General features: G+C 44.4%; 2 protein-coding genes across 5 annotated transcripts; one reads left to right on the top strand and one right to left on the bottom strand.

Annotated features, from left to right (window-relative positions):
* Window positions 1-16,734: 16,734 nt before the first annotated feature.
* FOXR1 (forkhead box R1) lies at window positions 16,735-61,902 on the bottom strand. The gene is made up of 6 exons (XM_073601290.1): window positions 61,817-61,902; window positions 29,786-29,875; window positions 28,525-28,727; window positions 26,086-26,294; window positions 17,861-18,093; window positions 16,735-17,139 (listed from the first exon to the last, which is right to left on the bottom strand). Exons 2-6 carry the CDS (start codon window positions 29,859-29,861, stop codon window positions 17,111-17,113), a joined length of 750 nt encoding a protein of 249 aa, XP_073457391.1. The 5' UTR covers window positions 29,862-29,875; window positions 61,817-61,902; the 3' UTR covers window positions 16,735-17,110.
* A 632-nt stretch (window positions 61,903-62,534) lies between these two features.
* Window positions 62,535-104,573, top strand: HMBS (hydroxymethylbilane synthase). Of its 4 annotated transcripts, none has more exons than XM_073602521.1 (14): window positions 62,535-62,787; window positions 82,764-82,817; window positions 82,931-83,003; window positions 83,801-83,850; window positions 83,989-84,044; window positions 86,014-86,091; window positions 86,181-86,258; window positions 89,628-89,703; window positions 91,287-91,400; window positions 94,370-94,408; window positions 94,522-94,641; window positions 99,321-99,374; window positions 99,509-99,595; window positions 102,211-104,573. In XM_073602521.1, the coding sequence occupies exons 3-14, from the start codon at window positions 82,964-82,966 to the stop codon at window positions 102,382-102,384; spliced, it is 966 nt and encodes a 321-aa protein (XP_073458622.1). In that variant the 5' UTR covers window positions 62,535-62,787; window positions 82,764-82,817; window positions 82,931-82,963; the 3' UTR covers window positions 102,385-104,573. The 4 variants fall into 4 exon arrangements, with proteins under 4 accessions (XP_073458622.1, XP_073458621.1, XP_073458619.1 ...); XM_073602520.1 differs by lacking the exon at window positions 62,535-62,787 and adding an exon at window positions 72,225-72,449; XM_073602518.1 differs by lacking the exon at window positions 62,535-62,787 and adding an exon at window positions 74,913-75,051.
* Window positions 104,574-144,179: the final 39,606 nt, after the last annotated feature.

The raw sequence follows: 144,179 nt of genomic DNA on the forward strand, positions 1-144,179 counted from the left end.
GCCAGGACCTTTGTAAACACCCGAGGTGCAGTAGCTAGACCGAAAGGTAGAGCTACAAACTGAAAATGACGTTTTTCCACTTCAAAACGCAGATATTTCTGATGAGCGGGGAAAATAGGCACATGCAGTTATGCATCCTTGATGTCTATTGGTGCCAGTTGTTCTCCTCCTTGTAGGATGGAGACTACCGATCTGATTGATTCCATGCGAAAAGTTCAAATTTTTAGTAACTGGTTTAGATCTTTGAGATCTAGAATGGGTCTGACATCCCCATTTGGCTTTGGCACAGTGAAAAGGTTTGAACAAAACTCCAACCCCTGCTCTTCCATGGGAACCACCATGATTACTTTTTGCGACAAAAGTCGCTCCAACGCTTGAAAGAGAGAGACTTCTTTTTCTCTGGGTCTTTGGGAACATTTGATCTGAGGAAACGAGGAGATGGGAATTCTCGGAACTCTAGTTTGTAACCTAGAGTTATTGTGGAGACTACCCATCTGTCCTGAAAATCCTCCTGTCAGACCCTTGAGAACTGTAGCAGTCTTCCCCCCACTTGAACGAGCGGGGGCGCCCCTTCATAAAGAGGCTTTAGCATTCTGTCTCGTAGATTTCCTCCCCCAGGACTTATTTTGTCCCTGGGGTTGATTCTGAGTTTTACCTCTTGAACCTGACAGTGGAGGCCGTCACGACTGCCTGGAGGCTGATGCCCCTGGCACTGGAGAAAGAGCCCGTTTAAATGAGGGACGTTTGCTCCTTTTCTTAACTGGCAAAAGAGTACTTTTCCCACTTGAGATTTTTTGGATATAATTGTCCAAATCATCCTCAAACAGCCTTATACCACGGAAGGGGAAACCAGCCAGGAGCTTTTTGCATGACGCTTTGGCTGACCAATTTTTCAACCATAAGAATCTACGCATATGCACCAACCCAAGCATAAGGCGAGAGGTCTGAAGGATAGAATCTCTGATTGCGTCAATGGCAAAACACAAAGCCGCTGGCAGCTCGGCACCTGTTTCAAGTAATCTCTCAAGGATTGACATAGCCCAATTGCCACCACTGCAAGTTGAGCTGCTGAACCTGCCTAGGAAAAAATGTTTTTTAACAGGAATTCCAATTTTATCAGTTGGATCCCTAAGCATTTGAGTGTTGTCAACAGGACAAGTCAAACTTTTATTTACAGAGGATATAGCAGCGTCAATTGCTGGTATACCCCACATCTTTGTAAATTTTTCCTCCATAGGATAAAGTGTTGAAAACTTTTTAGGAGGGAAAAATTATTTGGGTAGTCCCACTCAGAATAAATAAGCTTTTCCAGCAATGAATGAACAGGAAAAGCTTGAGGAGGATTCAGTGAACCCAAAGAAGAAGTGGGCCTTTCAACCGACTCAGTTACGGGTAACTTAAATGTGGAGCGGACCATTTCAGTAAGAGAATGCACCAGCAATTTCTCAGCCTGTGAAACTGAAGAGGGTCCTTCCCCACTTGATTCCTCAGAAGAGGAGTCATCAGTCTCATCTCGGTCCTCTGAGGGGGATTCGTCTCCCCTTTCCCAGAGTTCCTCTGTTTGAGGGTCCTGGGTGGTAGACAGGGACCTAATGCGTTTTCTTCCACTTTGTGAAGATGCGATTAAGGCCACTAATCTTTCCTCTAATCCACTTATGGCTGAGGAAAAAACCTTTTGAGTAATATATACAAGGGTTGAAGTGCCGGAAGCAGTTGCAGCCCCTGACCCCGACGGCTCACTCTGGTCAGCCTCCCTAGGTCTTTCAGGGGAAGATGGCGTTGCAGAGGGGGGGTCCTCAGAGCCTGAGGGAGATCCCCTTGAGCCCCTATTTTTCGGGGTATTTGTACCTCCCCTTCTGCCCATAGTGCTAAGCACAAATGCAGGGGTACTACCAGAAATGCACCCACTGCTGAGCAAAATAGTTCAGCAACTGCCGCTGCTATAAAGGCTCAGTCTGATGCTAAGTAAACGTGCCTGGGAATGCCCATAGGTGTGCACAGCCTATTGCATTAGGGTGTGCACCCCAAAGCTCAAGCACAAACTAACGATCACTCACAATGTTCATTCAGAAAGTGAAGGGGCCGGTAAATTACATATTTACTGGCCCCTTCCCCCACTCATCCTAAAACATCCCCTTAGCAACAGCCGGTGGGAGAGGAGAGAAGGGAAGCTGGCAGCGCTGTGGGGGGAAGGTGGGGGGCAGGGCAGTAGGGGGAATTCTGTGCTGCACAGGGTGACTAGGGGGTGCCTGGGCACACCTGGCACACCCTGTGCGCACACCTATGGGAATGCCTGTGTCACCCACACTCATATGCCATCAATCTGCTCTGTGTCCCTCTTTTAGCTGTGTGCACCTGCATAAAGTGCACCTTTATATCTATGCATGGCCCGTATTTGTGGGTGTTGAACCACGCCGACGCTGCGATGATGCTCCGCCCCCCTCCTCCGACCACCCCTTCCGCCCCCCTCATCTTTTTTCAAAAAAAGACTGCTTTCCCGCACGTGAGGGGGCTCCAATCCGACCTGATTGCACGTGGAGGGGGGGGGCTGGGGTGGAGGAGAGAGGAGGGCAGGTGGATGGAGAGCCGCCATAATGGCAGCGGGAGTGGTGCGGCATACCGCCGACTGACCCATGGCCTCTAGCCTGGAAGGAAAGCTGTGGGGGGACATTCCTCAAAAGAAAAAAACCCCTTCCCACATCCTACTTGGAGCTTGGGCACGGAGGAAGAGTGCAGCTTGTGACACAGCAAGACTGAAAGCATGGAACAGGTACATGCTCTTGCCAGCCCCCAGTGGCAACTTTAGGCATAGCAACATTTACTTAAAGTGGAGTTCCACCCCAAAAAAAAAAAAAAATAGTAATGTGCTTAAAAAAAAAAAAAAAAAATTTGGAGAAAATTTTTTTTTTTTTACTCACCTCTAAATGCCTGTTGCTAGGGGGTCCCTCGTAGTCTGCCTCCTTCAGTGCCTGGGCTCCTGACATCACTTCCCTCGGTGCAGGAAGGGAGATCGCCTCTCCACCCTCCCTCTTGTCAATCGTCTGGGACACGTGACCGGTCCCAGATGATTGCGAGGCCAGTGACGGCGCACGGCGCGGCTCGCGCATGCGCAGTGGGTGCCCGGCTGTGAAGCCACGTAACCAACACGTTAGACACTGGCAAAAAAACTGAGGTACTCCCAGTGAGGCGAGGGGTTATATAGGGAGCTAAACTTCCTGTCTAGGGTGTGCCAGTGTCCATCATCTAGAGGTGCCTATATAACCCCATTTAGTAAATACTATAGCTCTGTGTCCCGTGATGTACGAAAAAGAAAAAAGAATTGTTACTCTACATAAAGATGGCCTAGGCTATAAGAAGATTGCTAAGACCCTGAAACTGAGCTGCAGTACGGTGGCCAAGACCATACAGCGGTTTAAAAGGACAGGTTCCACTCAGAAGAGGCCTCACCATGGTCGATCAAAGAAGTTGAGTGCACGTGCTCAGCGTCATATCCAGAGGTTGTCTTTGGGAAATAGACATATGAGTGCTGCCAGCATTGCTGCAGAGATTGAAGGGGAGGGGTGTCAGCCTGTCAGTGCTGAGACCATACGCCGCACACTGCATCAAATTGGTCTGCATGGCTATCATCCCAGAAGGAAGCCTCTTCTAAAGATGATGCACAAGAAAGCCCGCAAACAGTTTGCTGAAGACAAGCAGACTAAGGACATGGATTACTGGAACCATGTCCTGTGGTCTGATGAGACCAAGATAAACTTATTTGGTTCAGATGGTGTTAAGCGTGTGTGGCAGCAACCAGGTGAGGAGTACAAAGACAAATGTGCCTTGCCTACAGTCAAGCATGGTGGTGGGAGTGTCATGGTCTGAGCCTGCATGAGTGCTGCCGACACTGGGGAGCTACAGTTCATTGAAGGAACCATGAATGCCAACATGTACTGTAACATACTGATGCAGAGCAACATTCAAAAAAGTGAAAAGGTTGAAACATGAAAAAGCGTAAATGCTTAAAACCATGAAAATGTGCAACCTGAAAAAGTGAAAATAGCAACCTGCAAAGAAAGGGAAAATTAAAAATTGCAAAAAGTGAAAATGCCGAAATGTGTAAAAAAGCGCATGTAAAAATGTGAAAATTTTAAAGTGAGAATGTCAAAACATGCCAAAAAATTCAAATTGCACAACGTGCAAAAAAGGGAATTTGCTGAATGTGTAAGAAAGAGAAACTAAAAGTGAAAAAAAGTGAAAATGCCAAAATGTTCAAAAAAGTGAAATTGCATAAAAGTAAAAAGAAAATTAAAAAAAAAAGTGTATAAAAGAGAAAATTTGAAAAAAATAAAAAAAAATAAAATGCATAAGTGTGCAAAAAAGTCTAGGAGTTTCTGCAGACTCCATTGGCCCAGGCTTCTCAGTGGGTCGGATGCAGTGATCGAGTCATGCAGGAAACCTTGAGCAATCACCATTGTTGTCCCCCTGATACATTTTTGGTCACCAATCCTCAGGATTCACATCCTTGAGTTGGAGAGAGTACAAAGAAGGATAAAGTGAATAAGGGGGCTGGAGGACCTTAGGTATGGAGAAACTACTACAAAAATGAAACTTAGACCCCATACACACTATTAGACTTTCTGCAGATTTTTGTCTTCAGATTTACTAAAACCATATAAAATGAGGTCAAACCTTAAGAGTTTCAATTTGTATGCAATCAGGCAGGCCCTTGCACTACATGGTTTTGGTAAATCTGAAGACAAAAATTTGCAGAAAATCTAATAGTGTGTATGGGGCCTTACTCTTCCTGGAGAAGAGCCTCTTAAGAACAAGTATGACCACAATATACAAATCTGTAAATGGTGACTATCATCATCGGGATAGAGTATTTTATTCTAAGGTCTCTAAACTAAAGGAACACACGACCACACAATGTAGTTGGATGAGAAGTGATTCAATCTTGGAATGTGCAGTGTTCTTTGCCTAGTGGTAAGGATGCAGAACTTCTTTCTACAGTTAGTGGGGTCAGTAGGGAGTGTAGATAAAAAAAACAAAAAGAAAAAAAAAAAAAAACACTTTTAGATGTGTTTCTTAGCAAACACAATTATTGGAAGGCACACAATGTTTTTAATGTTGGGATCTGGTTATACCGAAGCCACCTGGACTCTGCTGGGGGTCGTCTTGGAATGCCAGTAGAGCAAGATTACCCAGTAGGGTGTGTATAGCAGAAGAGTGCATATCAAGATTCTTCATCTGGAAGAGGATTTACACATACCCCCTGCTGGTGGGGTATGGGAATAAGAGAAGATTAAAGTGCCGAATTGCCTTGCTTCCAACCAAAACATCAAAGGGCCAGCTGTTGCTGGAATGTTGACCTGGGACAAGACATTTGCCCGCAGTACAACAAGGCCATCTGCTGGATGTCATCGAGGACAGCAACAGTGCATGGGGCAAAAAAAACAAACTGTACAGGGGCGAGTAGAGAGTGTATGTGTGTGTGTGTGTTAGACTTGTGTATGTAGTATAGAAGACCAGGCTACACCATGGTCTGCCTCTTTATTCAAGATACCGACTAATGCAAGGTATCATCTCTGCTCTTTCATTGCTATACATCTTCTGTAATCCTTTTAGATTTTTATGTTAGCATTTTACTTTCTTGGAAATAAGAGCTTTATGTCTGAGCATTGTGTCTATTAACCGCTTCAGCCCCGGAACATTTTACCCCCTTCCTGACCAGAACACTTTTTGCGATTCGGCACTGCGTTGCTTTAACTGACAATTGCGCAGTTGTGCGACGTTGCACCCAAACAAAATTGACGTCCTTTTTTCCCCACAAATAGAGCTTTCTTTTGGTGGTATTTGATTAACTCTGCAGTTTTTATTTTTTGCGCTATAAACAAAAAAAAGAGAGACAATTTTGACAAAAAATGCATTATTTTTTACTTTTTGCTATAATAAATATCCCCCGAAAATATATAAAAAAAAACTACTTTTTTCCTCAGTTTAGGCCGATATGTATTCTTCTACATATTTTTGGTAAAAAAAAAAGAAAAATCGCAATAAGCGTATATTGATTGGTTTGCGCAAAAGTTATAGCTACAAAATAGGGGATAGTTTTATGGCATTTTTATTATTATTTTTTTTTTTTTTACTAGTAATGGCGGCGATCTGCGACATTATGGCGGACACATTGGACAATTATAACACATTTTTGGGACCATTGGCATTAATACAGCTATCAATGCTATAAAAATGCATTGATTACTGTAAAAATGTCACTGGCAGGGAAGGGGTTAACACTAGGGGGCGATCAAGGGGTTAATGTGTTCCCTATTACATGTTCTAACTGAAGGGGGAGGGGACTGTGCAGGGGAGATGACAGATTGCTGTTCATACTCTGTATGAACAGACAATCTGTCTGTTCTCCCCTCAGAGAACCAAAAACTGTGTGTTAACACACAAAGATCACGGTTCTCCGTGTGACAGCGATGATCGCGGGAGCCCGGCGGTGATCGTGACCGCCGGGCATTCGCATCAGCGAGCGGGTGCAAGCGGGGGGCACGCGCGCGCGCCTCCTAGTGGCCACAGGGCGAAGCGACATTACATAAACGTAAATATATTTTATTGGGATTTCATGTGATAGACCAACACAAAGTGGCACATAATTGTGAAGTGGAAGGAAAATGATAAATAGTTTTCAAACTTTTTTACAAATAAAAATATCTGAAAAGTGTGTATTCAGCCCCTTTACTTTGATACCCCTAACTAAAATCTAGTGCCTTCAGAAGTCCACCTGTGTGTAATTTAATATCAGGATAAATACAGCTGTTCTGTGAACCCCTCAGAGGTTTGTTAGAGAGCCTTAGTGAACAAACAGCATCATGAAAGCCAAGGAACACATCAGACAGGTCACGGATAAAGTTGTGGAGAAGTTTAAAGGGTTAGGTTGTAAAAAAAAAATATCCCAAGCTTTGAACATCTCATGGAGCACTGTTCAATCCATCATCAGAAAATGGAAAGAGTATGGCACAACTGGAAACCTACCAAAACATGGTCATCCACCTAAACTGACAGGCCGGGCAAGGAAAACATTAATCAGAGGAGCAGCCAAGAGGCCCATGGTAACTCTGGAAGAGCTGCAGAGATCCACAGCTCAGGTGGGAGCTATTAGTCGTGCACTCCACAAATTTTACCTTTATGAAAGAGTGGCAAGAAGAAAGTCATTGTTGAAAAATAGCCATAAGAAGTCCCGTTTGCAGTTTGCGAGAAGCCATGTGGGGGACACAGCAAACATGTGGAAGAAGGTGCTCTGGTCAGATGAAACCAAATTTGAACTTTTTGGTCTAAAAGCAAAAATGCTACGTGTGGCGGGAAACGAACTGCATGCCACTATGAACACACCATCCCCACCATGAAACATGGTGGTGGCAGCATCATGCTGTGGAGATGCTTTTCTTCAGCAGGGATAGGGAAGCTGGTCAGAGAAGATGGAAGATGGATGAAGCCAAATACAGGGCAATCTTATTAGAAGAAAACCTGTTCAAGTCTGCAAAAGACAAGACTGGGACAGAGGTTCACCTTCCAGCAGGACAACAATCCTAAAACATACAGCCAGAGCTACAATGGAATGGTTTAGATCAAAGCATATTCATATGTTAGAATGGCCCAGTCAAAGTCCAGACTTAAATCCAATTGATAATCTGTGGCAAGACTTGAAAATTACTGTTAGCAGATGCTCTCCATGCAATCTGATAGAGCTTGAGCTATTTTGCAAAGAAGAATGGGCAAAACTTTCACTCTAGATGTGCAAAGCTGGTAGAGACATACTCAAAAAGACTTGCAGCTTTAATTGCAGCAAAAGGTGGTTCTATAAAGTATTTACTCGGGGGCTGAATACAAATGCACGCCACACTTTTCACATATTTATTTGTAAAAAAAAATAAAAATTGAAAACCATTTATCATTTTCCTTCTACTTCACAATTATGTGCCACTTTGTGTTGGTCTATCACTAAAATCCCAATAAAATACATTTACGTTTTTGGTTGTAACATGACAAAATGTGGAAAATTTCAGGGGATATGAATACTTTTTCAAGGCACTGTACATATTATTCTTAATATCACATTATCAGCAGAGCTCTAACAGAATAAACCCTTTATATGAGCAGACAAGATAGTATATATTTATAATTTAACGTGGGAGAAATAGGGGGCGTGTTTAAGATGGCCACCTGAGCGGCTGCTTAATCCAGAGCTCTGCTGGCAAGTACTGATTTTCCCTCTTCTCGGGCATAATTATCACCTGTGGATGGAGGATTACACCCGGATGAGACGCCGTTCCTCCCGGGCTACGTGTGGAAGGTTTTCACAGTTTCCGCAGATTGAGGAGACTAAATCTCCTTCTCCCACTGCTCGTGTGGAGCCTCGTGCAGCGCAGAAATCCAACATGATGTTGCAGACGGAGTCCCCAGAGCTGGCTGCCTCTCCTTATCCGAGCTTTGTGGCTGACATGTCAGCTATTGCTCTGTGCCAATCCACGCTCACTACAAATCATGAAGTGGTGCAGCTCGAAATGGGGGTCATGCGGCAGGACGTGGACAAACTCCAGTCCCGTGTCACCAAACCAGAGCACAGAGTAGGCCTCACGGAGGACACGACTGCGGAGCACTCCCCGGCTCTCCGCACCCTACAGACCAAGCGCAAAGCGTTGGAATATAAGGCGGATGATGCAGAAAACCGCAACAGAAGAAACAATCTCCTCAATTTCCGGGGTAGGGATGAGGTGTTTTGAGCTGCCTGGCTACAGAAGGAAGTTTCCTACCAAAATAACAAACTGCTCATATTTCCAGATTACTCCATCGAAACTCAGAAGCTCAGGAAATTCTTCGATCAGATGAAGGCAGCGTTGCGGGCCCGCAACATAAAGTATAGTGTCATGTTCCCTGCATGCCTACGGGTGTTCAAGATGGAGAATCGGAAAGATTCTTCACATCCCCGCAGGAAGCATTGGCTTGGATTGACACCCTGCCTCCTCATTGCTGACCATCTGGAGAAAGAGGTCCCATACTCGTTTGCATTTCTTTATTTAGAATCTAAGATCTATGATCGAGTTGTATTACTGGGCTACCCCCCTTTTTTTTTCTTTTGTCCCCTACGTTTCTTGTTTCCTGTTGCCTAACCACAGAACGCCATTGCTATGTGGTGGCCAATGGAGCCTACATGTTCAAGTTTTTGTGCCTCTGCAACGCAGGAGACTTTTCTTGGTACACAGAGGACCCATATTGTTGCCCCCTGTGGGGAGGATGGCTACTGGCACTTTATGGTAATATACAGTCCGGTCCAAAAATATTGGGACATCAACACAATTCTAATCTTTTGGCTCTATACACCACCACAATGGATTTGAAATGAAACGAACAAGATGTGCTTTAACTGCAGACTTTCAGCTTTAATTTGAGGGTATTTACATCCAAATCAGGTGAACGGTGTAGGAATTACATTGTATATGTCCCACTTTTTAAGGGACCAAAAGTAATGGGGCAGATTAACAATCATCCATCAAACTTTCACTTTTTAATACTTGGTTGCAAATCCAATGCAATCAATTACAACCTGAAGTCTGGAACGCATAGACATCATCACACACTGGGATTCATCGCTGGTGATGCTCTGCCAGGTCTCTACTGCAACTGTCTTCAGTTCCTGCTTGTTCTTGGGGCATTTTCCCTTCAGTTTTGTCTTCAGCAAGCGAAATGCATGCTCAATCGGATTCAGGTCAGGTGATTTACTTGGCCATTGCATAACATTCCACTTCTTTCCCTTAAAAAACTCTTTGGTTGCTTTCGCAGTATGCTTCGGGTCATTGTCCATCTGCACTGTGAAGCACCGTCCAATGAGTTCTGAAGCATTTTGCTGAATATGAGCAGATAATATTGCCCGAAACACTTCAGAATTCATCCTGCTGCTTTTGTCAGCAGTCACATCATCAATAAATACAAGAGAACCAGTTCCATTGGCAGCCATACATGCCCACGCCATGACACTACCACCACCATGCTTCACTGATGAGGTGGTATGCTTTGGATCATGAGCAGTTCCTTTCCTTCTCCATACTCTTCTCTTCCCATCACTCTTGTACAAGTTGATCAGGTCTCATCTGTCCATAGGATGTTGCTCCAGAACTGTGAAGGCTTTTTTAGATGTTGTTTGGCAAACTCTGATCTGGCCTTCCTGTTTTTGAGGCTCACCAATGGTTTACATCTTGTGGTGAACCCTCTGTATTCACTCTGGTGAAGTCTTCTCTTGATTGTTGACTTTGACACGCATACACCTACCTCCTGCAGAGTGTTATTGATCTGGCCAACTGTTGTGAAGGGTGTTTTCTTTACCAGGAAAAGAATTCTGCAGTCATCCACCACAGTTGTTTTCCGTGGTCTTCCGGGTCTTTTGGTGTTGCTGAGCTCACTGGTGCGTTCTTTCATTTTAAGTATGTTCCAAACAGTTGATTTGGCCACACCTAATGTTTTTGCTATCTCTCTGATGGGTTTGTTTTGTTTTTTCAGCCTAATGATGGCTTGCTTCACTGATAGTGACAGCTCTTTGGATCTCATATTGAGAGTTGACAAACCCCGGATAGATATCGGGCCTGGCAGGAACCTTGAGACAGCTTTCCCTTTTGAGGTCGGAAAATACTAAAAAGGCCCTGTTTCACTCCCAACAAAAAGTTTTTGAATATGGGGCCAAGAATGGGAGTCTGCTGGCCTGTATGGCCAAAAGCCAAAATCTAACAACGCATATTGCTAGTATAAGGGAGGCAGGTGGAAACTTCAGTGGCCCCGGATCTTATTAATAAGGGATTTAGGCAGTTTTTTAGAGACTTAGTCAGTTCTTCTTCAAAAATATGTCAGTTCCTCAAAAATATGCAACCCTGGACCTGTATATCTTTTTAGATTCCACTGCGTTTCCGACACTGGATGAGGCGGTCAGAGAACGCTTAGATGCAGATATTACCTTGGAAGAAGTCCAAATGGCAATTGCTAGGCTACAGGCGGGTAAGACACCAGACTCCGATGGGCTTCTCACCAAATATTACACCAACTTTGCAGAAGTTGTGGCTCCCAAGCTTACTACTCTTTTTTATGACTTATCTTCCCTGGACACACGCCCTGAGTCTATGGAGGAGGCGGTTATTGTACTCATTCCCAAGCCTGGTAAAGACCCTCAAAATTGTACCTCCTATAGGCCAATATTGCCATTAAACGTTGATGCTAAAATCCTTGCGAATCGTCTTTCTACCGTTATTGAAGACCTGATCCATGTTGATCAGACGGGGTTCGTGTCGGGCAAGGGAACAGACATTCAATTTAAGACGTCTTTTCTGCAACCTCTCCATTCCCCATGACAATCAGAGTACTAGGAGTGGTCACCTCACTTGATGCGGAAAAGGCATTTGACTCCGTGGAGTGGGTCTATCTCTGGGAGGTCTTAAGAAGATATGGTTTTGGCCTTAGAGTGGATGTAAACCCGAAATTTTTTTTTTTTTTTTAATGTCATAATGTAGAGTATAAGATTTCCTATCATTTGAGCCCAGTCTTGCCATGGAGAGTTAATCTAGCTCTGAGCAATCCTCTTTTATTGTTCAGTGAGATAAATCTTGAAAAACAGAGAAAAACGTTGTCAAATCCTCCCCCTTGCTGTGAGTGACAGGCGATTTACATATCTCGTGCACTAGCCTAAGACATGCATTATTTTTTAATTCCCACCCTTACTCCTTTCTTCAGCAGTTCTGCAAGGATTGGCTGTTCCACACCTCAGCATGATTTGGCATGCTGAAGTCATGTGGTTACTTTCCTGTCTTTTCACTGGATGTTAGAGATCATAGCAGAAGTTCAGTGTAAGAAATACACAGGAGAAATGCATATTGACAAGGGGAGTGTAGAGGTGGACGGGGAGTCTACGGACATCACAACTCCACCCACCGAGCTCCAGACAACAGACCCACCCACAGAATATGATGTCTCATAAAAGACAGAGGGGAGACATTTGGCAGGTAAAGATACATGCAGGAGGCATGTATATCCTTATAGATAACCCCTATGGCAGTAGTTTAGAAAGGATGACATTGGGTTTACATCCACTTTAACTATATTGGCTGGTTACAGAGGCTCTACAGGGCATGGATCCACACCAATGACTGGTTGTCCGAGACATTTTCTCTTCACGTGGGTACAAGCCAGGGATGCCCACTGTCACCCTCCTTGTTTGCTTTGGCCTTGGAACCCCTGGCCAATTTAATCTGGGAATCCTCTGAAGTCAGGGGCCTGCAAGTGGGACACCTGGAAGAAAAACGGTTCTTATCACAGACGATGCTCTGCTCTACCTGAACGATGCGGGCCTGTCGCTCTCGGAAGCCCTGAAAATTTTTGATGCATGCAGCTCTTTTTTGGCATACAGATTAACTGGTCCAAATCTATCTGGTTTTCTATTGATGACAGACCAATGGATCTGGTTCATTCCTTTCCATTACAATGGGTTGAGGAATTCAGGTACTTGGGTGTACAGGTGACCAGACGCAACTCAAAATTCTTTGAGTGCAACTTTTAGCTTCATTAAAAACACCACTGAACCTGCTGGGTCAAATAAACCTGGTTAAAATGATGCTTCTCCCACGCTTCAATGATATATTTTGCAATTGCCGGGTCTGGGTTCCCGTCTCCTTCTTTAGGGAAATAGATAGCTGTTTAATTTCCTTTATCTGGAATGGAGCCTCCCCCCGCATAGCTATAGCTACCTTGTCTCTCCCTTCAAGGTTGGGGGGGCTTAGCTTTACCCAATTTCCGGGTTTTTTCGGGGCGATGGTTTTGGTATCTGCATACTGGTGGCTCCGGGGATCTAGAGCTAACGCAGCCACTTGTTTGGAGGCAGCTTTTCTGGGATCCTTAATCTCCGGAACCTAATTTACTGGGGACCTACACGCACTACATTGAGAGTTCAGAAGGCCGCTACCTGGAGTTTTTCCACCTCAGACCAATTGTCCCCTGCCCACCCCTTGTGGGGTAACCCCGAACTCCATTATTTTCATACAATACAGGATCCCCCCCATCTCTGGGCGCAGTAAGGGTTTAAAACTATTGGTAATGTTATGCCCACAGGTACTTTATTAAGCTTCTCCCAAATGTCTCAGAGGTTCAGTTTGCAGGGCTGGATGTTGTTTCGGTTGTTACTTCCAGCTAAATCATGCTGTTGGGGCTCAGTTCCCTTGGTCTCCCACTATTGAGGAAATGCTGTCTCTGGGAGATCTGGATAAGCCACTATCGTCCCTTTACGGTGCTCTCCTCTCTACCGCCCTACCCAGAATGGGAAAATTATGGGACTACTGGAAGGGGGAAATCCCTCTCTGGACAGGGAAGATAGCTTGGAACAGGGCCCAAAACGTGTAATTTCCTCTAGCGATAAGTTGATTCAAGTTAAAATTTCTCCACCGAGTATACTATACTCCTGAGAAATTGCACAGACTGTCCCCTGAGAAGGACCCCATCTGTCCTCACTGTAAACTCCACCCGGGGTCCTACATACATATGTTCAGGGAATGCCCAGTGATTGTCTTCTACTGGCAGGCTGTATTTGCCGAAATCAATCTTAGATTGCAACTCACCCTGGTACCTACTCCGTCCTTAGCATTACTGGGAATCCCATGTGACGACTAATGCTCCCATCACTCTAAGCTTCTCATAGCATATCTCCTGTACTATGCAAAGAAAGAAATTCTACTTAATTGGGCATCTCCGGCCACACCGGAGGGGTCTGCCTGGGAAGCTCTGGTTGATGCAGCCCTACCCCTGTACAAAATGGCCTACTCCAATAGGGGTTGTCACTGGAAATTTGAGAAAGTATGGTCCTCTAGGACCTTGCCTTGGTATCTTCCCAATGATGTATCTTCTTTGGATGATGGTCACAATATGTTCTCTTAACTAGGAAGTACTATTGATAGCGATATACTTTGCATTACTTTTTCTTTTTACATTATTTTTTTCTTCTCGGTTTGTTATGAACATTGTGATGTTTTGCAAAAATAAAAGGACATCTGACTTGCCATACATGTGTACGTTCTAACTAATATCTTTTAGATAATGTGCAATTGTAAAACGACTTTGTATATTGATTTGTACCCTGCATCGGTTAATAAAAGCACGCGTTTTTGTTTTTTTGTTTTTTTTTTAAACGAAGTGGGAGAAATCCAACCCCTCCCATTTATTACAATATAAAGGGATATTAAAAAATGTTAGAATGTTGTTAGCGACAAACACACACTGAACTTTATGTGCCAGCATTTTTATTCAACCTTACTAACTGTTAATCATGAGTTAAGAACTCCACTCAGACTCGGGCGCCAGAGGATAGATTATGCCTGTACATCCCACTATCCTCTAGTGATTTGGGCACCTCAAATTCACCTCTGCCCAGACTATAGACAAAGTATTTACATATTCTTCAAGTTAACGTCAATCCAAAAACATTTTTTTCCTTAGTTTTTGAGAGGCAAGGATTAAAACCTATCACGGGGCCCCCTTAGAAAGCTTTACCCTCACTTCATATCCTCTTATTTGTGCTTTTGATTTTTTTGGGGAGTGGTCATGTGATCAGCACTACCAAGACAGAGGGTTAGGGGTCATGCCACCTCAGTCAGAAGTGAATGAAAACTCCTTCTACAAGCTTTAACCAGCCACTGATAGAAGTCACAAGACTGCTATATTGTCAGAGAAGGGTATTTTCCAGCCGCATCCGCCATGGTCCTGTGCGCGTGCTCGGTGGATTTGCACTCCGGCGCGCGCGGTCCGATGGAGCAGCGCACGCGTGTGCCCGATAGCACACGGATCCGTGCAGTGACCCGTGCACGCCTGTTGTGACGCTCTGGCAGGGCTATTTAAATGGCTCCAGCGCCCAGACGGGTTGCTGGTTTGTCGTCAGCTCCTGTTGGTTCCTGCTTCCTGTTTAAACTTACCCGATTTCCTGTTATGACCCGGACTGTTCCCACCATGCTGCCTCTCTCCTGGATTGACCCTCGGCCTGTTTAACGGATTTTGCCTTGCCTGCCTCCAGTGTTTGACCCTCGGTCTGTTTAACAGACTTGTCCTGCCTGCCTCCAGTGTTTGACCCTCGGCCTGTTTAACGGACTTGTCCTGCCTGCCACCAGTGTTTGACCCTTGGCCTGCTTAAACGGACTTGCCTTGCCTGTCACCAGTGTTTGACCCTCTGCTTGTTTACAGATTTGCTTACTCCACCCAACATCGGGTCTTCAGCCAGTCCCAAGACTCCTGCACCCCCAGATCCGGCTCTGCAGTCTTCCTCCAGGAACTCTATACCTGCTGGTGGCCCATGCTCCTTAGTGCCACCCATTCCCCGTTATCTCCAGGGGACGGGGTGCGCGTAGTTGCAAGGGCGGACCGCTCTCGGCAAGTACTCTCCTGACATATATACTGCTGAGAAAAGGTATTTAGCAGTTTATATATACTAAAATAATTGTATTTCCATGTTCTGTGTGCTGTGGAAGACCAGATATAGTAAATACAGCATCCTAGGTTGAGTAACACTTTAAGCATACACCCGTGCAAGGGCCATGTTTGCACAGGTGTTCCATTCATCCCGTACAGTCAGGCCCTTTCATGTCAATTGGGATGCACATTATGAAAGACTTACCTTAAAACAAAGCCACCCAGAGGCTTACTGTCACCGCTGACAGGGCTTCAATCCACACCTGGTCTTCCTTCCACGTTTACAGCACTGGCCATTTGAATGACTGAGGCAAGATGAGGTCACTCCTGCACATGCACAGGGGAGCCATGATCGTGGCGCATCGCTCTAAATGACTGGCATATCAGATCGCAGTGCACACGCGCCGGTGAGGTCACCGGCTGCAGAAATAGATATCTTCTACCTCAACGGTGCACATTCAGGAGATATTCCTTACACCTACAGGTAAGCCCCATTATAAGCTTACTGGTAGGTACAAGTCAGCAAGTGGTGTTTTACTGCCGCTTTAGAAGTTCCATAAGTGATTTAGATTCATATATTTTAATGAAGAAATGCAAACATTTTCTTCTTTTTTCTTATTTTAAACTTTATTTCTGCATCTTAAATAATGGTAAATACAGTGTTCATGGAAAGTCACCTATACATAGGCCATCGATAGGACAGGGAATCCTTGGTTTTTAGCCCCCCATATTTACCATAATGGCAGAAGCTCTAGTCTAGGGAAACTTGGTCTTCATGCACTAAGATGTGCATCATAAATAAGACAAAGTGAAATTGAAATATTAGAGATAGTGCTTTCCATTGTGTGTGTATATATATATATATATTTATATATTATATATATATATATAGGCACAAAATGAAAAATGAAAAATGAAGTGTTTTTTTTTTTTTTTTAAATTCTTAAATCTAACTCTAGGAATAATATGACTTTAAATAGTTTGTTTGGGCCAAGCTGGCCCATTTGATTAATAAAATAAAAAAAAAAAAAAAATTGTTCAATCTAATAGCTGCCAGCACTGCATCAACCAGTGGCGGCATGGGCGCCACCCCCCCATCCGTGTGTCCGGACCCCTAATCTACATGCGGGGCGTCAGATGCATGGATTTCAATGGGGAGCACGTTTTTGTTTTGAAGCACATGATTAGAGCCAGAGTCTAGAATAGGCATAAAAAAAAAAAAAAAAAAAAAAAAAAAAAAAAAAACCCACACCACAAGGCTTCCTGTGAATGGCTGAGCAGCACTCAGTCCAACCCCGTTTTGTGCGGGAACAGAATAGAAGTCCCCATACCACTGCTGAACACAGCACTGCATATCGCATGTAGCTGATACTACAGTTTGGCCCAAACAAACTAATGTCATAGTATTCATAGCTTTACATTTAGGATTACATGACTAACCAATATAAAATATTCTTTAGAACATTGTTTAATTTTGACATTTAATGCAAACAAAAAAAAAAAAGAAAAAAAAAAGAAGAAGTGTTGAATTTGTATCCTTAAATTCAGGATTGTATGAATACAGAGACATTCCCCAAAAGGGATAGAAAAATAAATAAACATTTTCTTCAGGAGAAGAATATACATCTGGCGGAAGTCTTCACATCCCAAACATCAATTCCATGAGTGCTGAAAATGTAAAAACACCATTACTACTACTGTAATATTTGAGTCAATGTTATTGAAAGAATTGATACATACTGGGCAGGCTATACTTGGGGTCAGGTTTGAACTCCTTGCCATCACAGCATCCCTCCATCAGAGAGCCCCCCCCAAAAAAAATCACAGAAACCCTCCATCAGACTTCCCCTATCCATCACAGAGCCCCCCCCACCCCTTACAGAGCCCCCAAATCGCAGAGCCCACCCCATCACAGAGGCCCCCCCCCCCATTGATATTACACACTTTCATAAGATCGCAGCACTCACACTCCCCCTCCCTTATTCACGCAAGACAAGTAACATGACAGGTCCGGACAGAGGGCAGGATTTCTCATGTTACAGGCAGGTGATTGATTACTAGACAGCGGGGCGGTCCCAGCAATCACCCGCTTCTTAACATGAAGAGTCCAGCCCTTTGTCTGGACCTGTCACATTTCCTGTCTTGCGTGAATATGGGAGGGGAGGGGGAGTGCGAGTACTGCGATCTTATGGAAGGGGCAGTTCGCGGGCCGTAGTTTGAGGACCCCTGCCCTGTTTTAACTGCTCCTCACTTAAATGACAAGATTTGGTTAAGATTTTAACCCCTGACTTCTGATAAAGAACAAAGTATAAAATGTAGGTAATCCCCCCCCCCCAAAAAAAAAAAAAAAAAAAAAAACAAAAAACCCATACTTGTAAACATGTTGTACCTGGTTTGTTCATGCTCCTTCGTAATATGCGCAGTAACTCATCTGACAGGCCATGCACCTCTGTGCGGAACTTTTTACGACCCTGGCATGTTAATTTCCACAAGCAAGATCGCCGGTGTCCATCAGCACACACCCAACCTGAGATCTTCTCAAAGCTGCTGCTGAAACACAAATTGTGCCGGACAGTATTCTTCCAACCATCTGGAGCAACACGAAAAAATGGAAAGTGTTCTCTGAAAAGTAAAGAAAGCAGTATTATACTTGTAGAGGAAAGGCTGGAAACTAAAAACCCTGTGCTGTTATCTCCCCCCCCCCCCCCCCACTGACATATGTGCTTGTGTCTAAATGTAACATATTACATACCAACTGAAGTCTCAGCCCCAATGCAGGTTATAGCAAAATCATAAGTGTTATAGGGCTAGTCATTTTCAGGTTAATCTTCCCTCAGCCCAAACTGAAAAGCCCCTTACCTTGCAATATTCTGTAGAGAAGCAACATTGCCCTCTGTGCAAAAGCAGCGGGCTCTCTGCATTAGTGCAAAACACAATCTGGCAAGTCAGACCTATAGCTATTCATTCAGCAAATGCTTGTTCTCCTCATATTAAAAACCAACACACACACACACACACACACAAAACCTCCATATACACTATGGGGGTTTGGAATCCTTCCGGATCCTCCAAGAGGCAATCGGATAGTCCCTGGATCAACCTTACTTATAAAATGTTAGTATCCAGTTATATTATGTGCAATTAAGAAACTACTACTTCCAGCAAGGACCTGAAAAACCATGACGAATTCCTACGTTCCTTTCTTGTCCATGGAGGGACATAGCGTCTTGAAACTTTAGGTCATACTGCTAATGTTCAATTCTCCTGCAGTTGGCAACCCCCCCCCCCCCCCAAAAAAAAAAAAAAAAAAACCCCCACACTGGACCTGCCCGCATTAACCCCCACTACCAGCAAGCCTCAGTTTTTTGTTCTAGTAGAATGGACATCTTTTCTTCAGCCCTGCTGTGTTAAAGACTATATTTTTGCCAAGCACCTGTCAGAGAGGTTACCTGATTGGGCGCCGGGGCGCGTTGGCGCTCGTGTCTCTGTGCGTGCCGGGGCGCGTGTTCCTGGGGGCACCGGAGTGTCTGGGCTGACCAGCCGTGGCGTGCAGGGTGGCGTCCGGGCGTGCGTGCGTCCGCCTATGGGCGTTACTGCGGGCGTGCCCGGTAGTGTGGGCGTGCACGCCGGTGTCGGGGGCGCGCGGTGGCTCCTTGGCGAATCAGCGCGTGCACGAGCGCGGCGTTTGGCGCCAGTTAGCCTATTTAAGCCTGCCTCTACCCTGATTTGGTGCTGCCTGATCAAACAGCTCTGTACCTTGTTCCGTGATCTTTCTGTGTTCCTGTATCTCCGTAGTTTGACCCGTTGTGACCCGGCTTGCCTTTGGACCTCCCTTGATTGCTGCCTGAACCCGACCCCGGCTTGTTTGACCTTGTTTCTGCCTACTCCCTTGTACCGTTGCCGTCAGCCCGTTGCCGACCTCTGCCTGTGTGTGACCAGCCTGATTAGCTCCTGCTCAGCATCTGCTCCATCAGTCTTGAAGCTCTACCGGTTGCTTGCCAGACCACCTTGCTCCAGGCCCTCATACCATTCCGCACTCGTGGACCTCCTGTCTACTCTACTAGGGGCCCCGAATCGGATACGTAAGGGAGCCTACCCTCTGCCCAAGCGGACTCACCTGTCTGGTAAATGTGGGACCTGACAGTATCAGGCAGCCATGACTGAGTCTGGGCAGGGGGCCTCCCCCATGGATGAACTTTGCAGGCACCTAGCGGGCCTTACCCAAGCCGTCAAAAGCCTACAGGAGGGCTATACCAGACTGGAAGGACAGGTCCAGGCCCTCTCAGCCTCCCCTCCGGGAGCAGCATCTGCTAATCCTGCCTCAGCACCCTCTGTAGTTATGCTCCCACCGGAGCCCAGGGTGCCTACACCCGAAAAGTTCTCCGGAGAACGTTGCAAGTTCCGGGCGTTCCGCAACGCATGCAAACTTTACTTTGCCTTACAACCCCGTACGTTTTCCTTGGAGGCTACCAAAGTGGGGTTCGTCATTACTTTGTTGACCGGCGAGCCTCAGACCTGGGCCCACCATCTGCTGGAGCAAAAGGCCAGATCTCTGGATTCTTTGAGTGACTTTTTCTTAGCTATGTCTCAGCTGTACGAGGACCCTCAGTTAACAGCCACGGCAGGAGCCGCCTTGCACTACCTTCAACAAGGCCGCAGAGCGGCCGAAGATTACTCTGTGGAGTTCAGGCGTTGGAGCTCAGATACAGAGTGGAACGACGCGGCCTTGCGTCACCAATATCGGCTGGGGTTGTCGGACCCCTTGAAGGACGAATTAGCACGGGTGGGGGTACCTCAGACACTAGAGGAGCTAATCAACTTATCAATCCAGATTGACCGCCGCCTCAGAGAAAGACGCGCTGAGAGAACTGTTGGCCACCCACGCCTCACCTGGATGTTACCCAGGGCCCCTAGTGCCCCGAATCAAGCTCCACTTGTCTCATCTATTCCAACCCAGGAAGCTCCTGAACCCATGCAGTTGGGTCTGCTCCGTCCCCTCTCTGACCCCAGAGGAGAAGACACGCAGACGCACACTTAACCTGTGCCTGTACTGTGGGGAGCCTGGACACTTTGCAAGAGCATTCCCAAATAAAAGACGTAAGTGCCTGCCGTCGTCCTCGTTGTGTGCACCTGTCTTACCTAGTTCCGGTAACCACCTAACATTTTCCATTGTATTACAGTTACCTGGAAGGAACATCCTAGTCATCATTGACTCGGGAGCATGTAGCGGATTCATTGATCGGACCTTTGTCGAAGACCATCATATCCCTACTCAAACTAAGGCCCAGGGACTGGCAGTTTTCCTAGCGGACGGCTCCACCCTCCGCTCCGGTCCTGTTACCCAGGAGACAGTTCCTCTACTGGCCACCATTGGCCCGGAACATCAGGAACTTTTACGCCTAGATGTCATCTCCTCTCCCCTCTTCCCAATTATCTTAGGAATACCTTGGCTACAGGCTCACAATCCTAGCATCGACTGGTCTACGGGCAAGATCCAGTTTTCTTCGGACTATTGCAAACAACACTGTTTACGGGGGACCCCTTTTAACATCCTCCCAATGCCTGTGCCTAGATTCAGAAATTAAGTCTTACCAAAATCTTCCCGAACCTTACCGGGATTTCCTAGACGTATTCAGTAAAAAGGGAGCAGAAACTCTTCCAGTATATAGACCCTACGATTGCCCAATAGAACTCCTACCTGGTACTGAAGTTCCTTTCGGGAGGATTTTCCCTTTAACTGAGCAGGAGCTGGGCACCTTGAAGGTCTATATAGACGAAAACCTGAAGAAAGGGTTCATCCGTCCCTCCACATCTCCAGCGGGGGCAGGCATCTTCTTTGTAGAAAAAAAAAGGATCACTCCTTACGTCCCTGCATTGATTACCGGGAGCTTAATAAAATCACTATAAAGAACAGATACCCACTACCTTTGGTTCCCGAATTATTCCAGAGATTAGGATCTGCCACCGTCTTCACCAAGCTGGACCTCCGTGGAGCCTACAATCTGATCCGCATAAGAGAGGGGGGCGAATGGAAGACGGCCTTTCGTACTCGATTTGGGCACTACGAGTACCTTGTCATGCCCTTTGGTCTGTGCAACGCACCGGCTACATTCCAGCATTTCGTCAACGATGTCTTTCGTGACTTCTTGGACTTATATGTCATAGTTTACCTGGACGATATCCTGGTTTTCTCTGCTTCCCTGACTGAGCACCGCAAACACGTACGAAACGTACTCACCCGGCTTAGACAACATGGGCTTTATGCCAAACTTGAAAAATGCGAGTTTGAGCTCCAATCCATCCAGTTCCTAGGCTTGATCATTTCCCCTGACGGCATCAAAATGGATCCGCAAAAAGTATCTGCTATCCTGGATTGGCCTGCACCTTTAGACAAGAAAGGAGTACAGCGTTTTATTGGCTTTGCCAATTTCTATAGGAAATTTATTAAAGGATTCTCTTCGATTATAACTCCCATTACGGAACTCATTAAACAAGGAAGCCGGTTCTGCTGGACTCCTAAGGCTCAAGAGGCCTTTGACAGACTCAAAGCGCTGTTCACGTCAGCCACTATTCTCAAGCATCCCAACCCTGCCTTGCCCTTCGTCTTAGAAGTGGATGCTTCCGAAGTAGCGGTTGGAGCCGCGCTCTCACAAAGACAAGGTGCCAAAGCACTCTTGTACCCTGTGGGATTCTTCTCACGCAAACTCTCCCCTTCCGAGAAGAATTACGACGTGGGAGATCGGGAACTTCTAGCCATTAAAGCAGCCCTGGAGGAATGGCGTTCTCTTGGAAGGTGCAGCTCACCCCATTTTGGTCTACACGGACCACAAAAACTTAGAATACCTAAGAACGGCCAAGAGATTGAAACCCCGGCAGGCCAGATGGGCACTTTTTTTCCCGATTTATTTTTCACATAACCTACCGACCCGGATCCAAGAATGTCAAATCCGACGCCCTTTCCCGAATGTTTCTGGATTCTGAGAAGGCCCCGTCTCCAGACACCATTCTCCCCTCCGGAAATATCCTGATCCTACAGGAGGATCTAATCTCCCAAATCAGACGATCCTCTATGGGAATGTCTCCACCCGCTGAAGCTTGTACCAAGGATGGACTGTTCTGGTTCAAGAATAAAATTGTGGTCCCTGAGGAGCTAAAAGTGCGGGTGTTAAGCTTGTGCCATGATCACAAACTTGCCGGTCATTTCGACACACGGAAGACAACTGATCTTGTCCAACGCACCTTTTGGTGGCCTCACCTTTCTAAAGACTGCAAGGAATATGTGGAGTCCTGTAACACATGTGCCAGAAACAAGAGTAGCCAGACAAGAGCATGGGGTCTGTTGAGACCATTACCAGTCCCAGAGAGGCCATGGGCCATGATTTCAATGGACTTTATCGTTGAACTCCCCCCATCAGAAGGTTTTTCGTCCATTTTTGTCGTAGTAGACAGGCTGTCTAAAATGGCCCATTTTCTCCCAATGAAGGGCACCCCTTCGGCCATGGAGACCACTTCCATCTTTATTAAGGAGATCGTCAGACTGCATGGAGTACCGACCAATATAGTTTCGGACAGAGGCGTCCAGTTCACCTCCAGATTCTGGAGAGCCCTTTGTGGTGCCCTTGAAATCAAATTGTCATTTTCTTCGGCCTACCACCCTCAGTCAAATGGACAAACCGAGAGGACGAACCAAACCTTGGAGCAATACCTCCGCTGTTTCTCTGCATTTTCCCAGGATGACTGGGCCTCCCTGCTTCCCATCGCGGAGTTCTCCTACAACAACTCACTACACTCAGCTACCAATCAGTCACCGTTTTATGCCAACTATGGTTTCCACCCATCCTTCCTGCATGGACCTATGCCTGAGTGCCCTGTTCCTGCTGTATCCGAAACTTTGGATTTTTTTTCAAACAACAACAAATTGCTGCAGGAAACCATGACCAAGGCTCAGGAAGATTATAAGAGAATCTTTGACAGGAAAAGACGGGGAGAACTTGCTCTGGAACCTGGCAATTCTGTCTGGTTATCTACCGCTAACCTCAAGTTGGCCTGTCCATCCAGGAAACTGGGCCCCAAATACTTGGGTCCTTTCTTGATTAAAAGAAAAATCAATAACGTAGCTTACGAACTTGACCTTCCTAACTCCCTGAGGATACATCCAGTCTTCCACGTGTCCCTCCTGAAGCCGGTCACCCCCAACTTCTTTTACGGTCGTAGCATTGGCCCACCCAAACCTATTGTGGTTGATGGCGAAGAGGAGTTCGAAGTGGAGGCAATTCTAGATTGCAGAAGACGCAATCAGGTTCAATACCTTGTAAAATGGAGGGGCTATGGACCCGAAGATAATTCGTGGGAGCCGGAAAATAACTTACATGCCAGAGAACTTCTGCAGTCTTTTAAAACCTCTCATGCCGCAAAGATGGCCCAGCTGGGCATCCGGAGTCTGCCCTTGAGGAGGGGGCACTGTCAGAGAGGTTACCTGATTGGGCGCCGGTGCGCGCCGGGGCGCGTTGGCGCTCGTGTCTCTGTGCGTGCCGGGGCACGTGTTCCTGGGGGCACCGGAGTGTCTGGGCTGACCAGCCGTGGCGTGCAGGGTGGCGTCCGGGCGTGCATGCGTGCTAACGCGCGTTCGCCTATGGGCGTTACTGCGGGCGTGCCCGGTAGTGTGGGCGTGCACGCCGGTGTCGGGGGCGCGGTGGCGCCTTGGCGAATCGGCGCGTGCACGAGCGCGGCGTTTGGCGCCAATTAGCCTATTTAAGCCTGCCTCTACCCTGATTCGGTGCTGCCTGATCAAACAGCTCTGTACCTTGTTCCGTGATCTTCCTGTGTTCCTGTATCTCCGTAGTTTGACCCGTTGTGACCCGGCTTGCCTTTGGACCTCCCTTGATTGCTGCCTGAACCCGACCCCGGCTTGTTTGACCTTGTTTCTGCCTACTCCCTTGTACCGTTGCCGCCAGCCCGTTGCCGACCTCTGCCTGTGTGTGACCAGCCTGATTAGCTCCTGCTCAGCATCTGCTCCATCAGTCTTGAAGCTCTACCGGTTGCTTGCCAGACCACCTTGCTCCAGGACCCTAACATCAGGCCCTCATACCATTCCGCACTCGTGGGCCTCCTGTCTACTCTACCAGGGGCCCCGAATCGGATACGTAAGGGAGCCTACCCTCTGCCCAAGCGGACTCACCTGTCTGGTAAGTGTGGGACCTGACAGCACCTTTTTTGTTAACTTTTTCTTCAATTTTTTTCAATTAAGAGTATCCACTATAGGACTTTGCTAAGAAAGGGGTTGAGGCGCAGGTCATCTTCTGGGTGAAGTGTTGGGTGCGGTCTATGATCCCTTTCCCACCCTACACTGTTGAGGAACCATCTCCTTTCTGCTTGCAAAAAGCAAGTGGAACTTCAATCCAATCTGCTGCCCCCTACCAGCTGTCCAGGCCTCGCCTCTTACCTTGAGCCTTACTGCCATGTGGTTGCAACATGTCTGATTCTAGACATGGGGAGAAAGGGACAGTCCTGCTGTACTGGAGGCCCTGACTTATACTCTGACGGCTGCTGGCAGTGTACCTACTGATTTTCCAAGATCTGTAGCCTGGAATCTTGATATTCTCTGCTGTCTGTCTTCCAAGTCTTCTTTGCTTTCATCAGGTGTGTCTGGATCCTTTTCAGCCAAGGTTTTTAGAATGATCATGCCTTTACAGACTTTATGACCCATATCACTTAGTTATTTTCTGACTCCTATTGCAGAGGCCAAAGTCACACCCTCATGCCCTCCCCTGCAGATTCCATATAGGATTTGCCCATGGCCTTGGTGAATTTAGAGACATCGGCCTCAGAGATTGATAAGATCTCATTCGGAATTGCTCCAGTCCTTGACTGATGGAGTCAGTCGCAGTCTACTGCTATTGGTCCTAAATTATAGAATAAAGTCTCGGCACTAATCGATGAAGTGCGCAACACTCTGAAACTAGCAGGTTGGCCAGTTGTTTCTACTGTTTCCAGTCTTGGAGTTGTTTAACTCCTATGGCAACAAAGACTACCTTTCCACCCAATTTTTAAACAATTTCTCTATGGAGACTGGCAGCCTCCTAGAGTGCCATTTACTCCCCCTATGTGCTTTATAAGCCTTTACCGTTTGGTGAGAATTGTGTTCAGAAGTCATCACTTTCCATTACAGATGAAAGTGTAATTAAACTAAAAATTGCTAGGAGATGGGCCTTTTTGCAGAAGTGACATGCAAAGTCCATTGAGGGTCACAGGTCTCATCCCTCTGTTTTGATGATCTGAGCATGGTTTATCCGTTTTGGGTTTTTGTTAGCCCGAAAGGTAAAAAAAAAAAAAAAAAAAAAAAAAAAAAAAAAAAAAAAAGGAAGACTTCCTGTATCACTCAATGGATACCAAGAATTTTACAGCGAATACAAAAATCCTACTAGATTGTCCACTGAAGAATAATTCCTCTATCTTTGTTTTAGAACAAGAGCATTAATTAGGCTGTATACTGTGATACATACTTACATGTATCAAATATTGTAAAGCCTTGTTTAACTATATTGGTATCCCAACTGGAATCAGATCTTCAGTAACAGAAAAAAAAAACCCCAACATATCCCATTATCAGCTCACCTAACAAAGCTGTAAATCTGTTGCACATTTAGACTTCCATCCTCACTGTTCCTTAGTGCCAGGGATATCAAGTTGCAATAATTGATTGGAGGCCGGGGCCACTTTTCATATGGAGATAGACTTCGCCGTACACGCACCTTCCTGCCATGACAGCTTGGGACATGGAGTGAAGACGATATGGGTGTATAGGGGGAATCTTCTTCAGCACACTGTAGTAGGGAGAACACGTTTCAAAGTGCTGCACAAATATTTTAAGCAGTTAAAAATAAAATTCCACTCCAATTGCAATTGTTTCAAGTTTCTCCTAGCATTGGGGCTACCAATTTTGGTCCTGCAAAAGCAACCTTTTGCAGGGTGGTTTGCCAATGTATAATAATCGGTCTTCTGGGGATGACACCATCCAGGCAAAAACCCCAAAAGGATAATCTAGTACCTTGTATAGGAAGTAAGGAAAGTCAAACCTTTGCTTAAAGCATGTATGCTAAAGGCAAAATAAAACACACACAGCAACTAATCGGGGGTCTGTTAGGTTGCCAAATGAACCCAGACATTGCCTTTTGTATTGACTGTAGGTCAGATGACCAGACTTTTGCCAGCGATATAGAGAATAGATAAAGCAGTTTTGGAAACCATCCTTCCTATCCATGAGATGGCATAGGTATTCCTTTTTCAGAGGTTTTGCGATATTTTAGTAAATAAAAGGAGTAATCTACATCCATGTAAATTTTTTTTGCATTTAAAATCAGTAAAATGTCAGTGTATGTGTGTTTAATATGCAAATAATAAATGCAGAAAATTCTAGAATGTACCGGTAATTGTTAATGGTTCTCCAGCTTGTTACTTCAGTAGCCATCAGTATTTGATAACCAACCTATTACTTATTTTTTTCTCCCAGATGTTCCCAATTACATATGGTTGAAAAAAAAGTTTAGATCTCATGTATATAGATATGGAATGGTTTTCTATAGATGCCAAGGCGAATATTTAGTTCCATTCTGGCATTCTAAGAGAAAGGCCAGACATTTACGGCAACAAAAAAATAAATAAGATAAATAAAAAAGGAGAAAGGGATACTTTTCGAAACTTTTGGACATCTTGCTAAAACTTTATGCACATTTCCATGCCAATTACTAACGAGTTTTAAAAGTTGAAAAAAAAACTTTGAAAAGTTTTATTTGCTTTATAAGCAACTCAAAATTTGGACTGACAGGATATTAAACCACTTGTCTACCAGGGCAATTTTTTAAACATTTTTGTGCAAAAGTAAGGTTACAATCTGCATTTTTCTGCTATAAAAGTACTTTAAATACCCAAACATACACATAATTTTCTATGTTATGAAATATTTGCTTGTTTATTAAATGGATATTTTCCAGGATCCAATACGTAAAGTGGTTTTAAAGGCTTATGAAGGTTTCAATGCACGAAGGTTAAAAACCTCCTGTGTGCAACGATCATGCCTTTATGGACTTTATGACCCGTATCACTTCGTTATTTTCTGACTCCTATTGCTGAGGCCAAAGTCACACCCTCATGCCGTCTCCTGCAGATTCCATATAGGATTTGCCCATAGCCTTGGTGAATTTGGAGACATCGGCCTCAGAGATTGATATGATCTCATTCAGAATTGCACAGTCCTTGACTGATGGGGTTAGTTGCAGTGTACTGCTATTGGTCTTAAATTATAGAATAAAGTTTTGGCACTAATTGATGAAGTGCGCACCACTCAAACTAGCAGGTTGGCCAGTTGCTTCTCCTGTTTCCAGTCTTGGAGTGGTTTAACTCCTATGGCAACAAAGACTACCTTTGTACCTGATTTTTAAACAATTTCTCTATAGAGCCTGGCAGCATCCAAAATTACCGCCCCAGCACCCCCCCTCCCAATACTCACCCAAGCTCCCTCTCGATCTAGCGATGTGCACGAGAGCTGAGCTTCTCCAAGGTCTCATATTCCTCATTGGCTGAGACAGTAGCGGGAATCATTGGCTCCAGTTACTGTCAATCATAGCCAGTGAGTCAATGAGGAGAGAGCGGGAGCTGGGGCCAAGCCATGGCTCTGTGTGTCTTATGGACGCATAGAGTGGGATTCGGGAGCAAGTACCCACAAGTGCCCCCAGAGCAAGTAGCTTGGCTACTGGGGGCACTGGCTGAACAGGAGGAACCAGGAGCGCCAGCGGGGGAACCGAAAAGAGGACTTTTTTTAAATGAACCTTTGATGTCATAATATATTGTATAAAAGTTATATATAGGTTAAAACATGACATCCTAACCCCTCTGGTAGACCAGGGCATAGGGTATTACAAGTTTCAATCTATACAACTTTTTTATTTTCAATAAAGTGTATTAAAGTTGAGCTGTTTTATATTGAGCACCTTCATTGAGATGGACAGTATTCACTGTCTCACTATACGTACAGATGGTTTCCCTAGGCGTTTTTACCAGTTTGCTGACTGAGGTCACAGGTTCCTCTTCAGAATCTTCTGTTGTCAAACAGTCTGCAGCAGACTTTGGCGGGTTCTCTGATGTGGGGGGCTTGTAGGAATTTGAGACACAAGACTCAGAAGTCAGAGTTGATAAATCAGGGCATGGGATCACTAGGTTGGGATCCACAACAAGCCACAGTGTGGGCTTAAAAGAAAGTTCTAAAGGGAAAAAAAAAAAAAAAAAAAAGGGAGACTGGTCAATACTGAAAGACTGTTTTGTCCTAAAATGATTCCTACCTTACCAACTTTTTACTTGATCCTATTCTTCCCATCCCATTTTACAAATGTCCTTTTTTGGTTTTAAAATACCTTACAAGCGCCCTGTATATGCATGGCAACATTTTTTTGCCCCAACTTACCTTGCACCGAATATGGAATGCCTCTAGTTGGCCCTGTAGATCTCTTGAGTACTGGGACTAGAAGTAGAATAAGAGCGTGTATAGTTTGTCACTTCCTACTGATGCTGGATGCCCTGTAGGACCCCAGTTGTTCCTCTTCATAGTGAGGAGGGCAACAGTATGTCGTCAATCAGGATGCCTAGGCATGAAGCTGGGTAGGTTCTGTGCCAAGTCGAATTGAGGGGGAGTGTTATCAACTGTGACAACATTGATGAACTTTCTTCTCAATGTGTAGTCACACAGTCTTGTGGTCATATTGCCTTCAGCTGTGCAGGATTACAGCACTTCAGTGATTTAACTGAAAGGCATTCAAAATGGTCACCCTGATAGAGGATGTAATCAGCACGAAGAGGAATTTCTATTCAATAAAGTCAGGCTACCAGCAGAGGTAGTGAATCAGTCCACATTAAGTGAATTTAAACATACTGGGGATACAGATCTATACACAGACAAAAAGCTATTAAATTAAAAAAAAAAAAAAAAAAAAAAAAAGAAGTCAGATTTGGTGGACCACTGGGTCTTTCTAATATAATATGTTTTTTTAATTTTTAGGCACATTTTGACTTCAGTAATTTCTTATTAACCTTTCCATTTCTATTGACTCTCCTCTCATCTGGGTATCCCAACTACTTAAATAACTAAGCTCTGTCTGCTCTTATTTTTGATCATGTTCGATCTGGTTTCAGCCCAGATCACAACACTGGAACAACCTTTAAAAAAAGTTGCCAATTACATCCCAACTGCAAAAAAAATAAATCCTTGATGTATGTCGAAAATAAAGAACGTCACAACTGTTGGGTACAATAAGAACTTGCTCACCTTGTGGTGTTGTCTCCTTGGAAATACAGGAATCCACCCCCAGGCTGTGCTGACCATTTACTGAGCAACGTTCCATCTTCTCTTCAGCACCTATAAAGATATACATGTTATAATCCATCATTTCCAAATAACAAATAAAATGTACTCTTTATAATCAGTGCTTTCCAGCCAATTTACACTTTATAAATCAGGAAAGTTGAGGTATAAAGAGATACTCTTTGGAATCTGGCATTTTCAAATGTTAAAATGTACATTTTACAATCTGTCTTTTCCAGCAGGCATATGTATTCAAATTTTGGCATGTGTAATGCAGACCAGCTGATCAAAGCTACACAATCACAGAGCTTGGCTAAAACATTTTTAAATTCCCTGCAAGTTTTTGACCCTTCTGTACACCTAGTAGTATATAACTGTAGCACCCTGATGTTTAGGCAGGGCTTCTAGTAAATTTAGTTGCTAGGCGATAGTTGCCTTGGCCAATTGCTAGATCGATTGATTTCCCCCTAATTCTGGAATTGCTGCACTTCTCTCTTCTGTCACTAGGTGGCCTGGTAGCTGGTGACATTGGATAAGACAAGGGCATAGCAAGGACAGATTATGAATGAATGGGATATCTTAGCTAATGGGCAGAGATTTTCTTGGGTCCCTTGGCCTGCTGGGAGAGCCTATTTTGGGTGGAGTCGGGTGATCGGGGTTCTGTGCCACCTGGACATCTGTCTGGGTGGGCGTGTGCTATGTTGCCCCGGGCTACTAGGCCATAAGCCTTAGGCCTATACCGGGGACATCTGGCTGCTAAGCTGTCTGAGACCTATTCAGAAGCAGGAGAGCAGTGTAGGGTTGGGACTGTGAGCTTGTAGTCCAACCAGAAATGACGGTTCCGCTAGCCAGGGACCCAGTTGTGGTTGGAGGTAGAGGGGAAGCTGTCACCACTACAGGACCATCCACCTTGTTACCAGAGACCACTGTGTGAGTAAGCTGAGACCAGTACTAGAGGAGACTTCTCATCAGCCGGGGATGGTGAAGAAGTGGGAAGACTTCAGCAAGTGCCAAGTCAGGGACCCAGCGGGACAGCAGAGGTGACGCTTGTGGAGCATCAGTGAGTGAAAAGCCAGGAACCTAGCATGTCAGCAGGGGTGAAGCTTGAAGAGTATCTGTGAGTGCCAAGCCAGGGACCCAGCAGGGAAGCGGGGGTGACGCTTGAGGAAGATACTGAGTGCCAACAGTGGAAGAGCTCAGGGGATCCAGTGGCTATTGAATCTGAAGTCTAGTGAGACTGGGAGCTCGTTGAGTGAAGACCCACAGTGAATGATTGTGGGGTAGGCTGAGAACTGTTCGTGTTGATAACAGTTGGATACAATTACAGTTAGTAACTTCTACAAGACTGTTGTGATAGGAGACAGTGTCCCCTACCTATAAAAGATGTGGTGTCCGGCTGGAGGCCTTCACCTATATAGCTGTCTGCCAATTAACATTGCATGTACCCAAGGGTGTCCTGGCCCTAACCCGCTCTCCCACAGTTCTGTTTAAGAGACAATAAATCTCTTTGCACTTAAAAAAAGTGTCTGGCGCCCACCGTTTATCTTGCATTACACCAACCATGCCTTGTAACCCACTCTACACAGAAGGATGTCAGCTGTCCTTGACTCTAGAGGTCACCATTAGGCCTGGGACTTTGCTATATAACATTTGCAATGGTTTGTTAAACCCATCTCTTTTATTGCAAGTGGCATCTGGAACGATTTTACTGAGCCCAGAGCAAATAGCGTGTACATTAGGCATAGCTTACTGCCACAAATTGGTATCCTTAGGACCAGTGGCAGCCCGTAATTCCGGGCACACGGGCGCCGCCCCCACATCCATGTGTCCGGACATGCGGGGTGCCGGACACATGGATTCCAATTTGGGTTTCTCTCTCTTTTTTTTTTTAAGCACGTGATTAGAGCCAGGGGGCTCTAATAGGGTGAGCCCATCTAGTTGTGCAACAATGGTGAATGAATATTCGCTACTGTCACAACGATTCTCCTCCCAGCAAATCAGGAAGCGGGTCTGAGACCCATTTCCCGAATGGCCGTAAGGAGGAGCGTTCCAATTGGCCGAGGGAGGGAGGAGGGAGGAGATGCACGGCAGAAGCCGCTGCACGATGCTCTGGAGGGAAATGCCACACGCGCCATTGATGCGGTAGGTGCCAGGTTCATAACCGACCTCCTGGGGTGGGGTGCTGCCCCCCCCCCCCAACTAAAATTCACCACCAGCCGCCACTGCTTATGACACGTCAAGCGCAACTCACCTCAGTACAGGGGTGAATACAGAGCTGGATCATTTGCTGGGTGATCAAGTGGGTTCCCAGGACACAGTTGCCAATCTTACCATCCACTAAATAACCTAAACTGTTCTAAACAAGCACTGCATTGAGGGTCCTAACAGATTGGCATATCTGTGCAATAAATTCTGTCAGTTAAGGAGTGGATTTAACTTGCCCCAGCCACCTGTCAAAACCAGGCAGTGGCTGTCAGACAGCCCCATACACCCTGTTGCAGCCGCAGAGTTGTGCTCTGCAGCATGGCAAAAAAGGGATCATGTAAGGATCACGTCCTCCATTTTTACCCTCCTCATTGGGCGCCAAACAAGGGTCACATGGGAGGCCTACCTGTGGTGGGTTCTTCTGGGCCACGCTAGTCACTTAGGTTAGGGTCACCATCTCACACATGGGGCACCTCCACGCAAACAAACGACTGAACTCCCTCAATGTAATATTACACCATTACAGTCTCTTGTGCATTTAGAAGGGACACGCAGAGCCAACGCCCTCTCCACCTGTCCAGCATATCACTGCTACCTCACTCACAGTAATGGTATGGGGTCCCGCCATGCACCCAGCGTGAACTCCATGGCTGCATTTTACGCGACTCTTCCTCTTCTGAACCTGTGTACAGGCTGAAGGCCCCAGTGGTGCAGTTCTGCTCCCGTTGGTGGTGGTGGTGGTGGTGAGGGGGGGGGGACCGATTGCACCTGAAGAAGTGCCAACAACATCTTCCTTTGATGCAAGAGGCTATCTCACTGATCACATGTACACGCTTAACAGGCTGCTAGAGAAACCCTTGGCAACCACTGTATGAACTCTTGTACCGCCATCTTCATACTCCAATATGCTAGTGACCAGGCTGTAGACTATGTGCTGGTTACTTGCATTACACCTCTTTAGTAAGTACAGACCAGGAAAAGTCTGACAAAGACAGTCCAAAATAAAGTGCAGACATTTGCCTAAGGCTGCATTCACACAGGATTTCAAATGGCTGCAAAACGCATGACGCATTTGCAATGCTATTACTCCTAAAGGCACCCTGGACGCTCCTCGATTTGCGTGGCAAAAATCGCAATGCTGCCACCCAAAACAACCGTTTTAAGCATTGCTATTGCAGCGCGATTTACCGCACGACAATCAGGGCAAAATCGTGGCACGATTGGGGCGACATTAGAAGTAATGACATCGCAAACATGTCCCGCGTTTTGCAGCCATTTGAAATTGTGGGACGGAATTGCAGCGATTCTGCCCGCAATCATGTGTGAATGCATCCTAACTTTCCTATTCCCCAACTCAGGCTTGTGGCTGCCCCAGCATACCTGCACAGGTAGGAGTATGGTTGCCACCTCATCCCTTTAAACCCAAACACGTTAATTACACAGGTTCTTTGGCTGATTACCCGCTTGCCGACTGTCCACCGCAGTTATACTGCGGCAGAATGGCACAGCAGGCGAATTGCCATCATGGTATGTCGGTACCATAAACGGCCACTAGGGGGCGCGTGCTTGGGGCACACGGAGAACCGGGATCTGTGTGTGTAAACACACAGTTTCCGGTTCTCTGAGGGGAGAACTGACAGATCCTCTGTTCATACAGAGTATGAACAGGCGATCTGTGAGGCTCGGTTCACACGGGGGCGACTTGTCAGGTGACCTAGCCGCCTGACAAGTCGCCTCCTGTTCTGTACAATGGAACCGTTCTAATCGGAGCGACGCAAGTCGCTCCGACTTAGGGGAAAGGTTCCTGTACTACTTTGGGGGCGACTTGCATAGACTTCTATACAGAAGTCGTCTTGCAAGTCGCCCCGGCAGTCGTGTGCAGGTCGCCTCGGTGAGGCGACCTGCAAGTCATGCCGCGTCTAGTGTGAACCGGCACTTAGTTTCCCTGCACAGTCCACATCTCCCTTCAGTTAGAACACTTCCTAGGACACACATTAACCCCTTCACTGCCCCGTAGTGTTAACCCCTTCACTGCCAGCCAGTGACATTTTTACAGTAATCAATGCATTTTTAATCGCACTGATCGCTGTATTAATGCCAATGGTCCCAAAAATGTCCGACATGTCTGCCATAATGTCGCATCACGAAAAAAAAAAAAAAAATTAATAAAAAATGCCATAAAACTATCGCCTATTTTGTAGACGCTATAACTTTTGTGCAAACAAATCAATATACGCTTATTGCAAATTTTTTTTACCAAAAATATGTAGAAGAATACGTATCAGCCTAAACTGAGGAAAAACATTTTTTTTTTTTTTATATATTTTTTGGGGATATTTATTATAGCAAAAAAGTAAAAAATAATGCGTTTTTTTCAAAATTGTCGCTTTTTCGTTTACAGCGCAAAAAATAAAGACCGCAGAGGTGATCAAATACCACCAAAAGAAAGCTCTATTTGTGGGGAAAAAAAGAACGTTAATTTTGTTTGGGAGCCACATCGCACGACCGAATCGCAAAAAGTGCTCTGGTCTTTGCCCAGCCAAATGGTCCGGGGCTGAAGCGGTTAAGGTGGTAATTAAACTCACTTGGTGCCTTATCTGCATTTAATTAGCCCCAGAATTTCATAATTCAAAAGGTGTTCTGGTTTAAAGGGATGAGGTGGCAATTCTAGGTAAGAGTCCATTCTTGGCAAAGTCCATAGTTGGTGTGTTCAGGAGGAACTATAAGTCCCAGTGATACTCCTGGGCAGTGGGTAGTCCAACTTTGGCACTTCACTGGATTTCCAGACACCAGCATGAAACCCCTTAGGCTTTTCCTAGGTCTCCCTGGGCTCGAACCCCCTGCTCCTTTTATATCACACAAAACTAGAGGGTTGGACCCAGCACAGCCCGCCAAAAGAAAACAGAGCACAATTAACTCTCAAATTACCGGCTGGGGCAGCATTAACTATCACCTGCCTACAGGCATATTCAGTAGGCCATGCCACCTGATACTGCACCCAATAGAGGTGAATGGGGCTGCAAGGCATGATGCAACCACACCCAAGGCATGAGTTTGTGTAATGGTAAAGAGGGATTTTATGCTGAAATCAAACAGGTGTTCAGGAGGCAGCACATTGCCTCCTGAATGTCTGCTAATCACTGGCCAGCCCCTGCTGGTAACACAATACATTGTGGCTCATGAGTCAGCAGCTAGATACACATGAAAGGGGTCTACAACTCAAAGGCTGCAACACAGATGGTAAGTATATTGTGACTTCCTTTTATATGCTCTCCCTTGTAGCTCTGATAATCAGTCCATATAGGACCACATATAGAACTAAACAAAAAGGACCCCCCCAACTAACTTGATGCCTAAAGCCATAGAACAAAGAAAAAACACACACACACACAACATAACAAACCACCTTAAAGGCTAACACCATTATATATTTTTTAATCTTTATTATATGTAACATTGTGCCATGCAGACCAACCCCTTCACCCATAAAACACCCTCTCTCTTTGACCTCACAGTCTGTCAGACTTGAAATTGGCATGGCTATACCCGCAGCCAGGGCTTTTTTTCCAGCGGGAACGCGGGGGAACGCAGTTCCGGCACTATCAGCACTGAATGTATGTAATGGCAAGGGGGGCTGGATTGTGTTACAGTGTCTATTGATGCTGGCTGCTGGGGGATCTATTGTTGCTGGAGGTGCTATTTTGTTTGCAGGGGTTTATTGTTGCTAGGGAGGTCTATTGTTGCTGCTGGGGGGCCTATTGTCTCTGGAAGCAATCTATTTATTTTTGCAGGGGGGAGGTCTGTTGTTGCTGGTAGGGGATGTATTGTTGTTGGGGGGATTTACTGTTGAGGGAGCAGTCTATTGTAGCTGGCTGCTGGAGGGACTATTGATGTTGTCTGTGGGTGGGAGATCTGTTGTTGCTGCTGGGGGTCTATTGTTGCTGGAGGGGGGTATTTTTTGCAGGTGGTCCATTGTTGCTGGGCGAGGGGGGGGGGGGGAAATGGAGTCTATTGGTGGCTGCAGGGGATTTTTTTTACTGCTTTTCTTGTTATCATTAACAAATGCCATACAAATTACTTAGTACCACAAATGTTACTTGGTTCTGTAAAAAGGGCAGTATTGGGAGGTGGATAGGGGATGGAACCAAGGAACGGTGGTCAGAGGTGGGTAGGAGCAGAGACAAGGGCTAACTCCGAAAGGCGGAGTTCCTGCACCTATTCTCTGAGAAAAAAAAGCCCTGCCCGCAGCACTCATTCACAGAGATCTTTGAATGAATCAATGGAACACAAGTGTGGTAACCACTGAACTCACAGTCCATTGACACTTCCTTTATCTGAAAGTCCATAACTCGGTAGAAACTTGGAGCTGGAAGAGTGTCTGCAGGTGTCTGGCATTGCACCCATGATCTACTGACCATGGTTAAAATGCTTTGCAGGCTTATTTGCAAAAGAATAATAATAAAATATACAATCCTTCTGCAAATATACATGCAATTTTTTTTTTTTTTGCAAAAGGTGAACTTAGCCAAACCATGGCTACAGCGCAGTCGTCCAGTTCTGGAACATCCTCCCAGAACCACGCCACCCGCTGCGGCATGCTCTGTGGCCGCTGTGTGCTTCTGACACAGCAGTCTTTTACCACGTGATCAGCTGTGTCGGCATTCCTTTCCTCACACTGTCACAGCATGCAGAGAGGGGAGCAGGTAACTGGCAAGTGTGAAAGGGGATATCTACACAGATAATCAAGGGGGGTGGGGGGGCGTGCAATTGTCATTCAATATGTGACAGCGCTGAAAATTGTCATGGGCAGGAAGGGGGTGAAAGTGCCCGGCTTGCAAGTGGTAAACCCTAACCCAAATTTTGTTTAAAGCTCATTAATGCCGTTAGTTATAAATTGTGAACGTTCTGGGTAGCATTATTCAAATAGTACCTTATGATAAGGATTCTAAAAAGCTTCAGTACGTTTCCCAAATTTCTGCTATTTGCATCCATATGATCAGGACCTTAATCTCAGGTTATGAAGACCATTGATGCACAAACATTATTACGCGTAATGTGTGCTTACCAGCAAAGTACTGATCTATAGTAACGCACTGATTCAGTTCTTCCATCATGTCCCAGTCTTGTAAAGCAGTTGATAAATGAAGATGTTCATACTTGCTTCTATTAGCTAAGTGTAACATCATTATTGTGAGAGCAATCTAGTGTTGGTCAGCAGTCTTTGATGACCAGGTGTTTTAATGGTCACATGTAGATCCCTCCCCTTCACACTTAAAGGGTCAGTCTGAATTCAACTGTCAGAGTTGGCATAAAATTTGAAAATAATTCTTGCTAAAAGATAGACATGTGTTATTGAGGAATTATGTAACATTTGGTTTTGCTATATAACAAAACCAAATGCATATTTCTCCTTTTTTAAATAACAGTATAACAATAAAGAAGAATGTGACAATCCCCCTAAACTTTTAGAAATATTTATATAATATAAATATATATTTACAAAAAATCAGTCAATTATTTTCCTTAAATATTTGGCATATTTACAGTGGACCTCTAAGGCTGCATTCACTTCACCTTAGCTCTCTGCAAACATGAGCAAAGACGCATGTTTTTGCATGCTCTTGGAAATGCGTGAAAAACGTGCAACGTGCTTGCGGTGGCATTATTTCTTAATGGCACTCCAAATGTGGGTAGCACTTACGCGATGATGAATAGTGCAAAAACATGCAAGGTTCACTGCCAAAAACAAACTGCAGGAGCTACTTTAGAGTTTGACTCATATAGGGCAGCTCATTCAAGTGAATGGCCTGCCTTATGCTGTCCTGCAAAAAAAAAATGAATGAATCGGGCTTAAACTTAAGGCTACTTTCACACTGAGGCGGGCAGGTGCTGGCGGTAAAGCGGCGCTATATTTAGCGCCGCCTTACCGTCATTTTAGCGGCGCTATTCGGCCGCTGGCGGGGCAGTTTTAACCCCTGCTAGTGGCCGAAAAAGGGTCAAAACCGCCCGCAAAGCGCCGCTGCAGCGGCACTTTGCCGGCGGGTTTGCAGCGCTGCCCCATTGTTTTCAATGGGAAGGGGCGCTTTAGGAGCGGTAAATACACTGCTCCTATAGAACTGCAAAGATGCGGCTTGCAGGACTTTTTTGACCCCCCTGCAAGCGCACCGCTCCAGTGTGAAAGCCCTCGGGGCTTTCACATTAGAGTGAATTGAGCGGCTCTTTCAGGGCTCTGTGCAGGCGCTATTTTTAGCACTTAACGCCTGCAAAGCGCCTCCGTGTGAAAGCGGCCTTAAAATGACTGGTTACATCTCTTTCCCAACTGCTGACACTTCAGCAGGTATAAACGAATCCACCCTTGATTACACTCACCTGGCCTAAAATACCAAACTGACAAAACCTGGGATCTCTTATGGCCCGTACACACGATCCGAATATCGGGTGACAGATTGTCTGTTTTTTTTGTATTCTAGTTGCATATCAAAAATGGAGAGTTTACTAAAGCCCTGGTTCACATTGATGCTACTTTGAAGTCGCGCTACTTAACTTGAAGTAGCACGATTTCAAAGTAGCAAGGTCAGCATGATTTCAGGTGCTACTTGATAGACATCCATGTGGCTTCATACACAGATGTCTATTGAAGTCGCACCTGAAATCGGCAAAAGTAGTGCAGGAACTACTTTTGCAAATCGGTGCAGAGACGCAAAATTGGTGTCGCACCAACTGGAACAGTGCCATTGCCTCCAATAGGCTGCGACTTGTCATGCAATTTGATCTCTCATCGCATTACAAATCGCTCCAATGTGAACCTAGGCAAAGTGATGAAAATTCTCATACAACAGAATAAGAAATCAGAAGTGATGTCATGTGTTGTACTGTATTTCTATTGTATTTTCAGACGACAACTGTACTGATTAAACAAAAATCGTACGATCTGGCATCGTATGAGAACATTTTTTGCGTTTCTCCGATCGGATAATATCACATGAACTGTGTGATCGGCTCTCAAAAGCTCTGTACTAATGATCCAATTAGGCCCCTTTCACACGGGACGGATCCGTGTTGATCCGCCCCGTGTTTATCCGCTGCTCAGCGGGGATCGCTTCGTTTTCCCCAGCTGAGCAGGCAGATGACAGGGCGGGACCCGCACTCTGTGCAGGGACCGCCCTGTCAGATCTCCGCTCTCCCCTATGGGGGATCGGAGGAACACGGACCGTCTGTCCGTGTTCATCCGATCCGCTCTGCAGACGGATAGAAAAATAGGATTTTCTTCCGTCCGCAGAATCGGACGAGAGCGGAGCCGGACAACATCGGGTGTTAGCGGATGTACATCTGCTGACACCCGCTATCCCATAGGGATGCATGTATGTCCGTATTTCATCCGAAAACGGATGGATGAAATATGGACATACTGTCCGCATGTGTGAAAGGGGCCTTATTGTCCGATCGATTCGAAAGCGGTATTTTTCTTCAGATTTTCGGGTGGTGTGTTTACGGGCCATTAAGCTGGCCATACATGATCAATTTTCTTGTAAAATTTTCCTTTTGATTTATCTTAAACTATGCAGTGCAAAGGCCTGCCTAATTGGATACAATTGAAAGTTGTTTAGTTTTAACCTCATATATGTTTTTTGGTAAATCTAAAGAAAACTTGTACAAGCATATTGAACATGTATGGCCAGTCTTAGCCCTCGTTTATATTGGAGCGACTTGTCGTGTGATTTGACAGGTCAAATCGCATGACAAGTTGCACCCTAATATCGCCAATGGCCATGTTCAAATCGGTGCGATGCCGCATCAATTTGAAAAAGTAGTTCCTGTACTACTTTTGCCAATTTTGGGTGCGACTTGCATAGACATCTGTGCAAGAAGCCACACAGATGTCTTCAAAGTTGTAACTGAAGTAACACTGACATGCGGCTTTGAAATTGTGCGATTTCAGATGAAGTTGCACGATTTTAAAGCTGCATTTAATGTGATTGAGGTGTTAGGCCTGATTCACATCGGTGCGACAGGCACTCCGACTTTGCAGCACATGTGGCATCTGAAGTCCCACCCCATTCAGTGCAATGGAACTCTTCTATTAGAAGTGACTTGAGTTGCTCCGACTTAGAAAAAGGTTACTGCAGTACTTTTGGTGCGACTTTGGCATGACTTGCATTGACTTTTATTAAAGATTCAAGTCGTATGTAAGTTGTGCCAAAGTCGCGCTGGGATTCGGTTTCAAAGTCGTGTGATCCGAGGCTAATTCAGAAAAATAGAGACAGAATCAGGCCTCATATTAAATAGTGAAACTGATTTTTGGGACTTTAAATGAAGGCGTGACCTGGTAAGGTCAGTTCTTCCATCCCACGGGACTTTAAATGAAACTGTGGCCCGGTAGGGTCACAGATTTCCATCCCTGTCATATTCAAAAGGGGGGAGAATGCAAGGGGGCGGGACTTTAAATGAAGCATGTGGTAGCAAAAGCATCATATGGTGAAACATAAAAGGGAGTTTATTGGTTGCCATCAGATAAAGACAGGGTACAATAATAAATATACATATACAGGGTAGTAATGCATGGATAATATAGTACATCTCAATCATGTCTTAAATATCACAAGAATTGACAAGCAATATTGTATATCACAGAGAATGGCAAGCACAGGGCTGGTGCAAGAACTTTTGACACCCTAGGCAAAATCTAATTTTGCCGGCCCCATTGGCTCCACCCCTGACTGCACCCCCTTTGCCCTGCTCATGTGAAAGGAGGTGGCGCTATACAGGTAACATCGGCTCTGCTTTATCTAGCGCTGGCTCCAGTGCTGCACTGCTCCTCTAATTACACTACCGGTCTGCCTGAGACTGAGCTAGTTACATGCTGCAGCAAACCAGCAGTGCACCCTAGGCGGTTGCCTAGTTTGCCTAGTGGTAGCACCAGCCCTGGGCAAGCAACAACTTTCCAAAGTGCACCAAATATATCATAAGAGTAAGATGATAAAATATAATAATGCCTGCAGAGACTCAAGCCTCTTGGATCTTAAGGTGGGGTATATGGTTAAGCTGGTAAAGCTATATGGATATAGGGTGGCAAGGCATAAGGCAGCTCTACGCGTTTCGTGGCTGAAGGGCCACTCATCAGGAGCCAGCACTTGATGTTTCTAAAAATAGAAATATTAGCATTAACTTGAATAATGATTAAAGTGAAGTGAATGCATGGGTAGGCGGGGGTGAAACTGAAAAAAAACCCCAACAAAACCCCAGTGCATTCTAACTTACTCGGATTCAAAAAAGATGGAGGTGTGGTGTCGGACGGCACGAGCCATCCAGGCGCACTCCCCACCGGGAGCCGCAGCGGGCAGACCTGCAACGGCGCCCCAAAAGCGCCAACCAGAACGGGCACGGAACCAGGCAACCTGAGTGTGAGGTGAAAAGTAAGGTGAGCAGAAGTGTTAATGGGGGAAAAGATGAGGTGAAGAAACAGAGGAAAAGTGGGGGGGGGGGAACAGGGGGGAGAAAAGGTGAGGGTAGAAGGTGAAAAATGACACTGCAGGGTGATGGAAGAAATAAGTGAAAGGAAGCAAGAATTTCCATCGTGGGTGGAAAGAAACAAAGAAGTGTGAAAAACAAGTGTGGTGGTAGTAAAATGGATACCTGTGATAAGACTGGAGTGGTTGGGAAGAAAAAGAACCTAGATGTATGTTGTCTTAGTGAGGGGTAGAATCGTGTGCCGAGCACCGTCCGGAAGGCGCCAATGTAGGCGCCGCAACAGGACCGCCCACTGACGTCACGGCGCATAGCGTGGCAGGGGGAGGGGCAGGACGTGCCGGGCGGGATGTCCGGCCAGCCCGCACTCACAAACCCCCAGTGTGCTTGCGAGCGTAGCTCCCACGTGTCATGGCGCGACGGCGCCCAGACAGGCGCCGCACGTCAGACACTTGATGCGTAGTGGCGGTGCCCCCACCCCCCCAGAGACATCGGGGGCGGGGAGTGGGAGGAGGCCCGCCAGACACATCACAGCTCCCGGGTAGGAAAATAGAACCAGACGGCAAGTTTAACCGACCCGACCTCACACCGCCACCAGATGAACCGAAACACACTAGCAGATACAATAAAAGTGAAAGGAGATTGTAGCAATTAAAAAAGTGTTCCGAATTAATAATAATGTTTCTATAGATAATCCCATAAAAAAGTAAATCTCCAAGGGCACTTCTTAGAATCAAACTTAGTTGCAGAGTGGGTAACAGAGGCCATAAAATTAGGCTGAAAATTTATAAACATACCACATGTTTCCATCCCTAAATCTAATATTAAATAGCGAAACTGATTTTTGGGACTTTAAATGAAGGCGTGACCTGGTAAGGTCAGTTCTTCCATCCCACGGACTTTAAATGAAACTGTGGCCCGGTAGGGTCACAGATTTCCATCCCTGTCATATTCAAAAGGGGGGGAGAGAGCAAGGGGGCAGGACTTTAAATGAAGCATGTGGTAGCAAAAGCATCATATGGTGAAACATAAAAGGGAGTTTATTGGTTGCCATCAGATAAAGACAGGGTACAATAATAAATATACATATACAGGGTAGTAATGCATGGATAATATAGTAATATAGTACGTCTCTATCATGTCTTAAATATCACAAGAATTGACAAGCAATATTGTATATCACAGAGAATGGCAAGCAACAACTTTCCAAAGTGCACCAAATATATCATAAGAGTAAGATGATAAAATATAATAATGCCTGCAGAGACTCGAGCCTCTTGGATCTTAAGGTGGGGTATATGGTTAAGCTGGTAAAGCTATATGGATATACGGAGGCAAGGCATAAGGCACTCTACGCGTTTCGTGGCTGAAGGGCCACTCATCAGGAGCCAGCACTTGATGTTTCTAAAAATAGAAATATTAGCATTAACTTGAATAATGATTAAAGTGAAGTGAATGCATGGGTAGGCGGGGGTGAAACTGAAAAAAACCCCCAACAAAACCCCAGTGCACTCTAACTTACTCGGATTCAAAAAAGATGGAGGTGTGGTGTCGGGCAGCACGAGCCATCCAGGCGCACTCCCCACCGGGAGCCGCAGCGGGCAGACCTGCAATGGCGCCCCAAAAGTGCCAACCAGAACGGGCACAGAACCAGGCAACCTGAGTGTGAGGTGAAAAGTAAGGTGAGCAGAAGTGTTAATGGGGGAAAAGATGAGGTGAAGAAACAGAGGAAAAGTAGGGGGGGGGAAACAGGGGGGAGAAAAGGTGAGGGTAGAAGGTGAAAAATGACACTGCAAGGTGATGGAAGAAATAAGTGAAAGGAAGCAAGAATTGCCATCGTGGGTGGAAAGAAACAAAGAAGTGTGAAAAACAAGTGTGGTGATAGTAAAATGGATACCTGTGATAAGACTGGAGTGGTTGGGAAGAAAAAGAACCTAGATGTATGTTGTCTTAGTGAAGGGAAGCCTCGTGTGCTGAGCACCGTCCGCAACAGGACTGCCCACTGACATCACGCCGCATGTTTCACCATATGATGCTTTTGCTACCACATGCTTCATTTAAAGTCCCGCCCCCTTGCTTTCTCCCCCCCCTTTAGAATCAGGCCTCATTCACACTGGCAATGACATACATGTATTTTTATATATGTACACACATACATATGACATTTCTAAATGCATGTAACAATCTTAAATGGTATAATTTACACTATACATTTAGATGCAGTCAGTTTAGCTGTTAAAGAAAATAGAATTCTGGTATCTTCAGGGGCAGATTAGATACTGTGAGTGTGTCTAAACACATGAAATGCATGTACATTTAAATGCAGGAGAACTTGATCTAGGAAGTATAAAGTTTGTAATATTCTTCTTTGTTTAATTCAAATGCAGGCAGCTAGGGAAGATGTAGCTGGTTTACCACAGAGATCATGAAGAACTGGAAGGTCCCCGATGATCTCTGTGGTACAGGAGACAGGAAGCGACGTCACTTCCGTTTTCCCGGATGTAAACAGTGCCATTTTTAAATGACCAAATCATCTGAACATACCGATCTTTGTGTGATCAGATGCTTTTTGTGCAGAGGAGAGGTCTAGAGTCTAATAGACCCCAGATCTCTACCTATTGCTGTTACAAGTGATGTTTACATTCCTTCCTTGTAACAGCAATAAAAGTGTTAAAAAAATGTAAATGTGTACGCGGGAGGGAGAGGAGGAGAAGCGGCTGTCAGCTGAAAAACTATACAGGGAGTTTGGTGCTCACAGCTGTCCCCCGCCACACTGATCAACTCCAGCTGTGAACCAGGATTGCCCTGCAGCCGGGAGATTGCGCAGCACCCGTGGGTGTCCGGAAGCCGCAGCCAAAATGTGGGGGACCCCCGCACCTCGTGGTAGACTTGGGATATCTGAGAGGCAGCTGCAGCTAGGAGGGCTGGCAGGGCCTGAAGAAGTGGTACTGGGATTAGTAGCCACATGGGAGAGCTAGCATTGGGACTACCTTTAATTTAAGTAAGCTTAACTGTAATTTTCTTTCAAGATCAAATCAATATTATTTTGATCTGTTGTCGCGGGGCCCTTAAATGGCGTGGAGCCCATAGGACGGTACCTACTCTGCCTATTTGGTAATCCAGCACTGTGAGCACTAGGTTTGCTAACTTTTTACTTGTCCAATGAGCTCTGTTTATTTAAAATCCTTTTGGGGTACAGATATGACATATGGAGGTCCGGCCCTAGTATCGAGTAGGGCTTTATTCAGGACACCAACTCTGCATTTAAGGGATTTTAAGGGGGTGTGGGTATTTTTAGTGAGCGTTCACCAAGCAATGTGTAGAGTCGGAATTTAGATTTATTAGTTGTTCAGTTAGTAGGATCCGGGTCAGATAGATCTGGCATGTGTAATAGTTAGCCTTCAGTTTCTGGTTCTGTCTCAGTTATTTAGCAATACTTTTTGTAATAATATGTGTCCTTATGTTTATCATTATCATTGGCTTACATTGAACCTTTCATTAGGTGCTAGCAGGCAATGGCTTCTTCGTAGTTCGATATTCCGCAGAGGTATCCTTCGGTGCATATTTGTGGGAGAGTGCTATAATTGTGGTTCCAATTTCTCAAGCCTTTTTTGACAAATATCCTGTATAATTTATTATATATCATATTTTATTAATATGGGGGCTGTGTAGCCCCTCTAGTGGTTACACCTTTTTGTTAGTTATGAAGCAGGGTGGTCCCTTTGACATTTGCTATGTATATATGAGCTATAACATCTATACCTAGTATGAGCAGTCGGTATGTGGATGTTGTACTGATGACAATCTTTTTACGGTCCTACTAACAGTATAGGCTTGAGAGAATTTATATTATATTTATTTACAGATTTTTCATCTATTGTGATCCATTTTTTCTGGCTAATTCTCAAAAAAAAAAAAAAAAAAAAAAAAAAGTTTATTTTTTGCTAATTTTTATGATTTTTTTTTTAATATTTTTTATCAAATTATATTTCTTAATTCTTTTCACTTTGGATGGATGCCTCTATATGACTATATATAGCACAAACTAATTGATTTTTAACCTATTCGCTTTTAAATTCTAATTAACTTATTAATTTTTTATTCAATTTTATTTTTGGGCAAAACCTGACGGTTTTTATGTGTGTCTGTGAGCTGCTTTCAGCCCTAATCAATTTGCCACCTCCCCTATGCTATCAGTCCCTTCTACAGGATTGCGTACAGGTTAGTGGAGGGGACAGCTGATAGCAGGCAGGGATGGTTGCGTGTGGGGAGCGCACAAGTATTGGTACGCGCGCACCCTATACTAGCAATTAGGCAACCTCACGGCGGCTGGAAGCAGCGGGTGGAACGCAAACACACCCGCGCTTCCGGGCCACGTGAGGCGATCGCAGGTATCCCCGCGGCGATCGAGTCCGCAGGACCCGCGACCCGAATCACGGAGCTCTTGGCCGGCGGCACGCACGCAATAGCATGGCGGGGAATTCAATGGGACTTACAGGTATGCCCATTTGCCCAGCCGTGCCATTCTGCCGACGTACATCGGCGTGCGCTGGTCGGAAAGTGGTTAATAAAGCTTTACCAGTGGTAATGCACTAGGTCGGTGCGCCCTCCTTCTTTTTTTGTCTCCCTTTAGTCCATGAATACCCATTGTTCTGAGGAGGGCTGCAAGACAGCAGGCATTACTTCATAAAGTTGGTCACACCACATACTAAGTCACTGGATACCTGAGCGCAGGAGCGATTTCTACTGTTTTTTGCCTACAGTCAACCATGGTGGTGGGAGTGTCATGGTCTGGGGCTGCATGAGTGCTGCCGACACTGGGGAGCTACAGTTCATTTAGGGGACACTGAATGGCAACATGCTCTGCTTCAACATACTGAAGCAGAGCATTATGCCCTTCCTTCGGAGACGGGGCCGCAAGGCAGTACTGCAACATAATGACCCCAAACACACCTCCAAGATGACAACTGCCTTGCTAAAGAAGCTGGGGGTAAAGGTGAGGGACTGGCCAAGCATGTCTCCTGACCTAAACTCTATTGAGCATTTATGGGACATCCTCAAACAGGAGGTGGAGGAGCGCAAGGTCTCTAACATCCACCAGCTCTGTGATGTCATCATGGAGGAATGGAAGAGGACTCCAGTAGCAACCTATGAAGCTCTGGTGAACTCCATGCCCAAGAGGGTTAAGGCAGTGCTGGAAAATAATGGTGGCCACACAAAATATTGACACTTTGGGCCCAATTTGGACATTTTTACTTAGGGGTGTACTCACTTTTGTTGCCAGCGGTTTAGACATTAATGGCTGTGTGTTGAGTTATTTTGAGGGGACAGCAAATTTACACTGTTATACAAGCTGTACACTCACTACTTTACATTGTAGCAAAGTGTCATTTCTTCAGTGTTGTCACATGAAAAGATATAATAAAACATTTACAAATATGTGAGGGGTGTACTCACTCACTTATGTGAGATACTATGTGTGTATATATGTATGTATGTGTATGTGTATATATATATATATATATATATATATATATCATATATACACACACACACACACACATGTACGTATATATGTAGTGCTGGTAGATTTTGATCTACCGCTGATAGGTAAATCTAGTGGGTTACTTATTATAGGAAGTTATATTTGCCTCTGTTCCAGCTTGGCTGACGTTGCGTTTAGTTCCACACTGTGCCGGTGGGTGTCATTGTCGCCATTGGCCAGTGTTGGAAAAGCAACGTGTTGAAGCGTATGAGTGCTCCTCTGTCCCGGAGATAACTCGGTAGAGGTGGTCCTCTGGGTTGCATTCTGGGAGAGGGTATTTATGGGACAGACGCCATGTTCTGGGGTTCGTTTTCAGCCACCTGCTGGCCCTCCTGGCCAACAGGTATGTGTTAAGAGTACCACCTCGTGCTCGTTCTGGAGGCCCACGTCACTGCGGCGTGTGGGTGGGCCCAGAAGCCTGTCTTGGGCCTACCACAGCAGCAGAGGAATGGTCCTGAGCTGTCTATCCTGAGTGAAGAAGCTGGACAACCGAGAAGATCCCAGGGGAGGACCCGTCATGGAAGGGCCTGGTGACTCGCTTGGAGGACGTATCCTGAAGTAGTCTTACTGCATAGTACTGCCGGGTTGGCTTAAAGGGGTTGTAAAGGTATACATTCTATGCATTAAGGTGAAAAAAACTTTTGACAATACCGCCGCCCCCAGCCCCCCCGTTTTACTTACCTGACACCTCGAAACTCGGCCGCTCGCTCCCGACCGCCATTCAGCCGATCAGACTGGTCGCTGATTGGCTATAGTGGATGGATTGAAAGCAGCGCAGCCATTGGCTCGCGCTGCTGTCAATCACATCCAATGACGCGGCGCGCCGGGGGCGGGGCCGAGTGATACAGCGAGCGGCTATAGCCGCCGGCTGTATCACGGGAGCGCGCCCGCAATAACTAATCACCATGCGAGGGAGCTCGCATTAAGGTGGTTAGTTATTGCGGGGAGGAGCTGAGACAGCCGCCGAGGGACCCCAGAAGAGCAGGTTCGGGGCCACTCTGTGCAGAACGAGCTGCACAGTGAAGGTAAGTATAACATGTTTGTTATTTAAAAAAAAAAAAAAATTTACCTTTACAAACCCTTTAAAGGTTCAAGTACTGTGTCTGACATTCATCACAAACCATTACATCCTGTGACAGAGGATGGTACGGGTTTTATTTCAAACAAGTCTGTGGCAGAGACTTTTGTTCGTGCTACGTACTGGCTGCTAGACAAGTGAGAGAGGTCTATCCAGGCGGGCAAAGATTGAATCCCACAAGGGGAGCATATTCAACTACAAGTGTTCAATTACAAAGAATGTTCTGAAGAATACTAAGGAAAGGTATTTGAGCTTCCCTGCAGCTTTCCTTCTGCCTCTTTCCTGCTACTTCCTTTTATTTGTTCATTAAAGCATTGGAAAACCTACTTAAGAGTTTGGTGCTTATCGTCCAGAGGTAAACTCAACGGAACCCTAGACCTGGTGTCGGTGAAACAGAGGTATCGAGAGTGAAGGTAACAAGCCCGCTTTAAACCAGCAGCTCCACCGAGAGTTAGTGCTGCATGTGGGGGCGTCGTCCGGGATTTGTTGGCCGTCAATTCTCGCAACCTAGAGAGGTGTTTCACCGGGAGTTTACGGTGAGAGCTGGACTTTGTCAATTTCTCAGGAAAAGAAGAGGTTAAAAGTTGCAGGACTTTATTTCTGACTGCGTAGGCGGTGGGCGCCAGTAAAAGCCCGGGAGCTACGTGATCAGAAGAACAAGTGGGAGGAGCCTACCCTACTTGATACCACATGGGACGCGTGTATGTGTTTTACGCCAGAGAAGAAGAGAGGCCTCGTGATCGTGCTGAGAAGATCAGAGTGTGGCCATGTCTTCTTCAGTGATGCAGCCAATTATGGGACCAAGAATGTTCCCTGCGAGCACTGTGTCGAGTACTGTGCTGACCGGAACCCTGCTTACAGATACCAGTATTCGTCTGAAGCCGCAGGGGAGGTTTGTTCTCTATACCGCCAGAGATATCGAAGGGCTGGGCATGATTTGCCACAAATGTGAAGGACTGGCCGTACATCTCCGTCCATTTGTTCGCTGCCCGCAATGTGGAGAATATCTGTTTGTGGTGGAGCAACCTACCATGTCGCCCCGTGCTTATCGAATGGATTGGGCCACAGGTATCGCCACAATAGAAGCTGCTACTGCTGCGGAAAGAGAACGGCAGGCCGTGACCTTGCCTGTTGTTGCCGAGAATGTTCCATTGAGAGACACTGCTGTTGCCGTCTCATCAGCGGACATTACGTTAATTTCTACGTCCACCACACCTACAGAAGAAGGTGGGATATGTGAAGGCTTCTCGTGGCCGTGGTCGAGGACTACCCCAGAGACTACCCGAACTGGATCCAACAAAGTCCACGACAGGAACGGGTGAACAATTGATGGGAAATGTATCTGGGACTGTAAATAAATATCTGCCAGCAGAAGAGCTGGGAGATTCGGAGATAGAATCCATGTCGGATCTCTCCGGTGATGATGACCTGTTTGAGACTGTCACAAGAGCTGTTATGGGCCCAAGGCGAAGATGTCGCCTCTGCTATGACTTTCCCTGAATGGACAGTCCTGAGTTCTGGGAAGACGTCACCTTGTGTGGAGCCACACAGCACTGTAAATGAGACATTGTCAAAAGTTGCTAGTTCACTTCAGACACCGGCTGGGTCTATGGTGAGCAAATCATTGAATTCATGTGTGCCTCCTGGTATGGGGAAAAATAGATCCTTACCGAAACTTGCACGTTTGCAGAGAATGTTGAACAAGCGTGTAGCTACGGAATATGGTTTGGAGTTCCCTTATGTCCCTCAGGACATAATGCAAGTGATTGAAGCTAACTGGGAGCTTTGGTACAGTGAAGCTGTTTGGGACTATTTGTCTGTGCCTAAGCCTTTCCGAAAGACTGGATGTTCTGTTAAAATGGATGAATGTTACAGTAGATGTTTTATGCACTGGAATTTCAGTCGGCACATCTATGCTGACAGAGTGGTCACCCGCAGGTCTGGAAAAGATGACGTATATTTCATCACTACAGTGGATAAACTTGGAAAAGCACTGACATTGCCAGATCCCTGGTTTTATTGGTAATTATGGACAAAGGAACTTTGGGGTAGTTAGTGTCAGTATATAGAGATCTTCGTGGTCAAGATCTGAATGCTCATCTCAGTGTTTCAAATCCAAGGACTTCTTTTTGCTAGCCGGATTTCTTTCATTTAAAGAAAAAATTTAGATATAGGGATGGACTCCTAAAGATTATTCTGGTGTAGATAACGGGAAGAGAGTTTCATTTTTTTCAAATGAGACTGCTCCTGAAGTTGTATAGGTCGCATGTGTGTTTTAACATGTTTTCCTTTTCAGGAACCATTTGATCTCCTATCAAGCTGTTAGACTTTTCAGCTAAGATAGATAGTGAGGAAATGTACAGTCATAGGATGGTTTTGTTTGCGGATGTGAACATATTGTTTTACAAATGTTAATCTTATAATGTCTTTCTACTGTCTTTCCTTCTTCTTTACCTAAATCCAAGTTATAAGCTCAAATACCTGCTCTCAGGCTTGGGAATTATTATTTTTGTGACAGACGTTGAGGACAACGTCTATTGTACTGGGGGGAGTATGTAGCGCTGATAGGTAAATCTAGTGGGTTACTTATTATAGGAAGTTATATTTGCCTCTGTTCCAGCTTGGCTGACGTTGCGTGTAGTTCCACACTGTGCCGGTGGGTGTCGTCGCCATTGGCCAGTGTTGGAAAAGCAACGTGTTGAAGCGTATGAGTGCTCCTCTGTCCCGGAGATAACTCGGTGGAGGTGGTCCTCCGAGTTGCATTCTGGGAGAGGGTATTTATGGGTCAGACGCCATGTTCTGGGGTTCGTTTTCAGCCACCTGCTGGCCCTCCTGGCCGACAGGTATGTGTTAAGAGTACCACCTCGTGGTCCTCCGTTCTGGAGGCCCACGTCACTGTGGCGTGTGGGTGGGCCCAGAAGCCTGTCTGGGGCCTCCCACAGCAGCAGAGGAATGGTCCTGAGCTGTCTATCCTGAGTGAAGAAGCTGGACAACCGAGAAGATCCCAGGGGAGGGCCCGTCATGGAAGGATCATGCAGTTGCTGATCTGGAGAGGGGCCTGGTGACTCGGTTGGAGGATGTATCCTGAAGTAGTCTTACTGCATAGTACTGCCGGGTTGGCTTAAAGGTTCAAGTACTGTGTCTGACATTCATCGCAAACCATTACATCCAGTGGCAGAGGATCGTACGGGTTTTATTTCAAACAAGTCTGTGGCAGAGACTTTTGTTCGTGCTACGTACTGGCTGCTAGACAAGTGAGAGAGGTCTATCCAGGCGGGCAAAGATTGAATCCCACAAGGGGAGCGTATTCAACTACAAGTGTTCAATTACAAAGAATGTTCTGAAGAATACTAAGGAAAGGTATTTGAGCTTCCCTGCAGCTTTCCTTCTGCCTCTTTCCTGCTACTTCCTTTATTTGTTCATTAAAGCATTGGAAAACCTACTCAAGTGTTTGGTGCTTATCGTCCAGAGGTAAACTCAACGGAACCCTAGACCCGGTGCCGGTGAAACAGAGGTATCGAGAGTGAAGGTAACAAGCTAGCTTTAAACCAGCAGCTCCACGAAAGTTATATACATTCTCTTCTCCTCTTTCCTCCAGCACAGACACTTGCTGGCTCCAGCTGAATCACTCTTGAGATGATTGGACAGGCTCCCAGTCAGATTTAGCAACAGCCCATTACAGGCAGGGACTCGCAGCCCCTTTTTGTGTAGCTCAGATAAAGTGAAACAACATGTAACTTCTCTGTGGCCACTGATTCCAGCACCACCTCTTCAGACACTGCCAAACCACTTGACTGCAGCTGCCCCTTTGACCAGCCCTCCTGGCTGTCTCTACACCAGTCCACCCGAATGACTCTTCACCAGCCTACCCGGCTGACTCTCAGCAGATCTCTTAGGGGAAAGGCATGTAGACTTACGCACACCGTTGTCTTCAAGGGTGACTGGCTACATGTGGCAGCCCTTTGATAGTCCCCACAGAGTGGCATTACTCACTCTGTCTACTCTTGCTCCTGTGCCTCCAGGAAGGGCTTCCTCCGGTGTGTTTTTGGTCAGAATCTTCCAGCACCCAAGCCCCAGCCCAAGGCAGGACACCCCCCAGACTAAGGGGTACCCCTGAGAGCAACCAACAGCCTCCTCAACACTGCATCTCCATCTTGCACGCGACTGCCTCAGCTGGCATGACTACTTAGAGCGTTGTCTTAGCCCCCCTGCCAGCCCACTGCTGAGGATTGACCGAGGCTCCATAAGTATTTGAGGCAGCTCCTCCTAACCCCCACCCTCTAATTCTAGAAGACTCTCCAACCTTCTAGACCAGGGGGAGATGCCAGGGAGCTGCAAGGATTGCAATCAATAGTGCTGTGCCGAGAACACACGCCCTGCGCGCCCCCTTCACCGCTACCGGTGTCTAACCGAAGGTTTTCAGATCACGTGACTGCCAGGAGCATGAAGAGGTTAAGTTGACAACCACTACAGATCGCTATGGCAGTGCATTTTGAATGCAGTGTGGGAAACGCACACAAAACACAGGTTTCCCCCACAGTATTCTGGTATAAACAGACCCTTAGTCCAGGTACACAGGATTTCATTTGTATCTCCCACCAAAACCAGGACAGTCGGGAAGTTAGAGTTTGTATTAGAAGGGGAGAGGATTTGTGTTTGGGGAGGGTTTGTACTGGGTAGTAGGATTTGTGACAGAACTGGGGAGAGTACTTATGCTGGCATTGGGGAGAGGAGAGGGGTGGCAGGTGGATGGTGGAGTGGAAGAGCATCAGAAATCTAAATGCACCTTTGGCTGTGTAGACAATATTCTTGAACCGGCTCTTCTGGTACTGATAACTGCCTCCTGACTTGGCCCCCCCACCACTCCCCACACCGCTGCTAGCCCAATATGCCAGTCTGACCTTCCAGCCTCCATCAGTGTCCCCAGTGTGAGCCACTTGCTGTCAGAGCTCTCCTCCTGCACCACTGCGGCTCATATTCTTGGGGTCGGCAACGGGTGTGTTGGCTCTCCTGTCATGGGTGATCTGCTCAGGGTCCGCTCACTGAGCCTGTCAGTAACATCCTGTTTAAAAGCCTTTTGGATGCTGGAAGTGCAGCTCTTACATGCTGGTAAAATCTATAACATTTATGGTACCTAAATGCAGGTGGAACAGTGGCGGAACTACCAGGGTCACAAAGTTTGCACTTGCGACTGGACCCTTGTGTTCTACCATCGTGGGGTGGCCCCAAGATGACAGGAAGGAGGCCGCTGTGGGACCCTAATAAAGGGCCCCAGGATGAGAGTAAAGGGACCCAGGCCCGGGACCATAGGTCAGGGGGCACTTCATGGTTTCTTGCATCGGGGCCCTGAAGGTTGTAGTTACGCCTCTGATGTGGGCCATACTTCATTACAGGTAAGTATGTCACTAAAGCTGTAGAGCAAAAATAAATAAATAAACTTCGGCTTTAAATTGAAAAAAAAAAAAAAAAATAAGTTTAATGGGCTTTAGGAAAATATATATATTTAAGCATTTTCATGTACGAAATGTCAGTGTAAGTCAAATGAAAAAAAAATGGCTCTGGCAGTGAAAGAATGGAAGCCTAACTCCATGCACAGCAATTTTTGAAAGTGGAGATCAACCCTGTAACATAGATGTAATAGGGCGTACACGCGGTCGGACTTTGTTTGGACATTCCGACAACAAAATCCTAGGATTTTTTCCGACGGATGTTGGCTCAAACTTATTTTGTCTACACACGGTCGCACAAAGTTGTCGGAATTTCCGATCGCCAACCACGCGGTCACGTACACCACGTACGACGAGACTAGAAAAGGCCAGTTCAGAACCAAGCGCGGCACCCTTTGGGCTCCTTTTGCTAATCTCGTGTTAGTAAAAGTTTGGTGAGAGACGATTCGCGCTTTTTCAGACTCGTGGCTTTCAGATCGTTTTCTGCCGTTCAGTTTGTGCTTGTGGGTTTGTATCTGCTCTTCAGTGCGTGCAAGCAAGTTCCGCGTGACTTAGTCATTGTATTCTTGTTCGTTACTGTTTTTCAGGTCGCTCTTCACAGGCCTTGCTGTTCTTCAGTGCATTCTGTTACTTCGTTCTGAGCAGCCGACCGTTTTCTAGCCATGTTGCGTATGCGTACTCCTCGTAGAGTTCGTGCTGTGCGGGGGCTTGGTGTTGGGGTCCTGACCTTGACACAAGTCCAGTCCATGAACAGGGTGGGGAGGAGTTCATGGACCAAGAATTGGTTGCTTCAGCGTGACCAGTTCTCTCATATGCCTTTGCTCCGTGAGATCCGTGAGAATAATCCTGATGATTTCAGGAACTTTCTCCGGATGACGGACCCCGTGTTTCACCGTTTGTTGGCTTCGCTGACCCCCTATATCAGCAGGCAGGATACCTGCATGAGGCAAGCCATCACTCCGGAGCAGAGGTTGGTCGCTACCCTGCGGTATTTGGCCACAGGGAGAAGCCTGCAGGACTTGAAGTTCTCGACAGGCATCTCCCCCCAGGCTCTGGGTATCATCATCCCAGAGACCTGTTCTGCCATGATACAGGTCCTGCAGAAGGAGTATATGAAGGTAAGATTTTTATCCTTTAATGTCACATTTTATTGTATTGAATGTTTGGTAATATCTTGTATTTCTTTCCTCATTCCCTAATTACCACGATTGTAATATGCTGTGAATGTCCCCTTTGTCCTCATGCATGCTGGATTTTTATGTAATTATTATTTTATGTCCTTCATACATATTTGCCCTTCACTAACCTCCCCAGCATGGTGTCTCCTGGCCTATATTCACCTCATGTAGTCACTTAACAATGTATTTTATCAGCTCCATAGTAGTGCTTTACCCCAAACACCCCCTAAAATGTTTTGAAATGTTATTTTTGATTTAAATTCAGGCAGAGTGCCAGAGGTATTTTTTTTTTTTTTTTTTTTTTGTGGTGTCCCCAAATAATTTTTAGTAACCCTCCCTCCCCCAACTGCTAAGTCAGCTGATCCCAATTCTCTATGTATCCTCAATCATCTATCTGCTGACTTTGCCAAACCCATACACGCTATACCCATCTCTTTAGTGCTCAGATTTATGGATGAATTCCCCAAAGCATGTAGTGCAAGGGCCTGCCTGTATACTTTCCAATGGTACTGTTTAAAGTTTTTGTATTTTGTATCATATTATTATTATCTTGATAGGTAATAGCAGAATGTCCAAATGTCCTCAAATGTGTACAATGTGTATTTATATCTTTGTATTATGACACTTCTTACCTGTCCAGTGGTCTGCCGATAGTGTAACTAAGGAGGGTCTGTTCAAAGTAATACCCATTATTTAAGCATTCATCTCTCAATGAAGTGAAGAGGGTTACCTGTCCAAGATTTCCACGCACCCCCTATAATGTTAGAAATGGCCCATGAGAGGAGGGGGGGGGGAATATGATAGGTGTACCTTATACTTTGGCCTTGTTAAATTCCCCTTAGTAAATGCTATCTGGAGGTTGCCCCATAATGTTTGTGTATAATCTGCTTGCCATGTTTCAGAGTAAAAATAGTAATGTTTAATTGTTTTTTCCTCAACAGTTTCCTTCCACGCCACAGGAATGGCAGACTGTGGCCTCCCACTTTGCCGAGCGGTGGGACTTTCCTAACTGCGGAGGGGCAACTGATGGGAAACACGTCCACATCGTCCCACCACCCAACTCGGGGTCGTACTATTATAATTACAAGGGGTTTAATAGTATAGTGATGTTGGCGGTGGTGTCGGCTAATTAAGACTTCTTGTATGTGGACGTGGGGAAGAATGGCCGGATGTCCGATGGTGGAGTCATCGCCCAGACGGAGTTCTACAGGTGTCTCCAGAATGGCAGCTTGGACTTGCCAGCTCCAGAGGACAATGTGGAAGGACTCCCATTTGTGTTCGTTGCTGATGAAGCGTTTGCGCTGGGGGACCACCTGATGCGGCCATTCCTAATGAGGACCCTCACCCCGGAACAGAGGGTTTTTAATTACTGGCTGGCCAGAGCCCGAAGAGTGGTGGAGAACACATTTGGAATCCTGGCCAGCCGGTTCCGACTATTTCTGACACCCATCCATATGGCGGAGTATAAAATGAACCATATTATACTAGCGTGCTGTGTTCTCCATAACTTTGTAAGGAAACATTCGGCCAACTATGCTGGCTCAGTTGGGCCTGAGGCCGGAATCCTATATCAAACCACACTGACGGCGCTTGAAAGTGGCCGTCCTGGCTTGCCCTCCCTGAGTGCCCGTGATGTCCGGTTACGCTACCTGGAGTTCTTTGCGGGTAGGGGGGCTATCAATATGCCAGACAATCTGTGAAGCTTTTTTATAATAAAAAAAAAAAGAAATTCTTGGTGGACATTTACTGCTTGTGTTTGTTTTAGCTGACCCTGACAGAAATGTGTTGAGTCCAGAAAATGTCGTGATTGTGTAACCTTATACAAAGCACTGTTGGCTGTTATTTCCTAAATGCAAAAACACATTTCACTACAAGTGCACTTGCAACTGCACTGAAACTGCACTTGTAGTGCAAAGAGGATTTGCCCTTAGGAAATAACCCCCATTTTTGCAGAAAACAGCAATTACATCACCCCAAAAGTGTTGTATTGTAGTGTTGAGACAATAATCCACACATTCTTGAGTAAGCAACTTTTTTATACCTGCACAATCACATGTGCATTTACCAAAGGTTTTTAAAACAAACCAACATGTTTGTTGTATAACAATTTTTGCCGTAGCATTATCAAAAATAGAAATGTCCATTTACGATAAAACAGGCCTGTGTAAAACCAACAAGAAAGCCAAAAAACTTGAACTTACAAAGTTCACATTAGGTAAAACCTGAAGGCTATATCAGACATCAGTATTTAGGAACTGGGTTTGATATAGCGTTCAGATGGGGGGAAATCACCCCTGGAAAAGCCAAATTTGGAAGATGCACACCAATTTACGAATGTCAACATGTGCTATCTGCCATCAGGGGAGATCAAGGGACGTGTTTTGGGGGAGCAAGCCCTTCCTCAACGCTACTTTATAATTGAGGAAAGGGTTGCACCCCCAAAACGCGTCCATTGATCTCCCGTGATGGCAGATAGCACATGTTGGCACACTGTGTGCATCCTCCAAATTTGGCTTTTCAAAACATTGCAAAAATATTTAAAAGATTGGACCACAATCCAAAAAGTGATTTTGTGGGGTTTTAAATTCGCCCCAAAACATCAATGATATTATTATTTTTTTTTAATAACATCATTGATTTTTTGCTGTATGTTTTGCAGTTCGACATTACACCCCATGATCTCCCCGATCAGGATCTGGGCACTTTCTGATGTGAAACGTTCTGGATCCCCTCACATCACGATCACCTAAAAAGAGAGAGAGAAAACAAAAACAGGTCTCAAAAATCTGCCACCATCCATCTCTTTTACCTGAGCCTGTGGTCGCAGACACTCACCTGTTGTGGTGCCAATCTCCACCACATCTTCTTCCTCCTGCTCTTCTTGGGTTGGTGTTAGTTCCCCTTCTTCCAGAGGTGGAGGGTCTGTGGTCTCCTCGGATGAGGGGTGTCCTCCGAGTCTTTTCTCCCCTATGTAAAACAAAAATGGTATAATTAGCACACAGATATTTGATGGCAGAACTAGAACTAGAAAACATTGCTTGGAAGTGGGGTGCAATTGTCTATTTTAGCCGAGTTCCAAGATGTATTTTTTTTATTGGCCTTTGTCAAGCTGCAATACTTTACCTGTTTAGTACAAGCTTCACAGATGGAGACCCCCCTATAGTATACACTGGAGCACCTGTGTGGCCCCCTAATAAAAATGGTGTTCTTGTGTCCCACACTAGTGCTCCAGTGTCCAGATGTGAAAACAGATGCTCAGTGTCCTCTCCTTACACACAATCTAGTTGGCATTTCATTCTAGTAACAAACCCATCTACACAAACAACTATTTGGCATCCAAGTAGGCCCAAAAAAAATGTGGCAAAATGCATATGGCCTAAACAATGGTGTTTTAGAGGCCGAAAGAAAAATGTTTGATACGAACGAATAATGGGCCCATGAACATTAAAGTTGCCCTTTTAAACTGTACAATTAAGAAAAGCATATGGAGCAGCACGAATGCAATAAAGACAGAAAGAATAGGAACACAGCACAACTACTTACTTTTTTGCAGCACTCTCCGGATATTTCGTTGCTGCTCTGGCTCTCTCAATTTCAGGTCCGACCACCACTTCCTGAGCTGATCTTTCGATCGTCGTACCCCGAAATTCTTCTGCAGACTTTTGATCACTTTCGCCATGATCTTGGCCTTTCTGATATTGGGGTTGGGGTAAGGCCCATACTTTCCGTCATAGTCGGACTTCTTCATGATGTCTACCATCTCCAACATCTCCCAAAAGGACATATTTGTGGCCTTAAAACGTCTCCTTCTGGATCGGGACGTGTCCGGATCCGGGCTTTCCTCCTCCTCCTCCTCGTTCCTGCAATTAGCACGCACCTGCTGTTACTCCGCCATGTGCTCTTCCCCCACTGCGCCGAACGAAAAGGGGCGGGGAATAGACTAGAAAGAACGTCAGGGGCGGGCGGAGTTACACGCATGCGCAGTGTGTATAAAGCGTAACACGCGTGCGTATTACGTACGATCTGTGAGCGGAGGAAGGAGCATTGGATGCGCCGATCGTAAGAACGAAGGTAAGAGACAAACTTGTGCCTATACTGCTTCTACATTGAAGCCTATATTGTAACAAGATTAGGAGAGTTTTGTCTGACATTAGGCTTTGTCTTGTGTTGTGTCTTGCAGTGAACATGGATATCTTAGTGAAAGACAATGACTTCATGTCAGTATTCATAGATATCTTAAGGGAGCTGCCCTGTCTGTGGGAGATAAAACACCCCCATTTCAAGAACCAAGCAAAGAGGAAGGCAGCACTGGTGCAATTGTGTGAAATTGTGAAGCAGGTGATCCCCACGGCAGACATCACCTATTTAAAGATCTTCATTGGTGGCCTGAGGAGCACATATCTAAGGGAGTGCAAGAAAGTCCAGGATTCGCAGAGATCCGGAGCAGCAGATGACATCTATGTCCCCAGGATGTGGTACTATGACAGGCTGCATTTTCTGGCAGGCCAGACTGAACCCAGGCCATCCCTCTCCAGTCTTCCTTCCACGCTTCCTTCCCCCCCGGCTGAGGCTTCTGACGCCCAACCTGGGCCTTCCAGGCCACATGTGGAGGAGCCCAGATTGAGCCAGGTATAGCATTCCTCTAAATATTTCTGCTTGTCCAATCAATGATGTTAACTAGATGTTAGTTTGGAGTACTAATTTAGGATTGTGATTAATGAAGCAAAACATTACAACCATGTCCCTTTTTCATACACAGGGAAGTCTCAGCCAGGAGGTGGCCGGGCCGAGCAGGCTGGCTGATCTGCAGATCCCTCCACCCCCCCTGAAAAGAGAAAGTGGCAGTAGGAGGAGTGCCCTAGAGGAGGCTACCGGAGGACTCTTTTGGAGGGCTACAGAGGTCCTGGGAGCACCACAGACCGTGGAGGAGGACATTGCTGCCGTCATTGCATATAAAATGCAGAGGATGGAGGAGGGCCAACAAGTCTTGTGTGAGGCGCTCATATTGGAGGCTCTTAACAAAGGTATGAGGGGCCAAATGACAGCTCAGACACACCTTTGCGATGGTCCTCCTCCTCCTCCTGCAGGTCCTCCTCCTCGTCCTCCCTCTCCTCCAGGTCCTCCCAGTCCTCCTCCAGGTCCTACTCCTCCTCCTGCCACATCTCCAACTGCACAGCCACAGCCCGGAAGGAAGCGTGAAAGGAAGACCAGAAAGTGAGGACCCTGGATCCAGTCTGGTTGGCCAAAAAATGCAGCCTCTTGTGGTACCACAGCCTGGGGACACACATGTCATCTGCTGCTATCCGGATCTCTGCGAATTCTGGACCAGACTGCCCTCCCTTACATATGGACTCCTCAGGCCACCAATTTTGATGTTGAAGAATTGATGTCTGCCGTGGGGGTCCCAGGCTTCACTAATTTCTCCTGTTGATCCAGTGTTGCCTTCCTCTTTGTTTGGTTCTGAGCCCTTAATAAAGGATTTTTGTTTTGAATTATACTCTCCTATGTGTTTTACTTCAAAAAGGACAGTTTGTTTGTGAGGATTCAGGTACATTTCAAATATACAATGTGAAATGAACAAGGGACACCAACACCAAACAATCTCCTTGAGATTAAATAATACAAGATATCAATGTTGTTGGGGTAACTTGACACACAAAACACACACAAAAATATTCTGGAGTAAAAATAAAAATAACATTGAGCAAAGATCAGCCTTTGAAAAAATTTAAACATTAAAAAAAAAAAAAAAAAAAAAAAGGCTTAAAATCCCCTAAAAAATTAAATAAAAAAAAAAAATTCTGTCAGATGTGACAACTAATAACAATATATTCAGGGAATCCCAATAAAAAAAACAAAATAAAACTTTGTGGGAAGTGTGTGTAAATATGAGCAGCAAAACTACTTAATTCTTGGCACATTATAAAGAAGAAGAGAGTGCGCTGTATTAAACCATTTTTAACATTGCAGCGTGACGAAAGTGCTGTATCCATTGCGAACGCTAAGTTTACCAGAACGAGCTGTTCCGTCTTGGAATTTCTTCTGAGCATGCGTGGCACTTTGTGCGTCGGAACAGGCCACACGCGGTCGGAATTGACGCAATCGGATTTTGTTGTCGGAAAATTTTATCTCCTGCTCTCCAACTTTGTGTGTCGGAAAATCCGATGGAAAATGTCCGATGGAGCCCACACACGGTCGGAATTTCCGACAACACGCTCCGATCGGACATTTTCCATCGGAAAATCCGACCGTGTGTACGGGGCATAAGAGTAGGATGGTTTTGCCAGTAGCTGGGATTTGAGGTGATCTGTAGAAATAGTGTAATTGTAGATGTTTAATGTAGTTTAATTCTGGGTTATTAAAGATATAATATTCAGTAATCAGTCATACACATATGTTCCTCCATTAGTGTTTGAAAAGGCTTCTAGGATAGACGCCTAGATGCCAATAAAAGTCTCATATCCGAATAAACAAAGATTGCCACCTCTCTGAAGCCTTAAAGAAAAAGAAATCTACTAGCCAGGTTGGCTACAAGAATCTAATTTTTGTAACTCCTTTTTCTTTGCACTCCCAACTTTGGAATATTAAATTATAAAATGAATAAGTGACTTCTGTGTACTAAGCTAGGGCTCATATCTCTGAAGAGATTGATGCATTTTAAGGTCTATGCTCGGTCTAAGTTCATTGGTGATCTGTATGTACTGTAATTGCACTGCGTGTTGGCATATTGCTTGCAGATTGTAAACCAGCAGATCTACCATGGGGAGATCTGTGGGTGTGTGGTGGCCCAGCAGACTAGTCTGCGGACAAACTGTTGGGTGGTGGCAGGCTATTGTTTGTTGTGTGTCTGGTGTGTGGGTGTGTGGACAGTGGGAAGAGTGATTAACGACGGGCTTCTAGCTTGTAGGATAGCTGAAGGTACCCTAGAAGTGTGTGCTAATTCTTAGACTGATCCCCAACCCTTAGAGTACTTCAGATTGTATGTAAGATTCATATCTGCCTGTGTGTGGTCAGCCAGCTGGATTGGAGTGGCCAGAGGTAGTGCGGGCTGTGAAGGTGTATCACAGTCAGTCTTACTTGCTTCCCCTTTATTTCTTCATAACCCCAGTCACAGAACAACATCCTGGTTAGCTAGTTGCTGTGGGTGTGCGTAACCGTGACACACCAAAAAGGGGAAGTCCCGCTTTAAGCACTCCTTCCCCCCTCCTATGCCACGTTTGGCATGTAATTTGTTTTTGGGGGGGGGGACAAAAATTGTAAGCGTAGGATAGTTTTGCCTTAACGAGATGTGGTGTGATCTGTAGATGTAGTTTAATTCTGGGTTATTAAAAATATGGTATTCAATATCAGTCATGCACATATGTTCTTTCATTAGCATTTGAAAAGGACAGAGCCAGTTTCTAGGATCGAAGTGACACCTAGATGCAAATAAAAGTTCCCATTAGAGTAAACATAGATTGCCACCTTCCTGACGCCTCAAAGAAAACTGCTAGTCATCTTGGCTACACGGATCCGCAAGGCCCCGGCCGGTCTGCAAACTGATTAATATTAACAGATCTAAGGAACCTATTTTATCTCTCATAAAAGCTAAAATATTAGCGGCAGAGAGCTGAAAATAATTCCTTTTGATCATACACGTGATGGGTTACATGTACATGTAACTCTGTATTTTTAGCATGTGTGGAATCCTAGAGAACCACACAAAATCGTTATATGACGCTTGATTGCGTTAGGCAGACAGTGATTGGTACTGTGGTGATCGTACTGAGGCGCTGGTGTTGTAAATCCTATCCATGACCCAGCAATCAGCGCCGTTCTGGGCCACTTCCACTCTGGTAATTTCAGAACACAAAACATTCTGTGGGCTGAGACAGGAACACCCCCCCAGGGTTGATTGGCCAAGGGCTAAAGTCCAGCCCACATCAATATTTCAATAAATAGGGTAGCCTGAGATATGGACATCATTCATCATCATCACACACAAAGCCAGTTCGAAACTGGGAAGTTCCCACATGTTCCAGTATGCTTCTACTAACGGATAGACTTCGGTAAAGTTTATTTATGTTTTTATCCCCTTTTATTTTCATAGCAAATTGCCAATTTGTGTGTCTTTCTGTAGTTTTTGTATCTTTTTTTGGTAAATCCTTTTTCTTTGTATATCTGATATGCACTGCCTACTTTCGGGATATTAAATGATATAATTAATAAGTGACGTCTGTGTACTAAGCTAGGTCTCATATCTCTGGAGATGTTGTTGTATTTTAGCACCTAAGTACTCAGTCTAAGCTACGTGCCAATAGGTATGCAATTGCACTGCGTGTTGGCAGATTGCATGCAGATTGTACGCTAACAGATCTGCCAGACGGAGATCTGTGTGTGTGGTGGTTTAGCAGACCAGTCTGCGGACAAACTGTTGGGTGGTGGCAGGCTATCGTTTATTGTGTGTCTGGTTTGTGGGTGTGGGGACAGTGGGAAGAGTGATTAGCACCGGGGTTCGAGCTTGCAGGTTAGCTGGAGGAACCCTCCATGTATGGAGGAACCTTCATGTAAGATTCATATCTGCCTGTGTATGGTCAGCTAGCTGGATTGGAGTGGAGTCTCCCTCTAGTGGTGGCCAAAGGTAGTGCGGGCTGTGAAAGTACCACAGCCAGTCTTGCATGCTCAGTATAAGTTCCCCCTTATTCCCTTAGTTCCTCATATACCCGGTCACGGAATGCCCGTCGCTGTGGGAGTGCGTAATCCGTGACAGGGGGTACCTTGTTTTGACAAGCGGAAGTTCTCCTCTCCCTCTCCGCAAGCTGTCACAGCTGGGTGCCCACAGTTGTAATGCCTGCGCCAGGGAAAGGAGAGAATTGAGGATTGGGGTGATAACATCGCTGGATCCTGGGGCAGGTGAGTGTGTGTTTATTAAAAGTCAGCTAATGCTTTTTGTAGCTGCTGACTTTTAATAAACATAAAAGCGACTGGAGCTTCTCTTTAAATCTGTAATTCTCACGTAAACGCAGTTTTTTTTATTATCACAAGAGCTCTCTAAGCTCTCTTAGAACCACACTTCTGGCCCTCCATTGCATCTGAATGGCATCGATGATGATTCCAGTTTTGGATTTTGTTCCACCACTCACCTCCTCACTCCACTTGTAAGGGTCTCCCATTTCTTGGCAGTTCCCGCTATGTGGACTCCACCCGCCGCACTTCTTCTTCGATGGGATAGTCACCCACCTGTTTTGGAGATACTCCGCCATGTCCTGCTTCCTCCGGCCTGAGTCCTCTGCATACACATACAGTACGTATTCCTGACCAGAAGCCTGTTACCCGGAATAAGGGAATGTCCATTTAGATCTGCTAGTTGAAGTTTAAGGGTACCACTGTTTCTCTGTCCCCAATGTGTCCTCCGCTGACCCCTTGGCAGTTTATCTCTGCAAAGGGATCTCTACCTCCTCCAACACAACCCTACATCCTTCTGATCAGGGGTGTCCTGCTTCTGTATCCCAACTCTACTTGGCCCCACTCACAGCTGGCATATAAAGGGGCCCTAACTCCACCCACTACATCACCACAGGAGGGGATACAAATCAAGGACACTAACACCTGCCAACACATCGTGACATTCACAAAGCGCAGCGCAAACATCACTCTACTGTGCTTTGTGAATGGCACAGCAGAGTGGGGGACAGAGGCACAACACCAGAAATGTGTTGCTCATGAGCATTGTTTCGATGCATTGGGGGACCAGCTTCTGCAGTAGTAACAAACATTGGAGTTTTTTGTGAGAACTAAAAAAAAAAAAACAGCTGTGTTCAGAGTTGGGATTTAAAGACCAGTCAACCATTATGTCTCATTCATTTTCAGTCTATAGAAGATTAGCAGGATCATGATTCCATGTATATCGGTCTTATGAGAAAGCTAAATAGCTAAGCTTCATAGTTTCTGGGGAAGTATTGTTAGTACAAGTTTAAGTTCTCGTCTAGTTTAGTTTCTCGTCTAGTGTAACTCCTTCAGGGTTACCTCTCAAGAACACATGAAGATGCCATTTGAAGGGCCTGTGACCCAGAAGAGAAGTATGGCTAAAAAAGCTTTGGCCATACTTCTCTTAATCTGAGCTTGCAACCTAGACTTGCTGGCCAGGATTGGGAAGGGGCTATTTTGCTTGTTGAGTTTTATATATATATTTTTTTTTAATCTCCTTTTTTTTTTTTTAATCTCCTTTTTTTGTAATTTTACTTTTTTGTCCTTCAGTTCTATATTATCTGTGCTTATTTTTTTAAGCCTTTTTTTTTTTTTTTATAGGGTTAGCAGCAGAAACATCAGAGGTATTACAATGCAGTTTAGTCCACAGAAGCACCACAGTTTTCAGTGCACCCAAACAAAAAATCCCCCACTTACAACTCTTTCCATAGCTGATAAGAAAAGTTGGGGAAAAGCCCTTCATTGACATAGTGTCTGGAGGCACAAAGGGAGAGGCAGAAATTGTTCCTGTGCAGCTATGTGGGGACAAGCAGCCAGAACGCATAGAAGAGGTGGTGCAGTGGCTAACCAAGCCTTCATCATCCTCTTGTCTCCCATACATAAAACAGAATACATATAAGGCAGGGCTGTGTTTTGGCCTAGGGCGGCACTTTGCGGGGGGCGGCAAAATAGGCCGCCCCCCGCATGAGACAAAGTCCCCCCACCCGTCTGACTGATTCCCGGCTCCCGCTGCCGGTTCCCGCTGCCGCCTCCCGCACACTTGCAGCCCACGGCGGCCGGCTTTCTGTAGCGGCGCCGCGGTGTATGGGCGTGCTTGGCAGAGGGTGGGGGCGTGTATCTCACGCCCCCTACTCTCTGCCAAGCACGCCCATACACCGCGGCGCCGCTACAGAAAGCCGGCCGCCGTGGGCTGCAAGTGTGCGGGAGGCGGCAGCGGGAGCCGGGAATCAGTCAGGCGGGTGGGGGGGCTTTCTCTCATGCGGGGGGGGCGGCGTGTGTCACTCGCGCCCCCCATATGCAACAGGTGACAGGTGGAGCCTTAAGCTCCACCTACCCTCCCCTGCACTGCTTTCCTGCAGTGAATCTTCTCCTCGGCCCTGGGGCTGTGACGTCAGGAGGAGAGAGAGGAGCACGAGGGAAACCCCCAGGACAGCAGGAACAGTGATTTAATAAAGTATATCAATGTTATGGGCACTGGCAGAATTTGATGGGCACAGTGGCAGCGTTCGATGGGCACAGTGGCAGCGTTCGATGGGCACAGTGGCAGCGTTCGATGGGCACAGTGGCAGCGTTCGATGGGCACAGTGGCTGCGTTTGAGGGCACAGTGGCTGCGTTTGAGGGCACAGTGGCTGCGTTTGATGGGCACAGTGGCTGCGTTTGATGGGCACAGTGGCTGCGTTTGATGGCACAGTGGCTGCGTTTGATGGCACAGTGGCTGCGTTTGATGGGGCACAGTGGCTGCGTTTGATGGGGCACAGTGGCTGCGTTTGATGGGGCCCAGTGGCTGCAATTGATGGGCACAGTGGCTGCAATTGATGGGCACAGTGGCTGCGTTTGAGGGCACAATGGCTATGTTTGATGGCACAATGGCTATGTTTGATGGCACAATGGCTATGTTTGATGGGGCACAGTGGCTGCATTTGATGGGGCACAGTGGCTGCATTTGATGGGGCACAGTGGCTGCGTTTGATGGGGCACAGTGGCTGCGTTTGATGGGCACAGTTGCTGCATTTGATAGCACAGTGGCTGCGTTTGATGGGCACAGTGACTGCGTTTGATGGGCACAGTGGCTGCGTTTGATGGGGCACAGTGGCTGCATTTGATGGGGCACAGTGGCTGCATTTGATGGGCACAGTGGCTGTGTTTGATGGGGCACAGTGAGACCCCCCCCCCGTGATAGCATTAAAACTCAGCAGCTAAAAATACTGTAGCTGCTGACTTTTAATATTAGGACACTTACCTGTCCAGGGATCCAGCGATGTCGACACCTCAGCCGATTTTCGGATTGGCTCTCGGGTTTTGCCACTATCATTCATGGTAAGGGAAACCGACCGGTTCCCTACTGCACATGTGCGAAGCGCGTTGCACTTTCTGAATGGCCCAGCGGAGGAAGGAGGAGGGGGGCAAACTTCAGAGGGGACAGCGCAGTCTCCCAGAAGTGGGGAAGGGTACCTGTCAGAAACAGGTACCCGTTCCCCCCTGAAAGGTGCCAAATGAGCCTAAAGAGGAAGGGGTGTTGTTTACAGATGATAGGGTGGGTCTTAAACAGGAAGGGGTGTGGCCTCGGCAGGATGGGGTGGGTCGTATTTAAATTAGGGGGGTGCATGCGTTTAGTCAGGCCTAGGGCAGCACAAAACCTAAATACACCACTGATATAAGGTTGAGAACCACTTCCCTAGATTATTGAGCAACAAGGATGGGTCGCTAGCCAAAGTTTGCCCAGTATGCAATTGAGCTTCTGCAGCCAGTGTCCTCTCATATTTAGTGCTGTGGGTGGCTATATAATACACAAGAGTCTGTCTGTCCCCAGACACAGTTGAGTACCGGTACTTGCAATTTGTTACAATTAACCAACGCTGGATCATTCAGCAATGACTACAAACCCCTGCTGAACATGCTACACAGTCTTCTGCCACTCAAACTATTTATTTTCTGTAAGCCTTTCACCGCTGTGAGCCTCAAATGAATACCACCTCCTGCTACCATTTCCATCTCCTTCCCCCATGAACACCCTGACCACTATTAACACCTCTTTCTGCCACAACTGTAGGCCTGCCAACATTACCATTGCTGTTCTTCATTGCAACCGCACATTTAATTTGGCACACCAATTTTTTCACAGTTGTATGTGTACCACCCTCTAGATAGGTGCTGGTGTACATAGCTGTTAGTATAGGTACATTTGGTTTGCAGGACTGATTGACTCAGGAAGGCTAGATGACTCAGCAAGCAAGCACCTCTTGTAACTTTCCCTGCTCTCTGGAACCTTGGAGAAGCTTCCAGAAGTAGAGGGTGGAGTTTAGAAGGAGCTGCTTGGAGTACTTATAAGGGGCCCCAGCCAATCCCCAGAAAAGTGGTCTGGCAGGGGGCAGGTTCCTCATAAATTCTCAGGGGTCATGCCAGCTGGAGATGGAGATGGAGTGCTGAGGAGGCTGTTGATGGACCTTGAGGGTGCTCCCTAGTTTGTGAGGGGGGGGGGGGGTGACCTCGGGCTTGTGGCTTAGGTGCTGGAGGGACCCACTACAACACATGGAGGAATCCTTTACTGGATGTAGGGGAGCAAGTGAGAGGACAGTGGGAGAGAGTCAGCACGTTCAGGAGATCTCCAGAGGAGTCAACCAGGTGGGCTGGTGAGTGAGCAGTCTGGGAGGACTGTGGAGCAGTAGCCAGGAGGGCTTGTGAGAGGGGCAGCTGCAGCCAAGTGGGCTGGCAGTGCCTGAAGAGGTGGTGCTGGGATCAGTAGCAAAAGGGGTGTATGATGGACACTGAGTTTTTGTTACACACTTAAAGGGGCCTCAGGTTCCTGCCTGTAAAGGGCTATTGCTGAAAGTCTGGCTGGTTGCTTTGTGTCAAAGTAACCATCAGTGTGCCAGCTGAAGTTCTGCAAGCGAGTGCTGGAGGAAGAGGACGAATGACTGTACATAGGAAAAATTGTCCCTGAAGTTGTTTGAAGTCAAGTGGGCATCTCCTAATCTCCCTAACCCCTATCCGAGGTTTATCCCCTCAATAAAACACAAAAAACAAAGTGCTGGACTGTTTTCTGACTCTGTGAGACTGTGGAAATTCGGTGTGTCTGGCTGTGTAGGGTGGGGGATCCCTTTTCACCTGCGACTCCTACATGGGGTGTGCTACACAAAGAATGTGAACTTTTTGGGCAGATAACATCCTGTGATCTACAGTACATGAATACTTCTGTAGGGTAACAGTATTTTAGCACCACTAACGCCCAAAACCCAGGTTTCCATAGTTGTATCACAGTTGCAAAACATTTTTAGACAGGGTCCATCCTGTGCTCTGCACAAATATTTGTGTTGGGTTGTGGTGTGCTGAAACCGCTAACAAATAAAACCCAATATTTTTGCAGCAGCTTCACAGTGGCAAAAATTTTATTATTTTTTTTGGCAGGTAACATCCTTACAACAAAGTAACAAAGGTTGTTTTGTTTTAGCACCATTAACACCCAGAAAACTATTTTTCCACTATTTAATTTAATATAACTATTTTAACTGTTTTACAGTTGCAAAGAAAATTAAATTTTATGATAGGGTCCATCCTATGCTCTGCATGGGTATTTGTGTTGGGTGGCACCAACTGTGTTTCTGGCACCAATAATCTTCAACATCTAATTTTTAGACAGTTAACGTGAGATATATAAAAAAGGATGCCTTTTTAGGCCAGGTAACTGTAACGGTGTGCTAGCCATTAATGTTTGCATTTGGTGTAGAACCCTGGTATTAGGCAGGGTTGCTAACAAATTTAGTTATGCTAGGTGGTAACTAGCCTGGCTAATTGGTAGTTGTATCTACTGTCTTTTTGCCCTAAGCCTGAATCTGGTGCATTTCTCTGTTCTGTCAATAGGTGGCACTGCTGCCTTTGGCATTAGAATGACAAGACCACAGTGAGTTCAGATTGTGAAGACATAATTTCTCAGCCAATCAGAGTAGCTACTTTGCATGCTGGGATAGTCTATTTAAGGGGAATGAGTCAAGTGATCAGTGTTCTTTTAGCCCCAGGCTGAGGCCTGGGGGCTTTGTGTGAAGCAGCAGCTGAAGGTTAGGCCGGAAGCCTGGGGCCTAGCCACGTGTGTAGAGGCTCAGCCCGAGGGGAGCCTGATCGTTGCAGAGGTTCAGCCAGATGGGGAACCGAGTGTTGCCAGAGATGCAGGAGAAGCAGTTGCCACATGGGACGACCACTCCTGTTACCAGAGGCAAGTGAGAACCAGAGGTCAGAGATAAAAGGGGAACAGTCCCCACCAAGGGACAACTACTCCGGTTATCAGAAGCCAGGTTTGTGAAGTCTGAAGAAGTACCAGAGCAGCCTTTTTCACTAGCGGGGGACAGCGTTCAAGTCAGGGACCCAGTGGGTGAGTGTGGATGACACTATATGAGGATTCAGCGGGTTAGCTGAGAGCCAAGCCAGGGACCCAGCAGGTAGCGTGGATGATGCTTGGAGTGTACAGCGGGTTAGCTGTGGAAGAGCTCAGGGGATTCACCGTGTGGCTGAGATCTGAAGGTCTGGTGAGAAGACTGGGAGCTCAGTGAGAAAATCTACAGTAAGAGTTTGTGAGATGTGAGTGAACATCTACAAATACAGTGCTGCAACCAGCTTAAAGGCCCTTAACCTGTATAGCTGTCTGCCTATTTTGTCTTGGAGACTGACAATTGCTATTGCATCGGCCTAAGGCTGTTCAGGCCCTAACCACCCCCTTCTCTACTGACACCATCAGCCTTGTGTGTGTCCCGCAGTGAATACAGGCTTCCCTGCTGCCTCCTCTTTCCAACACGCATGAGAATGCTTTACAGCTGCTGCACGGCTCTACACTGCTCTCTACCACGGTGCTGAGGATGGACACATGCCACAGATGAGGACTCCTGATTTTATCATGTCTTTTAACACTCAACAATCTTGTAAGTGCTTTTAACCCTTTGTGCACTCCATTAAATTTTACATACTGCACTTAGAGGCGCCTTTCTTTTCCTTTTTTATATCTTCAGAGTTGCTTCTCCTCTAACCAAAGTGCTGCCAGAAGTGCCACCTCATCACTATCATCCCTCTGACCAGCTACCCACCTCCACCAGAGCGCCCTTATCACCTCTCTGTTTTATACCTCTCAACCCAGTTCTTGTTAAGAAACAATAAATCTCTTTTGTTCATATTCAAAAAGTGACTGGCGCCCAATTCTTCCATCTTGCATTACACCCACTATGCCTAGTAACCCACTCTACAAGGAAAAATGTCAGCTCTCCCTGACTCTGGAAGTCACCATTAGGCCTCTGGGGGTCAGGGCCATCGCTACATTTATACCAATGTATTGTCATTAAAAATGGACAAAACACTTAGGGGTCTGTTTATAAGACATTTGTTAAACACAGGCCTTTTTTTCAGTGGGAACATGGGGGGAACACAGTCCCGGCACCTCCAGCACTGCATTCATGTAGAGGCAAGGGGTGCTGTGGTGTGATGGAGGGTCTATTGAGGTTGGCTGCTGGGGGATCTATTTGTGCAGGGGGTGTCTGTTGTTGCTGGGGAGGTCTGTTGCTGGTGGGGGATCTTTTGTTGCTGGGGGTGGGTCTTATGTTGCTGGGAGGGATCTACTGTTGAGGGGAGGATCTATTGTTGTTCACTGTTGGAAAGTCTATTGATGCTGACTGTGAGGAGATCTGTTGTTGTTGCTGGGGGTCTGTTGGTGCTGGGAGGTGTATTTTGTTGTAGGTGGTCCATTGTTGCTGGGGGATTTGTTGTTAATGGCTGCAGGAGAAGTATTTTACTGCTTTTCTTGTTATAACAAGTTCCATACGATTTACTTAGTACCACAAATGTTACATGTTTCTGTAAAAGGGGTGATCCTGGGAGGTGGGTCGGGAGTGGAGCCAAGGAACGGTGCTTGGAGGTGGGTGGGAGCGGACACAAGAGGTGACTTGGAAAGGTGGAGCTCATGCACCTTTTCTCTGAGGAAAAAAAAAGCCTTGGTTAAACAAATGTCAGAAGTATTCATGCAGGCTGGATGACATTGACTCTATATTTTGAACAGATTAATTCCTATATCAGCTCCATCTAGGGGCCAAAATGTGGTAAAGTTTTCTGAAATACTGCAATGAGAAAATATACCGCACTTGGCCACTAGATGGAGCTGATGATATATAAAAAAAAAAAAAAAATACAAGGAAATTTCCTTCAACCTGCAGGAGTGCATCTAACGTTTATCCAATAAATGATAGATTGATGTTCCCTCCTTTCCACCCCTCCTCTCCTCCACTATGCATATAGAGCTTTTTTTATTATTTTTTTTTTTCTATTGTCCATTTTTTTTTCTTTTTAAATTAACAAGATTTAATAGCAATAGCAATAGTGAAATTTGGAGGTTGTCAGGGGATAGAAAATGTTCTAGGAGGGAAAATTAGGGATGTGTGCTAGTAATGGTGATTTAGATAGATTTGTGTTGGGAGGGGGGATGGGGGAAGAGGATTTGTGCTGGGAGGGGGGATTTGTGGGGTTGTACTAGAAGCGGTGATATGGTAGAGGGGGGAGGAAATTAGTGTTAGGAGGGGACTTTTTTTGGTGGGGGGATTTGTGCTAGTAGGGAAGATATTTATGTAAGGGGTTTGGTTGCACCACTGAACGACCACAATGCACTGCACCGCCGCACAGTGCATTGAAAGCCCTGATTGGCTGAAGCAATGAAAGCTTCGCCCAGTATGAGATGTTTTTCCATTCGCAGAACCCTTGGGAGTAGTACGTGGCTGGGAGGAGGCAGTTCCAGATACTATAATCCTCAGTGACCCCCGTGGAGTCTGCTTCTCATGCCTCCGCAAATTTGGGCTCCCTCATGCTTCCAAGCCTGCAAAAGGACTCAAGAATACATGGCATAAAGGAAAAGAATCACTATTGGTTGGCAACCCTCCTTGACCACCGTTATAAGGGGAAAGTCTCAGAACTCATCCCATCCCCAAAGAGAGTGCAGAAGATGAAATCTCTTAAGGACACCTTAAAAGAGGCGTTTATCGACCGCTTTTCCCAACTATGGTAGGTTACAGTGTCGTGGAAAACATAGTTTTGAGGCTTCTGTTGGTCAAGAGAGGAGCGGTGGAAAATGCGGCTACCTAAGTGATGTGTTTCACAAATTTTTTTAGTCCTCGCTGCCCAGGGCTGTCGGCTTCCACATCCCATCGGCAGCGTCTGCATCACATGGTGGACGATTATCTAGGGGCCAAAACAGAGATGGAGAGCTTTCCAGTCGACGATCCACTGGCTTACTGGGTCATGAGAATATACCACTGGCCAGAACTTGCCCTGTATGCTATTGAGCTGCTGGGCTGCCCTGCATCCTGCATGCTTTCCGAACGGGCATTCAGTACTGCTGGAGGTTTTGTTACCGATCAAAGAACGCATCTGTCCACAGACTCCGTGGACCGTCTCGTCTCACTTTTATCAAAATGGATCAGTCCTGGATTACCAGCAGCTATGAAGCCCCTAATGCTGATGTTTCTGGGATGTGCAATCTCTGCAGGACTTGTAGGCTGCCTCGTGTTGTGGGTGTTGATTTCATCTGGAAGAATGTTTTTGTTGTAGGTTTCATGGGCACAATTAACACCCAAAGACCAATTTTTAGGCACCTGTTTGACAGGTGCATATCATTGCAATTTTTGACAGCAAGGTCATTTCTTGCTTTCATCAAGAGTACCTCTATAGCAGGGATATGCAATTAGCAGACCTCCAGCTGTTGCAAAACTACAAGCCCCATAATGCCTCTCGTGTCATACTTGTGGCTGTCAGAGTCTTGCTATGCCTCATGGGACTTGTAGTTCTGCAACAGCTGGAGGTCCGCTAATTCCATATCCCTGCTCTATAGGGTTACGGTGTGTAAGGCACCACCGACACCCAAAGGAAATTTTTCCTACCCACCTCTCAGTACCGCCCCTTTTTAAAGAATACAGAACCAAGTATCAAATACTGTAGCTGCTGACTTTTACTATATGGACACTTAACTGTCCAGGGAGCCCGTGATGTTAGCACCCCAGCTGATCTTCAGATCGGCTGTCAGTTGCTGCCGCCACCATATCCACTGAGGGAAACCGGCAGTGAAGCCTGTCAGTTGCTGCCGCCACCATATCCACTAAGGGAAACCGGCAGTGAAGCCTTCGTGGCCGGTTCCCTACTGTGCATGCGTGAAACGCGCTAAGCTTTCTAATTGGCCCAGCGGCGGAGGAGGGGGGCCATACTTCAGAGGAATGGCGTTGCGGCCCCGTCTCCTGGAGGTGGGGACAAGGACCTGTAAAAAACAGGCTGTGTGCTATGGGGGGCACCATAGCACACAGCCTGGTATGGGAACACGCCTGTGTGGTGCCCCCATAGCACACAGCCTGGTATGGGGGTGTGTCTGTGTGGTGCCCCCATAGCACACAGCCTGGTACAGGAGTGTGTCTGTGTGGTTCCCCTATAGCACACAGCCTAGTACGGGAGTGTGTCTGTGTGGTGCCCCCATAGCACACAGCCTGGTACGGGAGTGTGTCTGTGTGGTGCCCCCATAGCACACAGCCTGGTATGGGGATGTGTCTGTGGTGCCCCCATAGCACACAGCCTGGTATGGGGATGTGTCTGTGTGGTTCCCCCATAGCACACAGCCTGGTACGGGATTGTGTCGGTGTGGTGCCCCCATAGCACACAGCCTGGTACGGGATTGTCTGTGTGGTGCCCCCATAGCACACAGCCTGGTACGGGAGTGTGCCTGTGTGGTGCCCCCATAGCACACAGCCTGGTACGGGATTGTGTCTGTGTGGTGCCCCCATAGCACACAGCCTGGTACGGGAGTGTGTCTGTGTGGTGCCCCCATAGCACACAGCCTGGTACGGGATTGTGTCGGTGTGGTTCCCCCATAGCACACAGCCTGGTACGGGATTGTGTCGGTGTGGTGCCCCCATAGCACACAGCCTGGTACGGGATTGTGTCGGTGTGGTGCCCCCATAGCACACAGCCTGGTACGGGATTGTGTCTGTGTGGTTCCCCCATAGCACACAGCCTGGTACGGGATTGTGTCGGTGTGGTGCCCCCATAGCACACAGCCTGGTACGGGATTGTGTCGGTGTGGTGCCCCCATAGCACACAGCTTATTGTAGAAGAGGAGAAGCGGACAGCGCCAACGGGGCACAAAAAAAAAAAAAAAAAAGAGTTTGGGACTGCTCTGTGCAATATCCTTACTTAGAGCAGGGAAGTATAACAGGTTTTTATTTGTAATAAAAAAAAAAAACCCACGAAGGTATAGTATCCTCCAAGAATATATTGTACAATAGCCCCCTCTGTAGTGATAAGAGGACCCCAAATATCAGTATACGGCACAATCAGTGATGTGAGGGGACTGGACCCCCTTCTGTACACACACACATGTGACTTATGGTGGAGGAAGTGTGAGCTCCATGTGATGGGATAAGCCCGCCATTGTGTCTGGAATTCTCCTCTCCTCACACACATTCCAGCACGCCACTCTCACTGTGCGGGCACTTCTTTGTCCAATAAAGTTTTGTTTGAAAAAAAAAGCAAAGCGGAGTCACATGGCTCCCTGTGAGTGACGTGCCCGGCCGAGGTGTGCTCTGCAGAGGGCAGTGACAGTGCGGGGAGCGGAGAGGACATGGTGAGTCCGGGCAGGACAGGGAATGGTGCAGGAGATATGCGTGGGTGGAGCAGAGGGTGTCCTCCTGTCATGGCGGGTCTGTCGGCTGGTTCTCCCTGCTGTCTGTCAGTGTTATCATTGTACGGTACAGGACGAGTTCCTCAGTCCTCACATTACTGGGGTCAGTGTATGGGGGGAGGGGATATTACTCTAACGTTAACCCTTTCCATCCAGCCTTGTCAAGTAGCAGATTGAATGGAGTTCTGCCTGCAGAGACTTCACATCTTCCCTCCAACTTTCCTAAAAAGTCCTGTCCTCCTCTCCTGTCCCCGCACATCGCTGTCCTCTTCTTCTGTCCCCGCACATCGCTGTCCTCTTCTCCTGTCCCCGCACATCGCTGTCCTCTTCTTCTGTCCCCGCACATCGCTGTCCTCTTCTCCTGTCCCCGCACATCGCTGTCCTCTTCTCCTGTCCCCGCACATCACTGTCCTCTTCTCCTGTCCCCGCACATCACTGTCCTCTTCTTCTGTCCCCACACATCACTGTCCTCTTCTTCTGTCCCCGCACATCGCTGTCCTCTTCTTCTGTCCCCGCACATCGCTGTCCTCTTCTCCTGTCCCCGCACATCACTGTCCTCTTCTCCTGTCCCCGCACATCACTGTCCTCTTCTTCTGTCCCCGCACATCGCTGTCCTCTTCTTCTTCTGTCCCCGCACATCGCTGTCCTCTTCTTCTTCTGTCCCCGCACATCGCTGTCCTCTTCTTCTTCTGTCCCCGCACATCGCTGTCCTCTTCTTCTTCTGTCCCCGCACATCGCTGTCCTCTTCTTCTTCTGTCCCCGCACATCGCTGTCCTCTTCTTCTTCTGTCCCCGCACATCGCTGTCCTCTTCTTCTGTCCCCGCACATCGCTGTCCTCTTCTTCTGTCCCCGCACATCGCTGTCCTCTTCTTCTGTCCCCGCACATCGCTGTCCTCTTCTCCTGTCCCCGCACATCACTGTCCTCTTCTTCTGTCCCCGCACATCACTGTCCTCTTCTTCTTCTGTCCCCGCACATCGCTGTCCTCTTCTTCTTCTGTCCCCGCACATCGCTGTCCTCTTCTTCTTCTGTCCCCGCACATCGCTGTCCTCTTCTTCTTCTGTCCCCGCACATCGCTGTCCTCTTCTTCTTCTGTCCCCGCACATCGCTGTCCTCTTCTTCTGTCCCCGCACATCGCTGTCCTCTTCTTCTGTCCCCGCACATCGCTGTCCTCTTCTTCTGTCCCCGCACATCCGTCCTCTTCTTCTGTCCCCGCACATCGCTGTCCTCTTCTTCTGTCCCCGCACATCGCTGTCCTCTTCTTCTGTCCCCGCACATCCGTCCTCTTCTTCTGTCCCCGCACATCGCTGTCCTCTTCTTCTGTCCCCGCACATCGCTGTCCTCTTCTTCTGTCCCCGCACATCCGTCCTCTTCTTCTGTCCCCGCACATCCGTCCTCTTCTTCTGTCCCCGCACATCGCTGTCCTCTTCTTCTGTCCCCGCACATCCCTGTCCTCTTCTTCTGCACCCGCACATCCGTCCTCTTCTTCTGTCCCCGCACATCCCTGTCCTCTTCTGACCTTATTGTCCTCTTCTTCTGTCCCCGCACATCGCTGTCCTCTTCTCCTGTCCCCGCACATCGCTGTCCTCTTCTCCTGTCCTCTTCTGACCTCACTGTCCCCTTCTCCTGTCCCCGCACATCGCTGTCCCCTTCTCCTGTCCCCGCACATCGCTGTCCCCTTCTCCTGTCCCCGCACATCGCTGTCCTCTTCTCCTGTCCCCGCACATCGCTGTCCTCTTCTCCTGTCCCCGCACATCGCTGTCCTCTTCTCCTGTCCCCGCACATCGCTGTCCTCTTCTCCTGTCCCCGCACATCGCTGTCCTCTTCTCCTGTCCCCGCACATCGCTGTCCTCTTCTCCTGTCCCCGCACATCGCTGTCCTCTTCTCCTGTCCCCGCACATCGCTGTCCTCTTCTCCTGTCCCCGCACATCGCTGTCCTCTTCTCCTGTCCCCGCACATCGCTGTCCTCTTCTCCTGTCCCCGCACATCGCTGTCCTCTTCTCCTGTCCCCGCACATCGCTGTCCTCTTCTCCTGTCCCCGCACATCGCTGTCCTCTTCTCCTGTCCCCGCACATCGCTGTCCTCTTCTTTGGTGAGATATCAGCGGTCTAAACAGACCCCCATATCTCTTTTTTTTGAGACAGAGAAAGGGACTGAAGAGTCCCTTTCTCTGTAGCACTTTACATGAATGAAGGGAATAGAGATTCCATTCATTCATTCATGAAATGACAGTCTGATACATTGCAACACTCGCGGTTACAATGATCGGCTATCAGTGGATATAGCAGCGATCGCTGCCTATATCTATTGTACGGGGAGGGGGGGTTTGGTATACACATGTATACCAAGCCCCCCCCAGGCCACAACTTCACCCCCCCCCCCCCCCCCGCACCGCCCCCCCGCTGCGATATCCAGCCTGACAGATCTGTGCAGGGAGAAGCTGCAGGCAGAAGGAGGGAAGGAGAGATGCACACATTCCCAGATCCACATGTGTGTGTGCACCTAGCCCAAGGAAGTTGAAGGACAAATGCATGTATGACTCCTAAAATATTATCCAACATTATTCAGGGGTCTCAAAGGGGCGGCCCTCCAGCTGTTGCTAAACTACAAGTCCCATGAGGCATTGCAAGGCTGACAGTTACAAGCATGACTCCCACAGGCAGAGGCACGATGGGACTTGTAGTTTTCCAACAGCTGGAGGGCCACCAGTTTGAGACCCCTTATTTAAATAAATCTATCCATCTTTAAGAAGGTTTAAGGCTGGGTTCACACTGAAGCACGGAGTGGCTCACAGCAGGGGTCCGTGCATTCCTGTTCACAGTTTCAGGTTTGATTTCAGTCCGAATTTTTGGCTGAATTCGGACTTGAAACGGACCAGAAGACGCCCAGGAATCCTGTGCAATTCGCACTGGAGCCGCTCTGGAGATGTGGAGCCGGTCACAATCTTCTGATATGTGAATTGGATTGCGGGGAAACCTGCATCCAATTTGCAATAGTGTGAACCCACTTTCTAAAGTGACATGAAATTCAGGGAAATGACACCGAGGTGTCTGCACATACCTTGCAATATTTTCTTATTTGCTCTGGAAGCAAATGCAAACTCTCCTAAAATTTACTGTGGGTCACTAAGACTACTAGTCATTTTTAGGCCAGTTTCACACGGGCTTCAGCTTGTACAAGAGCAGTGCTTCCGGCAAGCTTTGTTGAAGTTTTTAAGTACCATTCTTCTCCAGTTTGTAAATGTTGAGCACAGATCTCTATGGGAGTGATGATTACCACTTTAACCACTTCAATACAGGGCACTTTTCCCCATGGCATCCCAGTCTTAAGCTGGCCATACACCTATAGATTATCTGCAGATTTTCTATGGTTAGATGGAAAAAGTGCAACAGATTTCTCCATGTTCGCTAAACTGTGTGGATGGAGGAATCTTCCACTTTTTCCATCTAACCATAGAAAATCTGCAGATAATCTATAGGTGTATGGCCAGCTTTAGTCTGTAGGGTTCAATATTGAGTTGGCCCACCTTTTGCAGCTATAACAGCTTCAACTCTTCTGTGAAGGCTGTCCACAAGGTTTAGGAGTGTGTCTATGGGAATGTTTGACCATTCCTCCAGAAGCACATTTGTGAGGTCAGGCACTGATGTTGGACGAGAAGGCCTGACTCGCAGGCTCCGCTCTAATTCATCCCAAAGGTGTTCTATTGGGTTGAGGTCAGGACTCTGTGCAGGCCAGTCAAGTTCCTCCACCCCAAACTCGCTCATCCATGTCTTTATGGACCTTACTTTGTGCACTGGTCCAAATCATTTGATGGAGGGGTGATTATGGCGTGGGATTGTTTTTCAGGGGTTGGGCTTGGCCCCTTAGTTCCAGTGAAGGGAAATCTTAAGACCTCAACCCGATAGAACACTTTTGGGATAAATTAGAGCGGAGACTGTGAGCCAGGCTTTCTTGTCCACATCAATGCCTGACCTCACAAATGCGCTTCTGAAAGAATGGTCAAACATTCCCATAGACACACTCCTAAACCTTGCGGACAGCCTTTACAGAAGAGTTGAAGCTGTTATCGCTGCAAAGGGTGAACCAACTCAATATTGAACCCTACGGACTAAGACTGGGATGCAATTAAAGTTCATGTGCGTGTAAGGCAGGTGGCCCAATACTTTTGACAATATAGTGTATGTTAAAACCCTTGTGGTTTTAACATATATTATTTTAAGGTTTTGTAATAAAATTTATGTTTTTTATATTTCTATGTGTTCGTCCTTTTCTAGTACCATTAACCTCTTAAGGACCGGAAGGATTTACCCCTTAACCACCAGGCCATTTTTTGCGATACAGCACTGCATTACTTTAACTGACAATTGCACGGTCGTGAAACGTTGTACCCAAATAAAATTTGTGTCCTTTTTTTTCCCACAAATAGAGCTTTCTTTTTGTTATATTTGATCACCTCTGCAGTTTTTATTTTTTGCACTATAAACAAAAAAAAGACCAACAATTTTGGAAAAAAAAAATATATATATATATTTATTACTTTCTGCTATAAAACATACCCAATAAAAAAATAAAAATTCTTCATTAGTTTAGGCCAATATGTATTCTGTTCCATATTTTTGATAAAAAAAATCCCCATAAGCGTATATTTATTGGTTTGTGCAAAAGTTAAAGCGTCTACAAAATAAGGGATAGATTTATGGCATTTTTATTATATATATATATATATATATATATATACACAGTATCTCACAAAAGTGAGTACACCCCTCATATTTTTGTAAATATTTTATTCTATGTTTTCATGTGACAACACTGAAGAAATGACACTTTGCTACAATGTAAAGTAGTGAGTGTACAGCTTGTATAACAGTGTAAATTTACTGTCCCCTCAAAATAACTCAACACACAGCCAATAATGTCTAAACCGCTGGCAACAAAAGTGAGTACACCCCTAAGTGAAAATGTCCAAATTGGGCCCAATTAGCCACGGTGTCATGTGACTCGTTAGTGTTACAAGGTCTCAGGTGTGAATGGGGAGCACAAGATGATGCACAAGAAAGCCTGCAAACAGTTTGCTAAAGACAAGCAGACTAAAGACATGGATTACTGGAACCATGTCCTGTGATCTGATGAGACCAAGATAAACTTATTTGGTTCAGATGGTGTCAAGCATGTGTGGCGGCAACCAGGTGAGGAGCACAAAAACAAGTGTGTCTTGCCTGCAGTCATGCATGGTGGTGGGAGTGTCATGGTCTGGGAGCACTGGGGGGGGGCTACAGTTCATTGAGGGAACCATGAATGCCAACATGTACTGTGGCATACTGAAGCACAGCATGATCCCCTCCCTTTGGAGACTGGGCCGCAGGGCAGTATTTCAACATGATAACGACCTCAAACACACCTCCAAGACGACCACAGCCTTGCTAAAGAAGCTGAGGGTAAAGGTGATGGACTGGCCAAGCATGTCTCCAGAACTAAACCCCATTGAGCATCTGTGGGGCATCCTCAAATGGAAGGTGGAGGAGCGCAAGGTCTCCAACATCAACCAGCTCTGTGATGTCGTCATGGAGGAGTGGAAGAGGACTCCAGTGACAACCTGTGAAGCTCTGGTGAACTCCATGCCCAAGAGGGTTAAGGCAGTGCTGGAAAATAATGGTGGCCACACAAAATATTGACACTTTGGGCCCAATTTGGACATTTTCACTTAGCGTGTTGAGTTATTTTGAGGGGACAGCAAATTCACACTGTTATACAAGCTGTACACTCACTACTTTACATTGTAGTAAAGTGTCATTTCTTCAGTGTTGTCACATGAAAAGATATAATAAAATATTTACAAATATGTGAAGGATGTACTCACTTTTGTGAGATAGTGAGTGTGTGTGTGTGTGTGTGTGTGTATATATATATATGTGTATATGTATATATATGTGTGTGTATGTGTGTGTGTATATATATTTATATATAATTTTTTTTTTTTTTTTTTTTTTTTTTTACTAGTAATGGCAGTGATCAGCGATTTTTAGAGGGATTGCGGCAGGCCGGACACTTTTGACACTTTTTTTTGGGACCAGTGACATTATTGCAATGATCAGTGCTAAAAATATGCACTGATCACTGTATAGATGACACTGGCAGGGAAGAGTTTAACACTAGGGGGCATTCAAGGGATTAATTGTGTTCCCTTGGTGTGTTTACTAACTGTATGGGGGACAGTTTGACTGGGACAACACAGAGATCCGTCTTCCTGCAGGAAGACAAGATCCTGTGTATACATTGGCAGATCCCCATTCTGTCCCTGTGGGGAACAATGGCGGGTGGACATCGCGTCCGCCAGACCCCCTGACTGGCTCCTCCACTGGCCAATCGGTGCACGCCCACACAGGCTAGTACACAAAATGATATGTCTGTGGAAATATGAAAAGGTGTGGGCCCCCTGGACCTCCACCTAATGGTTTAATGGTGATTACCCCATTGTGAGCAATATAATATGGGAGTCTGAACTGCGTTTGTTGGTACCCAGATCTTCTGTGTTCTGTATCCACGGATGTTATCTAGTTACTGCATGTGGTGGTGTTCTCACATCTCTTGTTCTGTATATGCACATATGTACTCACCATGCAATGCTCTGTACTGTATCAATGGATATGCTGTTTATCACCCTACATGAAAACAATAAAGCACAGCGGGGAGGATTCCACTATGCACCTCACTTGTATGGGAATCTGTTTGGCTTTTTCTGATCGCCCCCCTGACTGATGGAAAAGAACTGATCCATGTATTGCCAGCCTATATCCGCTGTATTTATTACTATTGTAGCAGATGGTTTAAGTCCAAGATAGTTGCAGAATTTGTTTTACTTTTTCCCCAACTAGTTTGAATAAAAGGATTGTGCCAGCATGTGATACCTCTACTTTAGTGAGGACGCGGTAGTTCATTTTGGCAGCTCAGCACAAAGAGAGGAGTTCCCATTTTCTGCTCAGATAAGTGCCACCATCATTTTTGGGGTTTTGATAAGAAGTCCAGCCTGAGCTCCACTGATAACAAATTTTGAGATTCTGTGTTAAATTGCACTGAGGGGTGGAGTCGCAGAATACTATCTGTCCCACCCCCAGGCCCTGCAACTTATCAGCTTGTCCATATTGCCATTGAGGAATATTCTTTTAACTGAAACTGTGAGCAAGCCTGCAGAGTAGGAGGAAGACACGTGTAGAAGAGTTCTGTATTCCTTACAAGGGTTTTGCTCTGAAAATGGAAAATTTCAAAACCAAGGTAAATTTGAGAAATTCAGATAATTGTATATTTGTTGTATATCTTCTGAAAAATTAGTTAGGAATTCATGTTTTAGAAAGGAATCTGCAAAATACTTTAAATTTTTTAGAACTACTGTCTTAACTGCAACTTGTGTGTTTTTTTTTTTTTTTTTTTTTTTTTTTTTTTTTTTTTGTAATATTCAACAGCATTGTAAATATTTATTAAGAAAATGTGCAATGAAATGACACATGCCATAAATGTAATATAGACTGTATAACCATGATGCTTTAACACATATCAAGGAACATGCATGGCATATAAAATCATTATCATGCACCTAATGTGATCTTTTCTGCCCCTTATTCTGTGTTTTCCAGTCTGATCTCATAACTTGTTATTTTAGGATGGTCTTGGACAGAGGGGAGATGTCATCAGAGTCGGTACAAGGAAAAGCCAGGTGAGCCTTCCTTAACTTCAGTAGACAAAATTTATTTACCACATTTTTTACATTTCTTGTGTATGACAGGAACTAGTTGACCTTGGATCAATGTGTACTGTATCTTTCTACAGCTAGCACGTATCCAGACTGACAGCGTGGTGGAAATGCTGAGCCAGAAGTTTGCTAATGTTCCATTTGAAATTGGTGAGTGATATGACCTGATCAATGTTTTTGCTAAGCCTTTGTTCTCACAACTATACAGGGTATTTATTTGCCTGTGTAACTAACTGTATCTGTATAAAGCTGGCCATATATGTATAGGATGTTCTTTTGCCGAATGGAAAATTCGAATGGAATCTTTCATCCACGCTACACAGTGCAGATGGAGTAATCACCCCCCCCCCCTGCTGGTCTATCATATTTTGGCAGCTATCTCTGCCAGCTGTCAAAATTCCTGAACAGTGCCTGCATCCACCGTTCGTCTGACATTTTCCACCTAGCTCTTTTGATTTATCAATCGAAGTATGTCAGATAGGGGACTGGCCAAATTTCACTGTGTTGGGCCAACATAAGTGTTCACCATAGAACAGACCTGCAATACATTCTGTGAGCATTTAATATTTTGTGATTTATAAACAAGCTAAGGGTTTTTCAACCAGCATTCCATGGAACCCTTCCTCCAGAGGTTGCTAGGGGTTCCTTGAGCAATTTCTGCCTCTGGTAAAAAAATGCTATCTGTAAGGGGGTAATTCTTCCCACTAACTATCACACTGACCATAAATTTTAGCAGGGGTTCCCTGAGATGGAAAAGTTATTTTAAGGGTTCCTCCATGTTGAAAAGGTTTAGAAAGGCTGATCTAGCTGTTTAATGGTCTTGTATTTTTTCCATCTGCCTCAGCTTTTGCCCCATTTGTATCTGATCTCATCATTAAAAAAAAAATAAGCATTTCACACTTTCTTCTCCTCTGTTTTTAATGTTATTGTAACATTTTCTTTTCTAGTGGCAATGTCCACAACAGGGGATAAAATTCTGGATACTGCTTTATCAAAGGTTGGTTTTCTGATTATTTTATTTTTTTACCATAGTGTCTGCAGCATGTAGTTTAGTCAGTACAGCTACTTTTTTTTTTTGGGAGAGTCTGAATTATAGTTCCTTATATTACTGACTGCTATACATTCCACGTTGCAGATAGGAGAGAAGAGCCTCTTTACAAAGGAGCTGGAGAATGCACTGGAGAGAAATGAGTAAGTGGGGTTGTTCAAAACTGAAGAGGCATGTGTTACATTTACCATAAACCCTCATGCACATTCTTGTTTTCTATACTCGTGTTTACTTGAGTACCGGTATGTATACCTCAGTACAGCTGTGCGCAGCCTTTCATGTCTGTGGGCAGTTGTATGCAGCACCTGGGCTTTTAAAAAAAAAAATAAATAAATAAATGCACATCTTTTTTGCGTTTTGCATTTATTATTTTTTTTTTTACTTGGAGCCTGTAAACCATTGGATCAGCAGATTGTGAGTGCCATGCAGGACTCCTGCAGATTTGTTAGTGTATCTGTCTGCTCTTACCTCGTATGGGCAGGCAGATACACACAACACTGAGAGGAACAGACAATAAACTACCACAGCGCTCAACAGCGTCATGGTAGTTCATTCAAAACTACAAGTTGACAGCCAAAAAGCATGTTGGAACTTGTAGTTTTTCAATTCACAGAACATTGTGAAAGGATGACATGGCTGGGTGGGCGGAGCTCCGCATGGATGCGTTTTCTTCAGATAGTTGCAGCAAGTGGGGGGAGAAAATTCCCCTGCTCACTGTTAAAACAGGGACTTGGGTGAACTTAAATAAAAGTAAACTTTATCCTTTAAGTCAAAGAAGCCGAAATGTATTTACCAGTACTGCAGAATTTGCACAAACCATCATAGGCAGACTTTTGGATGCCTTGTACCATAAGGGCTCATGCACACAGGCAGAAAAAAAATGCCGCTGCTAGGAGCACCTGCCTGTTTTTTTTTTTTTTATGTCCATGAATTCAGCTTCATGGCATTTAATGTGGCCATGCACATGCATTTGTGTGCAACGTTCTGGGGCGTAAAAAAATTCCCAAAGCTGCATTTGGAAAGGTGTCTATGAGCATAATTTACATGTGTACGCATGTAAACGTGCATAAATGTACTAACTAGAATAAATGACTATTCTAGCCAATAGAATGAGTCTACACTTGTATGCTTAAAAACACCATACGCGCATAAATGCACACATACGTAACAGAGGCAAAATTTCTGCCAAGTTCTGGCAGAAAAAAATGCAGCATAAATGAATCCGCCCCTGTGCACGATGCCAAAAATCGGCTGTACAAATGTGCTATAATTTTATTATGATCAGGGAATTGTCTACAACACTTGCTGGTGGTAATATTGGTAATTGGTGGTGCCTGTTAAAGGAGAAGGGTTTAAGTTGCAAAAACACATAATAGATAGTGGTTAGGTAGAAGGCAAAGAACGAAGCTTAATGCTTCATGAAGGAAAATTGTGTTTTTTTGTTTTGTTTTTTTTTGTGCAGAGGATGCTAGTGAGAATTGCAGGAAACCTGCACTGCTAGCAATATGTAAGTTGTCAATGCACACTTCCTTTCTAAAATTTGTAGTTGCTAGTAAGGTCACACCAACTGGTCTGTGGAGTTATTTATAGTAATTTCCTCAACTATAAAGAAAGGTAACCTAAAAAAAAAAAAAAGGAACAGAAGCTGTCCCATCCCGGTGCTCTGATCATTGCTCTCTTGCAGAGCTATATAAAGAATCTTCAGGATTTAACACACTTCTAGGAGGGTTGGATGCCTATTCCTCCATGGCACACTGTGGTTTCACTGTACCACTATGTTACTACTGTGTAGTCATTCCAAAAGTGGGAGCGTATATAAAAGCTCACTTATAGAGCCACTTATTTGCTTTAGCTGCGCCCTGCCTGCCTCTCTGTACCTCTGTCAGAGACAGAAGTTCAAACCCTGTGTTAGCTCTGTGATCATGGCATCCTCCTCTCTGCTTCTTTTTAGGAGGAATTTCAGACAGAAGGATCATTTTTTTGGGGGGGGGGGGGGGGGGGGCTGTAAAGGCACAGTTAACATTTCCATGTTTCCTATAACAAAGCAAATCTTCACTCTTCTCTCCGTAATTTTGCAGTTTTTTTTTTTTTTTGTTTTGTTTTTTTGTTTAGGGTTGACCTAGTGGTTCATTCATTGAAGGATTTACCAACAACATTACCTGCTGGTTTCACTGTTGGAGCCGTATGCAAGTATGTTTTATCCTCTTCTACTTATCTAACTTGGTATAAATAATTTTGTCATTTTAGTAACTAAGGAGTTTCCTTTTTTGTGTCTTCAGGCGTGAGAATCCATTTGATGCAGTTGTGTTTCATCCTAAACTTGCTGGGAATAAGTTAGAAACTTTGTCTGAAAACAGGTAAAATTCTTTGCTGTATCACTACTTAAATTGCTGCCTTTGTGGCACTAACATTTGAAGAAAAAAATTTAACAATATATGAAGTATTGTTACCCATAGCTACCAGTCCATGATTTTTTTTTCTAATTCTGTCTCTTCTAAACAGGATGAAGGGTGACATTTGTTTGCTTTGGTTATTTCATACCATTTCTCTTTGTTTTATTATTTTAACCACTTCTGCTCAGGCCACTTCTGAAATTTCTCACGTACATTTCAAAACCGCATTTGTATTTATTTTTTGCTAGAAAATTACTTAAAACCCCCAAAACATTTTATATTTTCTGAAAGCAGGTGCCCTGGAGAATAAAATTGTGGTTGTTGCAATGTTTTTTATGTCACACAATATTTGTGCAGCGTTTAATGCAAATTTTCAGGAAAAAAAAAAAATTAAATACATTTTAGTGCACACGAACACAATATAGTACCCAATTTTTGGTAAAATATAGAATATGTTGAACGTTGGATTTAAAAATGTACACACCCATGAAATGGTGACAGACTACCCAATGGTACAGCAAAATAATCCATTATTCTGCATCACGGATCACTAAACAATCCTAGGTGAATAGAACTATCAGCTGCTATATGTAAGAGACACCCCAAAATAAATAATACATATCTGGACAGCACTATCACTAAAATGTGCAAATATTAAAATATAACAATAAACAGTTCATCAAAATATAACATATCCTTTCATAATTTTGCACTGGACACTTTAAATAGTGGTAATGGGCATAAAGAAGATTCTCCTTGCACAAGTGTTTTTTTGGACTTATCAAAGAAGTTTGAATTATAGCATAAGACACTTTGATCGAGTTAATAATTGTTTGCACCATATTTACTTTTGCATGTTTTGCACAGCAAACACAGCACATTTACTTATGTATTGATTGCAGATTTATATTATTTATCATGACATTTTTATGAATTGATATGATATATTTGTGATGAATTATTATTTATTGTGCTATAATTGCGATTTGTACATTTTGGTGATATCGATGTCCAGATATTTATTATAAACTACCTAATGGTACCTAAAAAATCTCCATAAGCAATGCTTTAAAGCAATATTAAACCTTTCCTTTTATTTAAAAAAAAAAAAAACGTTGTACTTGCCTGTTCTGTGCAATGTTTTTTGCACAGAGCGACCCTGATCCTTGTCTCTCATGCACAGTGCTGGATCGAGATCAGGCTCAGGTAAGTATAAGGGCGTGAGGGGGGGGATCTTGCAGCACAGAAGGTTTTTTTATCTTTTTGCAGGGAATGTATTAAAGGATAAGTTCACTTTTTCTAAAAAATAATAAATGCACATCATTTTCCAGGTAAAAAAAATATGTTTTATTTTTTTTTTTTACACTGGAGCCCGTAAAACATTGTTCCCGTGATTAGGCAGATTGTGGGTTCAATGCCAGGATCCTGCAGATTCTCAGTACACTGTCTGCCAATACCTATGATACAGGCAGGCAGTTACTGAATTGCAGGAAGAATCAATGAACTATGAGAGTTTGCACCAGCGCCCTCACAGTTCATTAAGAACTACAAGTTGTTGGCCATGGTGGATGATGGTACTTGTAGTTCATTCATTCACAGAACTCTGGATCCCTGCACATCCGCTCTGCTTTTAAATTGTGACAGCTGGTGCAGGCAGAAGATCCCCCGCCCTCTCTCACAGGGAGGGGGGGATCAGGGGGAGAGGCGGCAGTAGTTGAAACATGTTATATGTTCAACCCTAAATATGGGTGGAATATGTAAAATGTTCTAAAGATAAACATAGCCTTTAAGGTAAAAAAAACCTTAAAGCTTTAGAACCATTTTAAAAGCCTTTACAGGTTACCAATTTAGGGTTAAACATGAGCTCTGGACGCTATTTATTTAATCTAGGGCTGAATCAGGGTTGCCATCATCCCTGTTTTGTTGTACATAAGCAATCTCTGAATTGGTAGAAATGGGGAGGAGAAATTTGCAAGGGCTGCTCCAAATATTGCCCTAAATCTCCAAAGGAGGTGTGGACTATCACCTATATCACCAACTATTGACCTCAATGTCTATACCCACATCAGCATGCCTCTATACATCTGTGGGGGCTTTTCAAATGTTAATTTTAAATGATATTGTCTCTATGTATTTTGTGCAACAATCACTATGTTGTTTTTGTTGTAATGAGCATTTTTTGTAAAAGTATAATAAATTGTAAATTTTACTCATGTCTTATCGTATTTGGGTACCGTGATAGTCCACACCTCCTTTGGAGATTTAGGGCAATATTTGGAATAGCCCTTGCAAATTTCTCCTCCCCCTTTCTACTATATTAATATAGGATGATGGTACCCTTAATTTATTTTGTTAATACATTGTGGCAATACTTCCTTAATCTCTTAATTGGGACTTTCTTTAAAGGCAACCAAACATAACAATATATAATAAAAAAGTATGATTTATTGAAACGCGAGTAAAAAATTCCCACATGGGACAATTAAAAACAATTTTGTATACAAAACATGGAAATGAGAAGTGGTGATACCCAAACTCATAAGCTGATTGTACTCCAGCAATGACATGGATTGGGTACTGTATCCAACGACGTTTTGGTTGTCTTCTTCAGGGATATGAATCACCACTCTGAAATCAGAGAATTCTACCATAATATAACGCTCTTTATATGTATACATGTGCATTGCATCATATCAAAGTTTGCATACATTCGTATTTGCGCGTGAGCACAGGGGGATGAGGGCGCTTTCATTTTTATTTTTATTTTTATTTTTTTACACTATTTATTTAAATTTTTTTGATTTACTGTAATTGTCATCACAAGGGATGAACAACATGAGAGCATGGGGGGTCAAATAAGCAAATTTAAAATGAGTTGATGCAAATTAATTTGCTTGTCTATGGTGAATAAAACATAATTAAATCTGAAGTTTAGATATATATATTTAGAGCTTTGGTGACATCACTTAACAATAATGAAGTATGTCCCACATTGTGCAGGCAGCTGGACCCCGGAGAACTCTTCACTGCAGGGATGCCCCATCCTCTTCCTGTCTCTAAAATTCTGGTGGTAATTAACTTTAGGAAAAAGTTGTGCCGTCTCCCTCTTCCTCCATTGAGAACGTTTTTTTCACTGTTTACATTGCTTGTAGCAGGATCTTTGCATGGGGAAAGTCAGATGAGTCTGAATTGTTTTTTTTTCTAAAGATGTGGTAGATAATGTGTGTAAACCAAAACTAGTGTGAAACATATTAACGTTTACTTTTTTGCCATTGTATCACCATTATGTCAGTATAGATTTATTGGGTCCTAATGTCATTTTTGTAATTGCAGTATAATTGGAACAAGTTCTCTTCGAAGAGCGGCTCAGTTAAAGAAATTGTACCCTCATTTAGAGTTCAAAGATATTGTATCCTTGTGTAAGTGACCGCATTTGTTTCTTTATTTAAAGGTATGCAACAAAACACAATAGTATGACATGAAATCATGTTCTTAGTGAAAAACGGCAGTGTCAGCAGGTTGTATGTATACAGACAAAGAATTGGAGAAGGAGACAGAGAAAAAAAGGGGGTGGGGGACCATTGCAGGGTTGTCAACTCCACAGTAAAAAATAACCTCAATTTAGCAATAGGATAAATATTCATCTAGTATTTGTTTCATATTATAATTTGGTGTGTCTTCCAATCAATAGATATTTTTGATATGCCTAATATACAAAGGTTGGTAAAAATTCTCTTGACAATTGGAGCTATGAACAGAACAATGTGAAGTTAAAGTGTGATGCTACATAACAATGTGATTCAACATTTGGAATTCTGAAGAGTCCATTTTTTAAGGGGTTTTCTAAGGGGAGTTCAGGGATAATGGAGGAATCTTGGGGACAGCTAAACAACTTGTATAGTATATTTGTGATTAAAAAAAACATTCAGGACATCTGTTCAATGCTTAAAGGGTTTGTAAAGGTTAGGTTTTTTTTGCTTTTGTTTTTTAAATAACAAACATGTCATACTTACCTCCTCTGTGCAAGGGTTTTGCACAGAGGGGCCCTGATCCTCCTCTTCTGGGGTCCCCCAGCGGCGCTCCTGGGGGCACTCGTGTGGGCGCTCTCCCGAGTCCTGCTGCTGCGTCCATTGACACAGACAGCAGGACTCGGCCCTGGCTCCCGTGTCACTGGCTTTGATTGACAGCAGTGGGAGCCAATGGCTACTTCTGCTATCTATAGCCAGTGAGGGCCCAAGACAGCAGCTGGAGCTGCTCTGCTCATCTCCGTCGCTGGAATGGTCGAGTTCAGATAATTAAAGGGGGGGGGGGGGGTCTGGGGGGCTGCTGTACTACAAAAGGTTTTTCACCTTGATGCATAGAATGCATTAAGGTGAAAAACCTTGAGGGTTTACAACCCCTTTAATAATTTTACCATGTTTTGTCTATTTAAAAAAAATACTGAAAGTTCTGAAAATACTGGTTGATCCTGACAAAATTCCAGTGTGCTTCCAGCACTGCTTCTGCTGTACAGAAATGTAAGCTGGGCTGACAACATTGCTTTCGTTTTTTTTTTTACTAATGACAGAAAACCTCCCCCTCTCTTCATCTCCATAACATAAGACAGGACTGTCAACACTGCTTAGGATTTCCATTCAGCAAAGGCATGATGTCCGCTCACCACGTGAAATTACAGTTTCAATGTATTCCTGCCAGGATCAAGCGTTTCTTTGTACTTGCAGGGTTTTTACCCACTGCAGAAAGATTTCATCTCAATTCCTGTCATGTCTACAAAACAGGAAGAGAAGGGAAAGGAAACCCCCACCCCCTCCTAACAGGAGTTCTAACCATTTGCTACCCTATCTAAAATGGGGGGGGGGGGGGGGGAAATGTGACCTTACATACTGTATACTTAACTGCAGCCATTGGCTTACATTCAGTGTTGTTCATGCACTAGGTTTTGTTTTTTTACCTTGCATTTTGTTTTCAGTCCTTAACTCCCATTTTTCTTAGCGAGGAAACTTGAATACACGCTTGAAAAAACTTGACGAACATGAAAATTTCAGTGCCATTGTTCTAGCAGCTGCTGGATTGTGCCGCATGGGCTGGCAGGACCGTATTGGTCAGGTAAGAAGAGTATTGGTATATGTAGTAGTGTGTAAAGCTCTCTAGAGCCGACAGCATGGAAGACTGAAAATAACTGCATGGAAGAATGTAGCATTATGTACACATATAAACCGCTGCGTAAACTGTTGGCGCTATATAAATTCTGTCCTGGCTCCTCCCCCCACCAAGTGCCCCACAGGAAGCCACTTCCTAGGGGGGCACTTGTGAGTGCTCAATCCCGAGCCAGGTTGTTTGCGTCTATTCAAACACACATAGCCTGGCTCGGCCCCGCCCCCCGCTCTCCACTCTCTCTGGTCACAGAATTTGATTGACAGCAGCAGGAGTCAATGGCTCCCGCTGCTCCCAGCCAAGCCTGTGAGAGCTGGGAAGAAGGGGGAAGAGCTGCTGTAGATGTGCACAGCGGTGGATTGAGTTAAGGCTCAGGTAAGTATTTGGGATGGGGGGCGGCTGCAGGGGAGTTACTATTAAATGTTTTTTTACCTTAATGCAGAGAATGCTTTAAGGTAAAAGACCTTTTACCTTTAGAACCACTTTAAAAGTGTCAGTGAAGGGTCCTGTTTATCCAGGTCAAGGTATAGCTTGTAGAAGTTCCTCACATCAACTAGATTTGTTGTGTAATGTTAAATATATCACTCAGCTCATGCAAAGCAAAGGCAGGGCAGCGCTGGGGATGGATGCGGTGGCCATTTGTGCTGCGCCAACACGCGCCCCAATCTCCCCCCTTTGCCCACACACACACACACAGCACACACAAGCAGTCAGCACAGTGACATAAGCCTGTGGTTTTAGCACATTCCCCCTCACCTTGCTTCCATGAGTGCCGACTAGGTTGTCAGCCTCATGGGCGTCACAACCCTGTCTAAAACGTTTTCAACATTGGAGAACAACAAGTCCAGCTGAATGTCACTAACACTAGCTAATCCTAAATATGTGTTTTCATTTACTTAAAAAATGATTTCTATGTATAGTTTATGATGAGCTAAGTACATGAAAGTAGCCAAATTTTCATTTGCATGTGTAGGCTCTGCTTCCTAGGTATGCCTTGTGCTTCTCACTGCAAGCCTAACTGAGAGTCTTTGACCTTTTTAAAGCAGTTGCCTCACTGTAGTTGCTAATGACATGAATACCCTCAAGATAATGTAAGGTAAAAAAGTGATCAGCGAAACTTAATAAAAAATGTATGTTACCTGTGAAAAATAAATACGAAATCTCCTATATAAAATAAGCAAATACACTCCTGTGCAAAATAAAACTCCTGTGCAGAATTAAGCAATAAAGTGTACCGTGCAAAATGACAATAAATATAACAAAGTGCAAAATACACTCCTGTGCAAATAACGTATCGTGCAAATAGCTAATAAATAAATGAACAAACAATCTGTGCAAATGAGTATGAAGTCCCAGGTCGTTCAAAGGCATGGAACTATAGCACAAAACTGTGTAGTGTAATAAAATATCCACTATGTCTAAAATAGACAAAGTGCTGAATGTGTCATCAGAGGGAATCTTCAATAGGAGATCTTCATAAACACCACTTAATGCTCTCTGGACTCTTAACTCAATATGAAGTATATACAGCGTTAGCAATCCGCTTAGCTGGGGGAAATCTATGAATCTCCTGACCTTTTGAAGCCAGCAATAGCCAGTGGTGTTTCTCCAAATAGTGTATTCCAAATGATGGGTTCCGGATTCGCAGCATAATCATTCACGGAAAACGGGCATATAAGGGGATAAAAGAAGAATCTCCCGTAGTTTAAAATAATGGATTTATTAAATGGCCAAATGGGCACTTACAAAGAAAAGGTTAAAAAACAGCAGAGATGTAAAATACACGGCGTTGCAGACGCCTCTTACGTCACTTTCGGTTCATTCGATATCCAGCCACTCCCTATGCATTACGTCACGACACAATTTTTTTTTTTTTTTATTAGATTGATTCACTTGATAGCCTGAGGGACTACACTGTTTACCCTCAAGATAATGTTGAAAAATCTTTTTTGTGCAAAAAAATAAAACTTACCATCAACATTTGAAATGTTCAGTACCTTTCAGCTATATGGCCTGATTACTATAAATGGCACACAAAGTGACAATATTGCTTGTTTTTCTGAAGACTCTGGGTTGGTGGTCATCAAAAAACGTGTAGTTCAGCAAGTTTTTAGTGCCCAATACTCAAAGGTGCAAAGGCAGAAAATGGGGGTGTTTACATACCATGGCCGCGATGCAAAAATTATCTGTCATGTTGCGCTCAGCAGGCAACAAGCCCACCAAACGTATCCTATGCAAGTGAATAGGGAAGCCCGGCAACACGTGGTTGCAGTGCGTTAGTGCAGCATAGATGGCGAGGAGGCATCACATTGCCTCCTCTCTGCCTGTAAAATGCCTCTGAAAAGTGATCCAAACACAGATCTTTTTTTAGAGGAGCGGCAGTTTAGACACGGGTCTAAACCTAGCCTATGAGACTGGGCATAGTCAGGCAGACATATGCCTAAGAACAGTAGGCAGTAAGACATCATCTTGTATTCAAACCAGTTGCTGCTCTATCAGGCCCTGTTATGGTTGTATCTGCAGCACAGGCAATGGACGTTAGCAGCATGTATACTGAACATGGACATACATTCCTTCCCTTTATTCCAGCTGAGCAATGGAGGCATTTATGGGGGGAAGGAATGACTGACCACTCTCCTTCAACACCACAAACACAGAGGAGGGAGTGGTTGTTTAAATAAAAGAGTGTTGTCATTTGTTCTACGGGAAACGAGATGTATGTTTTTGGCAGAATCAACGGGTATAGTTTGTTCAATTAGAAGTCACACAGGGAAAGTGCACAGCCCATTGTGTGTGCATGTTCTGTAAGATATATTTTTTCTTTTTGTTTTCGCTCATAGATACACTTTAAGCCCAATGGGCATGGAATAGACAGTACTTGACAGCTGCTCAGCCTGTTTATATGTCTTCTCTTCTCTTAGATCCTTTCTCCTGAAGAGTGCCTCTATGCAGTGGGTCAGGTAAGCTTATGCAGACAGACAGTTTCTTACGTTTTGGCCTTTTTTACATAGAAATCTGTTTATTTTGTCATGCAGGTATATAAGGTGTAGTAATCCTGTACATTTCTCTGTAGGGAGCTTTGGCTGTGGAGGTTAGAGCCAAAGACCAGCATATCTTGAATATGGTGTCTGCCCTTCAGGATCCTCAGACTGTTTTACGCTGTATAGCTGAAAGATCTTTCATGAGGCGACTGGTAAGTGGCACACAGTTAAGGATAACTAAACTGAAAAACAAAAAGTCATGTATTGCAGCTTTCCAGCACTTAGATGTGGTGGCTGCATTATTTTTCTTTTTTAAAAGGCTAAGAACATTTTCAGTAAGTACAGAAAACACTGGTTAATTATGGCAGAGATGCAGTGTCCTTGTCACTTCCCAAAGATGAAAGGATCTTTAGTAGTTTACACAATCTTCCCACCTCCATCTAATGGAGATAAACAAAGGGCAGGCAAGTTTAAAGTTCAGCATGGGTGACAACCATGGCTCCCTCCATAGATATAGTGGAGTAAGTGAGCAGAGACACCCAGAGACAGGAAGGGTTATTTACAGGATTACCAGGTAAAAAAGGGTAAAAAAAAAAACAAACAAATGCAGCTGCTTTATCCAAGGCAGAGGTCTTCAAAGTACAGTCCACTGACCACAGCCGGCTCACTAGGATGTTTTTCTGGCCTGTAACTAGAGTCCTCAGACTCACTGCAGGGACAGTCTCAAGCTTTATGGGGTGGGGGAGTTGCATTTGGCAGCCCCCCCAGCGCCTCAGGTTCTGCTACCACCAACATCCTAGCCATCAATGAAGTCCTTCAATGCAGGCCTGCTGCATCTCCTGGCTCCCGCCCTGCTGTTAAGATCACAGTGCCCTTTAGTGCTGTAATTTCACATACAGCGTGCCTGTGTAATGCCGCGTACACACGAGCTGACTTTACGGCAGACTTTGTCCTGCGGACTTTTTGACGGACTTTACAACGGACTTTCTGAATGAACGGACTTGCCTACACACGATCAGCCAAAGTCCGATGGATTCGTACGTGATGATGTGTGACTGGAATAAAACAAGGAAGTTCGTAGCCAATAGCTGCCCTAGCATCGGTTTTTGTCCGTCGGACTAGCATACAGACGAGCAGACTTTTCGACCGGACTCAAGTCCGTCAAAGATTTGAAACATGTTTCATTTCTAGGTGCGTCGAACTCTTGGGGAAAAAAAATCCGCTGGAGCCCACACACGATTGAATTGTCCAACGGACTCTGGTCCGCCGAACCAAGTATGCCGTAAAGTCCGGTCGTGTGTACGCGGCATAACAGTGGGGCGGGAGCCAGGAGGTGGCACCAGCCTACACAGTACAGTGGTAAAATGCTAATGTGCTGGGAAACTGATGGGGACAAAACAAATGTGCGGGGGGAGGGGGGGTGGTTGTGATGGCTCTAATGGGGGACACAATTGTACGAGGAGGAGTGGGTAACGGCGTGTTGAAGCGGTAGGTGCTTTCATGTGTGCTGAAGTCAAAGCGAGTGTAAATGAGCCCTCTGTGAAAAGTTTCAGAGACCATATTGGCTTACCTTAGATTAGAGACCCCTGATTTAAGGTAAGCTAATATGTATTTTTGTGTTGGGGTTTAGATATGCTTTGAACAACGTGTATGTCGGTCACCTGCAGAACAGAAACTAAGTTTCTCAGATACATTGATTTGCAACCTTTGTTCACTGCTTTGTGGTTCTGGTTTTTGTAGAGTGTATTCCTACCTTATTATCCTTAGTGCAATTCCCACTCCTCTTATTATACTTGTGTTATGGATTTGTATCAATGAAGGAGTCTGTTTTACTGGAGTGTGGTCATTCACTATTCACTGTCCCTCCAGATTGAAGGAGGCTTTAGCTTTACTTACCTGAAAATAGTAATTTTTCAGTTATTAAACCATAATATTCTAACTATGAAAGAATTACATACATATTTGGTATTCCCGTAGCTGAAAGAATTTAAGCATTAGATTTTATGTAGTTATAGAGATTTTTTTTAAGTTGACCACAGATCTGTTTGTACAATCTACTGAAGATTTGTCAACAACTACAGTATTTATCGGCGTATAACACACACTTTTTTCCCCTTAAAATCAGGGGAAAATCGTGGGTGCGTGTTATACGCCGATCCCCGCTATTTTTGTGATCTATCGGAGCGATCGCCGCCGACCTTCACATAGCGAGTATTTTTAAATATGGCGCCGCGGAGTTCGGAGGGACTCGCCGGCGCTCGTTCAGCTGAACAAGCGCCGCCGAGAACACAGTGACTGGGCGGAGCCGAGATACACATAGCCGAGGGTTCTCGGCTCTTCTCGGCGCCGTTCACAGTCCCTCCCAGTCCCGCCATTGGACCTCTGTTATGTCCATCATAGGGACAGGGCGTGACTGTGAACGGCGCCGAGAACCCTCGGCTATGTGTATCTCAGCTCCGCCCAGTCACTGTGTTCTCGGCTGAACGAGCGCCGCCGAGTCCCTCCGAACTCCGTGGCGCCATATTTAAAAATACACACTAAACTTGTGTATGTCGGCGGCACTGGGGACAAGGCTGCACTGACCACAAGCTGCACTGGGGTAAGGCTGCACTGACAATTCTGCACTGGGGCAAAGCTGCACTGACAAGGCTGCACTGGACACTGGGGCAAGGCTGCACTAACAAGGCTGCAGATGAACACTGATGAGGCTGCATTGATGGGCATTTAAATGTAAGTTTTTTTTCCTTAAACTTCCCTCCTAAAAGTTTTTTTCCTTAAAATTCCCTCCTAAACTTGGGGTGCGTGTTATACGCCGGCGCGTGTTATACGCCGATAAATACGGTATATAGTGCAAAGGCCTACCTGACTGAATATAAATTGTATAGATTGTGTAGTTGCTACTTCATGTAAAGTAGAGATGAGAATATGGTCAGCTTTACCTAAAAGAACTTAAGGTAAGAACCTCTGTGGGAGGGGGGGGGTATATCTGTGTTTTACCTCATTGGTGAAAGTCACCTTCACTTTCTGTCCTGTAAACATAACTGGAAGTAAGAGTAAATCCCTGAGTAAATCCCCAGTTCAACTCACCAACCAGTCTGCTTACCAACCGAATTAACCTGTCCAACAGTCTGCGTTTAGAAATGGGTTTAGTTAGCACACATTTGCAAATGCATGTGTAAGCTGCAAGGCCTCTTCACGGCACCCTGTGTATTGCTTGCAGTCCTAACACTACTAAATTTATGTGGGAGTATATGCATTCTAATGGATAGATAAGGGGCAGGTGGCCCTGGAGGTAGCCCAGTCCTCCTCAAAGGCACAGGGGGCACACTGGACACCCAGCACATAGAACAATGGCAGCAAAGGTGCCCAGTGTGTCTCCTGAACAAAGAATAAATCTCACCTTTGATAGAAATGGTGTCTCCATTACAAGATCTCTCTTATACTCCAGTTCTGAGGACACTGATGCTGGTCAACAGGACAGATTGGGAGAGTAAATTTCCCCAATGGAAACACAGAAGTAAAAACCTGACAGAGGTTCTAACCCTTCCCGATTGAACAAAAAAAAAACCTAGAAATAACTTAAAAAATTAAAAAATGCAGAAAGCTGACTTCTTGGCATGCAAAATATCAAAGAAATATGAATAGTATTTAACCACTTAGTGCCCGTAGGGTGTCCAGGGACATCCTTGACTTTCCAGGGGTTTATCTGAATGATGCCTGCAGCTACAGACATCATTCAGGTATCATCTTTTTCAGCCAGTGATTCTCTACACCATAAGGATGATCATAGCGACTGTTCCACCGCTTGATCGTTCTTACTGGCGCTGGGATGGGACATCCCCCCCCCCCCCGCCGCCCTCCGGTGCTTCTACTGACTCACCGCTTCCATCGGTGAGTCAGAGAACAGATCCGCTGGCCCTGGATGGTGATCATAGAGATTTCCGGTGGGCCAGATGGTCACCGGAGTCTCTATGATCGTTTGGATGTCGGGCGAGATGTTATGACGTCACGCCTGGCCTCTGCATTAAAAAAACACGGCGCCGCCTCGGCTGGGAAGCCGTGACCGTTTTTTTTTTTTTTTTTTTATTTTAGGCTTCCCAGCCTAGATGTGGGGTGACCCCATATCTCACTATAAAAAGGACCGATCGTGCCATATTCCTATTACAAGGGATGTTTACATTCCTTGTAATAGGAATAAAAGTGATCAAAATTTTTTTTTTAAAGTGTCAAACTAAAAATATAAAAGTCAAATTAACAATAAAAAAAAAAAAAAAAAATTTAAAGCGCCCCTGTCACCTTGAGCTTGCACGCAGAAGTGAACGCATACGTAAGTCCCGCCCACGTATAAAAACGATGTTCAAACCACACATGTGAGGTATCGCCGTGAACGTTAGAGTGAGAGAAATAATTCTAGCCCTAGACCTCCTCTGTAACTCAAAACATGTAACCAGTAAAAAATGTTAAAACGTCGCCTATGGGGATTTTTAAGTACTGAAGTTTGGCGCCATTCCACGAGCGTGTGCAATTTTGAAGCGTGGCATGTGGGGTATCTATTTACTCTGCGTAACTTCATCTTTCACATTATGCAAAAAAAATTGGGCTAACTTTAATAGTTTGTTTTTTTTTGTTTTTTTAAAGCATGAAACTGTTTTTTTTTTTTTTTTTTTTTTTTTAAGTGTCCGAAAAATTGCTGCGCAAATACCGTGCAAGATAAAAAGTTGCAACGACCGCCATTGTATTCTCTAGGGTCTTTGCTGAAAAAAATATGTTTGGGGGTTCTAAGTAATTTTCTATATTAAATTTTTTTTTTTTGTTTAACTTTTAAACAACAAATCTCAGAAAAAGGCTCGGTCTTCAAGTGGTTAATTCAAGATACATTATTTTCTTATAGGAGGGCGGTTGCAGTGTGCCTGTAGCTGTGTGTACAGTTCTACAAGACTCCCAGGTAATGATCTGTTTTCGTGAGTGGGGAATCAGAATCTTGACTCTCCCTTGTTCTGTTTTCAGATTTATGGTTTTATATCTTTTGTGTTTGATCAGATGTTTTTGTATCTAAAAAAAACTATTTCTGTTCCACAGCTGTATTTAACTGGAGCGGTCTACAGCCTTGATGGTTCAGAATGCCTTAAAGAGACAATGCAGACATGTGTGGTTTTCCCAAATGAGGTGAGGACATGAATAAACAGGTTTACTGGTACCCTAAAATGTATAAAATATGCATAAATAAGGACTACACATAAGAAAATTTCAAATGGGGAAAAAAAAGGGGGTTGAATCGCACTAAAAAGGAATAGCGATCATATATATCGTCGCCAACCCAAATGTTGAAAAGTGGGTGAAAATTCCCTATTGGTGCATGAAATTCAAAACATTTTAACAAATTAATGATCAATCAAATATACAATAATATTTATATAAAAGTCCATATACAAAGAGATGAGTGAATCACCCAAGTGATGTAAAGATGAAAACTCAAAAAAAGTTCCAAAGGATCAGATGAAGATAAAATCTTGCTGTGAGAAGAAAAAAGTGCTTGTTCCACCACCATAAATAAGACTGGCCGCTTACCAGAATCTCATGATCCTCCGTTACAGAGGATCAGAGAGAGCTGTTTGTCAGTATTGATTCGGAACACGACCAATGGACCAGAAGCCTTATACCGGGATGAAACATCAGAGACCTTGGTACCATACTAAAGATGTTCACACTGACAGGTACTCAGACATCAGCCCACAGCAGGAGAGGTTCAAAGCAGAAGGTATAGGTTAGCCGGAAGTACCAGGAGCTTTCAGTGCTATGTGAGTACAGACTGCATATAGATTACTAGAACTAGGGAAGGGAGATATGCCATGACTGATCCATCCTATTCCCAGAAGTTGTCAGTCTGTCAGCATCAGACAGTTCATTGGTCGTGTTCCGAATCAATACTGACAGCTCTCTCTGATCCTCTGTAACGGGGGATCATGAGATTCTGGTAAGCGGCCAGTCTTATTTATGGTGGTGGAACAAGCACTTTTTTCTTCTCACAGCAAGATTTTATCTTCATCTGATCCTTTGGAACTTTTTGGAGTTTTCATCTTTACATCACTTGGGTGATTCACTCATCTCTTTGTATATGGACTTTTATATATATATATATTATTGCATATTTGATTGATCATTCATTTGTTAAAATGTTTTGAATTTCATGTTTAATGCACCAATAGGTATTTTTCACCCACTTTTCAACATTTGGGTTGGCGATGATATATATGATCGCTATTCCTTTTTAGCGCGATTCAACCCCCTTTTTTTTTTTTCCCATTTTAATTTTACTGTGTTTGTGTTACATAGAGGAATCGCAGCTTTAATTGATATTGTTTTGTTCACTTCACCGATGCGCAGTTTCTTACTTTTTTCCTTTTTTCAATAAGAAAATTTCAGTCAATGCAAAAAAAATAATCACCACATTTATAATAAAAAGGATTATTTGGAGTGTGTAAATTCTAAAAAACAATTAAAAAGGGGATTTTTTGCTAGCACATGATTGGAGCATTGAAATAAAGAGCTTCCTCTTATTTACTAGACTTAGTCAATATTCACTTTGCTAAGTGAACAGTTTATATCAGCCATTCTCAACCAGGGTTCCTCCAGAGGCTTCTAGGGGTTCCTTGCACTGTGGAAGATTTACCTCCTGCTTGATGGTGCCTTCATAGTTCCAGGCCCAATGCCACTTGGCTGAGTCAGCTACCTGACACCAATGGCCATGATTGTAAGGGACACTTGTCCCACTGACCCCAATGAATTGCTCCCCGAAACCTGATAATTAATTGAAGGGTTTCTCTGGGCTAAAAGGGTGGAGAAAGGCTGGTCTGTATTCCATAAATTAACCCAATTCACTTTTACCAGCATTGGACTTTTTTTTTTACCCTAAAGCTGAGAATGAGATACCAATCCTAAAGAGAAAAGGAAGCTAGAGCTCCACCTTTTGTCTGAACAGAAAACATAATATTATTATACAATATTTTTTGCTTGAATTTTTTTGTAGGAATAAAAAATAGTGTTTTTAAAATTTTTGTCCTGATCATAATATATAAATAAAATCTGTACCACCGCTATAATTTTCTTATGAAGGAATACATTTCTTATTCACTGTAAGCAACTAAGCCATTGTTTAAATTGTCATTAGATGTTCTGTTATCCCAATAAAAACCCTGTTTTTTTTTATTGGAAAACACTGCTTTCATGTTCTTGTTTTTAGTCAACGAAGTCACAGCTATTTTATATTTGAAAATTTGTCTTCTAAGTAATTCTAATTTGGCATAAGAGGGTTCTCTGAGCCGGTGAGGAAGAAGTGTTTATTTTCAAAGGTGCAGACAAAATGTTTGAGAGTACGCCTTAAGCCCTAGTTCACACCAGTGCGGCTTTGAAATCGTGCTATTTCAGAATGATTTTAGAACCTTGATTAGTGTGATTTGGACCTCCAGTTTCACTGCTACTTCATTTAGCAGAATGCAAAATGTAGTGCAGGAACCTTTTTTCAAAGTCGCTGCAACTTGAGTCAGTAACTATTACAAGGGTTCCATTGCTGGCAATGGGGTGCGACTTGTCATGCAATTTTCAACTCAAATCACAGGATAAATCATACTGTGAACCAGGGCTAAATGTTTAATACATGTTGACTTCTTTTGCTTTTAATATAAAATGATAACAAAGCTCAGTGATAAAAGTAAGCTTATACTACCATTTATTATGTACAGTAGTGACTACTGACTAATCACGCATGTATGTTTCGCTTACAGGAAGGCGAATGTCCAGATGATGATGCCCAACATGTGGGTATCACAGCACTTGGAGTACCTCATAAAGCTCTGGAAGCTGCTGAAACTTTAGGAGCAGATCTAGCAAACCTGTTAATAAGCAAAGGGGCCAAAGAGATCCTAACTGTGGCTAGACAGCTAAATGATGCCAGATAATAGCATATCACTACAGTTCAAGAATATATGCCCCTTCAATTTTGGGACATGGACATCCTTAATAGACTTTGTATTCTCTGTTCTTCTCCATTCTCATTTTTTGCCATGCAACACTGCTTTAAGAATAAGGCTTTGGGCTGGTATCTGTAGACTTAATCTGGAACTGGATTACTATTAGGCCCCTTTGGAATTCTCCAGACAGTGATACCAGAGCAGTGGCCGAGCAAGGCAGAGGCTGAGGTTTTTGAGGTGTCAAGATTGTCTCAAGGCAAAAAATATTTTTGTTCGCTGTAGAAATATCTAATTTAATTATTTTGATAAAGAAGAATGTTTTGGTCAAGAAGTGGTATTCTTTTTAAAGTGTGCTGCTACTGAGTGCTCTTAACATGAAATTGTCCTCAGAAAAGATTAAATGAACAGGGATGCAGAGAACAGCAATCACCATATGTTGCCTGTCCTCCCCTCCACCCCTGTATTGTGGGTGCTCTTGGTGAACATTACAGAAGGATTGAATTGCACCATGGGATGTGGAGGGTATTCTAAAGCACTGCATTGAAGAAAGGTTTGTAGTCATTTACAGCCCACATCCCAGAGTACTCTGGAGCACCATTTACACAGACCAGAAAGATATGCAAGGGCACCATATGGTACTTGCTGTTCCATGCTAATACTAGTTTTTGTCATCTTTCCTCAGGACAGGTTCACTTTACGCACATTTCTTTGAATTAGTAATGCATATTTTTACTTTAAACAGTTATTAAAGATGAATTCCTGGTATAGATATTTTCATATAGTTATATTTAAGCTTGGACCAATCTCACTATGCATATTTCATACCTGACTGATCAATGTACTAGGCACCACTACTACAGTGACCTCCACTATGTTCTGTTCCTGTGCTGAGCAGCTGCCCTGCTACCTGAGCATAGGCTATCTGACCAGCATGGCACCATTCAGAGAATGCTTTGCATTTCTCAATGAATGCAAAGCATTCTGTGTTGGGTGAGGTGGAAATTGTGGCGCCATCGCTCTGCCCATCAAACTTGTCCAATCAGAGAATGCTTTGCGCTCATTGAGGAAATAGTGCCTGTGCTGAGTGAGCAACCTCCTGTGTCAATAAGCAGTAGCGCAGTTGCTTGGCACAGGACCTGGAAGCTAGCAGTGCTGACTACAATGATTTCCAGCTTCCAGGTGGATCAGCTAGGTATGGTACATGCTGGACCAATGTAACTATGTAAAAAGTGCCATACATGGAATTCAGCTTTAAACTGTATCTCAGATGTATAAGACTACTTGCATTACAGAAGCTGATGACTTTTTCTACCAGCTTTTTCATGTAGGTTTTTAGTTTACAAACTCCAAACCACCAACCACACAGAGAATGTATATTCAAATTTAGGGTTCATGCATGTGGTAGTATTTTTTTTTGTTGCCTTTATCCCCACTGTTCACTAGAAAGGAGAAGTGCCGACTAGATAAGTACTCTTGAGTTCACTGTGTGCTTTTTCTGTAGTTTTCTTTCTCCATAGGGTTCAGGTAAAGTCCAGCTTTAGCTATTTTTTTTTTTTATTTGAATAGACTTGCAATTAATACATACACCTGTAATGTTTTTATTGCTGTCTGAGATACTATATAAGAAATCTAGCCTCACTTCCTATACATGTGATATCAGCACAAGAAATGGGAAGGATGGCTGTCACTGAGACAGGAATACCATGACAGAGGTTTTAACCCTTTCCCTATTTACTGACAAAGTGCTTTGATGCAGACTACATCCCCACTGGAGGGACTTCCTGCCTCAACAAAAGTCAGGGGAAAAATACCCCCCCACCCAATGGAGACAAAAGACTACAGATAAAACTTGACCTTCCTTACTGTGTCCAAAGTAAAAAAAAAAAACATCCTATGTTCTTTTCAGTGAGCATTGAATGCAGCTCAAAAATGCATTGCGTACGTGTACAGATGCCCCACATGTATGAGCCCTGTGTTAAAATTATTTACATATTTTTCATTCTTTTTTTTTTTACCGTTTTCTAAGCTATATGAAGTATGTTAGATGAGCTATGATTATGGTGCCTTGATGTAATTAATATTTTGTCATGCAAATTTCTATAATTGTAATTGACAGAGAAAATCATACCATGTGACTTTGTAGTAAATTTCTAATAAATAATTCTGAATTCCCCAGACTATGCATTATTTTACATTTTGTTATTTATCCTAAGAGAAGCTAGCCAGTTTGTGAAACCATTCATTGTCATCGAGACCCTCCTCGTGCCCTTTATCAATCTAGTTTTCTGCCTTTTAAACAACTCTTTGAATGTCCAAAAAACCTGTTTAAAGTGTGCCCATTCTTATATGTTTCTCATCTTTGAGAGGTGTCCTTATATATTTTTTTAACAGAATCAACACCATACTTGCATCTTCTTTAAAGAAATATTATAATAGCTTGGGAAAGTATATAATTTTGATGAGGTAATGGGAATAAACAGTATGGCATAGATCACACCCAAAGAAAAGTATAGCTGGATTACAAGAATGGATCTACACAGATCTTCAATTTAAAAAGGGAATAACTAAGTATGGCAGCCACCATACCCAGATAAAGGAGTTTTGTTTTAGCAATCCAATTTTACACCAGAGGCCACAACATAACCATTACAAAAAAGAGGAATGGGAATGTAAATTCATAAACCAATTTAAGTGCTGGACTGTAGCCCACATAAGGGCAGAAATTGAATATATCACTTTGGTTTTGATTCATGTTAATAACTCTAAAAGGAATCCCCCCCCCCCCCCCCCCCCACACACACACACACACACACACTTTAAGTCTATGATAAAAGGCATTCAAAAATACTTCAATTACCAGCTCAGACTCTAATGTGAAATGTGCCAGGTCGTCTTATCTATAACATATCGGATCACCCACCCAACACTCCTAATTCCTGATCATTATGGTATTTTAAAATCTCCATCTATTACTATTTATGGATATCACTGAGAAAACATTTGTATTTCATTGCATCACTTTGTATAAACATGTTTTCAGACCCAGTATTGTATATTGCATGGCAAATTAACCTGCCACGAGAGGAATGCTGCCATTGCAATATGTTGACTAACTGGGTTCACTCTTTGAGTTTACCAATCGGGCACATCAGAAATCTCCAGAGGTCAGAAGCATGGGTCATTGACTAAAAGTTTTACAGCTAGAGGTTCAGCATGACATCCAAGCAATTTGAGGCCAGTAATGGCAATCTCTATATATTACTGACAGAATCTCTTTAATAACCGTGGATATATTGCCGAAACAGTTTGGTTTTTGGTTGAGTGAAAAAATATATATATTTTTTTAATATGCTTGTGTACACTGCACACATATAGCACAGTCCTTGTGCCCATAAAATACTCAACTTACTATGTCACAATTAACAGTCTGACAGATACACATAAACCCCAGAACAAAAGATCATTTTTAAAAATGTTAAAAGTTTCCATTACATATGCTTTTCTGCACACAAAAAGTGACCACGTTGTCCCCAGAGTTTCCCCACTACAAGGTTCCCAGATCCTCCCCCCACCTTGCATCGGGGTCCTCAGGGCCCCCCTTCCTTATATCAGGGTTCCCAGAGCCCCCACATTACATCAGGGTCCCCAAAGTGCCAACCCTTTCTTATATCAGGGGTCCCAGAGCCATCCCCCCTTACATGAGGGTCCTAGCAGAGACTCCATCCTTATGTCAGGGTTCCCAGAGCCCCCCCCTAACATCCGTGTCCCCTCTCCCTACATCAGGGTTCCTGGGATTTCCCTCCTTACATCAGGTTCACCCAGAGTCATCCCATCTTACATCAGGGTCTCCAGAGCTACGCTCCCTTTCATTAGGGTCCCCGGAGTCCCCTCTCCCTACATCAGGGTTCCCGGATCCCCCCTCCTTACATCAGGTTCACCCAGAGTCAACCCCTCTTACATCAGAATCCCCAGAGCTATGTTCCCTTACATCCAGGTCCCCAGAGCCACTCCTTTTATATCAGGGGTTCCAGACCCCCCCCCCCCACCACCTTACATCTATGTCTCCAGAGTCCACCCCCCTTTACATCAGGGTCCTCAGAGCCACGTGTCCCCTCTCCCTACATCAGGGTTCCTGGAGCTTTCCTCCTTACATCAGAGTCACCCCATCTTAAATCGGGGTCTCCAGAGCTATTCTCCCTTTCATCAGGGCCCCCAAAGCCACCCCTTCATTATATGGGGGGTCCCAGACCATCCCCACCCTACATCAGGGTCTCCAGAGTCACCCCCTCTTGCATCAGGGTTCCTGGAGTCACCACTTTTACATCAGGGTCCCTGGAGCCACCCATTCCTTATATCAGGGTCCCTCCCCCACATTCAGTAGGATTCTCAGAGTCCCCCTCTCTTACATTAGGGTCCCCAGAGCTACCCTTCTTATATCAGTTTTCTCAGAGTCACCCCTTCCTTATATTAGGGTTCCCAGAGTCATCCCTTTTAAAATCAGGGTCCCCAGACTCCCCCCCCCCCCCCCCCCCAAACATTGAATCAGGTTCTGAAGAGTTTACAGGGAAAGGCTGGGAGGCAAGGCACTGGCAGCAAGTCCAGGGGAGGAAGCTCAGTGCTGCGCCTCTGAATACTGGGGGACAGAGCAATCACCTGGATTGGTTGGTAGGATGCTGAGCAGTCCTAGCTACCAACCACAGTTGTTTATTGTGTACTCGCTGGATGTAGCTAGTGCTTATGGTGGCATTAGGTAGAACCTGTGTTTCAAAGCTGAAACATAGGATGTTCCTTGGGTTGGGGGGGCGCAGCCCTCCTCAGTACCCCCTTGGATCCAACCCAGTACCCCCTTTGAGTCAACCATGACAAAAGGTGATGGAAGATCTAAACTTTTACAATTATCACTTAAGCAAAGTGTAAGTTTTACATTTTCCAATGGTGATAACTGTCTAAAAGGAAAATTCTACTGATTTTGTAGACATTTCTTTTGGCTTCCAGGAGTTTTAGGCAAGATGTTTGGAACAACTTACCTGCCGAGTTTCTTCAAAAAGTGTGTGCAAGTGTACCTAGAAAAATTGATACTGTTTTAAAGGCAAAGGGTGGTCACACCAAATATTGATTTGATTTCTCTTCTGTTCATTTACTTCCCATTTTGTTAATTGATAAAAATAAACTAATAACTAGAGGTCGACCGATATGGGTTTTTCTCTGGCCGATGCCAAAGCCGATATTTAGAAATCGCGGTGGCCGATGGCCGATATATGATGCCGATTTTTTTTTGGGCCGATATATTAGGCCGATTTCTTTTTTTTTTCCCCTTCATCGCATAAAATCTAATAGTTAGACCCCTTTCACACTGGGGCGTTTTTCAGGCGCTTTTGGGCTAAAAATAGCGCCTGTAAAACGGCTCCCCTGCAGTCTATGTGAAAGCTTGAGTGCTGTCACACTGAGGCGATGTGCTGGCAGGATGTTAAAAAAAAGTCCTGCAAGCAGCATCTTTGGAGCGGTGTATACCGCTCCTCCACCACTCCTGCCCATTGAAATTAATGCGCACCGCTGCCGAAGCGCCTGCAAAGCGTTTCGGCAGCAGCGCTTCAGGGGCGCATTTAACCCCTTCTTCGGCCGCTAGCTGGGTTATAAGCGCCCCGCTAGCAGCCGAATAGCGCCGCTAAAATGACGGTAAAGCGCCGCTAAAACTAACAGCGTTTTACCGTCAACGCATGCCCGCTCCAGTGTGAAAGCAGCCTTAAGTAATAAAGAAAATTTTTTATATTTAAACATTTATTAAACAAAACAAACCTCCAATCAGTTCACTTGTATGTATAATTTAGATTAAAAAAAAAATAACTATCTTAAATATTAAATACACAAAAACAGGTAATCAAAACTTTTGGACGAAAAAAAATGGGCTAACTTTACTGCTTTTTTTGTTTTTTTTTTTGTTTTTTATTTCATTAGTGTATTTTTTCAAAAAAAATTGTGTTTGAAAGACCGCTGCGCAAATACCGTGTGACATAAAATATTGCAACAACCGCTATTTTATTCCCTAGGGTCTCTGCTAGAAAAAATATATATAATGTTTGGGGGTTCCAAGTGATTTTATAGCAGAAAATACAGGATTTTTACTTGTAAGCAACAAGTGTCAGAAAAGATTTAGTCTTTAAATGGTTAAACTGAGAACTTCTCCACGGAGTTCAGTCTATTGATAAAAGAACCTGAAAGAGATACAAATGTATCTTCTTATCGGACTTGGCAGGCTGTCCAGAGGAGGAGAGAAGATAACTTCAGAAAACTTGCATTGACTTCTATTACAGAAGTCATTTGCAAGTCCCGCTGAAGGTATAATCGGCTTTTTTTATCAGCACAATCCACCGATGCCGATTAAGTAAAAAAAGCCAAATATCGGCCGATATATCGGTCGACCTCTACTAATAACATTTCTATTTCTGAAAGCACTCCTAATTTACAGCATTTTTCACACTTGCCTAAAACTTTTGCACAGTACTGGATATCCCAGGTTGCACATGTAGGTGTCTTAATCTTTACCTACTTTATCTAAAACCGAGGAAGAAGTTTTGGTTTTACATACACTTTAACCACTTTTAAAGCGTTGCTAAACCCACAACAGTAAAATCAGTCTGTATACGCAGTAAAAGATTTTTGTTATACTCACTGTGGAACCCAAGGACTTAATCCTCTGCATTGTGTATAAAGGCTGTGTGATCCTGTCTCTCTGATCCTCCTCTACTTTTACTGACTCCAACCCATTACTGGTAGAACAGAGCATTAGGAGTCAGGCTGCACGTGCTCAGTTTGGTGTGGATTGCTAGAGTTTTTTTTTTTTTTTTTTCTTGGGAGCGTGCATGTGATCAGCACAGGGCAATCAGCACTGTCCAGACAGAGGGTCAGGGGAAAATTAAAACTCCTCCTAAAAGCTTTAAGCAGATACTAATACAAGTCACAAGAATGCTCAACTCCTGTCCTCAGGACTCACTAACAGGCCAGGTTTGCAAGATAACTGAAATGCATCACAGGTGATATCATTTGCTGCTCAGTGATTGCAGTATTCTAGTCTGCAACTCCCCAAGGTAATACTTTAAAATCTGGCCTGTTAGTGGGTCCTGAGGACAGGAGTTGAGAACCACTGTGACTGCTGAAGAGAAAAGATACATAGCAGTTAATATTTACTAAAATAATTGCATTTCCATGTTCTGTATACTGTGGGAGACCAGATATAGTGAATGCAGGTTCTGGGCTTCTTAACACTTTAAGTCCAGACTGTTTCACCCCCTTCCAGTCCAGGCCATTTTTCAGCACTGTTACACTTTGAATGTGATTTACAGTCATGCAGCGCTGTACCCAAAATGAATTTTTATCATTTATTAGAGGCAAATAGAGCTTTCTTTTGGTGGTATTTAATCAACACTGGGTTTTTTTATTTTTGCTATATAAACAAAAAAATATGTTTTTCTTTGTTATAAAATTTTGCAAATAAATCTATCATCATTAAATTTAGGTCAAAATGTATTCTGCAACATTTTTTTGCTAAAATAACCCAAATCAGTGTATACTATTTAGTCTGCGGGAAAGTTATAGCGTCCACAAACTATGGTATATGTATTTGACAATTAATCAATCCGATTTACTGACTGCATATCTAATTTCTTGAGGCCCTAAAATTCCAGGACAGTTCAAATATCCCCCAAATGACCCCTTTTTGGAAAATAGAGGGTTCAATGTATTTAGAAAGAGTCATAGTGATTTTTCTGAAGTTGTAATTCTTTTGTCACAAATTTTTGGAAAATAAAGAAATTACAGTGTTACTAAACCCAGAACAGTACAATCAGTCTGTATATGCAGTAAAGCATGCTTGTTATACTCACTGTGGAACCTCCTCATTGTGTGAAAAGGCCGTTTGATCCTCCCCTTCTTCCACAGTTCTCAATCCATGTGCTAATACAACAAAACCTTTGAGCCACTCACTGCACATGCTTAGTTTGGTGTATATTGCTAGAGTTTTATTTTTATTTTTTCGGGAGGAGGTATGTGATTGGCACAGGGCCAATCAACACCGTCCAGATAGAGGATCCGGGGTTCAGGCAGCCTCATAGGATTGTCAGAGGAGAATAAAAACTCCTCCTACAAGCTTTAGCCTAGGCTCACACATATGCGATGTGATGCAGGAACCGGATCGATTACAGTGATGGTTCCCGCATCGCATCTCCCTCGCAGGCAGTTCACACTGCCCTCTGCGAACCACTGTGTCAATACATTGTCAATGACACCCCCAGATCGGTTCACAGATTGCAGTGTGAGCTTGCACAGGAATCAGATCGCATGGGTGAGAACACCCATGCGATCCGATTCCAGTGCGGGGAGAAAAAAGTCCCTGCACCTTTTTTGTGCAAATCCAATGCGAGTTCAGCCATACAACTGCGATGTCTGAGATCGCACAAGTGTGAACCCAGGCTTCACCACAAGGCTGCTATATAATGCTGAGAAAATTTATTTACCAGTTTATTTACTAGTAATTGCATTTCCATGTTCTGTGGGTGATAAAATATAGTGAATATAGTTGAAGGATCCTGGATTTAGTAACACTTTAAATCCAAAATCAAACATTTAATATATTGTGGCTTAGCAATTTTTAGATGTGATGTCTGTATTGGTTTTCTTTTTCAGGCATTTTCATCTGGTGATTCTGCCAGTTAGTGTCTTTTTGTTTTAAAAGAACAAGCCGACCTGCAAATGTAGCAGTTAGAGTGCTGAGACAAACCATTTACCACCGGCAGAGGTAATTACAATGATCTTTTTTTTTTTATTTGTGCGCATATTTTATTTATTTGCATATGTAAAATTTTAATTCCCCCACCTAAAAAAAACAAAAACAAAACAAAGAACTTGTAATTGCTTGTGCAACTGCAGAGCAAGTTGGAGCTCAACCTTTAATTTTGTTAGTGAATTAAAATCTGCTAGTACATCTAACACTCCCCTCTCCCCAGAGAGACAATGCTACAGCCCAAAGGTTCCTCCTGTGATCCTTTATCTAGAGTGGGGCACTCTAATACAGGAGGTATGTTACAGGCCAGATCACCAGGTGAAAACAGAGTAAATAAAGTCTAAAAAAAGAAAACAAATGTGGCCACCACATCTTGGGGTTTCTAAGCTGCAATATATTACGTTTTTGGCTTTGGGTTTAGAACCGCATTGTCAGCCAAAAAAAGCTATCCCCAGATGCATTCTGGCTAAATAGTGGTGCCAGAATGCATCTATTAACGTGACAATTACTTTAACTACTTGCTGACCACCCGCCGCAGATGTACTGCGGCAAGGTGGCTCGGCTGCACAAACCACCGCACCGGTATGGCAATTCGCATTCATGAGCGCATGCTCTGATTGGCCAGTGGGGGAGCCAATCAGCGGGTCTGGCGGACTCGATGTCTGCCGGCCACCCGCGATCGTTCCCAACAGAGCACAGAACTGGGATTTCTCGAAGTAAACAAGGTAGATCTCCGTTCTGTCAGGGGATATGGATCTGTGCATTTCCCCAGTCACACAGTCCCCCATACAGTTATTAATCACAAACAGGGAGCACATTTAACCCTTGATCGCCGTTGATGTTAACCCTGTCCCTGCCAGTGCCATTAGTACAATGTCGGTGCATATTTTTTAGCACTGATCACTGTATTAATGTCACTGGTTCCCCAAAAAAGTGTCAAAAATGTCAGTTAGGTGTCCGATCTGTCTGCCGCAATCCCGCTAAAAATCACTGATCGCCGCCATTACTAGTAAAAAAAATAAAATACAAATGCCATAAGTCTATCCCCTATTTTGTAGACGCTATAACTTTTGTGAAAACCAATCAATAATCGCTTATTTTCTATTTTTTTTTTTTTTTACTAAACATATGTAGAAGAATACATATTGGCCTAAACTGATGAACAATTGTTTTGTTTTTTTTTTTATATTTTTTTTTTGGATATGTATTATAGCAGAAAATAAAAGTTTTTTTTTTTTTTTTCAAAATTGTCAGTCTTTTTGTTCATAGCGCAAAAAATAAAAAACACAGAGGAGATCAAATACCACCAAAAGAAAGCTCTATTTGTGGCAAAAAAAGGACGTCAATTTTGTTTGGGTGCAATGTCGCACGACCGCGCAATTGTCAGCTAAAGTAACGCAGTGCCGTATTGCAAAAAAATGTCCTGGTCATTAAGGGGGTAAATCCTTCCGGGGGTTAAAGTGGTTAAAAATAATTATCTTACCTAAATAATGTGTACATAGGTTTTATTGGGGGGGGGGGGGGATATATAGCTTGAATTGTTACACTGTTTCAATAAATACCCTGCTCAGGTTTTTTTCAATAAATGGACAAAAATGTGGGAAAATAAGTATTTTCTTCATTTGCACGTTCTCAGATCTCACCTAACCTTTAACGCTCTTCACAGCATTTTATATATATCTATGTATATACAGTACGTTGCCATAGGTGAGATAGAAATGACCTTTACACCCATTGGTAAATAAAACATGTTCAACCATAGGTTAAATAAAAGAATGACCTGTGCAGCCATTGGTAAGAAAGTATATCCATCAATCAAGGGAAACAGTTGTTCCTAATCAGCTAAAAAAGGAATTAAATGTACAGCGCCATCTTGTGGGTCATAACAAAATCCCCATAAAAGGCAAAAAAATGCCCATCGATCAAGGTAAACGGTTGTTCCTAATCAGCTAAAAAAGGATTAAATGCACAGCGCCATCTTGTGGGTCATAACAAAATCCCCACAAGAATAGAAAAAAATGTTAAAATTTAAAATTGAATTTTAAACTTTATTAAGTGGACACGATTCCTCGTCATCCCAAATGATATATATAACAATAAAATCAGTGAAATATGATGCTAATTCAAAAATAAAAATTATTAAAAATATAAGTTTTATAAACCACACATGCATACACAACATATGTATCCCCAAGGGCATCTATCTAATTTAACCCCAAAATCGGACGGCATGTGATGAAAATGTGTCCCTAAGGTCATCTAACCATCCTATTTGACCACAAAACTAGAAAGAGATATGGTAATGAATGTATGATGGAGGGGACATCAACTGTTATTGATAAAACAGTTGATGTCTCAGTCCACATTCAAACAATGGGGCACATGAGAGCCCAATTTATAGATCCAATTGGTTTCGGCTCTGGAAATATTCCGCTTTCCATTACTGCCTCGCCAATGGGGAACATATCTTTCAAGGGCAATAAAAGTAGTGCACTTGGGGTCCCTGTTGTGTTTTAAATAATAATGTTTGGAAACATTATGTTTGTGGAAACCCTTTCAGATATTGGCTATATGTTCCGCCAGTCTAATATGTAGCATTCGTACAATACGCCCTACATATTCCAAACCACAGGGGCACCTAAGGATATATACAACACATTTAGTCATACGTGAGATGAAAGACTTAATGGGATAAGTTACTCCTGTGCCTACTGATGTGAATTCAGTAATTTTCCTCCCCCTATGTGTATTAATTCTACAGGCCTGACATTTTCCACAAAGGTAATAACCCTTCAGATCACCAAAAAGAGTAGGTCTGGTGGGGGGATTTAGGACATTAGGTGCTACTGTATTTCTTAAATCAGGAGCTCCCCTAAAGATAACCCGAGGTTGATCAGGTACTTGAGGGCCAAGAACATGGCCACTTTTTATGAATGGCCAGTGTCTCTTAATGACCCTTTTAATTGCCCAATGGTGGCTCAAAAAGGTAGTGAAAAAAGCTGAACCAAAGTCATCTGAATTACCATCCCGATGAGGATTATCACCTATTAATTACTGACGATCCCTGCTACCAACTTCTTGTATAAGAGAATCTAAAGCTTTTTCATTATAACCTTTGGCCAGGAACCTAGTTTTAAGAATAGATGCTTCCCTTAAATACTCATCCACATGGGTACAATTGCGTTTTAAACGCAAGAATTGTCCTTTGGGAACAGCCGTTAACCAGGAGGGATGGTGACAAGAGTCTAATGGAATGTACCCATTCCTGTCTGTCTGTTTAAAGAAAGTGGAGGTGACAATTTCACCCTCTTGTATTGAAATTCTCAAATCCAGGAAGTGGATATCAGTAGGGCTCGCCTCATGAATAAGGACTATGCCCATATTATTAGCGTTAAAAAAAAAAAAAACACAAACGCATATACCGAATGAAGGTCACCATCCAATATAAAAAGGATATCATCGATAAATCTTTTCTATAGGATTAACTCTAGACATTTGTTACATAAAACAATGTCCTCTTCCCACTTTGACATGAAAAGGTTTTCCATACTGGGAGCAAATCTTGCTCCAATGGCTACACCGTTTGTTTGCAAATAATATGCCCCATTGTGCCAAAAGTAACTATGTGACATAGAAAAATAGGATTTTTTACAGCTTACCTGTAAAATCCTTTTCTTCGAGTACATCACGGGACACAGAGCCACAGTATTTACTGAATGGGTTATATAGGCACCTTTAGGGGATGGACACTGGCACACCCTAGACAGGATATTTTGGCTCCCTATATAACCCCTCCCCTTACTGGGAGTACCTCAGTTTTGTAGCAAAGCAATATATGTGTATTAGAAGAGGGGAGGGACCTCAATGTCCCGTGATGTACTCGAAGAAAAGGATTTTACAGGTAAGCTGTTATAAAAATCCTATTTTCTTTTTTGTACATTATGGGACAAAGAGCCACAGTATTTACTGGATGGGATGTCCAAGAGCAATGCTATCTGAGGGGAGGGAGACACAAACAAAAGTAGAGTGCAATCAGACCTGAGGACCTATATTGATGCCTGCAGCACACTGCGAACAAAGGCGATATCGTCATGCCTTCTTACATCCACCTGATAGAATCTAGTGAATGTATGGACTGAAGACCAAGTTGCGGTCTTGCAGATTTGAGCCATGGAGGCCTGGTGATGCACTGCCCACAAAGCACTAACAGCCCTGGTGGAGCGCGCTTTGATTTAAAAAGGTGGAACTTTACTCTTCAAACCATAAGCTTGAACAATTACTTGCCGAATCCACTTAGCAATAGTAGATTTCGACGCTGCCTGTCCTTTTTTAGAACCTTCAGGCAACACAAACAAAACATCCATTTTCCAAACCTGAGCAGTTGCCTCCAAATAGATTTTGACCACTCTCACTACATCCAGAGAGTGTAGTGACTTTTCTTCCGTAGAACAGGGTTCTGGAAAAAATGAAGACAGAACAATATCCTGGTTTGGATGAAAACCTGAAACCACGTTCGGTAGAAAGCTAGGATGAGGACGCAAAACGACTCTATCCTTGTGAATGATTAAATATGGCTCTTTACAAGAAAGAGCCACCAATTCTGATACCCTTCTTCAGGGCTTTTTTTCTCAGAAAATAGGTGCAGGAACTCAACCACGACCCCCCCCCCCCCCCCCGCAAAACCAACCTTCCCCCCACACACACACCCTCCAAACCATATCAAATAGTGGGCGTGGTCAAAGTTCACTAACAATGCAAGGGTCTTAAAGGGGCATTAAATACCAGGAGTGCATTGCGTGCAGAGTTCGGGGGGAGGGGGTTGTTACACACAGAGTTCAGAGTTCCAGGGTGTGCTACATACAGAGTGCAGAGTTCAGGGGTGCACTACACACAGTGCAAAGTTCAGAGGTGCACTACACACAGAGTGCAGAGTTCCAGGGTGTGCTACGTTCAGAGTTTGCAGTTGCGCTATGTACACAGTGCAGAGTTCAGGAGTGCACTGCTTACAGTGTGCAGAGTTCATGGGGTGCACTACACAGAGTGCAGAGCTTATCCTCCTTCCGCAGCTGCTTACCTCTGCATCCCCCATCCACATCTCACTTTCCCCCCTCTTCAGGTCTGACCTCTGCATGCAACCCCCCTTCCACTGCCCCATCTTCTCCCTCCCTCCTTAAAAGCTCCACCATTTTCCACATAACTTACTTGTGTTGCTGTATTAAACTGAAACACACTGTTGGCTCTAATACCTCCCCACACACTGTAGGTGGCTCCTTTCTCACTTGTAAGGAGATGATCCAGTGGCAGAGTTGGGATCTGCTCTGCACCTACATCTTCCTTATCCACTCAGGAGATCAGATCTGTGGGAGCCATTGAGAGACAAGCTGTCCCTTGTAAACACAGAAGCCGGACTTCAATGTTTACAAGTAATAGTGGTGAGCAGGGAGCAGGGGGCCTGAGCCAGAGGTGGTGGAACTGAGTTCCACCAAGTTCCAGCTGAAAAAAAGCCATGCCCTTCTTGCAGAAGAAATGGCTACCAGAAAAACTAGCTTCCTTGTCAAAAGGACCAAGGGAATATGTCGTATCGGCTCAAAAGGCTGTTTCTGTAATGCCGACAGAACTAAATTCAAGTCCCAAGGGTTCAGGAGTGCTATAACCATTGGATTAAGCCGCGGTACCACCTGTATAAAGCTTCGGACCAAAGAATGCGAAGCAAGCGGACGTTGAAACAATACAGATAAGGCCAAGACCTGGCCCTTGATAGTACTCAAGGCCAGCTTCATTTCTAACCCCATTTGCAGAAAAGCAAGGATTCTACCTATGACATACTTTCTGGGATGCCAACCCCTGGATTCACACCAGGAAACATATGCCTTCCAGACTCTATAATAAATGACTCTGGAAGCTGGATTCCTTGCATTAATCAAGGTAGATATCACTGAACCTGAAAGCCCGCCATTCTTCAGAATGTGGGTTTCAATAGCCAAACTGTTAAATTTAGCGTTTGTAAGGTAGGATGGAACACTGGTCCCTGCAATAGCAGGTCTGGACAAGGTGGTAGGGTCCATGGGGCCCCTACCGCCATCTTTACTATTTTTGCATACCAAGATCTTCTGGGCCACGCTGGGGCCATCAACAGCACCAACTTCTTTTCCTGCTTGATCCTGCGAAGGAGTCATGGTAGCAGCAGAATAGGAGGGAATGCATAAATCAGTGACAAACGCATTGGAAAATCTAGCGCCTGGACTTTCTTGTTCCAGGCAGACAGGATACTGTTTTGCAGCAGTCTTGAATGAAACTGAGCATAGGGAACCGCTTCGAATGAAGCCACCATCTTTCCCAACAACCTCATACAAAGGCAAGTAGAAGGACCCTTCTTCGCCTTGACTACCTGAACCAGCTCCTTTATGGCGCTGATTTTTGCCTGGGGTAAAAACACCCTCTTCTGGGTTGTATCTATAACCAGGCCCAGGTACTCAGGTCTTCTTACTGGTATTAAAGAAGACTTCTCTAGATTGAGGACCCAACCTAGGTATTCCAGGTAGTTGGCTATGGTGACCAAGCTTTGGTTTAAGCAGGCCGACCAGTCTATTAAGAGCCAGTCGTCTATGCTATGATTGTTATACCCTGGGCCCTTAATCTGACCAGAGGAGGGGCCAGGACCTTTGTAAACACCCGAGGTGCAGTAGCTAGACCGAAAGGTAGAACTACAAACTGAAAATGAAGTTTTTCCACTTCGAAACACAGATATTTCTGATGAGCAGGGAAAATAGATACATGCAGGTATGCATCCTTGATGTCGATTGATGCCAGAAGTTCTCCTCCTTGTAGGAGTAGACTACTGATCAGATTGATTCCACGCGAAAAGATCAAATTTTTAGGAATCGGTTTAGATCTTTGAGATCTAGAATGGGTCTGACATCTGCATTTGGTTTTGGCACCGTAAAAAGGTTTGAATAAAACCCCAACCCCTGCTCTTCTGTGGGAACCACCATGATCACTTTTTGTGACAAAAGTCGGTCTAACGCTTGAAGGAGAGACTTCTTTTTCTCTGGGTCTTTGGGAACATTTGATCTGAGGAAACGAGGAGAGAGGAATTCTCGGAACTCTAGTTTGTAACCTAGAGTTATTGTGGAGACCACCCATCTGTCCTGAAAATCCTCCTGCCAGTCCTTTGAGAACTGTAGCAGTCTTCCCCCCACTGGAACGAGCGGGGGCGCCCCTTCATAAAGAGGCACCCCCACTCGAACGAGCGAGGGCGTCCCTTCATGAAGAGGTTCTAGCGTTCTGTTTTGTAGATTTCCTCCCCCAGGACTTCTTTTGTCCCTGGGGTTGACTCTGAGTATTACCTCTTGAACCTGAAGGTGGAGGCCGTCGCGACTGCCTGGAGGCTGATGCCCCTGGCACTGGAGAAAGAGCCCGTTTAAATGAGGAACGTTTACTCCTTTTCTTAACTGGCAAAAGGGTACTTTTCCCACTTGAAATCTTTTGGATATAATTGTCCAAATCATCCCCAAACAGCCTTACACCGCGGAAGGGAAAACCAGTCAGGAGCTTTTTGTATGGCGCTTCGGCTGGGCAATTTTTCAACCATAAATTTCTACGCATATGCACCAACCCAAGTGTAAGGAGAGAGGTCTGAAGGATAGAATCTCTGATTGCGTCAACTGCAAAACACAAAGCTGCTGGCAGCTCGGCTAAATCCTGGGCCTGCTGTTCAGGGAAAACCTTGAGCACCTGTTTCAAGTAATCTCTCAAGGATTGACATACCCCAATTGCCGCCACTGCAGGTTGAGCTACTGAACCTGCCAAGGAAAAAATGTTCTTTAACAGGAATTCCAACTTTTTATTGGTTGGATCCCTAAGCATTTGAGCGTTGTCAACAGGACAAGTCAAACTTTTATTTACAGAGGATATAGCAGCGTCAATTGTTGGTATACCCCACATCTTTGTAAATGTTTCCTTCATAGGATAAAGTGTTAAAAACTTTTTAGGAGGGAAAAAATTTTATCTGGGTAATCCCACTCAGAATAAATAATCTTTTCCAGCAATGAATGAACAGGAAAAGCATGCACAGCTTGAGGAGGCTTCAGTGAATCCAAAGAAGAAGTGGGCTTTTCAACCAACTCAGTTACGGGTAACTTAAATGTGGAGCGGACCATTTCAATAAGAGAATGCACCAGCAATTTCTCAGCCTGTGAAGCTGAAGAGGGTCCTTCCCCACTTGATTCCTCAGAAAAGGAGTCATCCGTCTCTTCCCGGTCCTCTGAGGGGGATTTGTCTCCCCTTTCCCAGAGTTCCTCTTTTTGAGGGTCCTGGGTGGTAGAAGGGGACCTAATGCGTTTTCTTCCACTTTGTGAAGATGCGATTAAGGCCACTAATCTTTCCTCCAATCCACTAATGGCTGAGGAAAAAACCTCCTGAGTAATATATACAAGGGCTGAAATGCGAGAAGCAGTTGCAGCCCCTAACCCCGACAGCTCACTCTGATCAGCCTCCCTAGGTCTTTTGGGGGGGTGGCATTGCAGAGGGGGGGTCCTCGGAGCCTGAAAGAGATCCCTTTAAGCCCCTATTTTTTGTGGTATTTGTATATCCCCTTCTGCCCATAGTGCTAAGCACAAATGCAGAGGTACTACCAGAAATGCACCCACTGCTGAGCAAAATAGTTCAGCAACTGCCGTTGCTATCAAGGCTCAGTCTGATGCTAAGTAAACGTGCCTGGGAATGCCCGTGTCACCCACACTCACATGACCATCCATCTGCTCTGTGTCCCTCCTTCAGCTGTGTGCACCTGCAAAAAGTGCATCTTTATAGCTATGCATAGCCCGCGTTGTGGGCGTTGAACCACGCCGAGCTGATGCTCCGCCCCCTCCTCTGACCACCCCTTCCGCCCCCCCCCCCCTCAGCGCGGAGGCTCCGATCCGCCTGGATCGCACGTGGGGGGGGGGGCTGGGGCAGAGGAGAGAGGAGGGCAGGTGGATGGAGAGCCGCCGTAATGGTAGCAGGAGCGGTGCGGCATACCGAAGACTGATCCATGGCCTCTAGCCTGGAAAGAAGCTGTGGGGGGACATTCCTAAAAAGAGAAAATCCCCTTCCCACATCCTACCTGGAACTTGGGCTCGGAGGAAGCGTGCAGCTTGTGACACAGAGCAAGACTGACAAGCATGGAAGAGGTACATGCTCTTGACAGCCCCCGGTGGCGATTTTAGGCATAGCAACATTTACTTAAAGGAGAAAACCCACAAGAATTGGAAAAATTCCTTAGGAATCTCCCTTACCTTATCCGGCTGCAGGGTTCTGTGATAAACCAAACAGACCCAATCTTCACCACTCACGGTGGGCTCTGTTAAAAAACCTTCAGGAAGCGGGACCCCTTGTTATCGGGGGATCCACACTCCTGGGCCTGTAAAGCACCCCGCCAGGAAAATATGGCTGAAAATAACAAACACTGGATCCCGGGGTCCAGCTCTCTAAAAAGAGAAGCGTTGCAGGCAGAACCTCATTTTTTCGGACACGAGGCCTGGGTACCATTCAATTTGGCCTGGAAAAGACACTTTGAATGGATCCGGTTGCATGGCTTGCCCCAGCAAAGTTTTCTCCAGCGGAGCTCAGCACAGCATGTCTTTACTCATGACCAACACAATAGACACTGGCAAAAAAACTGAGGTAGTCCCAGTAAGGGGAGGGGTTATATAGGGAGCTAAACTTCCTGTCTAGGGTGTGCCAGTGTCCATCACCTAAAGGTGCCTATATAACCCATTCAGTAAATAGCGTGGCTCTGTGTCCCGTGATGTACGAAAAAGAAATTCAAGCAACTTTAAAATAAAGTTACTTTGTACAGAGGGGACAGCAGGATCTTGGGAGAGGAAGCATTGAACTGCTTCACACCCTAGTTTGTGTGAGATGGCTGTGTACAAGGATGCAACATCCGCAGTCACTAGTAGATATGTTGGCTTCAACTCAATAGTATTTAAAATATTGATGACATGTTTTGTGTCCTTGAGGAAAGAAGGAGTGCCCATCACCAATGGTTGCAAATAATGATCAATATACTTGCCGACTCGAGATGTAATAGAGTCTATGCCACTGATGATGGGTCGTCCTGGAGGGTTTACCAAAGTTTTATGAATCTTTGGCAACGAATACATCGTGGGCAATCTAGGAGCCAAAGGTGGATAAAACACCCTAATAAAAAACACACAATATAAGTGAAGTAACAGAAAAGTCCAAAAAAAAGCAGTTGAAGTGTTCTTTTACAATGAAGTAGGTGCAAAAAATGCTTCACAAACTTGCAGGAGTACAGTAACACCCCCTTTTGTATCCCCACTCACCAGAATGGGACGACCCCCAGCTTTGCAGTCCGGGGGTCACTTTAGGCTTGTTAATGGTATCCCACACACGTGGATTGGTGTTAAAACATCAGATGATGGATCGGTGTAAACATCAGATGATGGATTTCCAATAAGAGGCTCTCAATAGAATATGCAGGCACTTTTTAAGTTTTAAAATGTTTTTTAAAGAGCAGTAGCATAAAAATCAAGGACAAGTATCCAAAGGAAATTAACAGAATCCGTAACCTTCAACAGTCATTGCTATGCAGCGAGCTAAACACATATACACTTTAAATGAACAAGATTTGCCAAAGTTAACACTGGAAAATTAAATACATGTCACACAACAATGACACTCAAGTAGAGGGTCAGGACCACCGGGGAGTGCCCCCCTCGGAAAATGATTACTGAGAAAGTAAAATTGTTATGTCCCGGGGCGTTAATGTCTGCTTCCCCCCTAGGTTCCCAAACGCCCCACCCCTATGGACTCTTACTGTGGGAACGTCTGGAGAGCACCCAGGGGCTCAAAACATAAACACAGCCTCCCTGAACTTTAAGAGTCTGATATCCCCAAGGGGGAGAGCACTATCCCGATTGTCCAGCCCAGGCATAGGAGAAAATCTTCAATAGGGCTATTTCAGGAATGTCAACTTGTCAATTGAGGTACAGGCAGGATGCCCAAAAAGAGAGGAGAGGAAACATGTGAAAAAGAAGGCGGAGTTAGAGAAAGAGGAGATCACTGGGGAGGGGAGAGGTTCCGTGATGTAGTCTCCACACCAGGGAGAAATGGAATATCACAAAGCGTGGCCCATGGTTCCCAGGTGGCATTAAATCTCTCAATTTTATCGTTTAATTTCGCTACTATGCGTTCTTGTGCCGTAATCCATGAGACTTTTCTTCTGCAAGCCTGAAAGGAGACCGAGGGCCTTTTCCAGGCTTTTGCTTTAGTAATTTTAGCTCCTACCAGTATGAAGAAGGAGAGCACTTGAAAGTGCTTAGTCAGATTAGGTATGTATTGATTAAGTAGCGCTATGTTAGGATTAGGGGTAATCATTTCTCCTGTTAAGGAGCTAATGGTGCGGAAAATCTTCTTCCAGAAGGATCTGATGCGAGGGCATGACCACCAGATATGAATCATAGAACCTTCTAGCTCACATCCTCGAAAGCAAAGCGGGGACGTTCCTGGGTATATTAATGCTAATTTAGAAGGAACATAATACCACCTAGTCATAACTTTTAAGCTAGCTTCAATTAGCGATACATTGCAGATACCTTTAGAGGAGCGTGTCGAGACCCGAAACCAATCAGAGGCGTTCCAGGCGCTGCCCGTGTCCTCCTCCCAGGCCCGAGCGTAGGATGGTTTATCCAAATTCGTTTGAAGTGCTGCATAAATCAGGGAGATACCTCCCCTCTGGTCCATAGAATTAGAGCACCACTGCTCATAAGGTGTTATAGAGGGAGGATCCTTCATGTTGGACCAGATGGTGTGTAAAAAATGAGAAATTTGAGTGAATCTGAACCTTTCCGTATCCGGCATGTCCAGATTTTTCTTACAATGAGCCAGGGTAAGTGGACCCGCTGGTGACAGGAAGTGACCTATGCGATAGAGGCCCTTGTCTGTCCACCAGAGGAACGCTTTTATATTGAGTCCCAGAGGGAAATTCGGGTTATGGAAAAGATGGGCCAATGGTTTCAGAGGGGAAATCAGGGAGTGATTTGTGTAAAGTTTGGAGCATAAAGCAATCGAGTGGGATAGGGTGGGGGCCATTATTGCCGGCCTACTCTTGGGGTCTGACCATAAGAGGTAATCAATAGTATTAAGGGGGACAGCTTTCCTTTCCATAGAAAGCCAATCAGGTTTGGAGTTCCTAGAGTAGACTATCGAAATTTGTGATAATTTTGCTGCCTGATAGTACCCCACAAATCTGGTAATCCCAGTCCTCCCTGTGACTTTAGGCATAATAAAGTTCTAGAAGGGCACCTATAACCCTTATTACCCCAAACAAAGCGTATTATTTCTGACTGAAATTTACTGAGAAATTGCTTCCTGATTGGAACTGGAAGGGAGCGAAAAAGGTATAAGAGGTGTGGGAGGAGCGTCATCTTTACCGCATGCACCCTACCTAGCCAGGATAGACCACATCTAGACCACTTGACCAGCTCTTCTTTACATTTGATAATCATAGGCGGATAATTAGCTTTAAAAATATTATTTATGTCTGGTGTTAGTTTTATCCCTAGATAAGGGAGTGCGAACGGGGCCCAAGAAAAGTAAAAGATATTAGAGAGGTGTGTAAGTGAATCACTAGGTACTGTTATATTTAAAGCCAAAGATTTCTTCATATTGACCTCTAGACCAGATATCTCCGTGAAACTCCTTCAGCGTCCTATAGATCATAGACGTAGAGATTAATGTAGAAGTAATGTAAAGGAGGAGGTCGTCGGCATAGAGTGCGCACTTGTGTTCCTGGTCCCCACACATAAACCCTTAATGTCAGGATTCGATCTAATCGCTATGGCCAGCGTTTCGATGGCCATAGCAAAAAGGAGGGGGGAGAGAGGGCATCCTTATCTGGTGCCCCTACTGATATTAAAAGAGGATGAGTATCTGCCCATCAGGGGCACTTGTGCTGAGGGGTTAGAGTAGAGCGAATTTATTAAGTTCAAAAAATGAGCACCAAAACCCCATCTCCGTAGTATATCAGACAGGTACGCCCAATCTACAGAGTCAAAGGCTTTGTTTAGGTCAATCGAAAGGAGAAAGCCTTTCTGAGGAGGTCCCCCATCCCACTGGGACTTCAGGAGGGAAATGACATCGATGGTCCGACGGATCTCGTCTGGGCCCTGTCTCCCAGGGATAAATCCCACCTGATCTCTATGTATATATAAAGGGATGAAACTCGCGACTCTATTTGCCAGTATCTTTGTCATAATTTTGATGTCATTATTTATCAGCGAAATGGGGCGGTAATTGCCCACTTCACTTGTATCTTTGCCTGGTTTTGGTATAACCGATATGTATGCTGAGTTGAGGTCTGTACCAAGGTGAGACCCCTCCCTAAGTGCATTAAAGAGTCTCATCAGATAGGGGGCCAGACAAGAGCCAAACTTTTTATAGTAACCATTTGAGAAGCCGTCTGGACCTGGCAAGGAACCCACCTTTAATGTTTTGATTGTGTCTAGTACTTCCGAGTTCGAGAAGGGATCCTCCAGGAGGTTCCTGTGTTCGGGTGACAAAGTAGGTAGTGTAAGGGAGTCCAGTAAGGAATGCTAAGACCGTCGGGGGGATGAAAAGTTCGGTATGTAAAGGTCTGAATAAAATTGATGGAAAGCAGTCATGATCTTGTCGGGATTCTGGGTCAGGTCCCCTGAGGGTAGCCTAATTTCGGGAATGCCAAAGAGCGGGGTTTGGGGCTCAGTTTGACTGCCAGTTTTGACCCTATTTTGTCCTTTTGGGAGTAAAGTTTTGCCCCCGTCCACCTAACGTGCCTTTCCGCTGCTGTAGTCAGGTTTAGATTTAGAAGGGTTCTGGCCTTATCTAAATTCGCCAAGGATTCAGGTGTGGGGTTTTGTTTATGTGCCTTCGCGGAATTATGGAATTCCTCTGTCAGTCTGATTGTGTCTGCTCTGTGTTCCGCTTTAAGTTTGGACGACAGTTGTATCAGTTTCCCCCTAATTACGGTCTTGTGGGCTGCCCAGACAGTTACCGGGGAAGCCTCACTTGTCGAGTTAATTTGGAAGTATTCCTTGATGGCCACTTCTAGTAAGGAACATTGCACTGGGTCACTCAGTATGGATTCCTGCAGACGCCAGCGAGGTGGGCCTCCGGAGCCCCCAGTCCTTTGTGTGGTCAGTGTCACCATCGAGTGGTCGGATAAGGGAGTATCCACTATCCTGGACCTCCTAACCAGTGGGATTGATGACGAACGTGTGAAAATGTGGTCTATCCTGGCATAGGAATTATGAGGAGCAGAAAAGTGGGTGTAATCCTTCACATGCGGATTGGTCTCTCTCCAGATATCATCAGTCCCCCCTCATGAAGCAACCTTGCAATTTTAACGCTCTGTCTGGAGGGGCGTCTAGGTATTGGTTTACCCTCAGTAGATTTATCAAGGGAGAAGTCAAAAGCCGTGTTGGAGTCCCCGCCTACAAAAATTGTGCCTCGCAGGTGGGGTTGTAATTTGTGTAATAGGGATTCAAAAAAGGTTTTCTGCCCCTTGTTAGGGGTGTAGTAGGATACAAAGGTGTAGAGTTCGCTGTCTATATGGCCAGACACCAGTACATACCGGCCCTGTGGGTCAATTATTACCTCTGATTGTGATATATTAATGTGTTTGGCAAAGCAGATAGCTACCCCTTTAGTTTTGTTGTCTGCGGAAGCTAAGAAAAATTGGGGGAAGCGTTGGTGGAGGAAGGTGGGCTTATATGTAGAACGAAAATGGGTCTCCTGGATGAGGAGAACATCTGCATTCATGAAGTGGTACAATTGGAATAGTTTCCTGCGTTTTATGGGAGAGTTGAGACCCTGAGTATTGTGGGATATGATTTTAAGAGAGGGGGGGGAGCAGTGTGTATCAGCCATGGACCAGAGGGGGTATACCTATAATAAGAATCTGTGTCTTACCGCTGTTGAGCAGAGAGATCGAGTCAGGCAGCCCGATGAACCAATGAGCCAAATAATTTGGACCTGCGGTGGGAGGCCATGAACGCGCCCGGAACCTGGGAATACTCAGGTGAGCATAGAGAAGGGGAGAGAAGGAAGGAATGAAATAAGAGAAGAAGAGAGACAAAGACGTTACATTAATCTGAAATGAATGCTTATCAAACAGATATATTCCATGGTAACAATAAATCTTGGGGTCCCCGACACCCTTCCCACCCCCGGGTTGAAGTGAACTCGCCACTTCAAACCTCTAAACCTGAGAGGACCAGAAACCCCAGCTAGGGGAAATCCGGGAAGGAAACCAAGTGCACCTACTGTGATCCTGGTTTCCACTAGAGGCGTGCTGGATCCACCACAGCCCCGACGCCTAGATAAGAATTATAACTAAGGCTATTCCAGAGCCTATGATGATTAATATGCAGAACGACCCAAAAAAAAAATAATTACAACTGTAAACCTTTTATGTCACCGCTTGTACCAAACCTTGCCCGCCCAGCGCCCGGTACCCCAGTCAATGAGGCTGGGAGCCTAGGAGAGCCGACAGGCATCAATCGGGGGGAGTTCCTGGGCTCTGAATACAAAGCCGGAGGAGACCCCCCTGGGTCCTGTGAGTCCCACCCCTCACGCCACCCGCGATGCGACCATCACCAGCCGCGTGGAGGGGCAAGCGAGAGCCACAAGCATGCAGGGAAGAAGAAAATAATAAAAATAAAGCAACTTAGAACTCTTGTAACCTATTTAGGAGTCCGACAAGGTGTGAGACTTCAAAAGCTGCCCTTAAGGATCAAGGTGAGTAAGATAAAAACAAATGTATAATCTAATAAACTAAACATGAAAGCACTCCAAAGAAGCCCGTATGAGTGAACTACCCCCTCCCCTCCCCCACGACAATGATCAACACCGCCGTGTTTAGGTAACTTCCAGTCCGATATGAATTGGGACCAAACCCCCCTCCTAGACATAGCTGGTGAAGAGATAATCTCAAAATTGGGCCAGCTAGTGAGGGGTGATGTACGGAAGTCCTAAAAGTCATCTGGGAACGGAAAGAGGAGAAAACCGGAAAGTCCCAGGTTAGGGCCTAAAGCCCTGTACAAGGCCTGTAAGTCATGGCGGAACGTTCTCCTTGGATCGCTTGTGGTATGGTTGGAGCCAGGTGGGTTGCAGCGGGCTAGCTGGTGGAGGTCTTTTAGAGGACGGTGTGGAGCCCCTGGCGGGCTTAGTGTTGGGGGGTTCCTGCACAATTAGGCCCAAGTGCAGAAACAGGCGTTCCCCTTAGGCAAATGATGAGAATGCGTAGTTCTTATTTCTGTAAGAGAAATTTAAACGGAGGGGGAAGGACCACCTGTATGTAATTTCTTTTTCCATCAGAATCTGCAGGAGCGGTCTAAGCGCACGTCTCTTCTGCACTGTGTACGGTGATAAGTCTGCAAACACCTGAATTTTATGGTCCATTAGCTTTAGATCTTCGGAGGGCCTGGACTTTTTCATGACCTCCTCCTTCACCGAATAGAAGTGTGGTTTCACAATTATATCCCTAGGGAGGCCATCTGAGCGGGGGGGGGGGGTTGCAGGGCTCTGTGGGCCCTATACAATTCCAAACGGTGATCAGGAATGCCTGGGATGAGTCCCTTGATCAGAGATTTTACAGCAGCATTCACATCCTTTTCAGACTCAGGGTGCCCCCTGATTCTAAAGTTATAACGTCTAGACCTGTTCTCGAGGTCATCGATCTTTGCAAATGCAGCCTCTAACTGATCCTGAATTCTGGTTAATCCTCGCCACTGATTGATCTGCTTTCTTTTCTATAGCATCCATTCTCAACCCTAATTGCTGCAGGTCAGCATGGATTGATGAAGTAATTTGGGCTGCGTTTACTGCCAAGCTTTTAGAAAGTAGTTGGGAGAAAGCTGTCATCATGGAGTGGAAGTCATTAGGAGTGGGGGTAGCATCAGTTTCCTCACTCACTGACAGAAGCATGCCTGTGTGTGGATCTAGCATGGGTGTGGAGGGGAGACCGGCATTCATTCTGCCCAGCAGTGACTCCGTCGAGGCAGGAGAAGCAGCCAAGTCCTGGGGTGGAGTGGAGGTACCTGGGGATTGTGGAGGTGGCAAGTCTTGGTCCGCAATGGATTCCTCAGCTTCCTCCGTGCTGTGAGTGCCTCGCGGGGCCGCCGTCATCTTGGCATAGCTGAGGGGAATGGCCGCCGTCGTCATCTGGCTGCTGAGGTTCCTCCTTGCTTGTGCGGATGACATCGGATGGTTCCTGAGTGTCTCCCCTACCCGTTCTACCTGGTGACAGGCTTGCAGGTACTTTCTGCGGGCTCTGGTGGCTATCGTGGGGCTGTGGTGGAGCAGAGCTCTAGAAGGCTGCGGCCATCTTGCGAGCTACCGTGCATGCGCTCCATGCAGGCACTTTTTAAGCTCGCTAAGGGTTGATGGCAAGAGATTGAAGAAACACGATTTTATACAGCAGACTCCTGAGTACCAGAGGGACATCATGTGGCCATTTGGGATTATTACATTCTGCCTTTTTTGGCCCAATAATCTGATAGGATCATACATCTATGGTGAGAGTCCATCTATAATTGTTTATGCTGCACAGTAGTGAATTATTGGTGGGAAGATGAGGTTGTCACCTTTATTGATGACACGTTTGATTATTTGCGGTGTTTTGAACACTGGATTGTCATCACTGGAGTATTGACACTAGGACTGTTTATTGTAAGGGCCCTTTCACACTGGGGCGGGTTGCAGGCACTATTGCGCTAATAATAGCGCCTGCAAACCGACCCGAAAGTGCCGCTGCCCGAGGGCTTTCACACTGGAGCGATGCGCTGGCAGGACGGTAAAAAAAGTCCTGCTAGCAGCATCTTCGGAGCGGTGAAGGAGCGGAGTGTATACCGCTCCTTCACCGCTCCTGCTCATTGAAATCAAAGGGCCTCTGCAGAGGCGCTTTGCTGTGGTTTTTAATCATTTCTCGGCCGCTAGCGGAGCTCAGCGAAGCTGGCCCCCCTACAATCAGCACAAATAAAAACTCAAGTGTGTTTCTTTAGTGCTACGTTTGTGCTGTTTTGTGCCGTAAAAATTTACATTTGTGCTGCTTTTATTTTTAAGATATTAGCAATTGTTTTTTCCAGACTGTGACATCACCTAGCCCCCCTACAACACCCAAATGACACAAAACTGGTCTCGTTGGTTAGTGCTACGTTTGTGCTGTTTTGTGCTGCTAACATTTCCGTTCTATCTTTTATCGTTTTTTCGTTATTAATGATTTATTAAAGGTCACCAAAGGTCAGTCAGCCCCCCTACAACGCCCAAATGACACGAACCTGGTCTCGTTGGTTAGTGCTATGTTTGTGCTGGTTTGTGCTGCTAAAATTTTTATTTGTGCTGTTATGGTTTTTAAGTTATAACAGTTTTTTTTTTTTCAAACCCCACTCACTTTGCCCACCCTACAATCAGCACAAATAAAAACTCAAGTGTGTTTCTTTAGTTCTACATTTGTGCTGTTTTGTGCTGCTAAAATATCCGTTCTACCTGTTATCGTTTTTGCGTTATTCATGATTTATTAAAGGTCACCAAAAGTCAGTCAGCCCCCCTACAACGCCCAAATGACACAAAACTGGTCTCGTTGGTTAGTGCTACGTTTGTGCTGTTTTGTGCTGCTAAAAATTCTGTTCTATCTTTTATCGTTTTTGCGTTATTAATGATTTATTAAAGGTCACCAAAGGTCACTCAGCCCCCCTATAATGCCCAAATGACACAAAACTGGTCTCGTTGGTTAGTGCTACGTTTGTGCTGTTTTGTGCTGCTAACATTTCCGTTCTATCTATTATCGTTTTTGCGTTATTAATGATTTATTAAAGGTCACCAAAGGTCACTCAGCCCCCCTATAATGCCCATATGACACAAAACTGGTCTCGTTGGTTAGTGCTACGTTTGTGCTGTTTTGTGCTGCTAAAATTTCCGTTCTATCTTTTATCATTTTCGTGTTATTAATGATTTATTAACGGTCACCAAAAGTCAGTCAGCCCCCCTACAATGTCCAAATGAGACGAAACTGGTCTCGTTGGTTAGTGCTACGTTTGTGCTGGTTTGTGCTGCTAAAATTTTTATTTGTGCTGTTATGGTTTTTAAGTTATAACAGTTTTTTTTTTTTCAAACCCCACTCACTTTGCCCACCCTACAATCAGCACAAATAAAAACTCAAGTGTGTTTCTTTAGTGCTACATTTGTGCTGTTTTGTGCTGCTAAAATTTCTGTTCTACCTTTTATCATTTTTGCGTTATTAATGATTTATTAAAGGTCACCAAAGGTCAGTCAGCCCCCCTACAACGCCCAAATGACACAAAACCGGTCTCGTTGGTTAGTGCTACGTTTGTGCTGTTTTGTGCTGCTAAAATTTCCGTTCTATCTTTTATCATTTTCGTGTTATTAATGATTTATTAACGGTCACCAAAAGTCAGTCAGCCCCCCTACAACGTCCAAATGAGACGAAACTGGTCTCGTTGGTTAGTGCTACGTTTGTGCTGGTTTGTGCTGCTAAAATTTTTATTTGTGCTGTTATGGTTTTTAAGTTATAACAGTTTTTTTTTTTTCAAACCCCACTCACTTTGCCCACCCTACAATCAGCACAAATAAAAACTCAAGTGTGTTTCTTTAGTGCTACATTTGTGCTGTTTTGTGCTGCTAAAATTTCTGTTCTACCTTTTATCATTTTTGCGTTATTAATGATTTATTAAAGGTCACCAAAGGTCAGTCAGCCCCCCTACAACGCCCAAATGACACAAAACCGGTCTCGTTGGTTAGTGCTACGTTTGTGCTGTTTTGTGCTGCTAACATTTCCGTTCTATCTTTTATCGTTTTTTCGTTATTAATGATTTATTAAAGGTCACCAAAGGTCAGTCAGCCCCCCTACAACGCCCAAATGACACAAAACTGGTCTCGTTGGTTAGTGCTACGTTTGTGCTGTTTTGTGCTGCTAACATTTCCGTTCTATCTATTATCGTTTTTGCGTTATTAATGATTTATTAAAGGTCACCAAAGGTCACTCAGCCCCCCTATAATGCCCAAATGACACAAAACTGGTCTCGTTGGTTAGTGCTACATTTGTGCTGCTAAAATTTCCGTTCTATCTTTTATCATTTTCGTGTTATTAATGATTTATTAACGGTCACCAAAGGTCAGTCAGCCCCCCTACAACGCCCAAATGAGACGAAACTGGTCTCGTTGGTTAGTGCTACGTTTGTGCTGGTTTGTGCTGGTTTGTGCTGCTAAAATTTTTATTTGTGCTGTTATGGTTTTTAAGTTATAACAGTTTTTTTTTTTTTTCAAACCCCACTCACTTTGCCCACCCTACAATCAGCACAAATAAAAACTCAAGTGTGATTCTTTAGTGCTACATTTGTGCTGTTTTGTGCTGCTAAAATTTCCGTTCTACCTTTTATCATTTTTGCGTTATTAATGATTTATTAAAGGTCACCAAAGGTCAGTCAGCCCCCCTACAACGCCCAAATGACACAAAACTGGTCTCGTTGGTTAGTGCTACGTTTGTGCTGTTTTGTGCTGCTAACATTTCCGTTCTATCTTTAATCGTTTTTTCGTTATTAATGATTTATTAAAGGTCACCAAAGGTCAGTCAGCCCCCCTACAACGCCCAAATGACACGAAACTGGTCTCGTTGGTTAGTGCTACGTTTGTGCTGGTTTGTGCTGCTGAAATTTTTATTTGTGCTGTTATGGTTTTTAAGTTATAACAGTTTATTTTTTTTTTTCAAACCCCACTCACTTTGCCCACCCTACAATCAGCACAAATAAAAACTCAAGTGTGTTTCTTTAGTTCTACATTTGTGCTGTTTTGTGCTGCTAAAATTTCCGTTCTACCTGTTATCGTTTTTGCGTTATTAATGATTTCTTAAAGGTCACCAAAAGTCAGTCAGCCCCCCTACAACACCCAAATGACACAAAACTGGTCTCGTTGGTTAGTGCTACGTTTGTGCTGTTTTGTGCTGCTAAAAATTCCGTTCTATCTTTTATCGTTTTTGCGTTATTAATGATTTATTAAAGGTCACCAAAGGTCAGTCAGCCCCCCTACAACGCCCAAATGACACAAAACTGGTCTCGTTGGTTAGTGCTACGTTTGTGCTGTTTTGTGCTGCTAACATTTCCGTTCTATCTATTATCGTTTTTGCGTTATTAATGATTTATTAAAGGTCACCAAAGGTCACTCAGCCCCCCTATAATGCCCAAATGACACAAAACTGGTCTCGTTGGTTAGTGCTACATTTGTGCTGCTAAAATTTCCGTTCTATCTTTTATCATTTTCGTGTTATTAATGATTTATTAACGGTCACCAAAGGTCAGTCAGCCCCCCTACAACGCCCAAATGAGACGAAACTGGTCTCGTTGGTTAGTGCTACGTTTGTGCTGGTTTGTGCTGGTTTGTGCTGCTAACATTTTTATTTGTGCTGTTATGGTTTTTAAGTTATAACAGTTTTTTTTTTTTTCAAACCCCACTCACTTTGCCCACCCTACAATCAGCACAAATAAAAACTCAAGTGTGTTTCTTTAGTGCTACATTTGTGCTGTTTTGTGCTGCTAAAATTTCCGTTCTACCTTTTATCATTTTTGCGTTATTAATGATTTATTAAAGGTCACCAAAGGTCAGTCAGCCCCCCTACAACGCCCAAATGACACAAAACTGGTCTCGTTGGTTAGTGCTACGTTTGTGCTGTTTTGTGCTGCTAACATTTCCGTTCTATCTATTATCGTTTTTGCGTTATTAATGATTTATTAAAGGTCACCAAAGGTCACTCAGCCCCCCTATAATGCCCAAATGACACAAAACTGGTCTCGTTGGTTAGTGCTACGTTTGTGCTGTTTTGTGCTGCTAAAATTTTCGTTCTATCTTTTATCGTTTTCTCGTTATTAATGATTTATTAAAGGTCACCAAAGGTCAGTCAGCCCCCCTACAACGCCCAAATGACACAAAACTGGTCTCGTTGGTTAGTGCTACGTTTGTGCTGGTTTGTGCTGCTAAAATTTTTATTTGTGCTGTTATGGTTTTTAAGTTATAACAGTTTTTTTTTTTTTTTACAAACCCCACTCACTTTGCCCACCCTACAATCAGCACAAATAAAAACTCAAGTGTGTTTCTTTAGTGCTACATTTGTGCTGTTTTGTGCTGCTAAAATTTCCGTTCTATCTTTCATCGTTTTCGCGTTATTAATGATTTATTAAAGGTCACCAAAAGTCAGTCAGCCCCCCTACAACACCCAAATGACACAAAACTGGTCTCGTTGGTTAGTGCCTCATTTGTGTTGGTTTGTGCTGCTAACATTTTTATTTGTGCTGTTATGGTTTTTTAGTTATAACAGCTTGTTTTTATATTTGTGCTTTTTTGTGTCATAATAATAAAAATTCGTGCTGCTTTTATTTTTAAGATAATAGCAATTTGTTTTTTCCAGATGATGACATCACCCCGCTATCCTGTCACATACCTGGTTAGTGAGCTCCTGGTTAGAAAGCAGCCATGGGAGCACAGTGAGGTATGAGTGCCTGTGATCAGTCCAGTAGACTGCGTGGTGGAAGCAGTCAACAGGTGGATGTGGCGGCAGAACCAGCTGGTGGCAGATGAGCTGGCACTGAGCTTGGCTGGTGGCAGACTGTGGGTAAGCAGCTGGAAGCAGGAGACAGATGAGACCTTGCTGGGCTGAAGAGCTGTAGCAGGCTGGATGAGCAGGATGCAGGGTCAGATGAGCCGGATCCATAATGGTCAGGCAGATCAGGCATAGACGGCACACAACAGGATAATCGGGTCACAAACCAAGTCAGCAACAGGAGGTAGATCAGGCAAGAAGAGAAGGCAGAAGCAGAATCCAGAGACAAGCCAAGGTCAGGGCAGGTAGCAGTCAAATGGAGGTCAGGAACAAGCTGGGTTAGGATCAGAGGTCAAACACAGGAATCAGGAATGAACACACAGAAGCGGCACACCAAATTGCAGCCTGTTTAAATAGTCTGTCTGGTGCCAGCATTGGTGACAGGCTCACGCTCATCTGCCCAGCCAGTTGCCAGTCTGCGCATATGTATGTACAGGGAGACATCATTTGTGCTATGCGAAAGCCTTCCCTGACACCCCCTACAGCAGCCAAACAAAATGAAAACGGGCTGGTTGGTTAGTGCCACGTTTGTGTTGATTTGTGCCTATTTACTTTCCATTCTGTGACGGCGTCTCTTCGTCTGACGGCTCTTAAATAACTGGGTGGCCCCGCCCCCTCTGATGCACGGGACATGACGGGACTTCCCTGTGGCATTCCCCGTGATGTCACAGGGAAGTCCCGTCAAGTCACCGTGCGTCAGAGGGGGGCGGGGTCACCGGGTGGCCCCGCCCCCTTATTTAAGAGCCGTCAGACGAAGAGACGCCGTCACACAGCGGGAGCCTCCCTTCATGACAGCATGGGTGCGGAGCGGCCCAGAGAAGAAAATGAAGAAGAGAAGAAGGAAGAAGAGAAGAGGATGAAGAAGAAGATGAAGAGAAGAGCGGGAGCCTCCCCTCATGCCATGGGTGCGGAGCGGCCCGAGGAGAAGAAGACAGAATACGCCGCAGAGGAGATGCTGGACGAGAACGCTGGAGGAAGAACCAGAAGAGCTAGAAGAACCAGAAGAAGATGAAGGAAGAAAGAAGAAGCATTTAAATAAAGGAATTGTCAAAAACTCTCTTGTCATTTTTAACATTTTTGACAGTTTTTTAGTGAAATGGTAGGGGTAAGTACCCCCTTACCATTTCACACAGGGGGGGGGGCCGGGATCTGGGGGTCCCCTTGTTAAAGGGGGCTTCCAGATTCCGATAAGCCCCCCGCCTGCAGACCCCCACAACCACCGGCCAGGGTTGTGGGGATGAGGCCCTTGTCCTCATCAACATGGGGACAAGGTGTTTTGGGGGGCTACCCCAAAGCACCCTCCCAATGTTGAGGGCATGTGGCCTGGTACGGTTCAGGAGGGGGGGGGCGCACTCTCGTCCCCCCCTCTTTTCTTGCGGCCTTTGTTTTTGGTTTTTTTGACGCGGGGTTCCCCTTAAAATCCATACCAGACCTGAAGGGTCTGGTATGGAATTTAGGGGGAACCCCACGTCATTTTTTTTTTTTAATTTTGGCCGGGGTTCCCCTTAATATCCATACCAGACCTAAAGGGCCTGGTATGGAATTTAGGGGGACTCCCACGTCATTTTTTTTTTTTTTATTTTGGTTCGGGATTTCTCTGTGGGGAATTCCCATGCCGTTTTTATCAATGAACTTCTATGTGTATTGTCGGCAATGCAATAGCCGCGGGTAGTTTTAAATGGCTTTTTTTCCTTCGAAACGTCATTTTGCTGTCAGACTGTTCTAAACACAGGAAACATGTGCCCCTTTACAGGCATACTATAGACACCCCCCAGGTACGAAATTTAAAGGGATATTACACTTTTATTGTTTGACTTTAAGCATTATTAAAATCACTGCTCCTGAAAAAACTGACGTTTTTAAAACTTTTTTTTGCATTGATCCATGTCCCCTGGGGCAGGACCCGGGTCCCCAAACACTTTTTATGACAATAACTTGCATATAAGCCTTTAAAATTAGCACTTTTGATTATTCATGTTCGTGTCCCATAGACTTTAACGGTGTTCGCGTGTTCGAGCGAACTTTTTTCCTGTTCACATGTTCTGGTGCGAACCGAACAGGGGGGTGTTCGGCTCATCCCTACTCCTGACCTCCGTTTGACTGCTACCAGCCCTGACCTTGGCTTGTCTCTGGATTCTGCTTCTGCCTTCTCTTCTTGCCTGATCTACCTCCTGTTGCTGACTTGGTTTGTGACCCGACTATCCTGTTGTGTGCCGTCTATGCCTGATCTGCCTGGCCATTATGGACCCGGCTCATCTGACCCTGCATCCTGCTCATCCAGCCTGCTACAGCTCTTCAGCCCAGCAAGGTCTCATCTGTCTCCTGCTTCCAGCTGCTTACCCACAGTCTGCCACCAGCCAAGCTCAGTGCCAGCTCATCTGCCACCAGCTGGTTCTGCCGCCACATCCACCTGCTGACCGCTGCCACCACGCAGTCTACTGGACTGATCACAGGCACTCATTCCTCACTATGCTCCCATGGCTGCTTTCTAACCAGGAGCTCACTAACCAGGTACGTGACAGGAGAGCAGGGTGATGTCATCATCTGGAAAAAAACAAATTGCTATTATCTTAAAAAAAAAGCAGCACAAATTTTTATTATTATGACACAAAAAAGCACAAATATAAAAACAAGCTGTTATAACTAAAAAACCATAACAGCACAAATAAAAATTTTAGCAGCACAAACCAGCACAAATGAGGCATTAACCAACGAGACCAGTTTTGTGTCATTTGGGTGTAGTAGGGGGGCTGAGTGACCTTTGGTGACCTTTAATAAATCATTAATAACGCAAAAACGATAAAAGGTAGGACAGAAATTTTAGCAGCACAAAACAGCACAAATGTAGCACTAAAGAAACACACTTGAATTTTTATTTGTGCTGACTGTAGGGTGGGCAAAGTGAGTAGGGTTTGAAAAAAAAACTGTTATAACTTAAAAACCATAACAGCACAAATAAAAATGTTAGCAGCACAAACCAGCACAAACGTAACACTAACCAACGAGACCAGTTTCGTGTCATTTGGGCATTGTTGGGGGGCTGACTGACCTTTGGTGACCTTTAATAAATCATTAGTAACGAGGAAAACGATAAAAGATAGAACGGAAATTTTAGCAGCACAAACGTAGCACTAACCAACGAGACCAGTTTTGTGTCATTTGGGCATTATAGGGGGGCTGAGTGACCTTTGGTGACCTTTAATAAATCATTAATAACGCAAAAACGATAATAGATAGAACGGAAATGTTAGCAGCACAAAACAGCACAAACGTAGCACTAACCAACGAGACCAGTTTTGTGTCATTTGGGCGTTGTAGGGGGGCTGACTGACCTTTGGTGACCTTTAATAAATCATTAATAACGCAAAAATGATAAAAGGTAGAACGGAAATTTTAGCAGCACAAAACAGCACAAATGTAGCACTAAAGAAACACACTTTAGTTTTTATTTGTGCTGATTGTAGGGTGGGCAAAGTGAGTGGGGTTTGAAAAAAAAAAAAACCGTTATAACTTAAAAACCATAACAGCACAAATAAAAATTTTAGCAGCACAAACGTAGCACTAACCAACGAGACCAGTTTCGTGTCATTTGGGTGTTGTAGGGGGGCTGACTGACCTTTGGTGACCGTTAATAAATCATTAATAACACGAAAATGATAAAAGATAGAACGGAAATTTTAGCAGCACAAAACAGCACAAACGTAGCACTAACCAACGAGACCAGTTTTGTGTCATTTGGGCATTATAGGGGGGCTGAGTGACCTTTGGTGACCTTTAATAAATCATTAATAACGCAAAAACGATAATAGATAGAACGGAAATGTTAGCAGCACAAAACAGCACAAACGTAGCACTAACCAACGAGACCAGTTTTGTGTCATTTGGGTGTTGTAGGGGGGCTGACTGACTTTTGGTGACCTTTAATAAATCATTAATAACGCAAAAACGATAACAGGTAGAACGGAAATTTTAGCAGCACAAAACAGCACAAATGTAGCACTAAAGAAACACACTTGAGTTTTTATTTGTGCTGATTGTAGGGTGGGCAAAGTGAGTGGGGTTTGAAAAAAAATAAACTGTTATAACTTAAAAACCATAACAGCACAAATAAAAATTTTAGCAGCACAAACCAGCACAAACGTAGCACTAACCAACGAGACCAGTTTCGTGTCATTTGGGTGTTGTAGGGGGGCTGACTGACCTTTGGTGACCTTTAATAAATCATTAATAACGCAAAAATGATAAAAGGTAGAACGGAAATTTTAGCAGCACAAAACAGCACAAATGTAGCACTAAAGAAACACACTTTAGTTTTTATTTGTGCTGATTGTAGGGTGGGCAAAGTGAGTGGGGTTTGAAAAAAAAAAAAACCGTTATAACTTAAAAACCATAACAGCACAAATAAAAATTTTAGCAGCACAAACGTAGCACTAACCAACGAGACCAGTTTCGTGTCATTTGGGTGTTGTAGGGGGGCTGACTGACCTTTGGTGACCGTTAATAAATCATTAATAACACGAAAATGATAAAAGATAGAACGGAAATTTTAGCAGCACAAAACAGCACAAACGTAGCACTAACCAACGAGACCAGTTTTGTGTCATTTGGGCATTATAGGGGGGCTGAGTGACCTTTGGTGACCTTTAATAAATCATTAATAACGCAAAAACGATAATAGATAGAACGGAAATGTTAGCAGCACAAAACAGCACAAACGTAGCACTAACCAACGAGACCAGTTTTGTGTCATTTGGGTGTTGTAGGGGGGCTGACTGACTTTTGGTGACCTTTAATAAATCATTAATAACGCAAAAACGATAACAGGTAGAACGGAAATTTTAGCAGCACAAAACAGCACAAATGTAGCACTAAAGAAACACACTTGAGTTTTTATTTGTGCTGATTGTAGGGTGGGCAAAGTGAGTGGGGTTTGAAAAAAAAAAAAACTGTTATAACTTAAAAACCATAACAGCACAAATAAAAATTTTAGCAGCACAAACCAGCACAAACGTAGCACTAACCAACGAGACCAGTTTCGTGTCATTTGGGTGTTGTAGGGGGGCTGACTGACCTTTGGTGACCTTTAATAAATCATTAATAACGCAAAAACGATAAAAGATAGAACGGAATTTTTAGCAGCACAAAACAGCACAAACGTAGCACTAACCAACGAGACCAGTTTTGTGTCATTTGGGCGTTGTAGGGGGGCTGACTGACCTTTGGTGACCTTTAATAAATCATTAATAACGCAAAAACGATAAAAGATAGAACGGAATTTTTAGCAGCACAAAACAGCACAAACGTAGCACTAACCAACGAGACCAGTTTTGTGTCATTTGGGCGTTGTAGGGGGGCTAGGTGATGTCATAGTCTGGAAAAAACAATTGCTAATATCTTAAAAATAAAAGCAGCACAAATGTAAATTTTTACGGCACAAAACAGCACAAATGTAGCACTAAAGAAACACACTTGAGTTTTTATTTGTGCTGATTGTAGGGGGGCCAGCTTCGCTGAGCTCGCTAGCAAGGGGGGTAAAACCGCCCCGCTAGCAGCCGCATACTGACGGTAAAGCGCCGCTTACAATAGCGTCGCTATACCGCCGACGCCCACCCCAGTGTGAAAGGGCTCTTAGTGAATCTGATCACAGACTTTGTTGGTTATTATCAATATTTATTATAGGTTATTGGCGATTTAGGGGAATCGTAGCGCTGGTGTTGTATGTTTCACAATAACGTCCTGGGGGCATTGTGTTTGCAGCTGCTTAGTCAGTTTTTGTTTAAAAAAAAAAATTTCATGGTAAGGGGAGAGAAGATTTTTCCTGGTTATAAATTTGCAGTGACATCCGGATACACACCATACCTACAAACTATATTTCTTACCTATCTAGTTTGTTAGGAGTCAAATTACACATATAACTCTATAGGTAGCTAGTAGAGCTGCAAAATTAATCGTTAAAAAATCGTGATCTTGATTCAACCCCCCCCCACGATCTTAATACAGCATTTCCTCAATTCAGTGCAGAGAGTTCTTTGCTCAAAGCTGACAGCTGTAAAAAAAAAAACAAAAAAAAACACAGGCAGCCTGCCAAGTTTATAACAACATTGTCAACACTGGGATATAACTATAAACAAAGTATCTTTTAAGCCCCGTATACACGATCCGATTATCGGACGAATGATCGTCCGTTTTTGTTTGCATGCTAATCTCACGTCCAATCTGACGAGTTTACTAAAGTCCCGAAAATTCATGTACGACAGAATAAAAATTTGGAAGTGATATCATGTGTTGCAATGCGTTTGTATTGCATTTTCGAACGATAGCTGTACTGATTAAACAAAAATCGTACAATCTGGCATCGTACGGAAAAAATTTCCGTGCATGTCTGATAGAATAATATCGGATGAACTGTCCTGATCGGCTCTCGAAAGCTTTAACGATCTGATTATCGTACGATCGATTCGAATGTGGCATTTTTCTTACGATTTTCGGATCGTGTGTACGGGGCAGGGCCGTTTTTAAGGCAAGGCAAAAGGGGCAGCTGCCCAGGGCCCTGTCATTGTTGTGGGGCCCAAAGCAGCTGCCTCATACTTGCCAACTATGCTGGTTTAAATTCCCTCGTTACTTGAGGTTTTAGTCCCGTGCTGTGTCCCAATATCTCAGTGTGAAGTGCTGCTACTAATTCTGCCCAGCTCTGCCCTTTTGTTGTGTACAGATGACTCACCTGCAGACCCTGTGTTTACATGTAAAATATCGGCATTCATATGTAAATAGCGGCGGCAGGCAGCATTGATATGTATATCATGACCCCTGAGGTCATATCCACAGTAATCTCTAGCAGCAAATCAACAAGCAGAAATTGTGTGCTGTAACCTCTAGCAACTAATCAGTGAGCCATAATGTGTGCTGTAACCTCTAGCAACCAGTCAGTGAGCGGTAACGATACACTGTAACCTCTGGTAACCAATCGCAATCGCTGCCTGGTCTGATTCAGTAAACTGATTTTGAGTCCAGCAGCTATTTATTGTATGTCTCAGAGCAGATGGAAAGAGAAACTGCATGGGGGGGGCCCCAAGAAAAGTTTTGCCCAGGGTCCAATCAATATTAAAGACGACCCTGGTACGGGGCATTAGGCTGCATTCACACCTGAGCGTTTTCAGCTCGTAAAACGCCTGAAAAACGCCCAACAAGCAAAATCCCATTCATTTAAATGGCCGCTGTTCACATCTGAGTGTTATGTAGCCTGAAGCTCAAAAATGTACATGAGCTTCTTTTTGGGCAGATTACAGGCGTTTTTACTTATTACATTTTACGTTTTTGCTTTTTTACATTGGTGACCTTTTGACCTGTGCAAAATCACGTCAAAAACACGGTAAAAATCGCGGTAAAAATGCACAGGTTTCTGCCTGAAAATTAAACGCTCAGGTGTGAATGCAGCCTAAGTTCTTTTAGGTCAAAGGGATGAACTTCAGCCTGTAAATGAGGTCAGTTTAACCACTTAAAGAGGAACTGCAGTCTGCTCACATAATTGGTGATAAAAACATATTTGCCATTCTGAAGCTTCTCTCCAACCACTTTGCATATTATTTTATATACACTGTGATTCTGTACTTGCCAAATATGCTGCAGAAATCTCCCTCCACTGAGTCCGGCTGCAACCATTTTAACTGTGGGCAGCTGAAGCTGCTGCCTGTTCACTTCCTGGATTTACACAGACACACAAAGGCACACCTCCAGCTCTGCAGCTTTCATTGGCCCTCTTATGACTCACCCCCTCCCTTTCTGGCAAACTCTCACCAGAGTGAGAGAGAGAGCTGTGCATGATGTCATAAGCCTAGGCTTTTTACCAGACAAGAAACAGGAAGTGGGCTGTATAAAGTATTTACTGGCAGAAAAAAAAAAGTTTTATCCAAAGTTAAAACAACAAGGGCAGAAGATTTAATAGCTGGGAAGTTGAAAAAATGACTGAAGGTCCGCTTTAAAGACTAAGCATTTTTCTGGCATTTGTTGCTTACAAGTTAAAATCTGTATTTTTTTTGCTAGAAAATTACTCCAAACATATATACATTTTTTTTAGCAGAGACCCTAGAGAATAAAATGGCGGTTGTTGCAATATTTTATGTCACACTGGGGGTTATTTACGAAAGGCAGATCCACTTTGCACAGCAAGTGCACTTGGAAGTGTAGTTGTTGTAGATCTGAGGGGGGGATGCAAGGAAAATAAAAAACAGCATATTTGCTTGCACATGATTGGATGATAAAATCAGCAGAGCTTCCCCTCATTTCAGATCTTCCCCTGAGATCTACAGCGACTGCACTTACAAGTGCACTTTCAGTGCACTTGTAGTGCAAAGTGGATTTGCCTTTAGTAAATCAACCCCAATGTATTTGCGCAGCAGGCTTTCAAACACAATTTTTTGTGAAAAAATACACTTTAATGAATTTAAAAAAAACAAACAGTAAAGTTAGCCCAATTCTGTATAAAGCCAGTGAGGAGGGGGTGGGGCCGTGCTGTGTGTGTCCAAGAACAACCAGAGCCAGTTTAGGAGCGCACACACACGAGTGCCTCCATAGCAAGACAGAACAAATACCCCCCAAATGACCCCTTTTTGGAAAGTAGACACCCCAAGATAATCAGTAGGAGGCATAGTGAGTTTTTTAAGTTGTTTTTCTTTCTCACAATTACATTTGTAAAATTAAGAAATTAAATAAAATGTGCTTTTTTTTCACATTTTTTTTCTTACATTCTGTCACCAGAGCAATACAGTGTCACCGTGTGACTGGTGTGGCAGTAATCAGGGACACTGACTGGTTACAGTATTAAAAAAAAATATATATATATATATATATATATATATATATATATATATATATATATATATATATATATATATATAATTTTTCTTTTATTTAAAATGTTAACTTTTTTTTCTTTATTTACAATTTTATTTTTTTTAAGATACTGTTACCCTAGTAACACTGTACTGCTCTGGGGGAAGTGATCAGGACTTTTTTTTTACACTATGCTGATTACAATGCTGATCACTGTATAAACAATCATTTTTACACTGTGAATGGCATCCATTGATGTACAATTGTGATATGATTGGCCACAGCTATCACATGGTACAGGTTTTCTGTGATTGGCCCTGTACCATGTAATTACTGTGACCAATCACAGAGATCACATAGTACATAATGAATGGCTATAAATAAAAGCTGTTCAACTGACACATGATCGCTGAAACCCAGATTGCACCACCCCTAGGGCATGCACGAGGTGCGCCATATGACATCCACCCAGGATAGTAGTGTTCCTGCCCAGCCGTATTATTACAATAGGTTGGAGGGTGGTGGTTAAACATCCAAATTTCTATTTTCCAGCATATGCGGAGCCCTGTGAAAACTGTATTGTCCTGCAGACAGCTGGTATCATTGATAGGTTGGTGGTTGATATGAAAAGGCAAAGCACACTTACAAAAGTTTAAAACAGAGGAAAAACTTTGCTTCCAAAAAATAAATAATGGTGTGGTTTGTCAGTGTTGAACCCATGACCATGCAAAGAATAAAATGAGGCCCTAAAAACTGCGCCATAGCACTTCTAAACAAACATATATTTAGGTTCATATATATTTGGACAAGGGCACAATTTTAGTTTTTTCAGGTATTTACCAAAACATATTCAAGCTATAGTTGATATGGGCTGAAAGTGCACACTCTCAAGTTTAATTTGAGGGTATATACATCCAAATTGGAGAAAGGGTTTAGGAATTATAGCTCTTAAGATTAGCCATCCCCCCATTTTCAAGGGACCAAAAGTAATTGTACAATTGAATTAAAAGCTGTTTAATGGCCAGTTGTGGACTACTCTTTCATTATTTCTTCATCAATTAAGCAGGTAAAAGGTCTGGAATTGATCCTAATGCCCTGTACACACGATCGGAATTTACGACAACGGATTTTGTTGTCGGAAAATTTGAGATCCAGATCTCAAATTTTGTGAGACGGAAATTCCGACGGAAAATGTGTGATGGAGCCTGCACGCGGTTGGAATTTCCGACAACAAGGTCCCATTGAACATTTTCCATAGGAAAATCCGACCGTGTGTACAGGGCATTAGTGTGGTATTTGCATTTGGACTCTACTGCTGTGAACCTACATCATGCGTTCAAAGAACCTGTCCATGCAAGTGAAACAGGCTCTATCTCAGAGAGATAGCAGCAACATTAGGAGTGGCCAAATCAACAGTCTGGTACATTCTGCCCCTCATCCATTCTCTGACATCCACTACTCCCTCCCCTCATCCATTCCCTGACTTCTTCTATCTTCTCACCCCCCCCCCGACTACTTCCTCCCCTCATC

This window comes from Aquarana catesbeiana, linkage group LG10 (assembly GCF_042186555.1).
Source record: "Aquarana catesbeiana isolate 2022-GZ linkage group LG10, ASM4218655v1, whole genome shotgun sequence".
NCBI lineage: Eukaryota > Metazoa > Chordata > Amphibia > Anura > Ranidae > Aquarana > Aquarana catesbeiana.

Excerpts from the sequence above, each read along its gene's own strand:
- FOXR1 (XM_073601290.1), bottom strand. The coding sequence starts at position 29,861 with ATGGAACGTTGCTCAGTAAATGGTCAGCACAGCCTGGGGGTGGATTCC. Across the intron at positions 26,295-28,524 it reads TGACCTCAGTCAGCAAACTG|TGTGCTGAAGAAGATTCCCC; the intron begins GTAAAAACGCCT and ends TCCCTACTACAG. Across the intron at positions 17,140-17,860 it reads AAGGAGCATGAACAAACCAG|CACTCATGGAATTGATGTTT; the intron begins GTACAACATGTT and ends TTACATTTTCAG.
- HMBS (XM_073602517.1), top strand. The coding sequence starts at position 82,358 with ATGGAAAATTTCAAAACCAAG. Across the intron at positions 82,379-82,763 it reads TGGAAAATTTCAAAACCAAG|GATGGTCTTGGACAGAGGGG; the intron begins GTAAATTTGAGA and ends TTGTTATTTTAG. Across the intron at positions 86,259-89,627 it reads GAAACTTTGTCTGAAAACAG|TATAATTGGAACAAGTTCTC; the intron begins GTAAAATTCTTT and ends TTGTAATTGCAG.